Source organism: Acipenser ruthenus, chromosome 43 (genome assembly GCF_902713425.1).
Source record: "Acipenser ruthenus chromosome 43, fAciRut3.2 maternal haplotype, whole genome shotgun sequence".
Lineage (NCBI taxonomy): Eukaryota > Metazoa > Chordata > Actinopteri > Acipenseriformes > Acipenseridae > Acipenser > Acipenser ruthenus.
Window position 1 is genome coordinate 2,916,158 of NC_081231.1, and position 144,179 is coordinate 3,060,336.

Below are 144,179 nucleotides of genomic sequence, written 5' to 3' on the forward strand. Positions count from 1 at the left end.
AGGCACTTTTTTTACACAGAGAATTGTGAGGGTCTGGAACCAACTCCCAAGTAATGTTGTTGAAGCCGACACCCTGGGATCCTTCATGAAGCTGCTTGATGAGATTCTGGGATCAATAAGCTACTAACAACCAAACAAGCAAGATGGGCTGAATGGCCTCCTCTCGTTTGTAAACTTTCTTTTGTTCTTATGTTCTAAAACCTTTTGCATGTTTTTTTTTTTTAAACAGAGGATGATCTAGTCAGATCAGGTCAGGTGCTCCTTCCAGTCCAGGGCAGGCTTGAGGCATGGAGACTGAACTGCTCCCTCCCTCCCTCATCCCCCTAAGAGAAAGGGTGCTCCCTCCAGTCCAGGAGAGTGCTCCCTCCCTCACCCAGAGTAGTTGTAAGTAAATAAATAAATACATACATGTTTGTTTTCAATTATTATATATTATTTTCAAAAAAAAGTCTTCCTTTCTGCAAGGAGTGCCTCTGGACCCTGAAAACCCACCCCTTTCATTAGCTATCCCCCTCCCGCAGCGCTCAGCCTGCTCGCCTCTTCAAAGCGAGAGAGACAGGGGTGCTCAAACGGGAACGCGTGTAGTCTCCTAGCGGTCGCTTTGAGTCAATGACAACGCTTCCCCCAGCAGTATGTACTAACATCACAGGCTACCCACCCGGGCAGGCAGACAATCCGCTGCTTCTGTGCATGGGGGAGAGACAGCGAGAGAGGCACAGGGAGGCAGACTCGAGTATGGGGCTGCTGTAGAGCTTCAATCCATCGAATAACAATTAAGCAGGCAAACCGGGAGAGTGTTCTAAAGATGTCTGGAAACAACTGAAGCCGAAATGAATAATATTTTTAGGAAGAGGCAGCGGGGGTTGCTTAAGCGTCTGTGCTGTTGGTGCGCCGGGCTGCTCGCTTTAAGTTGGGTGTCACAGCTAATTAAAGTAACAGGTGAGTATTTTTACTGTACTATACCACGCAGCACTTGCACTGTTTCAGTAGGGGGGATTTTAGGATTTGAACCCCGTTGAAACTGGCTCCTCATGTGGAACAATAAAGGAAATGCCAAAATTCTGTATTGCGTATTTGAATTTTCGGGAACTGTAGTTTTTAACAGCGTTTCTTTGTATGTACAGTTTGGGGATGATTTCCAAATTATAATCCAAATTCTGTAATAATATTGTACTGGTAAATACGGCATAGCAGAAATACATAAGTGCGTGAAATGCAACACATATAGAAAATAAAACACATATTTATATATTGTTGTTTTATATAATGCATGATAAGATATGTTGTTTTTATATCGTAATATTTAAACCGTTTCATTGTTATCGGTTGTATCGTGGATAAAAATCAGAGAATGTATTTTTCTTTCCTTATTTTGTACCCCGGTTGTGGACAGTCGACATTTCACCTGCAGTGTTCGGTCCCGTTTGCAGCAGCATACCCCGCATCAGCACCACGGTACAGTGCTGGCGGCGACTGTCCGTCAAGAGAGACGTGGAAACGCTTCGCTTCTCCTACTTAAAACAAGCACCAGCAAATAATGCATACTTCATATTTAACGTGTGTACATCATACATTAAACTTACAATCAGCAGAATTGTTATTTGTATGTAATAATCACATTTTTATATGCTTAAATGCGTAAATATATTTTGAATACACCTAATACTACAAAATTGGTAGGTTTTCGCAATATAAGCTAAATAGTCTATCGTTAATCGTAATACAAATCTCTTGTAGAGGCGGGAAGTGAAAGGTCTGAGAGTTTGACATGAAGGTGTCTGTCCACGGCGTTTTTATTTGTTAATAACGGAGTTAGGTCGTGTTTGCTTCAGGGTGTATTGATCTGCCACAATGAATCGCTCCTCGCTGTCTCTGGTTTGGAGTTCAAGGCGCGTTGGCTGAATTCAAACATGTTTAAATAACTGTGGCAGAATTAAATACTGTACTGGTGTTATCTGACAGACTGGTCGAATGATAGAATGCCGAGGCACTGAACTCTTCGTCTGCCAGCTTCTTAAAAAAAAAAAAAAAAAGATTAATAACAAATACAATGGATATAACGTACACAACTTTTCCAATTCTCATTTGGTTTTTGTTTTGATAAATGTTTATTGTGCAGGCAGTATTCTGGGCAGCAGTGTGGAGTAGTGGTTAGGGCTCTGGACTCTTGACCGGAGGGTCGTGGGTTCAATCCCAGGTGGGGGGGACACTGCTGCTGTACCCTTGAGCAAGGTACTTTACCTAGATTGCTCCAGTAAAAATCAAACTGTATAAATGGGTAATTGTATGGAAAAATAATGTTATATCTTGTAACAATTGTAAGTCGCCCTGGATGTGGGCGTCTGTTAAGAGAGAAATAAATAATAATAATAATTTAGTGCTAAGGCACTGTGGTAGTACAATGGCAGCTACAATGGGATGAGACAGTCATCAGTAGAAGGATACCGCAGTATGCTAACTATACCCTTCCTTCATGATCTTCAGTCAGTGCAGACAGCCAGTGACGTCACAGTGGCAATAACGGGATCCCAAAGGCATTCTTTCCTCTAGGTGTGATAGCAAAGTCGAAAATAGTATCCACTACTTGCCAGAAGGGTTGTTATCGGATGCCTTTCAAACACAGAGGTGTCTGATAAGAAACATCCTCAGGTAAGTGAGGCTGGGAAAGTGGAGAAGCTGCAGCCCTTTGAGGAGAGTTTCTTTCCCAGCCCAGCACTTGCCTCTGCCTGTGTCTAACTCATATCCCTGGCTGGTAATGAAGTTTATTTAGCAGAAGATATTGGCAGTATCAGATTGCAGGGCTATGTGGAGGTGTCTGGATCTGTGTGTCACGCTCACATTTGTACACATGTCTTGAGAACACAGGAAGTTATTCTGCATCCAATTACTCAGTCATTTTAACACACCCTGATCCTGACGCCTCATTTGCTTACCCAATGACATCTAGCTATGTCGTTACAGTTGGGAATGGTTATATCCAATACCACAGATCGAGTGTTCATGAAACTATTCACTGCCACTTTCAATTGTATTCCATTCTGTACATGCTGCTGATATACATGAAGTCATCAACTCTGTCATCATACTGAGAGCTCTGATTTTGAATTGACAGCGTGGTAGGGGACGTTACTGAAATATTGAGATTCATAACCGCACTGGAGGATATGATGGAAGCCATAGTGGTTGTACTTTTCTAGAGAACTCCTTGTCCAACTGCAATGACACTTGCCAAGGACCTTCTGCAGTGCAGGCATTGTAACGTGTCTTGATCTCAGGTTATATGAAAGGTGTCTGTTCATTCTTTCTGTCTCATTTGAGAATGTTTCTGGGTTCTGTTGTTCTGTTGTTATCAGTTGTCTCTAAATCTCGCTTTGAGTTTGTCTGGAAAATCCTAACTGCCAGGACTGAACAGCCTTCCTCATTCCATTCAAATCATTTGACAATTTTTCAACTGGCCCCACCTAACCCACAAATATAGAGGGTGAGGAGGTGGGACCAGCCAGGTTGAAAGGTCATTTTGTCTCATGATTTGAATGGAATGAGGATGTCTCTTCAGTACTAAGCAGTTCTCCGGACTCACAGACAGATAAAGACAGATATAGAGACTAATAACTCAATATTGGATCAACAGGACCCAGCACTACTCAACAGAATTGCCAATGTAACCAGCAACCCTGCGCACTGCAAGCGAGCACCTTAACCACTATGCAAAAGAGCCGGGTCATCTGCATTCATGGTTTTAGAGCTTCTAACTTCATCTCATCTCCCTGACAGAGGACAGAACCCGTAACGGCAGTGCATCTCACAGCACTGTCCATTCCACAAACATCAGGGAAGGGGGTTAAAAAGAGGCACACATCATGTTAAACACGGATTTGATTTATAATGGCATTTTTTCATAGGTTTTGCAAACAATAAATCTCTTGCACTCTTTTCCGCGCTGCTCTTCCTGTTGAAGGAATGCAGCCGACACACGGGAGCTGCTTCTGGGAGTCCTTGTAGGAAAAACAGTTTGGAACGTTTCTTTTTTTAGACAATGTACAGTCTCCCAGAAATGAGTACATGCAAAAATGGAACCATTCCTTTAAAATAACTCAAACTCAGAAGCCAGACCCATTGACTCGCATTGGAGCACCAATCCCTGCGTGTTTTCAATGGTGACTTAATTCCTTCATGCAAGTTCATGGGAGTGTAGCATTGAAGTATTTGCAAGGAGTGATTTATAACTATTCTTCACTAACAGCTTCAAATAGATTCCCATTAAAAAATAGAATTCACCTTTACCATAATGTGTGCCTTTTTCTTATAGGAAAATCTGAGACCTAAGAAATGACAGCAAAATATATTAGGTAGGATTTACTGGAATTATTTCTTAGCACCATTAAAAAAAAAAACTAAGCAATCACCTCTCAGCTTTCAGATTCACGAGCACAACATTTAAATAAGAAAACAGAAATATTAGATTCAGTCTCCAGCAATGGGATTAATTGGGTATAGAAATGACAGCTTCTGCTCTAACAAACATGTTCACTGACAGGCTGGGGGAATGCTATTGGAATTGGTGTGAAATGTATTTGAAGTACAGACATACACCCACCAGCACAGGATACAGATTGGTGTTATTTTGGGGTTTGAACTTTTCATTCGGTGTCTTGATTTCAAAATCTGATACATTAATTGCCTCAAAAGGTCACTGTTGACACGTAGTTTGTAATGTATATGCTGTATATATCAGGTGTACATCAGAGTTGGACACTAGTGAGTTTTTCAATTATCAACCAAAAATGATCATGATTATATTAAATCATGTTTTAACTCTTGTGACTTTCTACCTCCCTAGTTCTTAGTTTTTGCACACTCTGATTTTTCGCTTGTTGGTTTTTTTAAAACAGAGCCCCTGTTCTCTCCCACAATAGAGGGGTCTGAATTGAAGTTATTTTGCGATGCCCAGTTTAATTGTGATGGTTCTCTACAGGAAGAGAGAGAGGAGCATCTCGGCAGCAGCACCGCTGATCCTTCTCAGCTTCACTGTCAGGAACACGATTTCTGCAGAGAACACCAGGAGCCACAATCACTTTCACTGCAATACATGCTCAACACAGAACAAATGCTAATGTCACGTTGTGCATTCTTAGTGAGTGTATTCCCAGCCATGGAGGGGGTGTAGGGCACTGACCAGCCTCTCTGCACTCACAGCATGTTACTGGAAATCGCTTTGCTTGATTCTGTTACTAGAATTAAATACAGCCCTTAAAGATTTTTGTCACATTTACTTCAGTGATCTGCAGCCTACAGCACAGGGCACGATGAAGGAACAGGAATATATAGCTCTGTGTTTTTACAATCAGTGTCTCCTGAAAAAAAAGGAGAGCTCAAGCCAAATAGATGTTGCTAATGCTGATAGAAGCCTTGCTTAGATCTTCAGCAAAACAGACCTGATGTAGCCAGCGATGATGTTGCTAGTGCTAATAAGAGATATAGGAATGGGTTTGAGATGGTTGTGGCTGGCACTCCTTTCATGCATTGCCTTGGCATTGCTGTGCGTTTCTGTTGAAGGTCACAGTCAATCGTTCTCACCGGTGATTATTTGGATGTTGAGGCCACGGGCTTGGTTATAATGAAGCTCATATTAACACACGGCAGGAAAACCAAGGAAGTGTGTTTCAGCTCTAGAAATGTAGATGGCAGATCACTTTTTCTAAATCATGTTCTATTTCAGACAGGTGCAATCTTCTTCAGATTCAAGCTATTTTAAACCCAAGAGAGACAGTAGTTTTTAGATTCTCACACATCGCAATAGATTTTCACCTTTTCAGGCGCTGTGAGGGAGTGCAAATTGGTTTGCTTTTCTAGGGACATGAATATCCTGTGACTCCCCCTAAACAACCCTGTCAGTAACATACCTCCGCATCGCCACGGCTGCAGATTCAGCATCAGAGTCTTCAGTACCACCGATCAGCAGTAAAGAATATTCTAGAATAAGAAATGGCAATGCATAGTTTAATGAAATCTGTGGTGGACCTAGATGCCATCAGTAAATGAGGTGTTGGTATCATGGTAAGTGTATTAAACTGACTGGTTTTCAGTATGTGGAATAGCTTCTTGTGTTTGTACACACAGAGAGATATCTCCATGCATCCCCACAACCTGATACTCTCAATAACTCTCAATAATGCTAAATAATGTGAAGACCAAATTTAGTCACAATTGGATTAGCTTTGTTCGAGATATATGGAAAAAAAGGGTGACATACCTACAATATATAAAAAAAACTGAGACTAAACATTTAATGAAGCTGCCAGTTAATTCAGCAGCCAGTTTGGCAAGGTTTTCATACTGATGAACATCAGGGCTGAAGAAAATAAATATTAGTTTATTGAAGAAACAGGTCTGAAATGTAAGAAATAGCACACCTGTCCCCTGTGGTATTTCTTAGTGATGTATTTCTTACATTCACCAGGGGGCAGAGTGTTGCAAGGGGCAGAGTATTGCAGGGGGTAGAGTGTTGCAGGGGCAGAGTGTTGCAGGGGCAGAGTGTTGCAGGGGCAGAGTGTTGCAGGGGGCAGAGTGTTGCAGGGGCAGAGTGTTGCAAGGGGCAGAGTGTTGCAAGGGGCAGAGTGTTGCAAGGGGCAGAGTATTGCAGGGGGTAGAGTGTTGCAGGGGCAGAGTGTTGCAGGGGCAGAGTGTTGCAGGGGCAGAGTGTTGCAGGGGGCAGAGTGTTGCAAGGGGCAGAGTGTTGCAGGGGGCAGAGTGTTGCAGGGGGCAGGTTCGTGGTTACACTCTGTAGAGAGAAGGCATGTCTGAGAACATGCTATACACAGTGATTCTAATGAACAAGAAGAGGAAGAATACATTAGCTAAGATATTAACACCAAGTTGCTCTTTAAGAGAAAAGGTGGGTCTGATTTCAAAGCTTGGTGACTTAAGTTTTAGTAAATCTCTGTTAATCAAACAAAAAAGCAAATCACAATCATGGTGTGCAGGTGAGTCATACAGTCAGGGGAGCACATTTTACACTGAGAGAACCGCTTGTCCAGTTGTTATGGAACTATGCTAGTCTCTATGTAAGTACTGTGTGTTTGTATTCATGGAGTCCTGTGCTAGTCTCTGTGTAAGTACTGTGTGTTTGTATTCATGGAGTCCTGTGCTAGTCTCTATGTAAGTACTGTGTGTTTGTATTCATGGAGTCCTGTGCTAGTCTCTGTGTAAGTACTGTGTGTTTGTATTCATGGAGTCCTGTGCTAGTCTCTATGTAAGTACTGTGTGTTTGTATTCATGGAGTCCTGTGCTAGTCTCTATGTAAGTACTGTGTGTTTGTATTCATGGAGTCCTGTGCTAGTCTCTATGTAAGTACTGTGTGTTTGTATTCATGGAGTCCTGTGCTAGTCTCTATGTAAGTACTGTGTGTTTGTATTCATGGAGTCCTGTGCTAGTCTCTATGTAAGTACTGTGTGTTTGTATTCATGGAGTCCTGTGCTAGTCTCTGTGTAAGTACTGTGTGTTTGTATTCATGGAGTCCTGTGCTAGTCTCTGTGTAAGTACTGTGTGTTTGTATTCATGGAGTCCTGTGCTAGTCTATGTAAGTACTGTGTGTTTGTATTAATGGAGTCCTGTGCTAGTGTATGTAAGTACTGTGTGTTTGTTACACTTACATGTTTATACTGATATCCAGAAGTGCTTATCCAATTGTAATGAAACTTGCTGAAGATTCTTTAGCACATGTTAATGTGGAAAGCACTCACAGATATTTATCATTTTTATATCATTATTTTTATAGAATTTTCGTATATTGTGAATATTATATTGAGAATATTGTGTTCAGTTCTGGTCACCTCGTTACAAAAAGCATATTGCTGCTATAGAAAGAGTGCAAAGAAGAGCAACCAGAATTATCCTGGGTTTAAAAGGCATGTCATATGCAGATAGGCTAAAAGAATTGAATCTAATTCAGTCTTGAACAAAGAAGACTACGCGGTGATCCGATTCAAGCATTCAAAATCCTAAAAGGTATAGACAATGTTTTTTGACCTGCAAAAAGAAACAAGGACCAGGGGTCACAAATGGAGATTACATAAAGGGGCATTCAGAACAGAAAATAGGAGGCACTTTTTTTACACAGAGAATTGTGAGGGTCTGGAACCAACTCCCCAGTAATGTTGTTGAAGCTGACACCCTGGGATCCTTCAAGAAGCTGCTTGATGAGATTCTGGGATCAATAAGCTACTAACAACCAAACGAGCAAGATGGGCTGAATGGCCTCCTCTCGTTTGTAGACTTTCTTATGCTCTTATGTTCTTATGTCTATGATATCCTCCTAAGTATAGGTGTGGGCAATGGACTGAAATGGTAGAAAGGTTTCCCATAGTAAAGTCATTGGTTAGCATGGTAAAGCACTGAGAAGTATGGTAAAGCATGGTAAACTATGGTAGATACATAGTATAACCATGGAAAAGCATGGGGGAAAATTACAGTGCAAATTTACTGTGGTATTGAACTACAGGGACTAGCAATCTATAGTGTGTATTACTGCACTACAGGGACTAGCTGTCTATAGTGTGTATTACTGCATTAGGCACTAGCTGCCTATAGTGTGTATCACTGCATTAGTGACTAGCTGTCTATAGTGTGTATTACTGCATTAGGGACTAGCTGTCTATAGTGTGTATCACTGCATTAGGGACAAGCTGCCTATAGTGTGTATCACTGCATAAGGGACTTGCTGTCTATAGTGTGTATCACTGCATAAGGGACTTGCTGTCTATAGTGTGTATCACTGCATTAGGGACTAGCTGTCTATAGTGTGTATTACTGTATTAGGGACTAGCTGTCTATAGTGTGTATTACTGCATTAGGGACTAGCTGTCTATAGTGTGTATTACTGCATTAGGGACTAGCTGTCTATAGTGTGTATCACTGCATTAGGGACTAGCTGTCTATAGTGTGTATTACTGTATTAGGGACTAGCTGTCTATAGTGTGTATCACTGCATAAGGGACTTGCTGTCTATAGTGTGTATTACTGCATTAGGGACTAGCTGTCTATAGTGTGTATCACTGCACTACAGGGACTAGCTGTCTATAGCGTGTAAATGGATGCGCTGTTTTTCAGATGCAATCAAAAATGTAAGTGTGACAGATGGATAAATGTACGGACAGATGTAAAAGTTTCATTGCAATCGGATAAGCGGTTCTCCAGACAGATGGAAGGGTGTGCAGTGTGCCGCGCGTGCGTGTGACAGCCTCCACTGTATCCCCTCCGCAGGGGGGCTCATCACCAGCAGGAGGCAGTAATGATCAATCCTAAGGCTCGCTCCGTGTTTCTCTTTACTTGTTCTTGTATTGCTTACTTAGTGCAGCACTGATGAAATCCCCTGATACTGTGAGGTTTTGAAAGCGTTTAATGCAGAAGAAGCAATAAAGCTGCCTCTATCCCAGGAGCCTCAGCTTTCTATTATTATCATCTCTCATTAGCTCAGTATGTAAATCAGCCTCAGCTCTCAGTACAGGCAAACATATTCTGAGAAGGAGAAGTGCCAGGCCAGAGTTGTCATGGAAACTGGGAGAGATGTAAAGCAGCTATGGTGTAAAACTGCATTATTCAGTACGAAGTGGCAGTAAAGAAAAATAAACAGCTGTCATCTTTCTTACCTTCAAGGCGTGCCGACATTAACAAGAACGTCAAATGAAATCAGCCTGATGAAAATGTTATTGATCGTATCAACAGTGTGTACAGAATAGTAGAGAATAAGAATTAGCAATGACGTGTTTCATCACAACCCGGTCTGCAGATATAGGCACAAATATGAGCGTGACATACAGATGCACGGATGAATGGACAGACAGACAGACCCCTCCGTACAGCTCTGGAATCTCATCGTCTCAATAACTTCTGCTAAATAATGGTGGTCCCAAGATTCATGGCAATTGGAGAAGTAGTCCAACCAACCAAATACGAATGACCAATTTTTTGAAATGGGGTTGTCTGTCTGTCCATTCAGCTGTCTGTAATGTCACACTCCCAGTTTTACATTGAGAACACAAGAAGTTATCTCACACACTGTAAATCAGTTACTTTACTATACCCTGAGACTGACACCTCATTGCTTACCTAATGACATCCAGGTCTTCAATACCACTGATCCGATTTCCATTAAATGGTTCATTGCCATTTCTTATTCTATTCTGTACATGCTGTGTATGTATGTCGTGGTCATCCATGTTTTGATCACACTAATAGCTCTGGTTTTGAATGCACAGCTGTGGTGATGAGGGGCATGTTACCGACATGCTTGTTTCTTTATTCATTATCATTTTCAGAGCCTTAACATGTTTATTCCAAGCTGAAGATGCAAATGCATATTTTTATTGAATGATTATATCACCCATCATTTCAAAATCAATCAAAATACAGGGTATAAGGTAAAATGTCAAAATAGATGTGACTGAACCAGATATGCAAAATTAATCTAAACTGGAAGAAGAATCCATTCGTGAAACTGTGATACTCCGCACCCATATCAAGCTGCTCTTTAATATCCCATTATGTGTGTTCTCTAGGATTGTCTTTGATTTAAAAAATGTAAGAAGTGAAATCTTTATTAAATATGGCTGGTATACAGTATCAGTTTCTGAGTTTTATTTTCTTAGGGGTAGTTGTTTTTGTTTGCCTGAATGGCAGTGCTTTGACAGTTCGGATTGACAGCTAGTAGATTAGGGTGCTGACCCAGCCGTGCACTTAATAGTCAACTAGTCAGATAGTAAAGTGACACTCGACCTCAGAGACCGATACTCGACTAACTGCACGTCACGTGATTGTGAAGTCACTGAAGAGCGGACGGTTTCAGACAGAATTGCAGTTCTGGTTCCAATCCATTAACACATAAATGACATTTCAGAACATTCAGAAATAAATAGTTAACTAAAAACTGAATTTAAATTGAATCCCTGGTGAAAAAGAATTCATGTCATTAAGGCTCAGTTTTACTTTTCACTGTGCAGAGGTTGCGTGAACACCAGGAAGATTGCTATTCATTTCATGTTACTGGGTTCAATAAATACGTATGGTTGGTTAACTGTATCTCTGTCTCTGCACAGGCGATGGTTCGTCCAGTCCTGGGATCGAGGGCTGGGCCGCTCGAAGGCTGATGTCTGAGAGAGAAGACAACCAGACAGAGAGACAGGCCAACTGCACCAGGGCTGGTGAGTTTACAAGAGCTGTGTTTCTACTAGCAATCTCAGCCTGGCCCGGGAAATAACACTACAGGAACATGGCTTACTGCTTTCAAATAAATATTACAAGCCGAAAGGTTCAAATACTCCACAACCTAATGTAACACTCATTTTCATAAATCTACTCATTATATAGGTCTGAAAAGTGCAGTTTTGAAAGAAGCACATGTTTGAGCAAAAAAAAAATGTCTGACATGCTTTCAGCCAGTGACATGACCCAGAAGACACTGCTCAGGTGAAATGACCCAGGAAGTAAAGCAGTAAAAGACATCCTGGAAGGCAAGGCAAGCATACTGAGAGCCTTATTTAACCTGGTGTAGTACCAGATGTCTGTTTTAAAATGAAAACACGTGTTTGCTGCAACCTGTGTTTCTTTCAAAACTGTACATTTGAAGCCTATGTAGTTAAGTGCAAAACCGGTAAGCTTTCTTTTTCTTCCATTAAAGCTTCTCTGGGATAATGAGAGCCCTGAAGCTCAGATCAAGCACTGCACAGGCCTGTCCATTCGTGTGTGTAGTGCTGGGGAGTAACACAGTAAATGTTATGTAAAAAATAATGTGATATCTGTATAATGTGAAATAATGTATAATGTGATGTCTTGTAACAATTGTAAGTCGCCCTGGATAAAGGATTCTGATAAGAAATAAATAATAATAATAATAATAATAATAATAATAATAATAATAATAATAATAATAATAATAATAATAATGATACACGTAGTGCCTCACTGGAATCTGATTACATTTGTCATTACCTTTTAACTGTAATGCTTTCTTTGTCAGACAGGTAACAAAATGTGATAACGCATTACATTTTAATACAAGTTACTTTTAAAAAAAGGCCTATGGCTAATGCATAAAATCAGAAAGCGCTTCAACAGTGCAAGCTTGCTACATGTGCCATGCTTCTGTTCTCCTACGACTCTCCACCAGACTCTTAGCAGCTCCTCATTTCTGTAAAACTAAAAAAAGGAAAGTTGGCAACGGCACACACAGTAGCCTGCAAACTAACAACCGTCTACAACCTGGAACCTTTTCTTAGAAAGACGGCTAGTGACAAAAAACACACTCGCAGAGTAACAAGAGCAGAGTGAGCAACAATTAGCTACTGCTGTAGCCGGTGCCTGTTTGCTTGTACTAGCTACCCATGTTTGGGAAATATGTGGGGCTAGGGAGGCCAGGAGAGCCTAATATGGGTAAGGGGGAGGCAGAGAGAGGGAAGGGGGGCAAAGAGGAGTCCTAATTTGTCGTCAGGCAGGTTCCAGTGCTCGTGGCATGTTTAGAAACAATGTGGCAATATGTTGCACACGGACTGGATTTATGAGGCAGGAAAACATTCTGGAGCTGTCTTCAGTGATAGGATGTATATTGTATACTCGCCTACACAAATATTGAGATCAACGAGGGGGGGGCAGTGGAGCTGGAAGGGTAAGCTTGTTTACTGTTCCCTGGGGGTTCTGGCTATCATTGAGAGCTTCTTAATGAACTTTCTCAAATGCTGTGCTTTTTATTTTCTGTTTGTGTTACTCTGAGTTCAGGAGCTGCTGTTTAGTTCTAGTCACCTGCCATAGACATATTTAACCTAGGCTAGATCAGCCAAAGAGCCAGCGCCATCTAGTGCACAGCTGTGTATTGCCATTTTAAAAATTAAAAACTCAAGGAAACTTCTTTCCAAAGTGCCATATCACAGATACAGTAAAAACAATGCATAATACATTAAATCCAGTGAAAAACAAAGCATAATGCATTAAATACAAGGCTAGGATGTGAATTGTGTCATACAGTGAAAGATCAGAAGTAGCAGAGTCATAGCAGCTAATAACTGATCAGGCTTAAAGAGCATGGAAAGCAAGAGAGAACAGGTGGGTCTTGAGAGTTGATTTAAAGCGAGCGACGGGGGGAGCATCACGCACCAAAGCTGGGAGAGAGTCCCAGAGAGTCGGAGCCATGAAGCTAAACGAGCGTTCTCCAAGTGTGGTGGACTTTTGCTTGGGGATAACAAGCAGGCCAGAGTCGGAGGACCTCAGCTTGCGGGCAGGGACATAGCAGGTCAGCAGGTTGAGGAGGTACTCAGGACCTGTGTGATGAAGGGCATTGTAGATGAGCAGGAGAGTTTTGAAAATAATCCTGAACTTTACAGGTAGCCAGTGCAGCTGGGTAGGACGGGGGGGTGATGTGTTCACGTTTTTTACATCTGGTAAGGATCCTGGCAGCGGCATTCTGAACTAGCTGCAGTCGGTTTATGGTGCGTGCCGGGAGACCACCATATAGAGAGTTGCAGTAGTCGAGACAAATGCATGACAAAGTATCTCCACATCTGTGAGGGAAAGGTACGGACGGACTTTGGAGATGTTTTGAAGATGTTAGAAGGATGATTTGACCACGGAGGAGATGTGGGCATCAAAGGAGAGCTTGCTGTCCAGAAGTACACCAAGGCTTCATACAGTGGGGGAAGGCAGCAGCAGAGAGTTTCTGAGGTTCAGGGCAGCTACATTGAGATTCTTAAGTTGAGTTTTAGATCCTACTAGAAGGAGTTCAGATTTGTTAGTGTTGAGCTGAAGAAAATGTTACAGGTATCTGTGTTACACGTATCTATGATAGGCTACTGAAAACCAGCTCCTCAATTCAGACTTATCAGAAAAGGTATTGAGTATTGAGTGATTACAATAGGAAGATCTCTGGATGATTGCAAACATCATGAAAAGGTAAGGGGACAGGAAAAGATAAGCAATTGGAATCTGTTGTAACAAACAAAAGAATTCCTGTCCTGCACCTCCATTCATTACATAGAGCGCAAATGTGCAGTTTTGAAAGAAACACATGTTGTAGCAAACAGTTGTTTTTTTCATATCCGGTACTACACTAGGTTCAAGAAATCTCTGTTTGCAGGTCATGCTGTCATGCACTTCCTGGGTCATTTCCTGTGGTGAGGAAACTATCCCAACCCTTCCCTGGCTTCAGTAACCAATCAGCTGCTTGAAGCGTCCCCTGTTGACTGACATGCTTTCAGCCAGTAACATGACCCAGGAAGACAAGGCAAGCAAACTGAGAACTTTGTGTAGTTCCAGATGTCTGTTTAAAAATGAAAATGCATGTTTGCTGTAACACTGTACATTTGAGACTTACGTTAGCCAATTGAGGGGTTGCAGTCACGTGACCCCAGCGCCATACAGGCAGGCAAAACAACAATGGCAGCAGATTCCACAAATTCCACAGATTCCACACAGCACACTAATAACGAACACACTTGTCACCTCCAAAATAAGGAGTTAATAATATGCAACGAGAAATGTCAAATTCTTGGTATTTGTGATTCTTACTGTGCACCTCCAATGCTGTTTACAGCAATCAATAGAAAAAAAAACTCCCAGACCTCGATTTCAGCAACATCTGGCTGTATCTGGTAGAGAATCCCTCACCCTACACAGCTTCAGAGATGAAAGCGCACAGACGTGCTGACAGCTACAGATGAGATACTTCACATGTGAATGGGTGAACAGCCCGATCAAGTGGCAATTAGAGAGGAAGAAATTATTTGTAATCAAGCCTAAGGTTACTGTTTGGGACACGATGTACAGTTTAAAGATAATAACTCAATAATTAGCTCAGAAATATACATTTTTATGTTGAAGTATTATTAAGCATTAAAAAACACATGTATCATTCTAAAGAAAATAGAGTAATTAATCTAACATGAATTATATACAGTACTATATAAGCATCTTTTGTTAACTAGACTTTCATACTATAATAGATGTATGATTTTTTTGGTATAAACTACAGTATTATAATTTAATATAAGGATAAAAAAACTAGGGAGCGTCAAAAACTGAAATCTGTAGAACGTGTTCCTGTAAAATCAACTTGTGACAGCTAAGTTACTGTAAAGTACTATGCTGTGCAAAAATGAGCACGTGGTTAAGGTGGGCCTACCTACATAATCACTTCTATTTACTTTGCAAGTAGCCTACAGTTACATGTAGATAAATGCCATTTTCATTGTACTTTTAAACACGGCTGGTTCGTGATTTTATATTGAAGTTCAGTAAGATAATTAATGTAGCATTATGGATTTTGTTAACGGTAAAATATTTTATGTAAGGCCTGGGAATCACTGACCAGCTTAAGAGTAATCCTATTTAACTGTATAGCTAAATATTTTTTAAAAAACAGCCATACAAGTAAGCTTATTAATACTACTACTACCACTAATAATAATAATAATAATAACGTAATATCAGAACTAACTACCAATATATATTAACATTTTATGAAGTGCTCACTACACAAACGTGTGGAATGGGTCCAGTCTTTTTCGTTTTTTTGTTTCTCTTTTAATTGCTGAAATCCATTTTGCCCTCCTATCTGGATCAGCAGGAATCCTGTAGAGGGATAATCCCTGTTTCTGTCCTCTTCTGTTGGTGCACCCAAAAGCACAGCATGAATCAGGCATTGTTTTGTACCTCGCTTAAATTATAGACAGTGCTTTTTGCCTGCCAACATGGCGTCTCAGCAGCCGGTGACATCGCGTGAGAAACTTCAACAGAAGTGCAAAATGGATCATGTCTTAAAATAAAAATACATGTTTGCTCTGACGTGTGTTTCTTTCAAAACTGCACATTTGAGACCTCCTGTATGGAGTGAGCTCCAATTCCTTTAGCAAAAGGACTTGTGGGATATCAGATTGTTCTCCACACCCTTTAATTTAATTCAGAAGTTGCTAAGCGTTGGTTCATGGCAACAAAATGGGGACCAACGCAGTATTGGCTAGGGGTCTCAATAAAAGGGCCAATGTTCACAGAAGAATATAACTAAAGAAAGAATTCTGATTTCGCTTTTCATTTGATGTTGAAGAAATCATGTTTGAAGGACACAGTGAAGAGAACAGCATTTCTGATGTTCTTTCAGGTGAAATATTTTCCAAATAAGAGCAGTTTGGGTTCTATGGGAAATCTATGCCAAGATTGAAAACCCTCTTCTCTCTCTCTCTAGTGCCCTTTACATTGGACATTCATTAGGTCAGTTCCACCATCAGAGTGGAGAGATCTTTTTCAAAGTAATACATTACTGTAACTAGTTACAGTAACTTGTAACTAGCATATTACTTTTTAAAAGGAACTTCCCCAATGCTTTAAAAAGTTAACCCTGGTGCATGCTTCTCATTGGAAAGGATTTCCAAGCCATGTTGCTGTTGAATTATTGGGATACTTCATGAGCTGTCCAGATTGTGGGTTTAATGAGCTTTTAGGAACTGAGTGACCATGGACAGCCTCCCTTTGTTCAGAACTTCTTGTGTTTTACTAGCTTGTTTCCTCTAATGAGATCTCACAGGGATGCCTTGATTGACGCTCCTGCTTGTTTTAACTCATTTCCATTCTTCAGGTCTCGCATGTTCCCTTAAAAGGGAAATGAAACAGCAGCCCTGTCTTTGAGGCTGCCGTTGCTAGGCAACGGAATGCTGGAGCCTCCACTGAGGGAGGGCTTTTCACAAACATGAAACAGCAGGCCCGACACGGCTTTATTGAGAAAAAGAAACCGTTGGAAATAACACCCTGCTTGTTATTTTTAGAGCCAGCGATACGCATGTTGTTTTTGTTGTTGTGTTTAAGTGTGGCACAGCAGGTATAGAGATGGAATGGAATTAGAATTTCCACAGGGATTATTTGTGAATCCCTAATGTCTCTGGTGACTGACTGCCTTTTTAAACTATGCAGAGCTAGCAAAACAATCCCAGTGGATCTGATCTGCATCCCCATCACTGTGTAGATCTCACATTCTCCAATATGAAAGAGGTGCACATCATGGTAAACCTGGATCTGATCTGCATCCCCATCACTGTGTAGACCTCACATTCTCCAATATGAAAGAGGAGCACATCATGGTAAACCTGGATCTGATATCATCCCCACCACTGTGTAGATCTCACATTCTCCAATATGAAAGAGGAGCACATCATGGTAAACCTGGATCTGATCTGCATCCCCATCACTGTGTAGACCTCACATTCTCCAATATGAAAGAGGAGCACATCATGGTAAACCTGGATCTGATCTGCATCCCCATCACTGTGTAGACCTCACATTCTCCAATATGAAAGAGGAGCACATCATGGTAAACCTGGATCTGATATCATCCCCACCACTGTGTAGACCTCACATTCTCCGATATGAAAGAGGAGCACATCATGGTAAACCTGGATCTGATATCATCCCCATCACTGTGTAGACCTCACATTCTCCAATATGAAAGAGGAGCACATCATGGTAAACCTGGATCTGATATCATCCCCATCACTGTGTAGATCTCACATTCTCCAATATGAAAGAGGAGCACATCATGGTAAACCTGGATCTGATATCATCCCCATCACTGTGTAGACCTCACATTCTCCAATATGAAAGAGGAGCACATCATGGTAAACCTGGATCTGATATCATCCCCATCACTGTGTAGACCTCACATTCTCCAATATGAAAGAGGAGCACATCATGGTAAACCTGGATCTGATATCATCCCCATCACTATGTAGACCTCACATTCTCCAATATGAAAGAGGAGCACATCATGGTAAACCTGGATCTGATATCATCCCCATCACTGTGTTGATCTCACATTCTCCGATATGAAAGAGGAGCACATCATGGTAAACGTGGGTTTGATTTATAATGGTATTTTTTCATAGCATTTGTAAACAGTAAACTGGTGAGCGTCTCTTTCACTCTTTTCCACGCTGCTCTTAGGAGTGTATTTTTTTAAATATATATTTTGCCAGACAAAAAAGTTTAAAATTATTATTATTATTTGTTTATTTAGCAGACGCCTTTATCCAAGGCGACTTACAGAGACGAGGGTGCCATTTATTTTCTTTAAAAGAACTCCCAGAGATTCTAGAGCTTTGGCTCTCCTCTGAGCTCCAATCCCTGCTCTTCCTGTGACTGGCGTGTTTTCAATGTCAGTTCCGTCATGCCAGCTCTCAAAGTGGAAGTGTAGCATTGAAGTGTCTGCAAGGAGCGAGCGATAAATATTCAAAGAAGCTTCAAAGAAATTACCATTACAAATCGAATTCACCTTTACCACAATGTGTGCGTTTTGCATAATGGAAAATGTTAGACCTAATAAATGATAGCAGCAGATATTAGGTAAGATTCACTGGAATTATTTTGTTAGCGCTGTGCAATGTAAGTGGGACTGACAGCACTGTAAATATATTTTTCCAGATATATGTCTCACTAGAGCCTGTATAAAAGGGAAGCTACATGGCTAGTTAGTATGAATGCACTAGCCTTTCACTCTCCTGGGTTCAAATCCAATTGTTTTCAACGACCCAGTAGGCATTAGTAATCCACATCACAAAACAAACATCTCAGTTTGAACTGAGATGGAACTGCTCCCTTCCTCACCCCTCTAAGAGAAAGGGTGCTCCCTCCAGTTCAGGGCAGGCTTGAGGCATGGAGTCTGAACTGCTCCCTCCCTCACCCCTCTAAGAGAAAGGGTGCTCCCTCCAGTTCAGGGCAGGCTTGAGGCATGGAGACTGAACTGCTCCCTCACCCCTCTAAGAGAAAGGGTGCTCCCTCCAGTCCAGGGCAGGCTTGAGGCATGGAGACTGAACTGCTCCCTCCCTCACCCCCTAAGAGAAAGGGCGCTCCCTCCAGTCCAGGGCAGGCTTGAGGCATGGAGACTGAACTGCTCCCTTCCTCACCCCCTAAGAGAAAGGGTGCTCCCTCCAGCCCAGGGCAGGCTTGAGGCATGGAGACTGAACTGCTCCCTCCCTCACCCCCTAAGAGAAAGGGCACTCCCTCCAGTCCAGGGCAGGCTTGAGGCATGGAGACTGAACTCCCCCCATCAATACTAGCAGAGAATATTAGTATTGTAATGTGGATTATGTTGAAAGTTGGAGACTATGTCAATAAATAAATATGGTTCAGGGAACCCTCTCATTAAGGCTGTCCAATATGCAGCTAATAAAGGGTAGTCTTAGTACTGAGGCTACACAGAATTTATTGACACATTTCTACTGTAATAGAAATTACTAAGAAGTTCTAAAACCCCAACATGTGAGTGAAAATGAGTGTGTTTTTGTAAGTGGGTGGCAGGTTTTTGAACAGTTAATTCTCTTATTTATTTGTGTGAATTTTTCTGATGCACTACACTATAGGTAACTTTACTCAGGGAGTAATTATCCAGGTTAGGTTTCATTGAAATAAAAACAAAATAAGTGGTGGCTCTGCAACGTCAGGAATATGGCAGCAAAGCCCTGCAGGTACAGTACTGTAACTTGATCTTTTAAAATGTACAGGTATGTTCACAAACACACACAGACACACACACACAGACACACACACACACACACACACACACACACACAGAAGAGACACACACAGACACAGACACACACACACACACACAAACAGAAGAGACACACACAGACACAGAGACACACACACACAGACATAGACAAACACAGACAAACACACATAGACACAGACACACACACACTGACACAGACGTAGACAAACCAAGACAAACAGACACAGACACACACACAGAGACACACAAAGACACACACACACACAGACACACACACTGACACAGACGTAGACAAACAAAGGCAAACATACACACAGACACATACACAGACACACACAGACAGACAGACACACACACACACACACACAGACACAGACACACAGACACAGACACAGACACAGACACAGACACAGACACACACACGCATACACAGACACAGACACACAGACACAGACACAGACACAGACACAGACACACACACACACACAGACACAGACACAGACACACACACACACAGACACACACACACAGACAAACACACAGACACACACAGACACACACACACAGACACACAGACAAACACACACACACACACACACAGACACACAGACAAACACACACACACACACACACACAGACACACACACACAGACACACACACACCCACACAGACACACACACAGACACACACACACACACAGACACACATACACACACACACACAGGCACACTCACACACACACAGACACCCATACACACACACACACAGACACACACACAGACACACACACACACACACACAGACACACACACACATACAGACACACACACACAGACACACACACACAGATGTTTTCTCGCTCTCCTCACAGTGCATTGTGAGGTCACTGTAGCTGAGAGAAGAGCCAGGAGGGAAGCACACTGAGATCAAGATGCAGCTCGTCGCCACGGTGATGGAAATGCATTCAGACAATACACAGTGAGGCTAGCCTACCTACCACCCTGCCAGCCAGGGAGAGGAGAAGGAGGAGGGGGAAGAAGGGAAAGGAGGAAAGCAGAGGGAGAGGGAAAAGGGGAATGGGAAGAGAGAGAAGGGAAAGAGGGAGAGAGAAGAAAGTGGGAAAAGAGGAGAGTGAGTTGATGAGGGAGAGAGAAAGGGGGTGTAAGAAGGTGTGTAAGGGTTAGGAAAGGGGAGAGGATGCCACACAGAAACATGACATTTAACATCATATCTATCAAAGACAAGTAACAGCAGATTCAGGCAGACAGAGAGCTGACCCACGGTCATTTCTGTTTCCAGGGCACTATTCAATTAAAATGAAAGACATGAAAGGACATGCACTGAACTCTGCTTTAGAAAAAATGCCAAAAACTCACATTAACATTCCTGAAGCCTTTTACTTTTAATTACACCTCCACCTCGAGCAAATCCATCTCAAACAGGGAAGTATCATAGCTGCTGTGTGACGGAACTGCAGCAGCATATAGTGCAGGCGGTCATTCACACGCATGTCACTTCACGTATCTGAAAAACCGCTTATCCAGTCGGGATGAAATTTGCTATTGGATTTTGGGGTGTCTGCTGTCCATACATTCGTCCGCATGTATGTCATATTTTTGTATATATCTGAAAAAACAGCTGCTTTCTTTTATGTACACAACAGTGTGTGCTACATATGGCACATGCGTCCAATTTTATGTCCACGTCCAGTATGAGAGCAAGACAAGCAGAGACTTCCGTTCAAAGGTTTGTTATTTATAGCTGTCTTTATATAGAATACAAAAAAAAAAATGTCAGGCAATGGTCACTTCTTGGTGATTGACATGTGACAATCTCAAGGGAACCCAGTATCTTTCGTTATCCCTCTTTCATCTCTGAGTTCCATTTTTTGTATTTATTTTCATTCCCCTGGGTGTTTATAGATTTCTTTCCATTCCTGTCTGTCTCTCACACCCCTGCCCCCCCTCCCTCCCTGCCTGTCATCAGCCAATCAACAGCCTCAGGGGTCTCCATGGCAACCACTGTCTCCCTACTTGAAGAGCAAGGCCTAGTGGACCTGTCAAAGCCTTCACCAGACCCATTTGTAAACAATGAATGTGCAGAAACAATGGCACATATTAAAATGGTTGGCAGATATTAAAATGTGCTGTTTCCATCTACGGCGCCATCCAAAACAGGGAAAAAAAATAGCTTGTCAAATTATTATTTTTAAATATATTTAATATAGTTTCAAAATAACCACCTTGACTGAATCAAAATAGTCTGTATGCCACTTCTGATTACTTCATTGATCTTTGGTCTAGTGGCCATATCATGATCTACAGCACAGGAAGTGATTGGGGACCAGGAAGTAGTAGTTTATTATTACATTTTATGTATATAAAAAAAAATAAGGTAGTTATATTTTTTTAAAAAAAGACTAATGCATAACAAAACCAGAAAGCGCTTCAACAGTTCAAGAAAAACCCTACACGTCACACGACCGCGCTTTTCAGATCATCCTGCTAGAAAACAGGAGGGAGGGAGTGGGTTCGATAGCTGGATCTTCAAAGAATATTTCCAGCTGCAGCCTGACCAAACCCAAAGCAATATCTCTGTAAAATGCAAACTGTGGAACTGTAACTAGTTACAATGTTAAAGTATCACGTTACTGCAACTAGTTACAATTGTGTCCAAGTAATTGTAGCATATTCTTGTTTTAAATGAACTTCCCTTTAATTATAAAAGCATTTCATATATCTATGGATTCTTGTGAAGATATAGGCCTATATATTCTTGTGAAGAGAGTTCCTGAAATAAACCAGGATTTGCTTTGAAGGTTTCCGACATTCATTGCATTTCTATAACATGCACTCATGAATTATGCACTGAAGCCTAAAATCAAAGCATTGTACCGGCTTATTCATTGCCTATTCGTTTGTACATGAAAGGGGGAGATAAGATGCTGAGATGGTAGTCTGTGTGCTAAACAGTATGCATGAGGGTTAGAACAACTACGAATATACCAGTCGAATAATTGAGGTAAAAGCGGTCAGAAATAGTCACTTAAAAAAATATCATGCATTTGAACATGTCTGGTGCTCTATTTGTGAATGTACTGTTTCGTAACACTGTGCTGTTTGAGCACTATATACTAAAACTGCTTTGAATGGTTTAAAGCTATTTATTGATGTTCTAAAACGTCATTTATACGTTAATGGATTGAAACCGCAACTGTGCTCCCGTTCATCTGAAACCGCTCTCTCCACCATGACTTCACAATCACGTGACGTGGATTAGTCAGGTATCGGTTTGTTTACCTCTGACAGTTACTGCCTCTTATGATGAAAATGTTTATCAAATATGAATTTATGCACGAGCAAGGGCAGTGATTCATGTATAATAGTGTGGGTTCAGGGTGTGGAAAATCAAAGTCTTGCTGTATTCAGTAAGACAGTAGGAGGGGCAGTAATGTTACTAGCTCTAATAAGGGGTAAGAAAATTGATTCTAAAGAAGCCTTGGTTAGCACTCCTTTTTGGGGGGCGAATGAGAATAGTTCTAATAAGGGGTAAGAAAATAGATTTTTAAAGCATTGGACAGCACTTCTTTAAAGGGGACCAGTGATACTGTTGCCAATAGGAGGTAAGAAATCTAAAGCCTTGGTTAGCGCTTCTTCAGTGTTAAAGTCTGAGCGCGCCTTTGATGGGAGCTGGTGTTCAATGTTAGTCTTGTTAAGCGCTCCGTTGATGGGAGCTGGTGTTCAATGTTAAAGTCTTGATGAGTGCTCTGTTGATGGGAGCTGATGTTCAATGTTAGTCTTGATGAGCGCTCCATTGATGGGAGCTGGTGTTCAATGTTAAAGCCCTGATCATCACTCCATTGATGGGAGCTGGTGTTCAATGTTAAAGCCCTGATCATCACTCTGTTGATTGGAGCTGGTGTTCAATGTTAGTCTTGATGAGTGCATCGTTGATGGGAGCTGGTGTTCAATGTTAAAGCCCTGATCATCACTCTGTTGATTGGAGCTGGTGTTCAATGTTAGTCTTGATGAGTGCACCGTTGATGGGAGCTGGTGTTCAATGTTAAAGCCCTGATCATCACTCTGTTGATGGGAGCTGGTGTTCAATGTTAGTCTTGATGAGTGCACCGTTGATGGGAGCTGGTGTTCAATGTTAAAGCCCTGATCATCACTCTGTTGATGGGAGCTGGTGTTCAATGTTAGTCTTGATGAGTGCACCGTTGATGGGAGCTGGTGTTCAATGTTAAAGCCCTGATCATCACTCTGTTGATGGGAGCTGGTGTTCAATGTTAGTCTTGATGAGCGCTCCGTTGATGGGAGCTGGTGTTCAATGTTAAAGCCCTGATCATCACTCTGTTGATGGGAGCTGGTGTTCAATGTTAGTCTTGATGAGTGCACCGTTGATGGGAGCTGGTGTTCAATGTTAAAGCCCTGATCATCACTCTGTTGATGGGAGCTGGTGTTCAATGTTAGTCTTGATGAGTGCACCGTTGATGGGAGCTGGTGTTCAATGTTAAAGTCTTGATGAGCGCTCTGTTGATGGGAGCTGATTTTCAATGTTAGTCTTGATGAGCGCTCCGTTGATGGGAGCTGGTGTTCAATGTTAAAGCCCTGATCATCACTCCATTGATGGGAGCTGGTGTTCAATGTTAGTCTTGATGAGTGCTCCGTTGATGGGAGCTGGTGTTCAATGTTAAAGCCCTGATCAGCGCTCCGTTGATGGGAGCTGGTGTTCAATGTTAAAGCCCTGATCATCACTCTCTTGATGGGAGCTGGTGTTCAATGTTAGTCTTGATGAGTGCACCGTTGATGGGAGCTGGTGTTCAATGTTAAAGTCTTGATGAGCGCTCCATTGATGGGAGCTGGTGTTTAGGGAGCTGAGTCGGCGTGTTTGTAGCGGATACCCGTTCCTGAGCATGCATGGGTCGTGTTTCGGTCCCTGACTCCGTGCCTCTCATCCTCTGCCAAAGGAGGTAATTACGTGAGGGAGGGCTGGGATCTAGGAACTCGGCAATTAATTCCCACAGATGCTGATGGAGAGAGTTATCGACAGCGGGGTGGAACATGCTGTCCAGGATCATTGCAATAACCATTTCCACAGTTTTAACAGCCTGTGCTGAAATACAAAGAGAGGATAGGAAATGAACACACTGTAGCAATTCCACCAAGGAGTTTCAGGGCTTGAAACTCACATGAGCCTTGCTGCACCTAGTCCTGAGTTTCAATTAAGTGTATTATAGCTGCATGAACAACTCCTGCTTGTAACCCTACAGACTCACAGTAGAGATATATTCACAATGGGATCAGTTCATTGAGATTTACCAGCAGCCTGATTGCTCAAACCTGGCATCTAGTCATTTCAATACTATACCTGAACAAGGGGAGTTCTAACCCCAGGACTGGTTGCAGCAGCAGCAGCAGCAGCAGGGCTAGTGTGAGTTTCTAACCCTGCTCAGACTCCTGGCTCCTGATCATTTCAATATTAATAATACTAGACTTCATTGAGGGGTGTTCTGAATCCCCGGACTGGGTGCAGCAGCAGCAGCTGCAGGGCTAGTGTGAGTTTCTAAAATGAGTAAACGTATCTGACAAGACTACTCATGAGTGAAATAAGCACTCTATGAGCATTCATGGTATAATCTGTTTATACAACAAGAACAATGTCTGGAAAAGAAAGCATGTTTAAACCTAAATTAAACAGCAGAGTTCAGAGAGGTCCCTTAGATCAAGCTCTGCATCTGCTCAGCAGTGTCATTTTGAACAGTGTGAGTTTGTCATTGGATTGGAATGAATAAATCTGAACCAGTAAAAAAATTAAAAAAAACAAGTTATCAACAATAGAAATCTAACGTTGAATCACAAGTCCCACTGCAACGCTGCCTCCTAGTGGATTGAAGAAGTACAACACAAATAAATACTACACAGAACATATTTTGTACATCCACTGGGGGCAGTACGTTGCAGGTGGGGGGGGTGGGGGGGGGGGGGGGCAGGTTAATGGTTACACACTGGTGTACCAGCTGTAGAAGTAAGACTTGTTTGACAGCCCTTTTAGGGGGTGCTTTAAACTTTTGAATCTAAATACAGTCAACTCTCATTCTTTCAATAAAGTAACAATAACACTGAAATCACTTTTCAATTACAGCACAATGAAAAGTATTAACAATTTAAAAAGTACTGTGCATGTTATTGTAAAGAGTTGTAAGTGAGCTTTTAAAAATAAATACATTGTAAATGAAGTGCACTTGAACTCTGCATGATCACTTTTTAAAACCACAAAGCAAGACATCCTCCACATCAGGGTATTGAGCAAATCGAACAGAGTTTTTAATCTCCTTTTAAAAACTGCCAAAGTAGGTGCGTTTCTCACCAAGCAAGAGAGAGAGAGCATTCTGGAGATCGGGGTCCTATAACTGAACGCTCTACCGCCTGTCTTTGGCTTTAAAATTCTTGGGACAGTCAGTAACCCTGCATCTTGGGATCGGAGAGGCCGTCCAGGAACATAGGAAATGTAGGGCTTTATAGGTAATGAGAATGGCCTTCAATTAATCAGGATAGAACATACTTTGGAACTGAGGAGAACAGGGCATTACAGTAATCAATCCTAGAAGATATGAAGGCATACACCAATCTCTCAGCATCTTGCTGTGAATGAAAACGCCTCACCTTGGCAATATTTCTAAGGTGAAAACAAGATACTTTGGTTATTTCCTGAATACGTGGCTCCAAAGAGAGGTCAGGGTCAAAAATTACACCCAGATTCCTTGTTCCATTTTTCTGAGAGTATGGGAAACTATCCTCTGTAAAAGCAGATAGATCTATATATTTTTTGGTTGATGTTTTGATCCCAGAATCATTACCTCTGTTTTATTTTAATTTAACTAGAATGTTGTCTGACATCCATAGCTTAATGTCAGCAAGACAGTTAGGACAGCTATGATATTTCAGTCTCCACTAAATCGATCTTTTAGGTAATTAAATGGGAGTACCTAGTTATCACAGTGTCACTAAGCTGAGCTCAAGAGCAGTCTGTCTCCCCAGTGGGGTCTCTGGTTCACTGTTTGATCTCAGCAGCGAGCCCTGTGAACTGGATATTACACTTCAATAACGTTGTACGGGAGACACCTGCCCTCAGGATGCTCCCCAGTGCCCCCTACTGGTAAAGGCATGTCACATCCTGGGATCTCCATTCCTGCTGTGTACCATCTCCGACCTTGTCTGACCAGCAGTCCAATTGAAGAAGATGCATTGAACAGAGCCCAATCAGAGACGATCATAATCCCAGAGGACCCCGTTGTTCAATCTGGGTTATGCATATTTATCAATAGAAATTACAGTCTGTGTTTTTCCAATAATTTCACAGCATGAATCCTAAACAGCTCTGTCTCTTTATCCCGAGAGTTGTTTAGGACACGCTGTGATGACACATTGCCCTGCGTTGAGCTAAGCCAGCTAGCAAATGACAGTCTTGGCAGGATTTGAGCCACTTTGAGCTATTCTGAGCTTCAAGCCACACCAGGGTGCTAATTGCATTGCACACAGCTGTGCGCCTCCGGAGAGACTCACTGGTGTAACACAGCATTCACACACACGCAGTCTAATCAGCTTCCAAATTACAGCACAAACGAATGTAATGGAGTGGATTTGTATGCAACCGTGCTGACTGTGATCTGTGCAGATGTGAGAAATAGGAATGAAGTAGCTGCAGGGTATTTGTTATATAGGTCTCAAAGGTGCAGTTTTGAATCAAACACATCTTACTGTAATCATGTTCTTTTTAATGTTAAAACATGATATCTGGGACTAGTGCTGCACTTCCTTGGAACATTGTCCCCACCCCCTCACCGGCTTCTATCCTGTCATCAACCAATCAGCTGCTTCCCCTGTTGACGATCATGCCAGCAACATGCTTTGACCCAGAAGACACATTTCCTCTGAATCTGTAGCAACAGATATGTTTTAAAATGAAAATCCAGTTCAGGTCTGCTATACCATTTCAAAACTGCATGTCACACCTATGTAGCAAATGGAAATGCAAAATATTTATGGAATTATTTTGTCAGCGACAATGACTTTAAAAATGGATCTCTGCCTTCTGCTCTTCACTCTGCCCTCCAGTCCCACAACCCTGTTGCTGTGTGAGTGAAGCAGTGCCGAGGGGCCGACTCGTTTCATTGCTGCCGCTGTGCTGGTTTACAGGGGCAGGTGGGAGCAGCAAGCTCTCAGACACAAGCACTGCCCTTTCATTCGCTTCAGACTGAATCACCATCAATTCAGAGACGTGGGCTGAACTCAGCAGGGATTTAGCTGTGAGGAGAAATGCACTCCTCCCACCACAATGAGGCTGGCACCAGCCTTGAAACAAAATCCTGTTTTAAAAACACTTGAATTCATAACTCAATATCAGAGCTAGAGAACCGCTCAGAATCATTCAATAAATACTCATCTACTCTTTAATGCAAAGGATTGTAATGCTTGTCTAGTGTGGTGGTACAGGACCAATGTTTCGGAATGTAGAACGACTAGCAGGAGGGCTTTCATCAGCCAGTGTTTCTCACTCAAATCTGTTGCTCACTGAATATCTTGGTCTCCCTGAATAGATAACTGTCTTTAAATAGATGCATAAGATTTTAATGAACAATCCTTTACACCCAGGAGCTCCACAGCGGATGTGAGCTACTGCCCCCTGGAGGACGAGCCCTGCAGGTGTTTGAGCTCACCGGGTGCCTGGCTAGTACGGGCCGCTGTAGAGCGGTGAGGAGACAGCTGCTGGTGTTGTCTCCCTAACTTAGCACCAGAGCCAATGCTCCCTGTGGAATCCCCAGAGAAGAACAGCTACGAACCTGCGCTCCCTTGATTGTATGACTCACCCTGCACACCATGCGGCCATGCCTTCACCAGGGGAGACCCTCGGGGACCCCTGCACTCCCCTGACTGTACGACTCCCCCTGCACACCACACGGCCGTGCCTTCACAGAGACAGAGAGAGTGAGTGAGGCTGGCAGAGTTGAAAGGTCACATTGTCACATGATTTGAATGGAATGGGGAAGGCTGGTACAGGCAGATTTAAAGAAGGATGATACCAATTCAATGCATAGTCTCTGAAACAGTGGTTCTTTTGTTGATTGCTGAATGCCTTGACTTCTAGTAGTCACTTTATTACTCAAGTAATTGTATACTTTAGAAAATCGTGCAGAATATAAAGTAGGTAAGGAAAGATGGACGGTCTTTTTTGATCGATAGCATGTTTTAAAATGACAAGAGCTTTTCTATAACTTGTTTCTTTCAAAGCAGCACGGAGGTGCATGCATTAAAGACTGTCAGCTACAAGTGCTTTCATGTGATTTCAATTTGCTTCAGTTATGACACCCACCGCTCAGGAGAACACATTGATTCTCCTCCTTCAGAAACCAGCAATGAGGAATCGCTCGACCGGGATAGGATTGCAAAGAGAATCCCAGGCTGACCTTAATTGAGGGAGCTGAGTGTTGGACCTGATGCCAACCTCGACAGTGTGTATGTGTGTGTGTGTGTCTGTGTCAGTGTGTATATCTGTCAATCTATGTGTGTGTGTGTGTGTGTCAGTGTGTATATCTGTCAATCTATGTGTGTGTGTGTGTGTCTGTGTCAGTGTGTATATCTGTCAATCTATGTGTGTGTGTGTGTGTCAGTGTGTATATCTGTCAATCTATGTGTGTGTGTGTGTGTCAGTGTGTATATCTGTCAATCTATGTGTGTGTGTGTGTCTGTGTCAGTGTGTATATCTGTCAATCTATGTGTGTGTGTGTGTCAGTGTGTATATCTGTCAATCTATGTGTGTGTGTGTGTGTCAGTGTGTATATCTGTCAATCTATGTGTGTGTGTGTGTCTGTGTCAGTGTGTATATCTGTCAATCTATGTGTGTGTGTGTGTCTGTGTCAGTGTGTATATCTGTCAATCTATGTGTGTGTGTGTGTCAGTGTGTATATCTGTCAATCTATGTGTGTGTGTGTGTGTCAGTGTGTATATCTGTCAATCTATGTGTGTGTGTCTGTGTCAGTGTGTATATCTGTCAATCTATGTGTGTGTGTGTGTCAGTGTGTATATCTGTCAATCTATGTGTGTGTGTGTGTGTCAGTGTGTATATCTGTCAATCTATGTGTGTGTGTGTGTGTCAGTGTGTATATCTGTCAATCTATGTGTGTGTGTGTGTGTGTCAGTGTGTATATCTGTCAATCTGCGTGTGTGTGTCAGTGTGTATATCTGTCAATCTGCGTGTGTGTATGTGTGTGTGTGTCAGTGTGTGTCTGTCAATCTGTGTGTGTCAGTGTTTGTGTCTGTCAATCTGTGTGTTTGTGTGTGTGTGTGTGTCAGTGTGTGTGTTTCTAGAAAGATTTTTTAAAGCTTCAAATGATGTATTTATCTTGCTCTTAATTGTATTATTACTTGTACTGTGATTCTTGAAATGTATTTTTGTTTACGACTGTAAGTCGCCCTGGATAAGGGCGTCTGCTAAGAAATAAATAATAATAATAATAATGTTAATAGTTTCAAGTTTAAACCCTTAGGGCCTCATTCACTAAACAACCAGAATTACCGCGTGGCAGGGGCAGACCAGCGGCAGCTCCATTCACTAAGATAATTATATGCAGTGGTCGAATTGGAAAAAAATCACTGGGGGAACCCGAGGTGGGTGTTTATTACCGAGTGAAGTGAAAGTGTGAGGGGTCAAGACAGCCAATTTAAGGTTTGTGAAGTGCTTATAAGAGAAGTGTGACAGGATGGCGCAAGGGAGGAGGCCCAGAGACAGACTGCAGTTCAAACAAAAAACTTTTATTAAATAAAAATCACAAAATAAACAGGCACAAGGGCCAAACAAAAGGTTTTTAAAACACAGACAATAAACACGAAGCAAAAACTTACAAAAATAAGGCTTAATAAGGCTGAGTTTTGCCTTCACTGGATTGCAAAATTACCAAAACCAGCACACAAAGAAAAACCCAGCCTTACTTCCTCTCCTACCTCTCTCTACTGAAGCACTGAGGCCTCCTTTTATGTCAGGTGGCTGGGTGTTAATTGATTGATAATTACTCCCACCTGACACAATAAACCTGGGCAGGGAGCAGAATTTAACCCCATCCCTGCCAATATTTACAAGGGCAGAGCCCTGCTCTGCCACAAGAAGATTCAGAGGTACTTCTTTATAACACCCCTTTAATACAAAACAATGAACAGTTTAAAGGCAACGCAGTAAATATGTCAATTAAGAAATTTAAAATAATAATTTTGTTTAAAATTTCTATTTTGATATAGAAAAATGATAGAAAAAACATGATTGTTTTCTTTATACAAATACAGCTGATCAAAATGCTTAACATTTTTCACTTGTTAAACAAGGCAGTCTGAAATACCATTTTCAGATTGCAGTCTCGTTTGAAGGCATGAATTGAATCCCGTTGTTCTTTTTAACATTTAAAACATACAAATTAATAATTCAAACAAATGTAACAAAGTGCCCGGCAGTGTGTGTGATAGAACCGTACACCTGCCAGTCAGTTCAAACTGTCCTGTCTGTAAAGGAGAGACCAGACACCCGTGGTGTGAAGCTCCTCTTTCTGCTCCCTCTCTGCAAGCTTTGTGTTCTGCACTCTTTTTCCCTGTAACAACCAAGCTCTGACAGAACTCAATGACTGAAACTGATAATGGTGGACCGTTACGATTCAGGAAGAGAAGATGACTCACTCTTGGGATACTAAGAGAGTTTCTAATTGGTGTGAGAATTCATTGAGCTGAAGCCTCTCTCACGCTCAGCTGTGGAAATTGCTAAATGTCTGATGGGACCGTCTTTCCTCCATTGTCCTTGTACTCTCTGAATCCTCCAACAATCTGTTTTTCAGACAGAAATCTCCTGCATAGTGAGATCGCCTCCCTTTCACTGTATAGAATGTCAAGATCATCTGGCCAGTATCGGGGGAATACAGTCTTGCAAGCTTCAAGCAGCTTCTCCTATTCAGAAACGTTTCCAAGTGACGTTGATGAAACATGAGATGATGATGATGTCATTAGTCTGCTCTTCAGTGAGATTGTTGGCTGTTGATTTCCACTTCTCCTTTTCTTCCTTTGTGAAGAGCAGCTCCCTGAAATTCCAGTTTCTTTACTGCTTCAGGAGCGGATCTTGTGAATTCTGCTTCTCTTCCACTGCCCAGTGCTTCAGAAACTTTGATCTTGCGACACACCGATGTATGAGCCTCATGGAGTGTGATGGACTCTCAGTGACAGCTCAGCCAACTCACTCAAGGCATCTCTCATCAATCCTTTTTACAGATGCCGTTGCAGTCAGTCGCTCCAGAAGATCTCTGTATTTGCTATTGTCTTTGCTGTCTCTGCTTTGGACTGCTTCGGCTGCATTGAAGTGAGCATGCAAGGCAGAATTAAAGAAGCCAGACAGCTCTGACAGTGCGATCACTGGATGCAACCCACCGGATGCCAAGAACTCTGCCAATTGTCAATTGCCACGTCTCCTGGCCAGAAATGCAATTCACATTGGTTTTTTGGTGAAGCGTGGTACAGAGCATTCAGCTTGTCCATTAAGCTTTGAAAATGATTTATTCCAAATATCTATTTTATAGTGTCGCCCACAGCAAGCTCCACTCTATGACTACAGCAGTGCCACACCACAAGATCTGGGTACAATTCTGCTGTTCTTAGTTGTGTTGCAACTCCAGAGACACGGCCTGGCATTGTGGATACTCCATCGCTAGTAAAAGATATCCAGTTCCTTTAAGAACTCATCAGGGAAATAGTGAATCAAATTTAAAATCAATCCACGTGTATACCTGCTTACAGATAAACTGACAACATGACAAACTACCTAAACTCTGTCTATTTCTGTGCATTTTGATTTATTTGGGCACGTATCAGTACCGGAGTGGGTACATTTACCATCCTCACCTACAACACTGCTGTTGAAAATCTGCTACAAAACTCTAGTACTACAAGTAATAGCAAGGCATATAAATGTATCAGATAATGAGCTTGAAAACCTAGAACTGCAAAGACATGAACTAAGAACAAGACAACAAACCCAACGGTCAGTATCTGTTTTTAAGACCTGGTAAGCTGAACAGTATTTTGATACTGAATTGGAAATTGACGCTGGTCTGGAGTCCAAGAGGAATGATGGTAACAGGGCACAGTAATGAAAGATCAGTTCACAGCTATTGGACAGCAAATGCGCAGCAAAAACACAATTGGTCTACAATACTATCCTCAGCTGGATCCTCCAAACAAGACTCAAGACCAACCAATCAAGCAGTGAATCCTGTACCTGTCACTCCCGCCCCAGCCCGTCCACTCCCTGTCAGCTCAAATGACGCTCTAATAACAAGCAGTTCAGACTCCATCGTGCACAGACTGGTCAGTAATCGCTGTGTTCATTTCTCAGCAATGTCCAGATTATAAACAGGGGTTTAAAAGCCTAACAAGGTAATACAAAATAAAAATCGAATTTACTAATTAAAAACAAAATGTTTTTCACATCCTTTTTTTATTTAAGGAAAGGTACCCGACAAATCAGTACAAGTTCAAGGTAAATCTAGATTTTAAGGTTTTTTTTTTTAAAGAAAACAATGGTAAACATAGTTTTCTAATAGCAATAGTGCCCTCTCGATGATGGCTCTACCATGTGATAGTTGACCTTGACTTTGAACTTCTGAAATTTCGCCGTTAGTCCCTAACATAATTAGAATAGAAAAACGACACACACACTGAGAAAACGTTTTATTTTTGTAATCTTTTTTCACTATTTTTTCTTTCTCTATATTAGTATTGACTGTTACTTTCAGTAGGGCAGCAGTGTGGAGTAGTGGTTAGGGCTCTGGACTCTTGACTGGAGGGTCGTGGGTTCAATCCCAGGTGGGGGACACTGTTGCTGTACCCTTGAGCAAGGTACTTTACCTAGATTGCTCCAACTATATAAAAATGGGTAATTGTATGTAAAAATAATGTGATATCTTGTAGCAATTGTAAGTTGCCCTGGATAAGGGTGTCTGCTAAGAAATAAATAATCATAATTTATATTTTATTTATGTTGTTGTTAATTATGCAGCCACTATCCTATTATTTTTTCAACAGTTTTTTTCCTTACATTAGAATTGCAGTGATTCAAAATGGGTTACTTTTGTTAAAGTTCTGATGCCACCTTTCAATGTAAACATCAGTCTCTCTTTCCTACTCTCACCTGAAGAAGGGACCCTTTGAGGTCTTGAAAGCTTGTGATTAATTATTGTTTAGTTAGTCCAATAAAAGGTATCCCTTCTCTTTGTCTATTCATTATATTTAAATAACTCGAACGAGGTACTTTCTCCACGCGCTAGGTTGCCTGTGTGGTTCGTGAATACAGCAGGTGTACAAACACGCAGTAAAGGTGCTCGTTTTCCAGGTGTTAAAGGTAAGCTGGGCATCACTGGGTCTGCACTGCAATTGAAGATCTCCCTCTCTCTCCCTTGCTTGCAGCAGTGAACGAGTTTCCGCAAGACATCTTCTCCACAGAGGAGCGCAGGAGAGGAGCTGTGCTGCTGCACGTCTTCTGTGTGAGTGCCGTGCTGGAGAAGCGTCATACGTTCCAATCACCTGCGGAAACATGTGCATTATAGAACTGCCCCATCTAGTGGCCAATTCCAAATACAGCATGTTCTTTTTTAACAGCGTGAATGTCTGTGATCTGTGGCTTACAAAGTCTTACATTCCAAAATGTTGTTTATTCTTCCAAATCTTAGTATATAAGTCACACCCCTATAACAGTTCCCCATAGTAAAAGCATAGGAACGTGTAAATCAAAGTATGGAAAAGCACAGAGATGTATGGTAAAGTATAGGGAAGCATTGTAAAGCACAGAGATGTATGGTAAAGCATAGGGAAGCATTGTAAAGCACAGAGAGTGTGGTAAAGCATAGGGAAGCATTGTAAAGCACAGAGAGGAATGGTAAAGCACAGGGAAGCATTGTAAAGCACAGAGAGTAATGGTAAAGCATAGGGAAGCATTGTAAAGCACAGAGATGTATGGTAAAGCACAGGTAAGCATTGTAAAGCACAGAGAGGTCTGGTAAAGCACAGGTAAGCATTGTAAAGCACAGAGAGGTCTGGTAAAGCATAGGGAAGCATTGTAAAGCACAGAGAGGTCTGGTGAAGCATAGGGAAGCATTGTAAAGCACAGAGAGGAATGGTAAAGCACAGGGAAGCATTGTAAAGCACAGAGATGTATGGTAAAGCATAGGGAAGCATTGTAAAGCACAGAGAGGTCTGGTAAAGCATAGGCAAGCATTGTAAAGCACAGAGAGGTCTGTTGAAGCATAGGGAACATTGTAAAGCACAGAGAGGAATGGTAAAGCACAGGGAAGCATTGTAAAGCACAGAGAGTAATGGTAAAGCATAGGGAAGCATTGTAAAGCACAGAGAGGTCTGGTAAAGCATAGGCAAGCATTGTAAAGCACAGAGAGGTCTGGTGAAGCATAGGGAACATTGTAAAGCACAGAGAGGTCTGGTAAAGCATAGGGAAGCATTGTAAAGCACAGAGAGGAATGGTAAAGCACAGGGAAGCATTGTAAAGCACAGAGAGGAATGGTAAAGCACAGGGAAGCATTGTAAAGCACAGAGAGGTCTGGTAAAGCATAGGGAAGCATTGTAAAGCACAGATAGGTGTGGTAAAGCATAGGGAAGCATTGTAAAGCACAGAGAGGAATGGTAAAGCACAGGGAAGCATTGTAAAGCACAGAGAGGTATGGTAAAGCACAGGGAAGCATTGTAAAGCACAGAGAGGTCTGGTAAAGCATAGGGAAGCATTGTTAAGCACAGAGAGTAATGGTAAAGTATGTTACAAATTCTAAGTGTGACGTGTGTATGCTGTGTCGTTGCTGCTGGTCTCAGCCTCACTCTGCTCCTGCTCTTTCACCCAGGCTATGTACATGTTCTACGCTCTCGCTATCGTCTGCGATGACTTCTTTGTGCCGTCGCTGGAGAAGATTTCAGAGGTAACTCAATGTCTTCATGACTGTAGCTGACAAAATAATTCCACAAGTCTTATCTATTTGCACTCCCATTGGCTACACCAGTCTCAGATGTGCAGTTTCGAAAGAAACACATGTTATAGCAAACATTTCCAAGGTTGAAGAAAGTTCTCAGTTTCTATGCCTTCTCAGGATTTCTATTACACTTCTTGGGTCATCGTTTCACCTCAGCAGTGTCTTCTGGGTTATGTTACTGGCTGAAAGCATGTCAGTCAGTAGGGGAAGAAGCTGATTGGTTATTGACAGGAAAGAAACCAGTGAAGGGGTGGGGACAATTTCATCATTCAGCTGACCTAGGAACTAACTGAGAACATGGCTGCAAACAGAGATCATGTTTTACAATGAGAATACTTGTTGGCTATAAAATGTGTTTCTTTCAAAACTGCACATTTGAGACTAATGGTATTGTTTTGTTAGCTATCACTTTAAAGGACTGCTGTTTCGTGATTTACTATAGTTCATACACCAGCACCTTTCGTTAATCCAGTTCAATTCTTTAGATATTTTCATTTAAATGGTTTCTTCATCCAGAACTTTAAAGAGATACCAAGCGAGATTGGGGAAGCATATTTGCACTGCACTGGTGCATCCTTCCCCCTGAACCCTGTGCAACGCTAATGTGCTTCCCCGCAGGAGTCCCCTAGGAGTCTTTTCAGAAGCATTTAGTGCTGGAATAGTTAGTAAGCAAAAAAACTCAAATATAGAATTGTATTCCAATAGTGAATCATACAGAACACACATAATAATGACATCACATTTGAGGAGCTTGTTGAACTCATTATCTGGTATTTAAATGTTTACTTGATTCCATATTTCGTTTCCTAACCGTTTTAACCATGCGGAAAAGCTGCATTTCTAAAGTGAGGTTGTTTTAGATGTGACCACTAGGGGTGTGCGACTGTAATTCTATTCACTCTGCAACTGTGGCAACTGAATCAATGCTATACAGCTGTGGCCAAGAGTTTTACATCACCCTGTAGAATTTACTAATGTTGCTTCATAAAGTCGAATGAAACCTGCTGAATAATGTTACGTTAACATGAATGACATACTGCTTTGCAATTCTAAAATTCTGGGTGATGCAAAACTTTTGGCCATAGCTGTACATGCTATAGGTGGGGACCAAAAATTACAGCTACACCCCTAGTGGTCATTTTTCAAACTACCTCACTTCAGAAATCAAGATCTTTTTAAAAGTGTCTGAAAAATATTTTGACTGGAATAGTCATTGCGCCTGGTTAATAATGAGCAGAAACAACAGAGGATGACAGAGGACCCACCCATCAGGACCCACACAACAGGACACTACACACTGAATATGAGGACCTGTGCTCCAGACTGCTATTTTGCCCTGCAGAGGAGCCAGCTGCAAAGGGAATCTCAGGCAAAGGGAGGTGGAGCTGAGTGGCTGTGACTCCTCCCTCCTGGGAATGATGTGTGGGGGGCAGTGTGGTGACTGCTCCGTTCGCTCAGCCCTTCTCTCCCTCGTTGCAGAATCTCCATCTCAGTGAGGATGTGGCGGGCGCCACCTTCATGGCAGCGGGCAGCTCTGCCCCGGAGCTGTTCACCTCGCTCATCGGTCAGTATCTGAAACAGGCTTCAGGTCCATTATTGTCTTTCTATAACAGATCTAGAGATCTCTGGAATGGAGACAAACCTTTGTGTTTTTGTTAATGTCTTTGTTGCAATGTTTGAATGCTAATACAATATAATAAAGCCTTGGTGAGCACTCCTTTAAGGGGGTGGGAGGGCAGTTACAATGTTACAATGAGGTAGTTCTATTGATTTTAAAATGATAGTTAACACTGCTTGAAAGGGAGGCAGTGATAATGTTGCCAGTGGTAATAAGGGCAGGCGTTCCTCCCTCACCTCTCCAGGTGTGTTCATCACTAAGGGAGACCTGGGGGTCGGGACGATCGTGGGCTCAGCTGTCTTCAATATCCTGGTGATCATCGGGGTGTGCGGAGTGTTTGCTGGACAGGTGACAAGTTTTACCTTCTCATGGGTTTGTCTGAAAAGAGATCTGCAACTATGAAACACTCAACAGCGCTGGATTTAGAAACACTACAAGAAACCTAATAAATGCAGTGACAAGCGTTTCAGCCTTTCTCAATGTCAGTGTTGAGTTTTGATTTACAAGCGAATTCAAAACCAGCCCATTCCTCTTTCTGGGACCATTGAGAGATTCTTCACAATCCTTCACATTGAGAGATGCTTTGTCAATCTAGGGGGTGGATATAAGAGTCAGAAACCAGCATCGAAGGCATTGAGAAAGACGTCTTGTGGAAAAATTTGTCATTCAGTTTAAGTTTATTTTAGTGTTTCTGCTAAAAACATTGAGAAAGACTTCTAGTCGAAATGTTTATCATTTCATTTCGTAAGTTTATTATAGTACTGAAGACACTGAGAAATAATTCTATCACACTGTGCTCTCTCTCTGTGTTCTATCACACTGTGCTCTTCTCTCTGTGTTCTATCACACTGTGCTCTCTCACTGTGTTCTATCACACTGTGCTCTTCTCTCTGTGTTCTATCACACTGTGCTCTTCTCTCTGTGTTCTATCACACTGTGCTCTTCTCTCTGTGTTCTATCACACTGTGCTCTCTCTGTGTTCTATCACACTGTGCTCTCTCACTATGTTCTATCACACTGTGCTCTTCTCTCTGTGTTCTATCACACTGTGCTCTTCTCTCTGTTTTCTATCACACTGTGCTCTCTCTGTTTTCTATCACACTGTGCTCTCTCTCTGTGTTCTATCACACTGTGCTCTTCTCTCTGTGTTCTATCACACTGTGCTCTTCTCTCTGTTTTCTATCACACTGTGCTCTCTCGCTGTGTTCTATCACACTGTGCTCTCTCGCTGTGTTCTATCACACTGTGCTCTCTCACTGTGTTCTATCACACTGTGCTCTCTCGCTGTGTTCTATCACACTGTGCTCTCTCACTGTGTTCTATCACACTGTGCTCTCTCTCTGTATCCTATCACACTGTGATCTCTCTCTCTCTGTTTTCTATCACACTGTGCTCTTCTCTCTGTGTTCTATCACACTGTGCTCTCTCACTGTGTTCTATCACACTGTGCTCTCTCTCTGTATCCTATCACACTGTGATCTCTCTCTCTCTGTTCTATCACACTGTGCTCTCTCTCTGTGTTCTATCACACTGTGCTCTCTCTCTCTGTGTTCTATCACACTGTGCTCTCTCTCTATGTGTTCTATCACACTGTGCTCTCTCTCTATGTGTTCTATCACACTGTGCTCTCTCTCTGTTTTCTATCACACTGTGCTCTCTCTCTGTGTTCTATCACACTGTGCTCTTCTCACTGTGTTCTATCACACTGTGCTCTCTCGCTGTGTTCTATCACACTGTGCTCTTCTCTCTGTGTTCTATCACACTGTGCTCTTCTCTCTGTGTTCTATCACACTGTGGTCTCTCGCTGTGTTCTGTCACAGTGTGCTGTGCTTTACAATGCAGAAGCTTCATAAGGATGTGTTTGTCTCGCTGCCTCTTGTTTTGCAGACGATCTCCCTGACCTGGTGGTCTTTATTCAGGGACTCTGTCTTCTACACTTTCTCCGTCGTGGCTCTGATTCTGGTATGGAGCTCGCTTCACTCCATTTTATTTTTAGGAGCCATGTATTGATATCTGTATGAACTGGTGATTAATCCTGAGTGATGCAGTATTGGGTGTATTGTGACAAGCTGATCCGATGTGAGACAAAAGGGTTTACCAGTCTTTAATAAATACTGTACACAACTGACAAAATCAGAACCAAACAACAAAGTAGTTTTTATTCAAGGTCTCTCTGATTTCTTTTGGGCCAGTTTTGGAAACATTAATGTGGAATGATAGTGTGTAGGAGGTAATTAAAGGTTGGGTCACATTTTATGTTAAGGGAAACTTTGTTTATTATCAGTTAAATTGTAGCTAACAAAATCATCATTTGCATCAGCTACACAGGTTTCAGATGTGCAGTGTTGAATGACACACATGTTATAGCACACCTGTATTTTAATTTAAAACATGATAACTCCAGGGGCTCCCGAGTGGCGCATCTGGAAAAGGCTCTCCGAGTGGAGTGCAGGATGTGCCCTATAGCCTGGAGATCGCCGGTTCGAGTCCAGGCTATTCTATTGCCGACCGTGGACGGGAGCTCCCAGGGGGCGGCTCACAATTGGCCGAGCGCCGCCCGGGGGGAGGTAGGGTTAGGTCGGCCAGGGTGTCCTCGGCTCACCGCGCAACAGCGACCCCTGTAGTCTGGCCGGGCACCTGCGGGCTTGCCTGTAAGCTGCCCAGAGCTGCGTTGTCCTCCGACGCTGTAGCTCTGAGGCGCCTGCACGGTGAGTCTGCAGTATGAAAAAAAGCAGTCGGCTGACGGCACACGCTTCGGAGGACAGCGTATCCAAGAAACAAGGACGAGGGGTCACAAATGGAGATTAGGTAAAGGGGCATTCAGAACAGAAAATAGGAGGCACTTTTTTACATTTGGGAGAAAATAATAAAATAATTGGCGATTACTAAATTAAAAACAAAAACAAAAACAAAAAAACATGAAAACTCCCACTACTTTAGGTTAAACCGGCGCTTTGATCTGATATTCATCTATGCCTGTTTGTAAAATATTTCTCAGCACTGCAGTACCAGTCTGATCTCTCTGTCTCTCTTGCAGGTCATCTATGATGAGAAGGTTGCCTGGTAAGTTCAGACTGAAGAGACCCCAGTGAAGATACCATTAACAAGCCATCAGGGTTGAGGAAGCTACTTTGAAAAAGTAATCCGTTACAGTTAGTTGAACACAATTGTAACTACTTATAGTAACTTATTACTTTGAACATAATGTAACTAGTTACAGTTCCAAATAGTTACTTCTCAGGCACAGTTTGCATTTTACAGAGATATAGTTTTGGGTTTGGTCAGGCTGCAGCTGGAAATATTCTTTGAAGATCCAGCTATCGAAGCCACTCCCTCCCTCCTCCGATGCTGTTTTCTAGCAGGATGATCTGAAAAGCGCCTTCGTGTGACGTGTAGGGTGTTGAAGCACTTCCTGATTTTATGCATTAGCTCTTTTCAAGTCTGAAAAGGGAACCATACTGTTCCATGTTACTGAGGCGTTACATGTAATGCATTGATCCCCAACACTGGGTCAGACTGAAGATGCTCTGTCCCACTATTTATAATACCCTGATAACAAGGGAAGCTGTCATTGAAGCCAATGGAAATCACATTGAGCAGCATGTGGACTAATGTGTTTGATGGGAAACAGCTCCCCCTATAGGAAGACAGCCTACGGTGCCACCAAGATTAACAGATCAGTTGATGTCTAAGATTTCAACAAAAATGTTTTATGTCTTTAAAGGTGGGAATCTCTTATCCTGATTTCAATGTATGGAGTCTACATCATCGTCATGAAGTAAGAACTCAGTGGATTTTATCTTATTGTATTTACTAAATAGTGTGCTATAGTGGGTGAGGGAGGGAGCAGTTCAGTCTCCATGCCTAGAGCCTGCCCTGCCCTGGACTGGAGGGAGCACCCTTTCTCTTAGGGGGTGAGGGAGGGAGTAGTTCAGTCTCCATGCCTCAAGCCTGCCCTGGACTGGAGGGAGCACCCTTTCTCTTAGGGGGTGAGGGAGGGAGCAATTCAGTCTCCATGCCTCAAGCCTGCCTTTAACTGTGTTGATTTTGCACCAAGCTTTTATCACACACTCAAAGCCCTCCTATAGACGTTTGCGATTGCATTTCGATTTCTTCCTGTATTGTCAGCGTGCCTGGGACGGTGTGATTCTGATTATTCTCGTATTCCTGTTGCAGGTTTAATTCTCAGCTCCATAGCTTCGTTGAGCAGAGGCGCCCTGGTCGGGGTCAGTCCCGGGTGCTCAATGGCCGGAGCCAGGACCAGGGGGCTGAGCACAGCCCGCACCCCGAGACCTCCATGGTGCTGCTGAGGAAGGGTCAGTAGACACGCCCTCACACTGTGTCATTGTGGGATGCTCTCACACAGTCTCATTGCTGGATACTCTCACACTGTCTCATTGCTGGACACACTCTCACACTGTCTCATTGCTGGACACACTCTCACACTCTCACACTCTCACACTGTCTCATTGTTGGACACACTCTCACACTCTTACACTGTCTCATTGCTGGACACACTCTCACACTCTCACACTGTCTCATTGCTGGACACACTCTCACACTGTCTCATTGCTGGACACACTCTCACACTGTCTCATTGCTGGACACACTCTCACACTGTCTCGTTGCTGGACACACTCTCACACTGTCTCATTGCTGGACACACTCTCACGCTCTCACACTCTCACACTGTCTCATTGTTGGACACACTCTCACACTCTTACACTGTCTCATTGCTGGACACACTCTCACACTCTCACACTGTCTCATTGCTGGACACACTCTCACACTGTCTCATTGCTGGACACACTCTCACACTGTCTCATTGCTGGACACACTCTCACACTGTCTCGTTGCTGGACACACTCTCACACTGTCTCATTGCTGGACACACTCTCACGCTCTCACACTGTCTCATTGCTGGACACTCTCTCACACTGTCTTGTTGCTGGACACACTCTCACACTGTCTCATTGCTGGACACACTCTCACGCTCTCACACTGTCTCATTGCTGGACACACTCTCACACTCTCACACTGTCTCATTGCTGGACACACTCTCACGCTCTCACACTGTCTCATTGCTGGACACACTCTCACACTGTCTCATTGCTGGACACACTCCCAAGCTTTCACACTGTCTCATTGCTGGACACACTCTCAAGCTCTCACACTGTCTCATTGCTGGGTTGTTACAACAAGCAGTTAAAGCAACGCTCTCACCCACGTGTCACGCCTTGTATTTGGTCTCCAATTTTTTTTCCATCACGTCCTTGAAACTTATTTTAAAAAGCTCAGCAAGTTTTATAACAATATCTACTGAAGACCGTGACAAGATGCTTCTAGTTAGTTCCACACAAGGGCTTGCAATGGGCTTTAGTAGATACTGCTATATAAACCATGCTGAACCTTTTAAAAATCAGTTTCAAAGATGTAATGAAATAACAAAACAAGAACTGGAAACCAAATATCATGAATGATGCTGTGCATGGGTGAGAGGATGATTTCATTGTGTTCACTATTTATTATGCCTATCCCTGTAAATAAGTTCTGTATGAATTCCATTCCAATGATGCTTCAGCTTGGATTCAAATGTACCAGTAAGACTGCCATCATTAAACATGTAAACTCCTCTGTCTAAACATTTAGAAAACCCATCAACTATAAACTAAGTCTGGATCATTTCAATGTGCTTATTTTTCTCACATACTCAAAGTCATTCCGGACCATTATTCTCTGTTTCCCCCCTGCAGGGCGGTGCTCTGTGTCGGACTCCTCCCCGGTACTCATGGTGGACGAGCTGTTCTGTCAGCAGCCTCATCAGCTGAGCTTCCCCGAGGCGAGCCTGCGCATCATGATCACACAGCACTTCTCCCCTCGAACCCGACTCAGCATGGCGGGCAGGATGCTCATCAATGAGGTCTCTCGCACTACTCTTATTACACATGGGCAGCAGATCTCTCTCTAGTTCAGGGACTGTGCTCGGCTCTAACTCTGGTCTGGCTCTCCACACAGAGACAGCAGATCTCTCTCTAGTTCAGGGGCTGTGCTCGGCTCTAACTCTGGTGTGGCTCTCCACACAGAGACAGCAGATCTCTCTCTAGTTCAGGGGCTGTGCTCGGCTCTAACTCTGGTGTGGCTCTCCACACAGAGACAGCAGATCTCTCTCTAGTTCAGGGACTGTGCTCGACTCTAACTCTGGTCTGGCTCTCCACACAGAGTCAGCAGATCTCTCTCTAGTTCAGGGGCTGTGCTCGACTCTAACTCTGGTCTGGCTCTCCACACAGAGACAGCAGATCTCTCTCTAGTTCAGGGGCTGTGCTCGGCTCTAACTCTGGTGTGGCTCTCCACACAGAGACAGCAGATCTCTCTCTAGTTCAGGGGCTGTGCTCGGCTCTAACTCTGGTGTGGCTCTCCACACAGAGACAGCAGATCTCTCTCTAGTTCAGGGACTGTGCTCGACTCTAACTCTGGTCTGGCTCTCCACACAGAGTCAGCAGATCTCTCTCTAGTTCAGGGGCTGTGCTCGGCTCTAACTCTGGTCTGACTCTCCACACAGAGACAGAGGCTGATCCGCACCAGCAGCCCAGGGGGCAGCAGCTGGAGTGGAGCAGGCCCTGAGACCCCAGTGAAGGATGGAGGAGGAGGGGTGGCCTGGCCTCTGGAGAACGGGGGAGCCCTGGACAACGAGAGGCAACTCCTGGAGGAACCGAACGAGAGGAGAGAGGAGAGAGAGGGGCCGGAGCAGCGGGAGGAGGAGAGACCCCTGGAAGGAGAAGAGGAGGAGGAGGAGGAGGAAGAGGGGGGTGTCTTCCAGCCCTTTCACATTCCAGGTACGTTGTTACACAGAGCAATCATCGGGGCATCTGCTATTCCTGTCATATAACAATTAGAACATACTGTAGCTCCCCGAAGTCATTTGAAGGCACTGCACGGTTTGTTTCTGAGTCTACACAGAGCTCCTGGGCTGGGAGGAGAGAAGTGCATTCTTCAGACCCTCTGTTTGGGGAAAGTCTTTTTTGAAATTCCTCTAGTGAAATATCTGTTACAATTTCCCCACAAGGGCTTGCTGCCTCATCAATGTGAGACTGAAGGTAAGAGAGTGGGACCGGGTATCAGTCTCAGCTTCTCCACCTGTGTGAGCTTCCCTGCTGACATCCGCGTTGTGACGGGCTGGTTGAGTTCATTGCGGCTGCTAACGAGATGCAGTGAGTCTGATGGTTTTCATTACAGGGAAGCTCACACAGGGGATGAAGGTGAGACTCATAATCAAATCAGATCACTCTCTTGTCTTTAGTCTCAGATTCATGAAGCAACAAGCCCTTGTGTGGAACTAACTACTTATTTATTGCGTTTATATAGCACTTTTTATTCAAAAGTAACTCAAAGCACTGTACAGTACATAGCAGAAAAAAAGAACAAACCACAATACATGTGTATAGCATGTCACACATACAACTGCAGATTTAAATAACAGTATACACATAATGTTCTGAACAACCTGCAAGCGGGATACCACACTTTTTGGGACACCAGAAAAAAGTGCATTACAATAATCAGTTCTAGATGAAACAAAGGCATGCATTAGTCTCTCAGCATGAGCTACGGAAATACCTGGTCTAAGTTTGGCTATATTTTAACCAGGTGCTCCTTCCATGTGATGTAATGAACGTGCAGTTTAGATTGCCCCCATCTCCGTTCTAGTTTACGACCCTCATATTTCATCTTACGAGTTTATCATTAAACCATGGTGAGCGTTTTTTAAAAGACACTCTCTGAGTTTTGGTTGCACTCAAATCCCTGCAGCACCATGCATATACAGATGTGAAGAGGAAGGGGTTACATTCACTAAACATGCAGGTGATTCGTGGTGCATCCTGGAACATCTGGAACGTATGTGCAGATTCCCCAGGCCCCTGTCATAACTCTTACAGTTCGACACAATCCGCTGTGTTGAATCATTTCAGAGACTCAATACACCAGGTGGCATGTTAATAGGTCAGTACTGTGAGACTACCTCGATAACTCAATATTCGTAATTATGAAAATATTTGAGACTTTTCTATACTTGTGGTTATGAACGAGATTGATTCACTTTTTAAAACATTTTGCAACCTTATGGAACGTTTGTTGCTAAAATGATATTCCATTATTTGCACCCAGTGTAATGTTATTACCAAGAGAGTATCAATGAAACTGTAGCCTATCTGAACTCTGGATACATTATATGACAACTGACCTGTACTGTAGATTTTATTTGAATTATACAAATAAAAACTAAGAGTAAATAATTCAATCTTGGTATAGAAAACGACATAGATATTACAATAGAGTTTCCTTACAGGTGATTGCAGACACACTTACTGTACGTACATACCCTTATCCTGGGCGACTTACAATTGTTACAAAATATCACAGTACAAAGTATCACATTGTAAAATATCAGATACAAATGTTCTTATAATATTGTAAATGTTCGATGGCTCCTTCTAATCATGTTGAGTTTATTTATCACGGAGGCGAGCAAAGAGTGCCAGAGAAAATGCATTCAACACAATGAGAGGAATTCACAGAACAATTATTAACACATTGTGTATTGGGTAGGGAGTCCTATTGTAATTTTAAAAGCTTAATAAATATATAATGAAGAGTTATATAAATGGTATACATGTATAATAACTAACAACTACAAACACCAATGGCACTTGTAAAATGTACATACTAAAATACAAAAGTAGATGTTAACATTAGAAAATCAATTCCAACCAAACCTACATAGATGTCCAGCTGATCAGTTCTAGGTATGAAGGTGTATTAGCTGTGATGTGTAGCTGATCAGTTTTAGTTATGGTGTATTAGCTATGATGTCCAGCTGATCAGTTCTAGGTATGAAGGTGTATTAGCTATGATGTGTAGCTGATCAGTTCTAGGTATGAAGGTGTATTAGCTATGATGTATAGCTGATCAGTTGTAGGTATTAAGGTGTATTAGCTATGATGTGTAGCTGATCAGTTGTAGGTATGAAGGTGTATTCGCTATGATGTGTAGCTCATCAGTTTTAGTTATGGTGTATTAGCTATGATGTGTAGCTCATCAGTTTTAGGTATGCAGGTGTATTAGCTATGATGTCCAGCTGATCAGTTCTAGGTATGAAGGTGTATTAGCTATGATGTCCAGCTGATCAGTTGTAGGTATGAAGGTGTATTAGCTATGATGTCCAGCTGATCAGTTCTAGGTATGAAGGTGTATTAGCTATGATGTGTAGCTGATCAGTTGTAGGTATGAAGGTGTATTAGCTATGATGTGTAGCTGATCAGTTGTAGGTATGAAGGTGTATTAGCTATGATGTGTAGCTGATCAGTTGTAGGTATGGTGTATTAGCTATGATGTCCAGCTGATCAGTTGTAGGTATGAAGGTGTCCCTCACTGTGCTGGTTGCAGGTGGTCTGTGTGCCCGGGTGAAGTGGCTGGTGTCCTGGCCTCTCAGTCTCCTCCTCTTCTTCACCGTGCCGAACTGCATGCAGCCGCGCTGGGAGAGCTGGTTCATGGCCACCTTCGCCATGTCCACGCTTTGGATCGGCATCTTCTCATACATCATGGTCTGGATGGTGAGTGATTTCTGACCTCCTTCATAAAAGTTTACCACAGTCATTTTGCAGTTTTCTCATGATCATCCTAAAGTTGCAATCTGTGGGAATACAAGGAAGTACATGCAAGAAGATACATGACTGGTTAAAACATCAGAGAGTACGAGTGTGAGGAGAAACCTCCAGCTGGGGCTCTGTGGGCTCCTTGCTTGTGCCCCTGCTGCTTCTACATCAAAGACTGAGATCAGGGGACCCTCAGCAAGCTTGTCAAATCTGCAGACAACACAACGCCTGGGGGAGCCGCTGACACACTTTGAGCCAGCCAGAAAATCCAAAAAGATTTAAACTGGGCAGAAATGTGGAAATGTAAAGTGTTACACTCCGGTCACAAGAATATCGGATCCAAATATAAAGGGGGTAAAGAACTAGAAGAGGCTCTCTAAGAGAAAGACCTTGCCGTTGTAATAGACCCATCCCTGTCAGCAACCACACAGTGCAGTGATTAAAAAGGCAAACAGAAGGCTTGAGTGTGTACTCAAGAGGGTAGTGTATACATCAAAGAAAGTTGCGTGACACACTGGTGCTTTGGAGAGAGTCCAACAATGAGCTACCAGACTGCTGCTTACAGGAATGAGCTGTGAGGATTGACAGAACTGAATTCATTTAACCCGTGTGTGACAGGATTAGCAGAGGGTGAGGCTCAGAGACAGTTGAAAGTTCAAAATAAAGCTTTTTAATAAACAAAAATAATCAAATAAATAGGCACAAGGGCCAAACAAAAAGGTTTTAAACATAAAATAAACACAAAACAAAAAGCAAAACTTACAAAAATAAAGATTTCCAGGCTGGGCGTTGCCTTCACTGGATTCAAACACAAACCAACAGGAAAAACAGCACACACAAGACACTGGCTCCTTCTCCTTCCAGAACTCTCCTCTAATGGGAGGCTGAAGCCTCCTTTTATGCCAGGTGGCTCAGTCCTTAATTGAATAATTAATTAGTTGATTGCTCCCACCTGAAGCAATCAATCTGGGCAGGGAGGAGAATTTAACTCCTTCCCTGCCAGTATTTCTAAGGGCAGAGCCCTGCTCTGCCACACAGTGACAAAGAAGAATTAGAGGGGGGGTTTGATTGACATCTTTAAAATCCTAAAAAGAGTTGACAGAGTTAAACCTCACCAGTACTTTAAGTGCAGCATGGAAACCTGTCCACTACAGATACCACTCAAATGAAAATATGTTTGCTAAAAAAGATTTCAGAACTGCATACCTGAGATCTATGTATAATGAATGAATGTGCACGTCATGGAAAATAAATGGGGTTGCTTTGTTTGCTACAATCACTTGGTTTGGTGCCGCTGTGTTGCTTGTTTCCAGATGACCCTCATTAGCTACACGCTGGGCATCCCTGATGTCATCATGGGCATCACCTTCCTGGCAGCGGGGACCAGTGTGCCCGACTGCATGGCCAGCCTCATTGTAGCACGACAAGGTAAGCAGCTCCCAGCCTCATTGTACCTGACAAGGTAAGCAGCTCCCAGCCTCATTGTAACTGACAAGGTACATATATTGCATTGTGTTTGAACGGGGACAAGACACAAAACAGCCGACACTAAACTGTATCGAACAGGCAATAGAACGCTGCATCAGTGCTGATACTGATCTGCCATGTTCTATATATATATGGGGCTCTGCTCCCTGTCACAGCCTCCAGCTCCCCTCCCCACCCCATCACAGCTCTCCCCAGTCCCTCCCCCAGCTCCGCCCCCTGTCACAACTCTGCCCTGTTTCCTCAGGGATGGGGGACATGGCCGTGTCCAACTCCATCGGCAGCAACATCTTTGACATCCTGCTGGGGCTCGGCTTCCCCTGGGCAATGCAGACCTTGGTGGTGGATTACGGGTCTTCGGTGAGTCAGCAGACCTTACTGCACTGCAGGGTCCTGCATTTCAGATGATATAATAAAGTGTTCCAGAACCCCCTGCAAAGTTTATACGAAGCACATTGCCTTGGCGGTGTGCTGTGGAGTCCAAATCAAAGTTTACACGAAGCACATTGCCTTGGCGGTGTGCCGTGGAGTCCAAATCAAAGTTTATACGAAGCACATTGCCTTGGCGGTGTGCTGTGGAGTCCAAATCAAAGTTTATACGAAGCACATTGCCTTGGCGGTGTGCCGTGGAGTCCAAATCAAAGTTTATACGAAGCACATTGCCTTGGCGGTGTGCTGTGGAGTCCAAATCAAAGTTTACACGAAGCACATTGCCTTGGCGGTGTGCTGTGGAGTCCAAATCAAAGTTTACACGAAGCACATTGCCTTGGCTGTGTGCCGTGGAGTCCAAATCAAAGCGTTATATTTTTAAACATCATGGGTCATAAATGAGAAATAAGTATGTCTTCTAAAGATCACAGTGCATCCAGATCATGTGGCAGCAAAGCTTTCTGTTGATACAATACACCACTCATTGTAAACACCAGCATTGTTGTAAGAGGGAGCGTGATCTGGATACGATGAACGTTCCTCAGAAAAAGTTTTTAAAAAGTAATTCCCTTCTTGATTTGCTATGATGTGTGAATACAAATATAAAAACTATCAGGATTACGTTGAAAAAATAAACACTGCAAGCGGTTTGGAACACTGTGGCAAAGTGGTGAACAGTGTGCAGATGCAGGTGATCAATAATCAGACAGACAACGATAATCGGGGTGCGATGGTGGTTTATTTTTAAATTCAATTGTGTGGTGATTGTTTAGACACGACAGAACAAAACAAACAAACTCTCACGATTTACAACATGGTTCTCCTTCCAGTTACCTTTAACCATTACAAACTACGTCCCCTTAAATATCGTCAATCATGACCCCTTGGTTAACGTTTGCAACCGCTCCTCCAATCTGCGGCTGCTACATCGTTTCCCTTCCGGGTCAATGATTTAATGTACCGTAGCTCCACCCCCTTTCTAGATGGCCGACTTCCGCCTAACCCTGGGAATGAATTGTCGGGCCATCCAGTCCGGGGCACACTGTTCCCTTTACACAGTGCCCTCACAGGTCGGGAGGGAGATCTAACACCAAGAATCATTCGCTCTCTGTCACAAACACTCTTAAAGTTTATTTTGGTATTTCTTTAGCTAATTTCAATATCATTTGCATGCATTTAAATCGCTTACATAACACAATTGGAAGAATGGTGGAAGAAAATAATAAAGACCTTTCATTTTAAACAAACTCTATTTACAAAATGTTTACATTCACAAAATAGACAAACACTTTAAGACAGAAGTAAACTTTGTTCTGAATTCTGAATTGGTTGAAGGTATTTTAATAGAGGAATTTCAGCACAGCGGTTGTGAAGAAGGCACTTCTCTACACCCAGCTCACCTGTCTGAAGGGAAGCGCTCCGTACTGCCTTGTAAACAGTAATAGATTATCATACAGTACCTTCTATCGAGTTAGGGGGGCTACAGTATATTCTTCTTGAGATCTGTAATTCCAATATCATAACTCTTGGGTCCATTTATAAATTATTCCTAAGTGTTGCAGGGGGACAGGTTAATGGTTACACTGTGGTGTACCAGGCGTGCTCAGGGGAGTTAGACATGATTCTGAGAGCCCTATTGAGGCCACAGGGCTGCTTCACCAAGACAATTTTTTTAAAAGTGAATCTAAACAACACGACAAAACTTTTGGTAATTCCAATATTTCACACCCGTTCCAAGCTGCCCTTTCATTTTTTGTCCTTTCATTTTTTACCTGCCGTGACACTTTTCCGTACAGCGATCTGTTTTGTTTTTTCTCTTCTGTAGGTCTTCATAAACAGCAAAGGACTGGTATACTCTGTTATTCTCTTGCTGGCTTCCGTCTTTCTTACCGTAAGTACAAATCCGTTCAGAGAATGCATTTCTTTGTCTCTTCATTGACAGTAACCCTCCAGTGCCCTAACTTGTTCAGATCTGCCGATCATTACAGCTAAGCTGTTAGTATTCAGGTTCCACTTCATTAATACGCCAGCATGGATTTCATTCGCTGTCTGTCCACTACATTTTCATAAACCGTTTTTGAGAGCCTTCAATTCATCATGATCATTGCATCTAAAAAGTGGCCCATGGCTTCCTTTGTTTTCTACAGAATCAGTTTCGTTGGTGATTCAGTGATTACAGCTAACAAAAATAATGTCATGCAGCTCTCCTGTCATACAGTCTCTTCAGAGTCATGTTACTGGCTGAAAGCATGTCAATCAACAGGGGAAGCAGCTGATTGGTTACTGACAGGAAAGTAGCCAGTGAAGGGGTGGGGACAAACATTTTGACTTCTCAATGAGACATCACGGAAGATCTAGCAGAAAATGTCATTGAATGGCAAAAGTTCCTAAGTACATGTTGTTGTTGTTGTTTTGTCTGACTCAGGTGTTGAGTGTGCATCTAAACAATTGGAAGTTGGACAGAAAATTGGGTCTGGGGACGCTGTCTCTCTACACCGTGTTCCTCCTCTGTTCCATTCTGATTGAACTGAACGTCATTGTCAGCCTGCCTCCATGCCACTAGGGGGCACCGAAGAGTAAGCTGCCAGCTCTCGCTGGCTAAACTCCCACTCAACACAAAGCGGGGGAACAGAAGACAGAATGATCCAGCAAGCTCAGGCTTCAGACTTCAATCTAAAGGGGTTCTAGCTGAGGAATCTATTAATACCCATGTGCACTTCCAGTCACTATGTGCAGTTTTGAAAGAAGCACATGTTATGACAAATGTGTGTGAAATATATATCCCCTTACATCATGGAGTCTTAATATTCAATCATAAGATCATAGTAATTTATAGTAGATAAACATTTTTAAAACAGTTTTTGGTGAAGCGATCTGTGTACTTTAATGATCTAAATCAAATTCTGTATTGTCTCTTTGTCTGGGTGATTGTATTCACATTGGGGATGAGTAGATAGTCACGTTGATATAAACATGCCTTTAAGAGGTGTCAGTGTTTAGGTCTTTAAAATACACTGCACTTTGAATAATTCTATTGTGATATATATATTTGTGTGGAGCTTGTTAAAACGTTTTAAAAGCTTGTAGTACTATTTTTTAATACTTTTTGTAGCTTACAGATTCATGTATAAATGTTTGGGTATTTTATAAAATGCGGGTAGCAGAAATATATTTATAGAAAATGGAAACTTTGTACGGTATGAAATATCAGTTAATTTTGTATGTTGTTTAGATTCACCTTTGCATATATATTTAGGTCATCAAGACCTGATGACTAAGTTTAAAGCACTCCTGTGGCTTCACTATAGTCTTTTCTCTACAGATGGTACACCAGAGTGTAACCATTAACCTGTCCCCCCTGCAACTCTTTTTTTTCTATGTAGTAATTGTTACTGTTATATTTATTACATCCACTAGGGGGAAGAATATGACTGGATGTACCAGCTGCAGAGAGAAGGCCACAGGGTTGCTTCTGAGTTTTAAATACTAACCAGGATGTGACGACCTTAACAGAAAGTGAATACAAAGTGAATCTAAACAACAACAATTTATTAGTTCATGGGATTCAGACCCTTTTAAGATAATATCTAAAGCTGTATCCACACTGAACGCCAGCGACACGAGCGAATAATTCAGAAGTCACTGCAGTCAAATGGAAGTATCCACACCCGCAGCGAGCGACGCGAGCACCGTCGCTTTGAGAAAGTTTCGCGTCGCTAAAATAGAACATGCGACTGGAATGAAACTGACCAATCAGATGCAAGGTTATCACCCTTGAAACACGTCAAGCACACGCCTCAAAACACGCCACGCCTCAAAACAAGTCACGCCGAAAAGTTAAGTTATGAGGTGCAGCAGTATCTATTATTACATGATTGGAAATTGAATGACTACAAAGACATCCAGACGAAAGACAAGGCCTGGGTGGCTTGCAGGCGATGCATTTAACAGCACCGAGACATTTTCTTTCCAAATATGCAAGTTGCATAAAAATAGGTTTATTAATAAGCAAAAATAAACCAGAGCATAGAGCAGACTACATATCCAGCATTTAAATGAAAAGTGTGCACTTTTGCTGGCTTTTAAAAATAACACTTTTAAGATATGGCCCTTTTTTTTTTGGTTTGTTTGTTTGTTTTTATGATAAACAGCATTTTGTTCTCTAAATTGTTCTGTGGCACAAATCCATGACAAGAAGAAGGTCTTACATAAAGCGAAGTTTTGTGGAGATTCACCAAACAAATAAAAATATTATCAAGGTCCTACTATTCTATACGTTGTAAAACAAAGCCAGTAATGCGTTTGTCTTCTGTGTGACATCCCAGCATTAACAAGCTCATACACAGTTTTTAAAGTTATTATGAGCCATATTTATAAAGCATGTTCTGTCAAATTCACCGGACTGTTCTAAAATGAAAAATGAAATAAAAGTAAATAATAATACAAGGTAAGTGGTGACCTGTGAATAATAACACAGATTTTAATAATAATAATAATAATAATAATAATAATAATAATAATAATAATAATAATAATAATAATGAAGACAGTGATTATGTAGTGCTTAACAACAACAATGTAATAATAATAATAATAATAATAATAATAATAATAATAATAATGTTGCACTTTAAAATACTTTTAAAAAGTTAAACAAAAAGGATCAATGAAGAAATTTGTAAAGAAACACAATTGAGATTGCTGTAAGTTGTGTATATAAATGTATAACAATAAAATCATTTTGATGACAATATCAGTTCAACTATACTACTATTGTCCAGCGGTCTGCTGACAGCTGCAGATGTACCTGGCTTCAAATCAGACTACTACTACTACTACTGGTACCACAAAAAAAATACTAATAATTATGATAGCAATAAAACTGTTGGATATATAGGGATGTTCAATAACTCCGATCTATAGATTTTACAAGTCCAACCTTTATTTTACAACGGAGTTGCCGGAGGTCAGGGTGGGACCGCCCATCTCTAGCATGTCCAATAGGAATGCGTGGGCGGGGTCATGTATGTATTTCCAGTCTTTTGGATCGTTTCCAGGTCGCGTCTGGTGTGATCGTCACGTCGCTCTGTCCAGTGTGGATGCAGCTTTAGGGTTAAAATTAGTCTTCTAAAATATTTACATAAAAAAAAAAAAACACTTGAGCCCCTTTCACACTGGCACTCCTACCCTGGTCCCGACCCAGGTTCTGGCTACCCGGGTCACAATCCCGCGTAGTGTGAAACCACATACCTCGGTCGTACCCAGATTGACCCAGGTCTGCAGCGACCCACCTCCGGATGTGGGTCTACACGCTTTGACCCATGTTGAGCGACAGAAATTGCATAACGGATGTTCGTAAGATGACAAAATAACCGCCATGCCTGCGTGAAGGTTTCAATTCTGCAAGGAACATTTCTGTTTCCTCTGTTTAGCCATATTTTTGCTGATTGAGACGCACCATGAGCCAGATCACAGCAGGGATGAAGAAACATCTGAGCCGACAATTCAATCCAGAGAAGCTTGGATGGAAGCGTCTGGAACAAGCTGCTTCGGGAGCATTGATACACGTATTGTGTATTTGCTTCTGTCACCCACGTCGACCCTGCTTCCTCACAAGCAGTGTGAAATCGCATAGCCTACCCGCATGACAGCAGGTCACGACCTGGGCAGAGCATGCCAGTGTGAAAGGGGCTTTAGAGTCATACTTCAATGGATCTAAATGATGCGGGTTTAATACAGCCATTATAAAAACCTTCCCTTATTTTTACTGATAGAAATGCACCGTGCGTTGGTAGAAATTTGATTTCCATAGCCGTGATAATGCAAAGCAAGCAATCTTAACAGTGGACTTTGAAAATGGTATTGAAAGTACATAGTTAAGAGAACTCTAGTATGGTGTGTATATAAACTTATAGTGATGGCCTGTTAACATTGTTCTAGAATTAACATAGTTTATATTCCTACCTGTTGTGTATATTCTATATTATTCTCTATTGTTAGATAATTATTGGCCAGGCTTCTGAAAAGACTTCTGCAGTCCAGATGTGGGACAGTGAGGTGGGGAAGAATATAAGGGTCGCACAGGGCATAATGCTTCCCCCATGGGCATCAGTGCAATGGTAATATGCTTCCCCGCCTCCCCACAATCAGCTTTCAGAAGTAGTTTCTATTTCAGTCTAGTTTAATTGTACACTATTCATATGCGTTTGCATTTCAGTGGCTCAAGCTAACAAAGAAACTCCCTCTTACCTGTGTTCTGTGTAATGCATGGCAGGTCTGACATGTGAACAGTGCATTCTGAGAGATCTGGTACTACACTAGGTGAAAGAAAGCTCTGTTTGAAGTGTTGCACTTCCTTGGTCACCTGGAGGGAGAAATGAACCCACCCCTTCAACGCCTTCTTTCATTAACCAACTAGCTGCTTCGCCTATTGACTGACATGCTTTACAGCCACTAACGTGGCCCCCAAAGAAACCACTGAGGTGACCTAGGAAGTGAAACCGTAACAAACTTCCTGAAATTAGGGAAGTTAAAAAAAAGAAAAGCATGTTTGCATGGGTTTCATTCAAAACTTGAAATATAGCTCATGGAAAAAGACAAGAGCTGCTTGTGTTAACTACTTTTAGAGCAGAACAAAAGCACTATGAGCAGATCTGTATACAGTTATAGAGTGGTACCAATACAATGTGTGGAAGAGCTGTAGGCACCAGGTCTGACTATCGTAAGTATTTCTGTATTTAATAAATGTCTTTTTATCTTAGATAGACTGTAGAAGAAGGTTTGCAGTTTTACAATGTCGTTTTTACAGGGCACAGTCGCTGCACAATCCTCTAAAATTATTATATTACTAGTACAGTTTTGTGTGTAGCCAAAAAATATATTATCACCCAAGAATTGTTTAGCTATCACAACAAAGTGATTTCAAACCACCCTCTGTGTCTTTTTTCAGCGTTGGTGGGTAGGATCGGAATGGATTGTCAGCGGCGTTGCTGCCGAGATGCTCCTCTCTCTCTTCCTGTAGAGAACCATCACAATTAAACTGGGCATGGCAAAATAACTTCAATTCAGACCCCTCTATTGTGGGAGAGAACAGGGGCTCTGTTTTAAAAAGCCAACCAGTGAAAAGCATTTAAAAAGAGTGAGAGAAAGAGGGAACTAAAAACTAAGGAGGAAGAAAGACACAATTAAGCAGGACTTTGGTCTGACTCCTCCTCCTTCTCTGATTGGCTCATGCTCATTCCCAGCATTCATTTGGTTCAGTAGGTGTCTAGAATAACCCTTTTCAATATTAGCTTTGAATGTTTTCCCATTCTTATGAAATCTTTCACATATATAACTGTTTCTATATTTAATAAGTGTTGCACATATTTGATACATGTTTCTATATTTGATAAATGTTACAAGTTGGTTTTTAATAGATGTTGAAAGATGAATCTGTCGCACAAATGGATAATAATGGTTTTAGGAAATCGAATCTGTTTTTGCCAGCAAAACTAAAGAAGCCTGAAGTGGCAGATGACTCAATGGCTTTTACTTCTATTCAGACCCTTCCTCAGATCCAGACTGTGTTACATATAAAGCAGCACAGACACAGGATACAGGCAGTTTGAGAAGGAGAATCTTCAATATTGGAGCACCAGAGCCCAGAAGCACTCAGAATAATTGCAAACACCATGAAAGAAAAACTAAAGGAAATGTGAAAAGTAATTTTAAATGACACTTGAAGCTACCTTATCTATTAAAACTCGGTTCCCGAGGCAGCAATAACTTCATATAAACTGAGCTAACCTATTTCCACGGAGCTGCACACATTCTTTAGCAGGCATTTTAAACAGTCTCTATTTCTTCCTGTTCTTCCGAGCCAGTTTGTAATCTCACGTAGGGCCTGGCGGCCACACGATTAGCCGACACACTTTCTTTACACGATGTATCGTAATAGAGGTCTGTATGGTTTGTACTGTCATACAAGACCACAGTTTAGGTGCGTGACCACAACTAGTATTGTAAGTGGTCTACTAGACTATTATATCATCTTACTTTGGAAATCCCAGTAAGTCACTGGTTTATACTGGTCAGAGCTGGTGGTTTGCTGCTTGTCAGATGGTTGTACTGGTTCAGGAGACTTGGTGCTGGGTGCCCAGTAAAAGACCAGTAAGATATGTTCCAATTTCACCAGTATTTGATAGAATGTTTAACATTATAACTGCCCTAGGCTTGTATTAGTAGGTATGGTAATGAAATTAGAATAATTTGAAAGTCAGAGATGAGCACATAGCTTTATGTTTGTTGAATTGTGTTATATGAACAATGATATCTCTCTATAGCTATATATATGTGTGTGTGTTGTGCATAATTTTTACTATACTGTAACTCTGTTATAATAGCAGTAGGCAGCTTTAAATTGCATTTTCAATTTTTTTTAAAGCCTATTGCCTTTTTATCATGTTTGTTCTAATTGCAGTTAATCAAGTATTGTGTTGCTTTTTTTTGCTGTAGTTAAGGTGAGTTCGGAAACTGCTTTTCAGTTCTAGTTGCTGCCCACAGACACACAGTATGTATATTTTGCCAGCAATAAAGATGTGGCTGTTCACTAGATGACGCTGGCAATTCTGTAACCACACTTTGGTTAATCTAGCCTTGTGTTACATATGCCTAAGGCTGGAGACTAGAATTTAAGAGCAGCTTCTGAACTCAGAGCACTTTAACACAAACTATTTCAAAAAGTAGAATACACAAGCACACAAATATACGAGGAATTGCCTTAAGAACAAATCAGAATGATTGCAAACAGCGTAGAAAGGCAAGGGGACCCCATGGGAATGCAATGCAAGGCTAGTCTGAAAATGTGCTTTGCTACATTGTTAAAACCGTTGCAATTAAAATACTTACAGCTACAAATATTATGTACCCCTCCATGAAGTTCTTATGCTGTCATGCTAAAACACTGAGACTTCTTTTCGCTATTGATCAATCTAATTGACTGCATCTTGCTTGTAGGCCGTTTTTGGCCTTTTTTTGTTTTGCTTCCTGGTCTTGAGAAATCATGTGATTGTGTGACCTTTCAACTCCAGCTGCTTCTATTTGCTTACGGGGGAAAAATGTCAAGTGTGCAAGCAAGGTGACAGATAGTTACATTGAGCAGCTTCTCAATATTAGAACAACAGAACACGTCAGAATGACGGCAAACCTGACCAATCTTAAGCCATTAGTTGCTATCTGTACTGTGAAGTGCAGCGTGGTACAGGAGTGAAATAGAGTAATTCTCTTAACTAATGCATTCTTCTTCTTCGTTAGATTCACTTGTACCTTTTCAAAGCACTTCTGTGGCCTCTATAAAGATCTCAGAAACATGTCTACTCTCTAAGTTCATCTGGTGCCACCAGTAACCTGTCCCCCTGCAACACTCACTACTGGATGTAGGAAATATATCAGTAAGAAATACCATGTTGAACAGATGTGGTACTTCATACATCCACTAGGGGGGAGTGTTGCAGGAGGCAGGTAACACTTGGAGGTGAGACATGTTCTGCGAGCTCTATAGAGGCTATGATGTGATTGAAACAGAAAATTATACAAAGTGAAAACAGCAGGGAGTCGTTAGGATAACTCTGATCTTTCACATCCATATCTAGACGCTCTTCAAGAATCTCAAAATAAAATTTTAATTAGCTGCCGTTTTATTTTGCCAATTATAAGAGAGTGGGAGTGATCATTGCTGAGCCTGCCCTCTTTCCTGGTTTGCTTTAGTCCCTGTTCTTTAAGACACGTTTCCATCTGCCACTGAAACTGACTTGAAACTAGTTGGAAATTGAACTCTTTAGTTTCTATAAGCAGCAGAGATTCAATCCATTTCAATTGGACTCTGTCTGTCTGTCTGTGTGTCAGTTAGGACTGCAGGCTGGCAGAACTTGATCGCTCCACATTGATGGTGGAAGTGACCTGATGAGCACCCAATGTGAAGGACGCTAGAGAGAGAGGCGGGCTTTAAATCTCTGACTGCAGAAAATAATCTGTAGACTGTGATTATATTATACTGTCCGGGGAATATTGGAAGTTGTTGAATTCATTCATAAATAGAAACTATACAACAACGTGCTACATACAGGTTTGACTTGTGTGTCATGTGTCCGGCTGCAGAGTGGATTGTAGACTGCAGGTGGAAGCTGCCCCAGTTTGATACTGGGAACGGGATGAGATTGAGTTTCACACACTGGATTCAAGGTGCAGATGGAAACGTGGTGTTAGTTCTGCTGTTTTAAACACACACTGTACAGCCAGCATGCATGGAATTTGAAATGTCTTACAGGTTTAACACTGTTACAATAATCCACACAGTTCAAGCATCAATTTACACACAAGCGAATGTACAAGTCTGCTGATGTACTGTATTGTGAGCACTAGAAACTCCGAGGCACCTGTGTGACCACGATAGCTTTGAGACCTTTGTATCCGTTTCTTAGAAAAACGTCAGTATCGTAAGAAGGCTTGAGACTGTATGTTGCTGAGCGCAATAAACAAGTCTGTGCAATAACAGGAAACAGTCTGTGCCCGTCTGTGTGTTGATTTCTTCTTAACATTACAAAGAATACATCCGGCATTCCCTTACCTCTTATTACCACAAGACTGGTCCCCCTTTAAAGAAGCGCAAACCAAAATCAATATTCATATCTGTTATTAGTCCTAACAACATCATCACTAGTCTCCTCACTCAAAGGAGTCAAACCAAACATGTAACATTCATTTTCTAATTTCTATAAGCATTAGCAACAGTATTCTTGGACTCTCTTTAATAGCATTAAAATAAATATTTTTTAAATGTTAATGCTAACAACATTAAATCTGATATATATATATATATATATATATATATATATATATATATATATATATATTGCATGTATATAACACATTTTATACAAAAGTATTGCAAAGCACTGTGCAATACATAGATGAAAAAAGAACAAACCACAATATATCTGTATAGCATGTCACACATACAACTGCCACAGTCAGACCATTTAAATAACAGCATACACATAATAATAATACAAAAGCAGCAATTTTAAAATTACATTAAAACCCACTATTTTATAAAAGTTTGTTTTTAGTCTTGACTTGAACACTGTAACAAACAAAGACAGAGCATTCCAGAATTTAGGAGCTCTACAAGAAAAAGGCCTACCTCCCACAGCCCCACATCCTGTGATCTCAGAGTGCGGTTTGGAAGATACAGGGTCAGTAACTCCTGCAAATAACTAGGTGCTAATCCATTCAGGGCCTTGTAAGTTAACAGCAAATTCTTAAAATCAATTCTATACTGCACAGGGAGCCAGTGTAAAAAAGCCAAAACAGGGGTAATATGTTCACCTTTCCTGGTTTTAGTCAAAATTCTAGCGGCGGTATTCTGAACAAGCTGCAAGCGGGATACCCCATGTTTTGGGACACTAGAAAAAAAGTGCATTACAATAATCAATTCTAGATGAAACAAAGGCATGCATTAGTCTCTCTGCATCAGATACGGAAATAATTGGTCTAAGTTTGGCTATATCTCTCAAATGGTAAAAAATACTTTAGTAACTTCCTAATATGAGTCTCAAATGAGAGATCAGGATCAGAGATGACCCCCAAACTCTTAATTTCTAGTTTAAGTTTTGATGAGAGACTGCAAGGGTCAAGCTCATGTAGTCCCACATTTCCTTTTAGTTGTTTCTGTGAGCCCACTAGCATAACCTCTGTTTTATCTGAATTCAACATTAGAAAATTCTGTGACATTCAATGTTTGATGTCTGTAAGGCAAGTAGCTAATAACACCCAGGCAGAAGAAATTCCTGGCTTTAGGGACAAATATAGCTGGGTATCATCAGCATAGCAATGGAAGTTCACTCCGTGTCTGCAGATAATGTCACCTAACAGTAGCATATATAATGAAAACAACAAAGGACCTAGAATGGAGCCCTGTGGAACACCACAGACAACTTCCGATAATGCAGATTTTTCCTCCCCAACAGATGAACTGAAACCTATCAGAAAGATAAGATTTGAACAAGGCCAGAGGGTCCCACAGTGCTTTCAAGATCAGCAGCCGAAAACCAGACTGAAACTCCTTGAATTTACCATTAAGAGTTAGAAATTTTTGTAATTGAATTGGAACAACTTTCTCTGGAACCTTATCTAAGAATGGTAGGTTGGAGATTGACCTATAGTTATTGAGGACTTTAGGGTCCAAATTGTGCTTCTTAAGAATAAGCTTTATCACAGCTACCTTAAGAGCTGAGGGAACTATACCTTATATATATATACAGTACTGTGCGAAAGTTTTAGGCAGGTGTGAAAAAATGCTGTAAAGTAAGAATGCTTTCAAAAATAGACATGTTAATAGATTATATTTATCAATTAACTAAATGCAAAGTGAGTGAACAGAAGAAAAATCTACATCAAATCCATATTTGGTGTGATCACCCTTTGCCTTCAAAACAGCATACATTCTTCTAGGTACACTTGCACAAAGTCAGGGATTTTGTAGGCATATAGTCATGTATGATTAAACAATTATACCAAACAGGTGCTAATGATCATCAATTCAACATGTAGGTTGAAACACAATCATTAACTGAAACAGGAACAGCTGTGTAGGAGGAATAAAACTGGATGAGGAACAGCCAAACTCAGCTAACAAGGTGAGATTGCTGAAGACAGTTTACTGTCAAAAGTCATACACCATGGCAAGACTGAGCACAGCAACAAGACACAAAGTAGTTATACTGCATCAGCAAGGTCTCTCCCAGGCAGAAATTTCAAGGCAGACAGGGGTTTCCAGATGTGCTGTCCAAGCTCTTTTGAAGAAGCACAAAGAAACGGGCAACGTTGAGGACCGTAGACGCAGTGGTCGGCCAAGGAAACTTACTGCAGCAGATGAAAGACACATCATGCTTACTTCCCTTCGCAATCGGAAGATGTCCAGCAGTGCCATCAGCTCAGAATTGGCAGAAAACAGTGGGACCCTGGTACACCCATCTACTGTCCGGAGAAGTCTGGTCAGAAGTGGCCTTCATGGAAGACTTGCGGCCAAAAAGCCATACCTCCGATGTGGAAACAAGGCCAAGCGACTCAACTATGCATGAAAACACAGGAACTGGGGTGCAGAAAAATGGCAGCAGGTGCTCTGGACTGATGAGTCAAAATTTGAAATATTTGGCTGTAGCAGAAGGCAGTTTGTTCGCCGAAGGGCTGGACAGCGGTACACGAATGAGTGTCTGCAGGCAACAGTGAAGCATGGTGGAGGTTCCTTGCAAGTTTGGGGCTGCATTTCTGCAAATGGAGTTGGGGATTTGGTCAGAATTAATGGTCTCCTTAGTGCTGAGAAGTACAGGCAGATACTTATCCATCATGCAATACCATCAGGGAGGCATCTGATTGGCCCCAAATTTATTCTGCAGCATGACAACGACCCCAAACATACAGCGAAAGTCATTAAGAACTATCTTCAGAGTAAAGAAGAACAAGGAGTCCTGGAAGTGATGGTATGGCCCCCACAGAGCCCTGATCTCAACATCATCGAGTCTGTCTGGGATTACATGAAGAGAGAAAAGCAACTGAGGCTGCCTAAATCCACAGAATAACTGTGGTTAGTTCTCCAAGATGTTTGGGCCAACCTACCTGCCAAGTTCCTTCAAAAACTGCGTGCAAGTGTACCTAGAAGAATTGATGCTGTTTTGAAGGCAAAGGGTGGTCACACCAAATACTGATTTGATGTAGATTTTTCTTCTGTTCACTCACTTTGCATTTTGTTAACTGATAAATATAAACTATTAACATGTCTATTTTTGAAAGCATTCTTACTTTACTTTTTCACACCTGCCTAAAACTTTTGCACAGTACTTTATATATATATATATATATATATATATATATATATATATATATATATATATATATATTGTGAAAAGGTTTCACCTAACACGGGTTCGTGCCCCTTTAAAATTACGACCCAGGACAGAGAAATGGCGTTTTCCAAAGCGCGGTTGCGCTAATTTTTAATAAACACAAAATAAACAAAATACAAAACAAACACCTAGCTCTGTACGAGCTCTAACTAAACAGGTAATTTCCCTGACTAACTTGCAGGACGGCTAAGCCGTTTACCTGGCACCGACACAAACTCACAGGTTTACACAGCACTTACTCTTTTATGACTGCTGGGAAGCAGAGCACCTCTTTCTGCCTCCCTCTACTCAGCAGCCTTGAGCAGACTGACTGCTCCTCTTAAATACCCTGCACCTGGCTCTAATTTACAATAGCTACCAGGTGCAGGGGATAATTAATAATAAAACAATTAACAAAACTAATTAACTAAATACAAAAAGGTGCCATTTTTCCTTCAGGGAGGTTTTAACCCCCTCCCTGCTGTCTCACACAACCTTACATATCCCCCCTCTTGTCTTTTCAAGACACAGGCCACTCGACGGCCACCTCCTCCCCTAAAACACAACCACCCACCCTCGAGTCCATGAATATCCTTTTTCACCCTTTTCCACGGGCGGACTTGAGGGTGGATCTGTCCACGTCCCGGCCCGGCCAGGTAAGGACCACACACCGGCGACAAGGGAACCCAACGGTTTGACAGGGGCGACCGGAGCGTAGGCCGGGGCACTGGAGAATGCAGCAATGGACAGAGGTCTTCCCCTGGGAACCGGCGCAGTGATGTCCGATCACCCAGGGGAAGCGAAGCAGCAAACAGGGGGAGCGACAGCGACGTCTGGCAGCAGCCCAGCGACGTCTGGGTGCTCGGGGAGAGCGAAGCAGGGAACCAGGGGCAGAGCTGTGGCCAGTGTTGCAAACTCCTGGGCTCTAGGCCCAGCACAGGGAGGTCCAGGAAAACCGGCCGGGTGTCCAGGAGCAAGGGGTGATAGACTGGACGCAGCGGCCCTGAACTGGACTGTAGGGGTGGTGGTCGGGGCTGTGGTGGAGGTATGCTTTTCACCTCCTCCCCTCTGGGCTCCGGCAGCGGCGGCTCCTCCCCTCTGGGCTCTGGCAGCGGCGGCTCCTCCCCTCTGGGCTCTGGCAGCGGCGGCTCCTCCCCTCTGGGCTCTGGCAGCGGCGGCTCCTCCCCTCTGGGCTCCGGAAGGGGCGGCTCCTCCCCTCTGGGCTCCGGAAGGGGCGGTAGCAGCTCCTCCTTCTCTAGCTTGTGAGTCTGTGGAGCTGCGTTAGCCTGCTCCCACTCCTGAATCTTTGGCAGTGCCCACTCCATCTCTCTCGTCCATCTCTCCAACCTCGCATTCCGCTCTATTTGAGCAGCAGTATCGCGGTTGATCCTTGCAATTAACTCTCTGATGCTGTCCATTTCTATGGTCGTAGGGGCGCCCCACTTCTGGTACCAAATGTGAAAAGGTTTCACCTAACACGGGTTCGTGCCCCTTTAAAATTACGACCCAGGACAGAGAAATGGCGTTTTCTAAAGCGCGGTTGCGCTAATTTTTAATAAACACAAAATAAACAAAATACAAAACAAACACCTAGCTCTGTACGAGCTCTAACTAAACAGGTAATTTCCCTGACTAACTTGCAGGACGGCTAAGCCGTTTACCTGGCACCGACACAAACTCACAGGTTTACACAGCACTTACTCTTTTATGACTGCTGGGAAGCAGAGCACCTCTTTCTGCCTCCCTCTACTCAGCAGCCTTGAGCAGACTGACTGCTCCTCTTAAATACCCTGCACCTGGCTCTAATTTACAATAGCTACCAGGTGCAGGGGATAATTAATAATAAAACAATTAACAAAACTAATTAACTAAATACAAAAAGGTGCCATTTTTCCTTCAGGGAGGTTTTAACCCCCTCCCTGCTGTCTCACACAACACACTGCCTTACAATATATATATATATATATATATATATATATATATATATATATATATATATATATATATTAACATGTGGGTATTAATAACACCAAGAACATCTTTAATAGGTTTGTAGGAATAGGATCAAGACAGCATGTAGTAGCTCTCATATGTCAAACTAGCTCTGTCAGTTTCTGTAAGGTAATCAAAGAAAAAGCCTCCATAGTAGCCTTAATAGGTGTAGTTGGTAAAATTCTGCCGGAGTCCTCCTTAATAGAAGGGGTCTGTGAAATCTCATTTCTGATGTCTAGTATTTTATTTTTAAAGAAATGTAAGAAGTCATTGCAGCTGTGAGAGGAGCCAATGTCACGGGTAGGACTACAGTATTAGGGAAAGGATTGATTAATTTAGGGTAGCAAAAAGAAATCTAGGATTATTTGTATTTGTTTCAATTAAATTAGAATAATATGATGATCTATCCAACGCCAGAGTCTTCCTATATTTAACCAGGTGCTCCTTCCATGTGATGTAATGAACGTGCAGTTTAGATTGCCCCCATCTCCGTTCTAGTTTACGACCCTCATATTTCATCTTACGAGTTTATCATTAAACCATGGTGAGCGTTTTTTAAAAGACACTCTCTGAGTTTTGATTGGCGCTACAGTATCTAAGATACCAGTCCAGGTAGTGTTGTAGATATTAACCAGCTCATCTACTGATCTAGTGCACAGCTATTGTATTGCCAGCAAAACAAAAAGATCCCAAGTGGAAGGTCACAAGATGGCACTGGCTCTTACTTCTAGTAAGACACTTTGGCTGATCCAGCCTGTGTTACACAGAACTGAAGAGCAGCCCAGCACGCAATCACACTAGAACTGAAGAGCGGCCTAGCACACAATCACACTAGAACTGAAGAGCAGCCTAGCACCCAATCACACTAGAACTGAAGAGCAGCCTAGCACCCAATCACACTAGAACTGAAGAGCAGCCCAGCACACAATCACACTAGAACTGAAGAGCAGCCCAGCACACAATCACACTAGAACTGAAGAGCAGCCCAGCACACAATCACACTAGAACTGAAGGGCAGCCTAGCACCCAATCACACTAGAACTGAAGAGCAGCCTAGCACCCAATCACACTAGAACTGAAGAGCAGCCCAGCACACAATCGCAATAGAGACATTCAGAATGATGAAACATCATGAAAAAGTACAAGAAAAAATAAGAACATGACATCTGAAGCTACTTTTTAATAGAAGAAATGTTTTTTTTCAATTAAGAATGGCTGACAGGTCCTCCTATGAGCCCGAGCAGCCCTTTCTCAACCATGTCAAATGTTGTTTTGCTGCCTGTTTATTTGCTGGCAGTCATACCTGCTGAATATTGAGGCAGCAGCGAGCAGACGAGTCAACACACAAAGCCATCCCGGATTAAATGAAGAGACATTAATTATAGAAACTTCACAGGAAGCATAAATAGAACAGGACAGTGAAGTTTCGCAGGTCCCAGTGACAGGACGCGGCATTAGCAGAAACTCCATGGGGTGTGGAGGGGTGAGCAGAACCCCTTTCACTTTCAAACACCTCTCCATCGCATCTGGGTGCAAAACAAGCAGAAAAGGGAAGCAAAGCAGCAAGAGGATTGTTTAGACTGACGACTGGTTTTGGATATTTTCAGTCCATGCTGGATAGAAATCAGAATTGAGAAACGGGTAAGTGCTGTCTTTACATTTCCATGGCTCTTGTGCAGTCTCTCAAAGTTGAAGAGGCAGCTCGGCTTTAGTTTTTTACCTTTAAAGGAGTCCTAACCAAGGATTTAAAATCCATTTCCTTACTTCTTATTAACACAAGAAACTTTGGCACTGGCTCCCCTCTAAAGCTTTGCTAGCAACGGGTTTAATACATTTTCTTGCCTATACTTCTATTTATTTATTTCTTAGCAGACACCCTTATCCAGAGTAACTTACAATTGTTATCACATTATTTTTACATACAATTACCCATTTATACAGTTGGGTTTTTACTGGAGCAATCTAGGTAAAGTACCTTGCTCAAGGGTACAGCAGCAGTGTCCCCCACCAGTGATTGAACCCACAATCCACCGGTCAAGAGTCCAGAGCCCTAACCACTACTCCACACTGCTGATATTTAGTGCTAACATTATCACTGATACCCTTTAATAACTAAGGGTTTAAAATACATTGCCTCTTGTAACATTAAAAGTATGATCCTTATATTTTTCATATATAGAAATTGGCCCCCTTTTTATATATTTAAAATTTATGGGATATATTTAAAATATATATTAGTCTGGAATCCATATATTTATTTTATATGTTGAATATATTTTCATTAGTCTGTAATCCATATAAAATAAATATATGGATTACGGACTAAAATATATTTTAAATATACCCCATAAATTTTAAATATATTTAAAAAAAGGGGGCCAATTTCTATATATGAAAAGTATAAGGATCATACTTTTCTACCATATATTAAATATATATGTTTGTTCCACAAGGAGAATAAACTGCTCCTGGACTGCTCCTGGGTGCACCCACACCCAGAGTGCTTGCATCATAATCAGGTACAGGGCAGTGGAACTATGAAGATGCCATTAGAAGACACTTTCAGTGGGTCCCGTGAAGGCTAGTTTGAAATCCTTGTGATCCTCCATTGGGATGTGTCAAAGCAGCAATCTGTGACTGAAGCCACCAAACCCCATGAGGCTCTGCTGCTCTGCACAGCCATGCAGACCCATCTATAGGGGGCAGCAAACACAGTCTCAGAGAGCAAGGAAACAACAGAGAAGCATGCGGCAATATACAAGAGATGCATAAACCAGACTCCTGACAGAAATGATGTAGCATGCTGGAACTGAGCTCTACCGCCCTGCCACTATCTCTACAAGGCGTCTGTGTGTCTGTGACACAGCCTGACTGGAGTGTCCCTCACAGTGAAAGCACAACAAAGTGTAATGAAACATAGGCAAGCACTGTCAAGCACAGAGAGGTCTGGTAAAGCATATGGAAGCATTGTAAAGCACAGAGAGGGATGGTAAAGCATAGGAAAGCATTGTAAAGCACAGAGAGGTCTGGTAAAGCATAGGGAAGCATTGTAAAGCGCAGAGAGGTATGGTAAAGCATAGGAAAGCATTGTAAAGCACAGAGAGGTCTGGTAAAGCATAGGGAAGCACTGTGAAGCACAGAGAGGTCTGGTAAAGCATAGGGAAGCATTGTAAAGCACAGAGAGGTATTGTAAAGCATAGGGAAGCATTGTAAAACACAGAGGTCTGGTAAAGCATAGGGAAGCACTGTGAAGCACCGAGAGGTATGGTAAAGCATAGGGAAGCATTGTAAAGCACAGAGAGGTCTGGTAAAGCATAGGGATGCATTGTAAAGCACAGAGAGGTCTGGTAAAGCATAGGGAAGCATTGTAAAGCACAGAGAGGACTGGTAAAGCATAGGCAAGCATTGTAAAGGACAGAGAGGTCTGGTAAAGCATAGGCAAGCACAGAGAGGTATGGTAAAGCATAGGCAAGCATTGTAAAGGACAGAGAGGTCTGGTAAACACAGGTAAGCATTGTAAAGCACAGAGAAGTATGGTAAAGCATAGGCAAGCATTGTAAAGCACGGAGAGGTATGGTAAAGCATAGGCAAGCATTGTAAAGGACAGAGACGTCTGGTAAAGCACAGGCAAGCACAGAGAGGTGTGGTAAAGCATAGGCAAGCATTGTAAAGCACGGAGAGGTATGGTAAAACATAGGGAAACATTGTAAAGCACAGAGAGGTCTGGTAAAGCATAGGCAAGCATTGTAAAGCACAGAGAGGTATGGTAAAGCATAGGGAAGCATTGTAAAGCATATTTAAAAACATGGCAAACCACGGTATACTATAGTAAATGCACAGTATAGCCTTGGGAAAAGCATGAAAACTGCTGAATTACTTTGCAAATGTACTGTTAAACTTTTCTAAGGGATTCAACATTTCAAATTTCAGAGCATTTTACCCCCTGGGGAATCCCCCTGCATTGTATCAACCTTACGCTGTCATGCTGAAACACTGAGACTTCCGTATCTTTTCACTATTGATCAATCTAATTGACTGCATCTTGCTTGTAGGCCTATTTTGGTCTTTTTTCGTTTTGCTTCCTGGTCTTGAGAAATCATGTGATTGTGTGACCTTTCAACTCCAGCTGCTTCTATTTGCTTACAGGGGAAAAAAAGTGAAGTGTGCAAGCAAGGTGACAGACAGTTACATTGAGCAGCTTCTCAATATTAGAACAACAGAACACGTCAGAATGACGGCAAACCTGACCAATCTTAATCATTACTATTAGATCAAAAGCATGCACAGAACAGTATAAGAAATGGCAATTAATAGTTTAATGGAAAGTGGATGAGTGGTATTAAATTAGAGGTAAGCAAATGGTATCACAGTTTATTCAAATGACTGATTTATAGAATGGGTGATCCCTCCAGTCCAGGGCAAGCTTGAGACATGGAGACTGAACTGCTCCCTCCCTAGAAAAGGCGATCAGTCTAAACTCCCTCTAGGAAGCCAGTCTACATCTTTAGACTTGAATTAATTGAGGTCAGGAGACAGAAAACAGTAGCTGTCAGCAGTTCAGTTTGAGGAGAGACAGAGTCAAGATTTTTCTTAATAACCAACACCTCAGCCTCATCATCTCTGTGGAATTCCTAGCACTCAGCGACAGGCATGTCTGCCAACAGACCCTATCACAGCAGAGTCTGAACAAGAAGAACACAAATGAAAAACCAACCAGTCACAGAGAATTCCTCATGTGGAATCAAGCATTTGCAATTTATAGTTATGAACTGCTCATAAATGTGCCATGTGTTATGCTTAAGAAATAATGGCATCTGAAATGTCTTTATACAGCAGACCCTGATGTTAATGCGATACAGCGCTCAGAATTGTCTTTATAATATATAGCAGACCCTATTTATAAGATATACAGTAAAACCTGGCCAATCCGGCGTCACTTGGGACTGGAAGATTGTGCCACATTAGACAGTGCTGTGAATTACAGAGTTACTGTAAATAATCTAATACTGTACCTAATACAGATAAAATAACAAAACTATTTGAATGCTTTTTAAAAAACCTTATTACTGTACATACAGTATAATAAACACAGTAATGCCTCAGCAAACTTTAAACACAACCAGCGGATTGAGAGGCGTGGTGTGGCATTTCTTGTGACCAAACGAAAAGAAAACTTTATGAGGTTTAAGTGGGTCTGTGCTGTAGCTCGTCCTGGGATGCCTGCAGAAGATTTTTTGAGCTGATTTTCTCCAAGTTCTTGAAGCAGCCCTCTGCTTTGGGGGAGATGTTCAGGTACATCTCCACACTAGTCAGGCACTCCTTTCACTCAGAAGAGACTGGGGTTTCAACCCAATTCTTTACAGTTCCTCTTTGTCATCTCTTCTCATGCTGATGGGTTTTGCCAGAGCTAACTGCACACTTTGCTGTGGAGACTGTCTACAGAGAAGTAACGCTGCTCTGTTCCGGTACTGTTTCCTTCAGGCAGCAGTGGTGATCCTGGCCTTGTGGTTAGCAGTGGTGTAGTGGACCCGCAATGTGCTGGAATGATCATATATGATTATATACGAAACACAGCAGTGTGAGAGAGAGATTGCAATAAGAACCACTCAGCAGGTAAGGAGATAGTACAAGATACCAAATCCAGGGGCTCCCGAGTGACACATCCAGTAAAGGCGCTGTACCGAAGTGAAGGATGCGTCCTATAGCTTGGAGATCGCCGGTTCGAATCCAGGTTATTCCACTGCTGACCCAGGGGGCGGCGCACAACTGGCCAAGTGCTAGGGGTAAGGATTAGGTTGCCTGCAGTCCGGCCTGTATGCAATTCATAACTGCGTGGTCCTCCAACGCTGTAAGTTCTGAATATGGCTGCATTGCAGGCTGACAGCACATGTTTAGGAGGAGGCGAGTGCTCGTCTTCATCTCTCTTAGTTCAGGGGTTGCAGTGGTGAGCCAGGTTGAATAATAACTGGACATTTCAAATTGGGAGGAAAAATTGGAAAATAAATACAAATTTTCAGGAGGCGCATTTTTAGAGAGAAAATAGAGGTTGCAATGCATTTTCACTGCAAGTTTTTTTATTTTTTGCCACCAATTATACGTGTCGATTTTCAACAGGGGCAGGTTAATTTCTCCTACTCGCTACGCGCTTTGCACGACTCCTGCTGATGACCGATTCATTGAAAGGACCGATCAATTATGAATTTCAATTGCTTAACCAGCTGTAAAAAACGCAAAGCCTAAATTTCCATTGCGCCACTGACTTATACGACTTTCGAAAATACATTTTGCCACCTATCAGGTGTCACGAAGGTGTTCTGCGATCTGTTTTTCACCCTGCCGTTTTTGAAAAGCAGGCTGAAAGTGTCTCTAATTAATAATTTACATAGTAATTACTTAGTAAATGCACGTGTACTTACACATAATTACAATGTTATTATGCATGGTTACAATGTACTGAATGTGTACTGTTTTTTTTTCATGTCCACAATAAATGTAGTGTTAGAAAGCAATTGCCTTCTAGTTTCACAAACATATATGGATGGAACAAAATAACTTAATTATCTTTAACGAGGAGGCTGTGTGGTCCAGTGGTTAAAGAAAAGGGCTTGTAACCAGGAGGTCCCCGGTTCAAATCCCAACTCACTCACTGTGTGACCCTGAGCAAGTCACTTCACCTCCTTGTCAGTCTTTCTGGTGAGAGGTTGTTGTAAGTGACTCTGCAGCTGATAGTTCACCCACCCTAGTCTCTGTAAGCCGACTTGGATAAAGTCGTCTGCTAAATAAACAAATAATAATAATAATAATAATTTACAGAAACAATTAACCCGTGGAACCAGTTTCAGTAAGTGGGGTGTTCATTTCTCATTTTGTAACTTTAAAAAAAGTAGTCGTTAAGTAAATACAAGCTTTGAAATACGGGGTTCATAACCACCACAAGATTAGTTTATGATAACTCATCATAATGCTCATTTCAGACACGGGAAACCATTTTTAAAGTTTATGTACTCTGCTGTTTGAGCAAGCTGCCGGCTCCAGGGGTAGTTTGCACTCTCAGTTCGCATGGAGACGCGGGAGAGAGAGGCGCGGAGCCGGCCGGTTCCAGAAGGCTAGCTGGTCACTTGGATACCGGTCTACGGCGAGGGCTGCACTCTCCGACCCCGGAGATTAGTGATACAGCAAAGATAGCGAACAACAGAGACTGAGGTGTAAACTAATCATAACCTTCTTTACTTATTAATATTAACAACAAGCTCTGTCGTTGTTCTCGTCGTAAAAATACTGATATACAAAACGCAAGATAGGCTGCACATGCTGATAAAAAAAAAAGCCTTGTCTGCTTACTAAAGAACAGCAAACAAACAGACAACAGATGGTCAGTCAAGCTAACACGAAGGTGGCACTCCGCTTGTTATCAGTCTTCAACATACAAAGCAATAAGGGTTATTACATTAAAACAATACGTCGTTGGAACAAACACTTCATTCCATATTTATTTGGCCAGTTGGTGAAGTCATGGCTACAAGAAACAGACCCTAATTAAAACAATGAAAGCGTAATTGCCGCGTATTATATTATAGTTAACGTAAGACAATAAATTAAATTAAACCTTGAATCTCTGATTATCCTTATTTGTTTTAACTATCACTAAGTGGTCAATTAATAACCCCAAATTGGGTACTTGATTTTTAAAAGAAATTGCGCATATGCAGGTGGAAAACGAATCACTTTGTTTACTGCGTGTATACTCGCACGATGCAGTTTTTAAAGGCACGGTATTTTAAACATTTTACATTACATCAAGTTATATTTTTAAAGTCAGTTATAAACATGTTCTGTAATAAGCGGATCATTTAAAAAAAACTAAAAGTAACGTTAGCGCTTGCCTGTGTCTACCTTGTCTACTTGTTTCAGCATTTAAACTCCTCAACCTCTTTGGAGGAGAGCGCTTGGTAGGACCAACAAATATATCGATGTAGTGTTGCTTGCATAACTGAAAGCAAATGTAATATGTAATAAATTCAAACAATAATAAGCATTTAGAATGTAGAATTTAAAAAAGGCGTCCTTCTACAAACCTGTGAAAGCACAAGCTTATGCATAGACATTTTATAACAGATTGCAATTTAAAAGAACGGATAAGCATATGGAATTGCACTGTATCTGTTTACCTGGTTTCAAATAAAGTGATCACAGTCTCCCAGGTTTTTCTTTTAATTACAACCCATCCGTGATTGCAGGAAGGTTATATTTGTAATGCAAATGCCTACATTATTCGTTTGCTCTGTAGCAACTTACACACAGAAAATCTGCAAGACCAGCGTGTATCTGCAAGACCAGCGTGTATCTGCAAGACCAGCGTGTATCTGCAAGACCAGCGTGTATCTGCAAGACCAACACGTATGTGCAAGACCAGCGTGTATCTGCAAGACCAGCGTGTATCTGCAAGACCAGCGTGTATCTGCAAGACCAACACGTATCTGCAAGACCAGCGTGTATCTGCAAGACCAGCGTGTATCTGCAAGACCAGCGTGTATCTGCAAGACCAGCGTGTATCTGCAAGACCAACACGTATCTGCAAGACCAGCGTGTATCTGCAAGACCAGCGTGTATCTGCAAGACCAGCGTGTATCTGCAAGACCAGCGTGTATCTGCAAGACCAGCGTGTATCTGCAAGACCAACACATATCTGCAAGACCAGCGTGTATCTGCAAGACCAGCGTGTATCTGCAAGACCAGCGTGTATCTGCAAGACCAGCGTGTATCTGCAAGACCAACATGTATCTGCAAGACCAGCGTGTATCTGCAAGACCAGCGTGTATCTGCAAGACCAGCATATATCTGCAAGACCAACACGTATCTGCAAGACCAGCGTGTATCTGCAAGACCAGCGTGTATCTGCAAGACCAGCGTGTATCTGCAAGACCAGCGTGTATCTGCAAGAATAGCGTGTATCTGCAAGACCAGCGTGTATCTGCAAGACCAGCGTGTATCTGCAAGACCAACACGTATCTGCAAGACCAGCGTGTATCTGCAAGACCAGCGTGTATCTGCAAGCTGCACTCGTTCACTGTGCTTTACTCCAAGCAGAGCTGGAACGTCAATTCATTTTCTGTGATGTACAAGAGAACGACTAAAGAAGGGAGACACCTTTTCTAATGTATTGATAAGACCTGTAGTTTCTTTGATTGCTTTGCAAGTGTAGCACAAAATTATTGACAGGAGAGAAGCCAGTGAAGAGGTGGGGACAATTTCACCCTCCAGATGACCCAGGAAGTGTAAGGAAAAGCGTGGCTTGTGAACAGAGATTTCTTTAGCCAAGTGTAGTACCATACTGTATATATTAAAAATAGATGTTTTCTATAACATGTGTTTCTTTCAAAACTGCACATTTTAGAGCTATGTAACAAATTATTATTATTAGTTTATTTAGCAGACGCCTTTATCCAAGGCGACTTACAGAGGCTAGGGTGTGTGAACTATGCATCAGCTGCAGAGTCACTTACAATTACGTCTCACCCAAAAGACGGAGCACAAGGAGGTGAAGTGACTTGCTCAGGGTCACACAATGAGTCAGTGGCTGAGGTGGGATTTGAACCGGGAACCTCCTGGTTACAAGCCCTTTTCTTTAACCACTGGACCACACAGCCTCCTCAAATGGAAGGGAGTGTGAGGCTGAGACCACTGTCTGGTCACTTCACTTTGAACCCAGGTCTCTAGAGTTCACTGAAAGATTTCTTTCTAATGTTTTTGTATCTGTTGTAATGAATCTCCTCCTAGCGGCTGATGAGTTAATACCACTGACATCAGCCAGACCCGTACTGACCCCTCCACTGCAGAGCTGGCTCCCTAGTTCAATGGTAAGGAGTTTGTGTTTGAACCTTACGGTTTGCAGTTCACATTCAGCGTTTGCTTCTCCATTCAATTCAATGGGCTGAGCTGCCAATTCAGATCAGCTATTCCTTCAAAGCTATAATGTGTTTGCTGAGAATGATTCCTGATCAACCTGATGTATGGCTTAACACTCAGCCTGGAGTTAAAATAAAAGTGTTCACAAATATTTGACAAGTGAATATAACTGTAAACTGCAGCGGACCCAACCCTGGAATGTGGCACGACAGGTTTTTGGTCCGAAGACAGGCTTAAGTTTCATAGCGATTGGGGGGTAAAATAAACATTGAATGTCCAACTATGTTCCCTCACCAGAGCAACTCCCCACAACAGCTCAGGAGAACTGAAGGTCAGCGGCGTCCTCCGATCCTCAAGCCAACCGCCTCTTTACACCCCAGAGCTCCACAGTGGAACATAAGAACATAAAGAACATAAGAAAGTTTCCAAACGAGAGGAGGCCATTCAGCCCATCTTGCTCGTTTCGTTGTTAGTAGCTTATTGATCCCAGAATCTCATCAAGCAGCTTCTTGAAGGATCCCAGGGTGTCAGCTTCAACAACATTACTGGGGAGTTGGTTCCAGACCCTCACAATTCTCTGTGTAAAAAAGTACCTCCTATTTTCTGTTCTGAATGCCCCTTTATCTAATCTCCATTTGTGACCCCTGGTCCATGTTTCTTTTTTCAGGTCAAAAAAGTCCCCTGGGATCTGTTTGAATCTGCTTGAATCAGATCACTGTGTAGTCTTCTTTGTTCAAGACTGAATAAATTCAATTCTGGTCGCCCTTCATTGCACTCTTTCTAAAGCAGCAATATCCTTTTTGTAACGAGGTGACCAGAACTGAACACAATATTCTAGATGAGGTTTTACGAATGCATTGTAAAGTTTTAACATTACTTCCCTTGATTTAAATTCAACACTTTTCACAATATATCCAAGCATCTTGTTGGCCTTTTTTTATAGCTTCCCCACATTGTCTAGATGAAGACATTTCTGAGTCAATATAAACTCCTAGTTCTTTTTCATAGATTCCTTCCTCAATTTCACTATCTCCCATGGATATGAGCTACCGGCCCCTGGAGGGCAAAGGCCAGCCCTGCAGGTGTTTGAGCTCACCAGGCGCCTGGCCAGTAGGGAGCTGCTGTAGCAGGTGAGGTGACTGTCCCTTTGTCTCCCAACCAAGCTCCAGAGTCAATTCTCCCTGTGGAATCCCCAGTAAAGAACTTTACACAGCCAGTACCTGCACTCCCCTGGCTTTCACTGCGGTTTATGAACGGAATGCAAACAAAAGATTGCATTCGTCTCTCAAACCCTTGTATGGCCCCATGCATGTTACCCTGCCGCTGTCCTCTTTCAGCTACTGCCTCCGGCCAGTAGGGTGCGCCAGAGCCAATGCGACGACAACTTTAAACAGCCAGGACGCGAACCTGCGCTCCCCTCTCTATATGACTCACCCTGCACACCACGTGGTCGTGTCTTTACCAGGGAGACCCTCGGGGACCCCTGCGCTCCCCTGACTGCATGACTCACCCTGCACACCATGTGGTTGTGTCTTTACTAGGGAGACCCTCGGGGACCCCTGCGCTCCCTTGACTGTGTGACTCACCCTGCACACCACGCACGTTGACATTTTTTTTGTTCATGTAAAGCTGCTACGGTTCTAGTAAAAGTTAGTCATAAAACATTTGAATTCATGTTCATTTTGGTAAAAGTTGAAACAACAAAATTGCACTTTTTAGGTCGTTTTCTTTTTTTTATAATAATGAATAATTATTGTATTATGCTTGGTGTTAGTTATCAACTATTTAACGGTCAATAGTGCTGAGTTTAGAATTACTAAAATAAATTAATTCAATGGCAAACGTTTCAAGTCTTTTTCGATGTCCTTGAAATCATATAACCAATAGAATAGAGCGATCAATTAGCCGTAATGACCCAGAACTCACACAAGAAACATCTTTCTCATCACCCTCATTATTTGCTAATTTTGAAAGCATTACTGTCCAAAGGTGAGCCTCCCCTATTTCCAGCACGCTCCCCTCCTTGTGTCACAGCAATTGGATCCTCTTCCCAGGCTGGTTCTTAATTAGTTATTCCAGTGCTTCACAAAAACAAACAAACTCTTTTGTGAAGCTCGAGAATTTCCCAAGACTGCCTCCTTTCACAGGCACCGAGTGAAGAGAGGGCCGTGGTCACAGCTTCTAAAGACTTCCTCCGTAGCATTCATTCCACCAGGCACTGAAATAGTCAACCCCCTTCCTAAATAATACATTCAAATATTCAACCCCCTTCCTGAATAATACATTCAACTATTCAATCCCCTTCCTAAATAATACTGTACATTCAAATATTCAACCCCCTTCCTGAATAATACATTCAACTATTCAATCCCCTTCCTAAATAATACTGTACATTCAAATATTCAACCCCCTTCCTAAATAATATTCAATGGCAATTCACAGACAGTGGTGCTACAGTGGCAATGGTTCCGCACTAAGGGGCAATGGTAGGGCATTTTTAATGGGATGATGCTGCCACAGCATGCTAACTATACCCTTCCCAAATTATCCTAATTGCAGAGACAGTGGCACTACAGTGGCAATGGCCTGTACTAAGGGGCAATGGTAGCACAACGGCAGCTACAGTGGGGCGAGGCTGCCATTGGTAAAAATGTACCACAAGGGGGAACATTTCCATATCGTGACATCACAGTAGTCCGAGTGAAGCATTTCATCGATGAGCAGTGTTCTTAGAACAGGCATCAGAATCAGTGCTTTATTTACTGTTCCATTATTGAGCAATAACGGAAGACCTGGCCTCCAATAGAAAAGAGCTGTGTCACGGTTATTGTGTTGTTAGCATCAATTACCAGCTTACCTCTGTAAAGCGCCTTGTGATGGTGGTCCACTCTGAAAGGTGCTATATAAAAATAACTATATTATTATATTACCATTGTAGTAGCCACTTTATACAGAAGCAGTGGCACTGCTACAGGGATGCCTTGGAGATCAGCTGGGCAAATGAGATTCACTCCCAGGTTAAAAGACTGAAACTGTCACTACAATCGTTTATGGTTTGATAGAACCGTCTGTGCTGAGTGACTGGATTGCACATCTGTACCAGATCTCCTCCCAGTGGCTGATGAGTTAATAATACTGACATCAGCATCAGACCCGTACTGAGTACTGACCTCTAGATCACAGAGCTTGCTGGTGTTGGTTCACGGCCAGCCGTTGCCATTCCATTCAATTATAATGGGCTGCGATGCCAATTCACTCCACGTCGCACGATGGGATTAATAAAGCAGATAAGGCAGGTTGTTGTTTTCAGACAGGCTGTTTCTTATCGGTGCCAACCCTTGAACCCATAACAGATGAGCTGATATCAGAGGACTCTCTCCCCCTACACAATGAAGTGATGTTGGCGGTTTCTCTCTCTCTCTCTCTCTCTCTCTCTCTCTCTCTCTCTCCCTCTCCCCTACGCAATTAAGTCATGTTGGTGGTTTATCTCTCTCTCTCTCTCTCTCTCTCTAAGCAATGAAGTGGTTGGTGGTTTCTCTCTCTCTCTCTCTCTCTCAGCATAGGTCTGAAATGGTACTACGGCACTAGTCCAATAGAAAGCTGTGACACACAGGATACAAGGTGCGCTATATACCTGTTTCCATGTGTATTGTAAGACACAGCCTACGTGAATACTTACTCCTTTTCTTTCAGCTGTCAGCAAAATGTTACAAAATGTTTGAGAAAAAATAAAACCACAGATTGTACATTGTATTTGTATGAATTTATGCCAGGTGTACAGTTTGTGCATATTGTATCAATTAAGCATAAAGCATGATTGATCCAACTTGGTATTATTCTTTGCTTTGACACATTTAGTTCATTTCTAGGGCTCCAGGATTTTGTTTTCATCTTATTTATATTCTGTGGTTGGGACAGTGCATTTTGAATTTACATGGTCTGGTAAATGCGTAGAACAACTGTGGTGAAAGCATAGGGAAACTGCACAATTACAGTGCAAATGTACTGGGGTGTGGGGAAAAATTCTAAACATTTTTTTTACACTTCCTGAGCACATGTTAAAAATATATATATATATTTCTCCAAAGTACATTGCAAATGTTTGTCGTGTATTATCATGAAAAGAACATTGTAAATGTTTGTCGTGTATTATCTTGAAAAGAACTCAAAGGCCAGTCACTGCTTTCCCATGACCGATGTGTTTTCAGTGTCGACTTTGTCTGAATTTTGTGAAGTTGACTGGAAGTATGTGCAAGGAACGATCGATAAACATTCTTCACTGACAGCTTCAAATAAATGACGTTGTTAGTGCTGTATCCTTTAAAGCTTTGTCCAAACACAGAGGACAGCAGCTCTCCCTTCCCAGATTAAAAAGCCTCTCTCTCCTCCTCGTAAATTATACAAATTAGCTTGCTTAATTAAATGCACACACGCACGCCACATTTATAGACCCTCATAAAACAAGATCCTGCCTGAGTGTGTGCCAGTCATGTCAACAGTTCACACAGCGACAGCGGGAGCAGTTTTGAAGCAGTAAGGAGAAATTCAATCTTTAACTGCTTAATCAGTAAATACAGAAAATTGGGAAATTACTGCAGCTTAAATTGTAACAGTCCTTTTGTGATAACAAACTGAAACTCAGAGCAGCTGATTCAAATTCGCCGCTGATCTGAGACAAGGGGGCGGGACGGATCTAACAACACAAACAAAAGCAAGACAGTTCATACAGAGACAGCGGGAGAGCGACATCGTGGGGAAGTACTCATGGAAAAGTACAGAGCAGTTTTGAAGCAGTTTGAAAGCAGGTTGACAGCTGCAAAACTAAACTTACACTAAAAAAAAAGGCCTTCAAGCCAGTAATCTGTGACACCTGCATGATGTGGGAAATCCGACAAAACCCAGCAGAGCTTAACCAAGTGTGTGTAAAGGATCCAGGACTTGCTTAAATGAGTAAGTAAGCTAGAAATGGAGCTGCAGGAAATGACAGAGCAACAGGAGCTTGAGGAGTTGGCACACCCGGAGTTCTTGGAAGTTTTCACCCCTAACAGACAGAAAGCCACCAAGGAGATATCACAGGGTCTGAACAGCTGGATTCAGGTAGACAGAGCTGGGAAAAAAAGAAACTTAGTCAAACACAACCACCTATAAACCACTTATAAACAGTGCTGGCCAGACAGCAAAAAGAAGGGAGGTCATGATTGTTGGGGACTCCATATTGAGAAATACAGCAAGTTCAGTGCGCAGCCTGCACCCCCTTACAACAACACTGTGCTGCCTTCCGGGAGCCTTTGTCACGCACATCACTGAGAACGTGGACAGGCTCCTAGAACAAACAGGAGATGACCCTGTAGTAGTCGTCCACATTGGAGAGACAGGCCAAGATCCCTGCAAAACAAATTCAGAGAGCTAGGAAGGAAATTAAAAGACAAGACCAAAACTGTGGTATTTTCTGGGATACTGCCTGCACCTTGCAAAGGACCATATAGACAGCTGGAAATAAATAATCTAAATGCATGACTGAAATCGTGGTGCACACAGGAAGGCTTCATATATTCCTTAAACATTGGACAACATTCTACAACAAGGACTATCTGTATAGGCGGGACGGACTGCACTTAAATTAAAAGGGAACCAATCTACTCGGAGAAAGGATCCTCGAGGAGGTTCAGATGCATTTAAACTAGAAAGGAAGGGGGGAGAAAACAACAAAAAAACAGGAGAGACTACATCAAAACAAGGGCAACAACTCAGTAAGATAGCCATTAAATGCATTTATCTAAATGCTAGGAGTCTCAAAAGTAAGTACAATATGATAGCTGTTACAGAGACTTGGTTATCCGAGAGTGATGGAGACGAATATAATATTAGTGGGTATACACTGTATAGGAAAGACAGGCAGGACAGAAGAGGCAGAGGGGTAGCGCTATACATCAGAAATAGTCTTGAAGCCCAGGTGTTAAATCTGGAAGAAAAAAAACAATTCAGAATCAATATGGGTCAGAATAATGAACACCAATTCAATGGGCATAATAATAGTGGCATGCAATAGCCTGCCAAATACCATAATCTGTTATACAATGACATTAGAAATGCGTGTAGCAAAGAAGCAGCCATACTAATGGGGGATTTCAACTTCTCTCATATAATATGGGAAAACCCGGTGGGGATCACGACAGCCAAAATTGAAATGGTAGAAATGATAAATGACTGCTTCCTAACACAATTTGTCAATGAACAGACTAGAGGGGAGGCATACCTTGATTTAGTCTTTTCAAATAACAAAGACAGAATAACTAAAACAGAGGTCAGAGAACCATTGGCAAACTCAGATCACAACATGGTCTCATTTGAAGTGTTTTTTAAATGACAAAAGTACAACTAAAACCAAGGTTTACAATTTCAAAAAGGCCAACTATGAAGGAATGAAGCAGAGACTAACAGAAGTAGACTGGAGCAAAATAGAGAACACATCCACAGAGAACAAGCATGGCTATCTTTCAAAAATGTAGCACTAGAGGCGCAAAACAATTACATCCCAAAAGTAGACAAATCAAAATCTAAAACAAAATGGCCAAAATGGTTTGATAGATCATTTAAAAAAAATATCCAGATAAAAAAGGCACTTTACAGAGTGTTTAAAAGGGACCAAGAACAAAGTACACAGAAAGAGAACTTGGAACTGCAAACACAAGTCAAAAAGGAAGTTAGAAAGGCCAAGAGAGAGATAGAAATGAACATTGCCAAAGGGGTTAATACCAGTTCCAAAAAGATTTTCCAATACTACAACAGCAAAAGAACATTCAAGGAGGAAGTAAAATGTCTCAGAAATACAAATGGCAAAATCGTAGATGAAGAGAAAAAAATAGCAAATATATTGAGGCATGTGGACTCCAGTACCACCAGTATGCTGATGACACACAGCTGTATGTGCGTGTCTTGGGCAATGTTGAGGAGTTGAGGGCTGGTCTGGAGTGCTGCCTGTCAAAGGTGGATACCTGGCTTAATTTAAATTGGTTGAAACTAAACCCTTCAAAAACAGGTTTTACTATTGGAATCGACAGCGACTCTCAAGAAGCTCGAGAATAATTGTATCCCTCCGAATGGAACCACACCTATTGTAGTTACTAAAGCTAGGAACTTAGGAGTGATTATTGATAACACTATGTAACACAATTTTTGTTCCTGGGTAGTAAGTGTTATTTCCTAATTGCTTATGCCTCAAAAGTATAGAAAATGGCTATTATTCCCCACAAACTTTGCTTTTGTGACCAGGACAGTGATATTTTGAAATTTACCTATTTCCAATGAGAAAACGGGCGAATTTGTGTCTTTTCGTTCACATAAAGTCAGAAAAAAACAACATATGAATCCAAATTAACATGTATTTATACTAAAGTAATACAAAATGACTACAAAGATTTAGAAGTGAGTAGTTTTTCGAGATTTACGATTATACTGTAAATCACTTTCACGAATCAGCCCCCAAATGTAATCTCCCATGATGTTCTTGTTATACTATCCTTGGTAGCGGCGTTCAAAGTCCAGTATATCCTGGTGGAAGCGCTCGCCTTGCTCCTCCGAGTACGCTCCCATGTTCTCCTTGAATTTATCAAGATGAGCATCAAGGATATGGACTTTGAGGGACATCCTACAGCCCATTGTGCCATAGTTCTTCACCAGAGTCTCAACCAGCTCCACATAGTTTTCGGCCTTGTGATTGCCCAGGAAGCCCCGAACCACTGCGACAAAGCTGTTGCAAGCCGCTTTCTCCTTACTAGTGAGCTTCTTGGGGAATTCATTGCACTCCAGGATCTTGTTTATCTGTGGTCCGACGAAGACACCGGCTTTGACCTTTGCCTCAGACAGCTTAGGGAAGAAGTCTTGAAGGTACTTGAAGGCTGCCGACTCCTTATCTAGAGCTCTGACAAATTGTTTCATAAGGCCCAATTTGATGTGCAGTGGTGGCATCAGCACCTTCCGGGGGTCCACCAGTGGCTCCCACTTGACGTTGTTCCTCCCCACAGAGAACTCGGTCCGCTGTGGCCAGTCCCGCCTGTGGTAGTGTGCCTTGGTGTCCCTGCTGTCCCAAAGGCAAAGATAGCAGGGAAACTTGGTAAAACCGCCTTGGAGACCCATCAGGAATGCCACCATTTTGAAGTCTCCTATGACCTTGATGCCATCTCAGAAAAATGCAGATATGTATCCACTTAGGCAGCTGGAACTAAACTGAACTGGTGGGCTTAAGGCCCCTGTATTTATACTACTATTTATATTACTGGAAAGTTCTAGAAAGTTCTAGAAGTTACTCCAAGTTTACTCAGCACTGAATCTATCTGGAATGTTCTGGAAAATAGGTAAATTTCAAAATATCACTGTCCTGGTGTGGCAATGCGCCCGCCCCTGTGTGCATTTATATGTTGTATGTTGCGTGCGTGTGTTAATGTTGGTGTATAGATTGGTACACGGGATATAAACGGGTCTGTGTTTCACGTGTGTTTAAAGTGTATAATTATATTTAGGCACGAGGATGGCACATCACTTCACGTGCAGATAAAATGTGTATAATGTGTGGCACGGGGTTGCACGTAATGAATTCACGTGCTGGGATTCAAGTGAGTAATTAATTAGTAATTGAATCCCAGCACAACAGTATATATAGATGCACGTTTTAGTCACTCGTGGGGTTGGGTGTTCGGAAGAGGAGAACGGGTGAGAGAGAGAGGAGAAACTAGAAAGTAAAAACGTGGAAGATAAGTGTTTGTTCTCACCGTGTTTGTTTGTCTGTCCGTGCACCGTTTGTTTAGTGTCAGTCGTTTTGTCTGTCTTTTTATTTTGGCTACAAGTGCCGTGTCCTGTGTTTTGTGTACCGTTTAAAACCTTTTATTTGTTAATAAACGCTGAGTGCAGCCATTGCACTCAGCTCATCACCACCGTCTGTCTGTGTGTTTGAATTCCTGTCTGGTCTGACGCAACCCACTCTGGCCGTCTTTGTGACACCTGGTCACAAAAGCAAAGTTTGTGGGGAATAATAGCCATTTTCTATACTTTTGAGGCATAAGCAATTAGGAAATAACACTTACTACCCAGGAACCAAAAAAAAAAAAAAAATTGTTACACAGTGTAACCACCTTTCATTTATCCCTCAAATTAACCAGGTGGTTAGTTCCTCTACTTTTCTCTTGCGTAATTTAAAAGTTATTAAACCATTTTTTTCAGGTTCCCTTTTTAGGACAGTTGTACAAACTCTTTTAAGCCCAAAGCTGGACTACTGCATCTCCCTTTATTCAGACCTTCCTGTGGTCCATCTTAATAGACTTCAGAGGATTCAAAACATGGCAGCTCGCCTTGTGTCTAAATGAATAAATAAATAAATAAATAAATAAATAAATAAATAAATGATTACTTTTTACAAGTTTTTACAAAGGAGGATATGGGCAACATGCCCCACATGTCGACCTGTTCCTATCCAGTTTTAAATAACTTTAGCATAACCAAGGCAGAAGTGTTAAAGGAGCTCTTAAAATAAACAAATCCCCTGGGTCAGATGATACTCAAAGAAATTAAAGGAGTTATTTACAAACCGCTAACCAAGATCATTTATCAAGACTTCTATTATATGTAAACTTATGGAAACTATAATAAGATCCAAAATGGAGAATTACCTTGTGACAGGATGGTGAACAAAACAGCGTCTGCTCAAGAGTTCAATTTATCCAACAATGTGGAAGATTTATTTATTTACAGACTCGACAATAGAGACAGAAATTGCAGCAGTTAGTAACCTCATGTAGTGAGTAGTACACAGTTCAAAACAAAAATAATACAGAAACAGAAAATAAACAAACACTGACGTCCTGCTCTGTAAGCCTTCTCCTTCGGGTTGGTCTTACCCAGTCCTTTTAGTCCTTGGTGTTGTTAAAAGTCCACGGATATAAAAGCAGTTATTTATTATTATTTGTTTATTTAGCAGACGCCTTTATCCAAGGCGACTTACAGAGACTCGGGTGTGTGAACTATGCATCAGCTGCAGAGTCACTTACAATTACGTCTCACCTAAAAGACGGAGCACAAGGAGGTGAAGTGACTTGCTCAGGGTCACACAATGAGTCAGTGGCTGAGGTGAGATTTGAACCGGGGACCTCCTGGTTACAAGCCCTTTTCTTTAACCACTGGACCACACTGCCTCCTATATAAGCTAATCCTCTGCTGGAACAAAAAGCAAACAGTGAATATCCAAAAAACACCGCTGTTGCCGCTGCTGTCTCTCTTTCAGTCCCCACACACTAACCTCGAGCTCTCTGGTTGGTTCCTCTTTTAAGTGCCCAGCCCCACCCTCTGATTAACGGCACACCAATCTTAGTGATTGTGTTTAAACTCACCTGGCAGTCACCGGTGAAGCTGTGCACATACCAACCACTGCCCCACACAAAGATGGCGCCCGTTCAAAACAGAGCTTCCGCCCTCGTCACGTCATGTTTGTGTGAGGCACCCGGGATTAGGACACAGCCATCTAGCGTCTGGGAGGGCGAATTACAGGACGGGATCGCTTTACTCTGTCACATACCTATAATGGTAACAGTATCCTGGGAGACAGTCAGCATGGTTTTAGGGAAGGGAGATCGTGTCTAACTAACCTGCTTGACTTATTTGAGGATGCAGCATTGACAATGGATAACTCCAAAGCATATGACATGGTTTATTTAGATTTCCAGAAAGCTTTTGACAAAGTCCCTCTGTGTCTGGGTAGCCGATGTGGTGACGTCAGGCCAGATGCAGGAAGAAACAGGCACGGCAGGGATTTGGTGCAATGGCGCTTGCGCCGTTTATTTAAACAAATAACACAAATAAAATAAAAGGTTTTAACAAAAAAGAGAGAAACAAAAACAAATCTCGTACACTAAAACGAGAGGTCAGGCTGGGCAGATTGCTCTCACTGATCCTGTGTTTTTACTTTTTAATTCTTACACTCCTCTCTCGCTCTCGTTCACTCCTCCGAACACCCACACAGAGTGCAGAGAGCTGCAGGCTTATATACAGGTGACCATCTCCCGATTAGCAACAATTAAACAGTTAATTAACTTGGGAGATGATCACCTTTTGCACGAGGTTTTTAATGTGGATGGGGCTTCCCATCCATGTAGCAAAACAATATAAAAACACACGGCTTTTGCCGTCATGTATATATTTTTAAACTAACTACCAAAACAAACAATAACAAAGCTACGCTATCATATTTAAAAATACATCAATTATAATTAAAATAAAACAGATACAAAATAACACACAAACACAGGGGTGGAGGGATACCCTGTTCTAAAATAAATAAACAATGCATTTTTAAATCATAATACAAAACAAATACATTTTACAACAGGGCTTTGCCCTGCCCCCTTTCCATGTGTCACACCCTCATAAAAGATTAATTCTCAAACTGAATGCGCCACCCTGTCACACCCTCATAAAAGATTAATTCTCAAACTGAACGCAGTAGGGATTCAAGAAAATTCATGCACATGGATTAGGGAGTGGTTAACATGTAGAAAACAGAAAGTAGTGATTAGAAGAGAAACCTCAAAATGGAGCGAGGTAACCAGTGGAGTACCACAGGGATCAGTATTAGGTCCTCTGCTATTCCTAATCTACATTAATGATTTAGATTCTGGTATAGTAAGCAAAGGTCATTCAAAATGATCTAGACAGCATTCAGAATTGGGCAGACACATGGCAAATGAAATTTAATAGAGAAAAGTGTAAAGTATTGCACACAGGCAATAAAAATGTGCATTATAAATATCATATGGGAGATAGTGAAATTGAAGAAGGGAACTATGAAAAAGACCTAGGAGTTTATGTTGACTCAGAAATGTCTTCATCTAGACAATGTGGGGAAGCTATAATAAAGGCTAACAAGATGCTCGGATATATTGTGAGAAGTGTTGAATTTAAATCAAGGGAAGTAATGTTAAAACTTTACAATGCATTAGTAAGACCTCACCTAGAATATTGTGTTCAGTTCTGGTCACCTCGTTACAAAAAGGATATTGCTGCTCTAGAAAGAGTGCAAAGAAGAGCAACCAGAATTATCCCGGGGTTTAAAAGGCATGTCGTATGCAGACAGGCTAAAAGAATTGAATCTATTCAGTCTTGAACAAAGAAGACTACACGGCGATCTGATTCAAACATTCAAAATCCTAAAAGGTATAGACAATGTCAACCCAGGGGACTTCTTCGACCTGAAAAAAGAAGCAAGGACCAGGGGTCACAAATGGAGATTAGACAAAGGGGCATTCAGAACAGAAAATAGGAGGCACTTTTTTACACAGAGAATCGTGGGGGGTCTGGAACCAACTCCCCAGTAATGTTGTTGAAGTTGACACCCTGGGATCCTTCAAGAAGCTGCTTGATGAGATTCTGGGATCAATAAGCGACTAACAACCAAACAAGCAAGATGGGCCGAATGGCCTCCTCTCGTTTGTCTTATATTCTTATGCTCTAACAGTGAATGATTTGGATCAAACTGATATCTAATAACCTGTCATATTTATACCAGTCATATTTTATCTTTGTAATTACCAGGTCTGGGAACAATATTTAAACAAACATTGAAATGTAAACATGTACCGTGTACATAAACATGAGGTAAAGACATTTAATTAAACCAAAAATATTGGTCTACTAAAACACCATGACAAACGTTCCAACTGAAAGGCTTTTTCAGTGTCGATTGAGGACTTTTAGTCGACACATCTGTAAATTTCTCTACACATTTTCTAAATTTGGCACCGTATTTTTAAGTTGTGGCTGAAACCCATTCTCCGAACAGGCCTAAGTTTTTACAACCTGTAATATACACAGCCCAGCCAAAAGCCTGAAGACACCAGCCTTGAAACTAAATGGGCTGTGGGGCTGGTACCCCATTCAGACGTCTTACCTACTGAATATCTGGGTATCCCTGAATTACACAATCATCATCTCTTTAACCCTATGCAATGTTTTGATGAGAAGGCCATCTCACAAGTGCATTCTCCATTTACGTTTCATTCCTGCTATTTGGTTTCCAATTCTGGTTTTGTTTCTGTTTTTCCTCACATCTTTGAAACTTCTTTTTAAAAAGTTGGAGCTCTGCAAGGTTCAAAGCCACAAGCCTGGCTGCTGATGACCACAAGGGCTTTTTGCATTTTGTATGTGAGACTGAAAGTGATTTGATTATTATTCTTCTACACCTGTGCAAGCTTCCCTGCTGACACTGTGTTGGGTGCACACCTAAACTCAACACTGAGAATCGTAACCCTTTAAATATTATTTTACTGTCTTACACTTCCTGGGTCATCTGGAGAGTGAAATTGTCCCCACCCCTTCAATGGCTTCTTTCCCGTCAATAACCAATCAGCTGCTTCCCCTGTTGACTGACATGCTTTCAGCCAGTAACATGACCCAGGAAGACACTGCTGGGGTGTTCCAGGAAGTGAAGCAGTAACAGACTTCCTGGAAGGAAAGGCAAGCAAACTGAGAACTTCCTTTCAAGTGTAGTAGCACATGTTTTCAAATAGAAATGCACAGTTCAGTTTTGTATTAGTTCATGTTGAAGTGACAGAATAATCTTACCTGTTCTGCACTTGCGTTTGTTATACAGATCCCAAATGTGCAGTGCTGAAAGAAACACGTTATAGCAAACATGGCTTCCCCTTTTAAAACAGGATATCTGGCACTATTTAGGTTTAATAAAGTTCCCAAGCCTTACTCACCTCAGCAGTGTCTTCTGAGTCATGTTACTGGTTGAAAGCGTGTCAGTCAACAGTGGAGGCAGCTGATTGGTTATTGACAGGAAAGAAGGCGTTGAAACAGGTGGGGACAATTTCCCTCTCAAGGTGTTGCAGAGGGGGCAGGTTAATAGTTGCACACTGGTGTACAAGCTGTAGTCCACAGGGATCCCCCATTTTTAAGCCACCGCTCCAGATATCTTAAAAACAACACCTTACCTGCAGTTCACGGGGCAGGAGCCAGGGCTGCAAGAAGAAGGAAGCGTTTTTTGCAACAGGATTGGAGGCTCTGCCTCTAGACAAGGGAGAGAGAAAAGGACGGGCCGGACTCCAACTGAGAGAGCCTTCCTATGGAGTCGAGGTTAGCCCTAATGGCCTCCGGGTCCCTGAAAACACAGAGTCCTCTGATTTCTCGGTTACCGACCGGGTTCGACCCTCAGAGGATGGAAGGGCTCATACAAAGCCTTGACATAAGGAAGAAAAGAGAATGTGAAAGAACACAAATAATTGTTAGTTATGGGACTCGAGCACTAAGAGTATGAGGGCCACGTCCCAGGAGGATAAAGGAAGACAGAGCTTTCTTTCTTGAGGCAAGATATATAGCACATGAGCTGTGAAAGAATAGTGTGGCTGGTGGTCCCCTCTGACCACACAAAGAACCTGCAGAGTTACTGGAACTCCAGGTCGGGGAAGCGAAACTCACTATCCCCCCAAAAGATGGACCACCGGATCCCTGCTGAACCCACACCTGTGAAGACAAACAAAGACCGCGTGCCAATGTATAACATAAAAGCAAGAAGAGACAAACAATGACAAACAAAAGAACTAAAAATAGTGGAACAAGCTATGTGTCGGCAATCCGCTCGGTGGAGAGGAAAAAACCCTTCTATTAAGGAAAAACCTCTGGTGGTCCTGGCGGAGAGGGTGCCCGATATCCAAACAATAAAAGATGAGCTGCTGGAACTTCATTCGTTGATTGTTCCAATGTTGCAGCAAGGTGTACCACATTCTGATGTCTGCAGAGATGAGATGCCGACCATTAGTTAGTGTTAGTTAATACAGGATCGATCAGCGGTCAGCTACTATCATGTCTGCTTGGAATGGAAAAGGTGAACTCACATTCAGAGATTGGGTTTCACAACTCCAGTGATTCTCCTAATAGTGGAACTCCTTAACTCATAATCAAGACAGATTTCCAGTCTCTCACCATGTATTAATGCTTGTAGTATTTGACAGGATGAGCAGACATATTAGATGGGGATTAGCATTAGCCTTGACTGCAGAAATGGCTGCCATGATCCGAGTATTGGAGGAAAGCTGGAGCATTTGAAACTTTCTTGCTTCTGGAAGATATTTTTATGAGAGAATCCAGGTTTTTGCAGTTGAGGTGAGAGCGAGAAGGTGCGATATAAATGTTCTGCCTCGGGAACAATGTGAATTGCAAAATTCACATTGCGTTTAGAGATTGATTTTGATACTTGGAAGTTGTTAATGAGTTGACGAATGCATTCCAGGATTGTTGAGTGGGAGGCTGGTTTCGGATTTGACAGTGTCCCGGGTGAACGGGTCGCAGCGTATGCAAAAAAGCAAAACGCAAGAGAAAGAGCTGAGCTGTGACTGGGTTTAAATAGAGAGTCAATGATGATAGACAGGTGAAATTAGTCAATAACGATAGGCAGGTAAAATTAGGAAGGGGCAAAGCCCTGGCTCACGCCCCCCTGAACTCCACTAAAGTTAACACGACTATGTGTTGAGCTTTATTTGATTTCATCAAATCCCTCACAATGTTTACCCTTCTCAGCCTGTAGAAGCACAGATATTAGACATGGGTGTGGCTCTTCAATGCAAAGCTCAGATCACGACTCTGCTGCAGAGCGTGGCGTGTCAAACTGCTTTATAGGATGCAGAGGGATTGCTTTTGAAAGCAGCAGACTTTGGTACCCGTTAGGAGTTGTTTAGTCACGCCTGTTTATCACAGCATTAGAGATCACTCAAGCTGACATTATGACAGGTTATCAGATCATAAGTAATGTTCTGGCAGTCTTGTTGCTATACAGTCTTTTCTGTGCATGTTTTTTTATTATTTAGACACACTAAAAGAAATGCAATAACAAACTAGGACATTGTCGTTGACTTTATAAGGTGTAGTGCAGTGGCACTCTCACTGAAGGCCAGTCAAAGAGCCAACAGGATGTGGCCTTGCTACTGAAGGTATATAGAGTTCCTAGTTATAACAATATATATATATACACCCACCCCTCGTTATATCGCCCCTCGCTATACTGCGGATTCGGATATATCGCGGTCCTGGAGTTGGCTCCCCATTTTTACAGTCTAACTGTGCATGCCTTAGCTGCAATATACACAGATAATTTCACTTAGAATTACTGTTCGTTTTATTTTGTACTGCACATCACAAACTAAAATATACAGAACAATTAAAAACAAAGCATTAATATCGTACTGTTCTCATATACACACGCATTGCACAATAACACAAAGCAAATTAAATATCTACTTGCTGAAGCGGTTTTTTAAGCAACGCACTAAAAAGTCACAAAGCAGTGACGTCAGCTCCCTAGCAGCAAGCCTCCTGTGTTGGGAATGGATTCTTTCAATGGAGTGGGTTTGGGCATTTGAGAAAGGAGAGGAAGACTCATGAAATGAATTGGAGACTGAAGTTGATGAGAAGCAATTACCCTCCGCTCTATGAATTAAAACGGTGTGCTGCTTTTATATGAAAAATGAGAAAAAAACAGGTTGCATAGAGGATTTATACTGGACCCTGACGCCCCTGATAAAACGAGGGAGTGTTTGTACAGTATTTATTAGACTATTTGTTTTTCTATGGGTCTCTCGCTATATCACGGCCCTCGATACATAGTGGATTTGTACTGGACCCCGATACCCACAATATATCGAGTGGGTGGTGTATATTTATTTCAAAAGTGAACATTTTTTCAGGCTGTTCTCTGTCATGAATCGAGAGTTTTCAGTTGAAGTGGAAAATGAATCTATTAAAAGTTCAAAAGCTGATGTCACTCATGATTATTGGATGGTTGTTGCAGCGCTTTTCTGAACTTTAATCTGCTTTAAATGTGGTTTGCCATGTTTACAAGAAATGAATTACAATACCTGCTGTGTCCCGTGTTGTCCGTATCACAGTGTTATATCTTTTAAAAACTCTGACATTTTTAATCACTCATGATGGGTCCTAAATCAACATTTCTCAACATTTATTGGACAGGAGAAAGATCATTTCTCTTCTAAACATTCCTTGACTGGAGGGTCATGGATTCAATCCCAGGTGCTGTACCCTTGAGCAAGGTATTTTACCTAGATTGTTCCAGTAAAAACCCAACTGTATAAATGGGTAATTGTATGTAAATGTATGTAAAAATAATGAGATATCTTGTAACAACTGTAAGTTGCCCTGGATAAGAGCGTCGGCTAAGAAATAAATAAATAATAAAGTGTATCATATCACAGAACAGAACAGAAATCCAGCACTGTTGCAGTAGGGATCGTGAACTGGATACACTGCGAGGTTTAGAAGAAAAAATATTTTTCTCCTGTTTAAAAGTTTTAAAAAAGTAATTCCCTAGTTGATTTAAACAAACGCGATTATGTAAAAATATACAGCTTCTTGTAAATGCAGCAGGAAGTTCTGGGACACTTCCTTGGATAACGCAGATATTTCTCAGGAGACAAACTGTGTCTGCAAAGTGAGCTCCTTTTTCATAGTGATCCGCACCAAACTGTGACTCTGCAAAGTGAGCTCCTCTTTCATAGTGATCAGCACCAAACTGTGACTCTGCAAAGCGAGCTCCTCTTTCACAGTGATCAGCACCAAACTGTGACTCTGCAAAGTGAGCTCCTCTTTCATAGTGATCCGCACCAAACTGTGACTCTGCAAAGTGAGCTCCTCTTTCATAGTGATCCGCACCAAACTGTGACTCTGCAAAGTGAGCTCCTCTTTCATAGTGATCAGCACCAAACTATGACTGCAAAGTGAGCTCCTCTTTCATAGTGATCAGCACCAAACATGTTCTGGACCTGAGGGTTCTTTCTTGCTGTTTACAGTAGAAGCTGATCATGTGATTAGCGATCAATTCTTCCCCGTGTAAACAGGCTAACCAAGGGTTTCAGATCCATTTCTAGTCTCCTAAAAGCACTTGCAACATTATCACTGGTCCTCCTGTTCAAGGAGTGCTGACCACAGCTTTAAATCTGTTTGCTTACCTTATATTAATGTCAGCAACATTAACCAAAACTTTCAAATCAACCGTCTTATGTATCATCAGGACTAGAAACATTATCCCTGGTCCTACATTATTTTGAAAAAAAAAATTAATGGAATATGCAGGTATTTCAAAGACTACAATTTAGATGAAATGTTGCTTTTTGGCACCTAATCACTTCCTGTGTTGTAGGTCAAACCCACTCCAATGTGGGTTTGACCTACAACACAGGACCAGGATGCAGCCGTTTATCTGTAGTGCATTTGAAACGTTTTCATATTCTGAACTGGTTCTCACTCCTTTAAGAAATCCAGCACTCTTTGAACACTATTTTCAAAGCATTATTTTAACTCCATAATTAAGTCCTATTTTTTGAATGGAGAAAAATCCACCTTAAAAAAAAATATCTAAGAGACCTTTAATGATATGAATTTATTGTTTTTGCAGTTTTGTAAAACAAACAAGAAATTATCCACTTTAAAAAAAACAGGATTTAATGAAAGACTAAGAGCCGCTTCTGGCTGGAAGGGCTGTGTGTTATACAAGCTGTGTCTTTAAAAGCCAGCAGGGTCTTTAAACTGTTTGTCACCTGTAATATGTTTACCTTGTTGGTGACACAATATTGACTCTCGTTGGCAGGTACAGTCCTGGAGTTTCTGTTTCAGTGCATTCACACGGCACGCAGTGCAGAGGAGAGACCCAGACTGGGGGCTGAGCATCAGGGAAACCAGAAGGGAAGGAGCCTGCTTTGAGACACACAGCCACTGCTGTCACTGCGCATTCATACGAGAAGGGAAACCGAGCTGGACGTGTTGCACCTGTTTATACTGCCGGGGTTTGGATTATAAACAGAAAGTCATGTTGCTGCACACTGGTATCTAAGAAGGTAGGGAACACGATTTCAAAGACTAATTTCGATGCTTTTAGGTTTATCCTGTGCTAATAATGATTTAGAGTAAAATGCTATCAGATGATAAAGGGCCAGAGTTAACTAACTGGTGTGCTTATCTGTTTTATACCTTAAAACACAAGCCAACTTGCATTGATGAGAAGACTGAGACAGCCACACAGACGTAAATATATCAGCAAAAATATATCAGCAAGAACCAGGCTTACACCATCAGGGGGTTGGTTCATTGTGGTTTTTTTAAGCGTTTTTTTGTCGACTCAATTTCTTTAATGAAACCTGTTCATTGTCGGGTTTCAATTAAGAGTGTTACCAAACCAAAAATCAAATGAAACTGAATAACTGGCAGCTATACCCAGGTGAACACTAGGAATGATGGGAAACATCTCTGGCAACTTTCAACTGCACCCTTGAGTATTCTTATTGTATCTACCATGTAGAAGGTTCATCACTATTCACTGTGTTCTGTTCAGTCTTCAAAACACACAGTTCCTTACACAATTCACTCCTTAGATAGCCTTTTCCAAGAGCACAGTCTTGTAATTGTTGGTTTGGGGGATTTGTCCAAGCTTGTCTGTTTACACTAAAAGGTAAAACTGTAAGTGTTGGAACAGAAAGTCAACAAGAGGGCTGGATTGCAGAACAAGTAGAATCTCTCTGTCATTTCTTTATATCGGGATGTCAGATCCTGTTATCCTGCGATAACACAACACAGTAGAGTTTGAATATTAAAAACACATATCTGGTAAGTTCAGTTCCGCTGCTATACAGCAGCTGTATAGATGGCCACATGTGCCCTGGGGATCAGACAACACCTGTCATCTCATGAAATATTTAAATGCAGACAGTAGGTGCTTCACTAAATTATATATGTCATGTTCTGTGAATATATGTACAGGATATTTTTGTATAATACAATATACAGTAGTCAGATTTCAGTTAACAAAAGAAGTGACGTGCTGGTTTTCTGTTCAATCTTTCTTAATGGCAAACCACTTTTAACTACAGTTTATTATTAATTCATTGGACCATTGAGTGCCAAACCCTCAAGCATAAATTACTCTAAAAGTCATTCATACTGTATAACATATTTGGCAACCTCAATATACAGGCACCATTATAATAATAATTATGAAGGCAGTTATTGTCAGAGTGTTTGTCTATATATTACTGAAGTTAAGGAGGAAATATATCTAAAGTTCCGCTCATCTTGAAGAGAAACCTGCACTCACAAAAAAATTCAAATTCAACCCATAATCTGTGCTGCTTGTGTATCGGATCGAATGGATTGTTCACATGAGTTGGTTCTAAAAGCTAATTCTGTCAAGTTGGAAAAAAGCTTTTGAGAGAGTCCTGGAAACATGATGCTAGTAATACCAGGGAGAGGTAAAGGCACACCACACGCCTGTGCCTTTACCAGGGGAGACCCTCGGGGACCCCTGCGCTCCCCTGACTTTATGACTCCCCCCTGCACACCACACGCCTGTGCCTTTACCAGGGGAGACCCTTGGGGACCCCTGCGCTCCCCTGACTTTATGACTCCCCCTGCACACCACACAGCCATGCCTTTACCAGGGGAGATCCTCTGGGACCCCTGCGCTCCCCTGGCTGTATCACACCCTGCACACCACACAGCCATGCCTTTACCAGGGGAGACCCTCGGGGACCCCAGCGCTCCCCTGACTTTATGACTCCCCCTGCACACCACACAGCCATGCCTTTACCAGGGGAGACCCTCGGGGACCCCTGCGCTCCCCTGACTGTATCACACCCTGCACACCACACGCCTGTGCCTTTACAGGAGCGCATGGGATGTGCAGGGTGATTCATGCAGTCAGGGGAGCGCAGGGACATGGCTGTGCAAGTCTGCAGTCTTTGCTGGGGATCCCAGAGGGGTTGTTGCATTGGTTGTTGCATTGGCTCTGGGGCTCCCGTGGGTTAGGGAGACAAAACAGTCAGGACTGTTTCTACTGATCGCACTACAGCGACCCCTACAGGCCAGACACCCAGTGAGTTCAAGTGGACACCTGCAGGGCTGGTTTTTGACATCTTGTTAGAATACACACAACGGCACGTTGCTCCAGAATCCTCAAACAGGTCATTTAATGTCCATGTTCTAATCTAAACCATGTGAAGTACTACACTTTTAAACCGTGTGAGGTACTGCACCTTTAAATTCTGGCAGCTGTGCTTTCATCCAGCTATCTATGATCAGTTGTAAGTAGGTACTCAGATAAATACATTAACTGCAATGAAGTGTCTTAACTGCCCTCTGTTCACCTGTAAACAAGGCACACTCACTGTGTAAATAGCCACTTACACACGCTAGCATGTAGATATATATAGTGCACAGAACACTAGCAAATAAACAAACGATTGCAGCTGCTGGGTTACTCACAGCACTGTAGGCTGTTGCTTTTTTGCAGGTAGCTATGAAAGAGGTTTCCACTGAACAGACCGTACAAAGCTTTGGTTGAGAATGTCATTCATTTATGGAGAAACTGTGGAACTGTTAGTAATTTCCCATCTTATTACTATTTGTGTTGAGTTTAAATTCACTGAAACATTGTGAAAAATGTCCTTATAAAGTTTATCAATTTAAATTTGCAGTAATTTTGCAGTTTCCCAGGGCAATACTATACATTTACTGCACCATAGTTTACCATTTTTAATATGCTTTACCAGACCTCTCTAAGCTTTACAATGCTTATCTATGCTTTACAATACCTCTCTGTGCTTTACAATGCTTCCCTATGCTTTACCAGACCTCTCTGTGCTTTACAATGCTTCCCTATGCTTTACCAGACCTCTCTGTGCTTTAGAATGCTTGCCTATGCTTTACCATACCTCTCTGTGCTTTACAATGCTTCCCTATGCTTTACCATACCTCTCTGTGCTTTACAATGCTTGCCTATGCTTTACCAGACCTCTCTGTGCTTTAGAATGCTTGCCTATACTTTACCATACCTCTCTGTGCTTTACAATGCTTCCCTATGCTTTACCATACCTCTCTGTGCTTTACAATGCTTGTCTATGCTTTTCCATGATTTCACGGTGCTTTATTGCACGTTGCTGTGCTTTTACTGTGGGGAACTTTCAATGTAATCATGAGTTTGATGGAAAAGATATCTGTCAGCTTTCAAACGTAACCAATCTGTATTCTTAATACAATTTTAAACAGGAGCTCCTGACTTCAGTGTTACACATACTGGACTGCTTTCATTTCCTTTTCATGGTCATGGTTACACTCTGCTGTACTGGGAGCACAGACATGTCTGAGATCTCTATTTAAGCCACAGGGGCAGACTTTAAAAGACTTTAGATTTTTTAATTGTTTTATATTCACAATCTTTCTCTGTCATTTTTATCACAATTCCGCGAATATTGTGTTGTTTGTGTGACTGTGTTGAGCTGCTTTGACTGAGTCCAGGGGCTGCTCTTCAGTTCTAGTTGCCTGCTATAGATATATGGGTCCCAAATGTGTAGTTTTGAAAGAAGCACATGTTATAGCAAATGTCAGTTTTTAAAAAGAGATCAAGCGTAGTATTAGACCATTCATCTGCATTAGTTCAGTATGTACGAGATGTAATAGAGCGAGGCAGGTACGAGGTGCGTGTCTCTGCTGTGGAGATGGCTCTCAGTGTTAATTCAGTATGTATGAGACACAGTGTATTAGAGCGAGGCAGGTACGAGGTGCGTGTCTCTGCTGTGGAGATGGCTCTCAGTGTTAGTTCAGTATGTATGAGACACAGTGTATTAGAGCGAGGCAGGTACGAGGTGCATGTCTCTGCTGTGGAGATGGCTCTCAGTGTTAATTCAGTATGTATGAGACACAGTGTATTAGAGCGAGGCGGGTCCGAGGTGCGTATCTCTGCTGTGGAGATGGCTCTCAGTGTTAGTTCAGTATGTATGAGATACAGTGTATTAGAGCAAGGCAGGTACGAGGTACGTGTCTCTGCTGTGGAGATGGCTCTCAGTGTTAGTTCAGTATGTATGAGACACAGTGTATTAGAGTGAGGCAGGTACGAGGTGCATGTCTCTGCTATGGAGATGGCTCTCAGTGTTAATTCAGTATGTATGAGACACAGTGTATTAGAGCGAGGCAGGTACGAGGTGCATGTCTCTGCTGTGGAGATGGCTCTCAGTGTTAATTCAGTATGTATGAGACACAGTGTATTAGAGCGAGGCAGGTACGAGGTGCGTGTCTCTGCTGTGGAGATGGCTCTCAGTGTTAATTCAGTATGTATGAGACACAGTGTATTAGAGCGAGGCAGGTACGAGGTGCGTGTCTCTGCTGTGGAGATGGCTCTCAGTGTTAGTTCAGTATGTATGAGACACAGTGTATTAGAGCGAGGCAGGTACGAGGTGCATGTCTCTGCTGTGGAGATGGCTCTCAGTGTTAATTCAGTATGTATGAGACACAGTGTATTAGAGCGAGGCGGTACGAGGTGCGTGTCTCTGCTGTGGAGATGGCTCTCAGTGTTAGTTCAGTATGTATGAGACACAGTGTATTAGAGCGAGGCAGGTACGAGGTGCGTGTCTCTGCTGTGGAGATGGCTCTCAGTGTTAATTCAGTATGTATGAGACACAGTGTATTAGAGCGAGGCGGTACGAGGTGCGTGTCTCTGCTGTGGAGATGGCTCTCAGTGTTAGTTCAGTATGTATGAGACACAGTGTATTAGAGCGAGGCAGGTACGAGGTGCATGTCTCTGCTGTGGAGATGGCTCTCAGTGTTAGTTCAGTATGTATGAGATACAGTGTATTAGAGCGAGGCAGGTACGAGGTGCGTGTCTCTGCTGTGGAGATGGCTCTCAGTGTTAGTTCAGTATGTATGAGACACAGTGTATTAGAGTGAGGCAGGTACGAGGTGCATGTCTCTGCTGTGGAGATGGCTCTCAGTGTTAATTCAGTATGTATGAGACACAGTGTATTAGAGCGAGGCGGTACGAGGTGCGTGTCTCTGCTGTGGAGATGGCTCTCAGTGTTAGTTCAGTATGTATGAGACACAGTGTATTAGAGCGAGGCAGGTACGAGGTGCATGTCTCTGCTGTGGAGATGGCTCTCAGTGTTAGTTCAGTATGTATGAGATACAGTGTATTAGAGCGAGGCAGGTACGAGGTGCGTGTCTCTGCTGTGGAGATGGCTCTCAGTGTTAATTCAGTATGTATGAGACACAGTGTATTAGAACGAGGCAGGTACGAGGTGCATGTCTCTGCTGTGGAGATGGCTCTCAGTGTTAGTTCAGTATGTATGAGACACAGTGTATTAGAGCGAGGCAGGTACGAGGTGCGTGTCTCTGCTGTGGAGATGGCTCTCAGTGTTAATTCAGTATGTATGAGACACAGTGTATTAGAACGAGGCAGGTACGAGGTGCATGTCTCTGCTGTGGAGATGGCTCTCAGTGTTAGTTCAGTATGTATGAGATACAGTGTATTAGAGCGAGGCAGGTACGAGGTGCATGTCTCTGCTGTGGAGATGGCTCTCAGTGTTAGTTCAGTATGTATGAGATACAGTGTATTAGAGCGAGGCGGGTCTGAGGTGCGTGTCTCTGCTGTGGAGATGGCTCTCAGTGTTAGTTCAGTATGTATGAGATACAGTGTATTAGAGCAAGGCAGGTACGAGGTACGTGTCTCTGCTGTGGAGATGGCTCTCAGTGTTAATTCAGTATGTATGAGACACAGTGTATTAGAGCGAGGCGGGTCCAAGGTGCGTGTCTCTGCTGTGGAGATGGCTCTCAGTGTTGACCCTGCTCACTCAGTGAAGCTGCTTGCCTGGGCTTGCCCACAGGGCTCTGATTAGTGACAGGTTCACTGCCGCAGTGTGGATTCTGCTGTCAGGCTATGTGTGCTCAGCAGCTGTGTTGCATCAGCAGTTGTAACGAAATAATTCCATACATTTTCATTATATACCCCTTCACTAGATTCTTTCCTGTCAATAACCAATCAGCTGCTTCCCCTATTGATTGACATGCTTTCGACCAGTAGCATGCTTTTACCCAGAAGACGGTGCTGGGGTGAAATGACCAAAGATGTAAAGCGGTAATGGGCTTTCTGGAAGGTAAAGCAAGCAAACTGAGAAATATGTTTCTTTCAAAACTGCACATTTGAGAGCCATGTGTGATGGGTGAGATTTATGGGTTTACTGCGAGGCTAGTGCACTGTGATCAAACAGGCTTGGTGAAAGGTAGGCTTGCCTCTGAGTGTTTGTGTCTCTCATTACATGTAATTCAAGCTACCGCCTCCAGGGGGAGTTCATGTGCGGTGCTGTCTCCAGGGGCCGGAAAGGCATTTGATCACCTTGAATGGATTTGTCTTTGGACACCATTGGAACATGTTGGTTTTGGAGTATGATTTGTTAACACGTTGCACACGCTGTATAATGTAATGCTGCAGCAGCTCAGTACAGACTGGGACAAGCTGTTCCCATAGGGAGAGGTACACCCCAGAGCTGCCCTTTGTCTCCACTGTTCTTAATGGAACCGCTAATACAAGCACAGACATATCCCCGTGTTTAAATGGTGCTACACACCATCCACCCTTATATGCAGAGGACATCTTGCTATATCTGTCGGACGTTTCAGAATCGGTCCCACTGGTGCGAAAACTTGTGGAACAATTTGGGTCAGTTTCAGGGTATAAAGTGAATTGGGGTGAGTCAGAATGCGAAGACAGCGAGTTGAGATCAGTGATTCTTTTACATATTCAGGGGTTCAAATTCAGCCACCTTACATAAAACAGGCAAGGTTAAAATATGAGCAAAATGAAACAGGCGCTTCAAAGATAGACATCATTTAGATTAACTTTAAAGGGGAGGACATCAGTTTTTAAGATGCATTTCACCACTTGAACTTTATTCTTTATGTTGCCTATCCCCCTCCACTAGGATATATAAAGGAAATTCACGCAAGGCTTTATACATTTATAAGGGATGATAACGTCCTGGGATCAGGCTGCCGGGGCTACAGCACCCTAAACACTTGCTCTGGCTACAAATGTTGCATCACCCAGAATTTTAGGATTGAGACGTCATTTAAAAAAAAAAACCTATATGAACATAATTTAGATCTTTTATTTAACATCATGTAATCAAAGAAATGACAAAATAATATCGCAAAAAGTCCTCACAGTCATTCTCAATTGGGAGCAAATTGGGGTATATTTGGGTACCACTGCACTGCAAAATCTTTTGCATCTATTTAAAGACAGTTATCCATTCAGGGATACCAAGATATTTATTAAGTAAGGGGTCTGAGTGGGTAAAAGGGACAGTGTCCTTCCCCAGTCACTCTGTTCCAAGGCTGGTGACATCATCATTTGCTTCTTGCATGGCTCTATAAGGACACTCCGGTCGCTGGTATTATCCTCTAAGTTTAGACAGCTCTAGAGGAGAATTCCAGCGCTGCATTGCTGAGGGTTTTTTACCTTCTCGTGTGTTCAATATTGATTCATGCAGCACTACATCAAAGCACAGTTCTTGAAAATACCATTATAGAAAGCAGCTTTATCACAGTCTTATTACGGCAACTGGACTGCCTGCATTGTTTGACTTTCATATTATGAATAGTAGGTGGCAAAGGTGAGGTATTGGGAAGTGTGTTGCTGTTAAAACCTGCATATGGTACTCGTGGATTGCACCGTGGCACTGCCCGTGATTATAGAGACTTGCTAGGTCTGTATTGCAGGTCTGATGGCTGCCAAGTCAGAATGGCTGGACTCTGAGTAGTATTACTAGGGATATAGTGGAGAGGTTGTTTATCTGAATAACTGTTTATCCAATAGAGATAAGAACATAAGAAAGTTTACAAACGAGAGGAGGCCATTCGGCCCATCTTGCTCGTTTGGTTGTTAGTAGCTTATTGATCCCAGAATCCCATCAAGCAGCTTCTTGAAGGATCCCAGGGTGTCAGCTTCAACAACATTACTGGGGAGTTGGTTCCAGACCACTGGGGAGTTGGTTCCAGACCAACTCCCCAGTGGAACTATGAATCAACAGTATAGCAGAAGCTATTGTCTGCCAGGATATCCACATTCTGGTGATATATGGGGGCATTGGTCCATACAGTTGTCCAACTGCATGTCACATTTTTCATATATCTGTAAACCGCTTATATCAATAGTTGTGAAACTTTCACATAACTGAAGTATCAGATTGTGATTTCGGGGTGTCTCTCGGTCTGTACAGTGCTGTATGCCACATTCATGTCTCAGTCTCAGTCTGTACAGTGCTGTATGCCACATTCATGTCTCAGTCTGTACAGTGCTGTATGCCACATTCATGTCTCAGTCTCAGTCTGTACAGTGCTGTATGGCACATTCATGTCTCAGTCTCAGTCTGTACAGTGCTGTATGCCACATTCATGTCTCAGTCTGTACAGTGCTGTATGCCACATTCATGTCTCAGTCTCAGTCTGTACAGTGCTGTATGCCACATTCATGTCTCAGTCTCAGTCTGTACAGTGCTGTATGGCACATTCATGTCTCAGTCTCAGTCTGTACAGTGCTGTATGCCACATTCATTTGATTGTTTTTATTATTATTATTATTATTATTATTATTATTATTAAGTTTTCAAAGCAGATTCGTTCTTTTGCTTGTTCATTTTCTAATGTTTTGCCTATCCTTGTTTACTTTCGCTTGATACCTTGGGGGTGTACAATACAGTGGCATTTTGTTATAAAATAAAACTGTTATGTAATAGCCACTGACACAGCCTTTTAACGATGCTGCTGGAATTTTGCAATTTAGTTATGTTAATGCTATAAGGTTGTATGTTAGTGGCTTCTCTGTGACTGCATCTGAAGTATTTCGTGATGTTACATAATAAACGCTGGGTCTCAATAGTCGGCGGGTCTTCTGGCAAATATTGTAAAGAAACGCCCCGGTCGCTACAACAAATGCCAAACCTCAATGAGACGTCTACACTAAGCAAATGTATGCTTACAGCGCAGAGGAAAATCTCTCACCGCCATATTTGCAGTATTCCTTATTTTAAATTGAGGTCTTCTTGTCTAAATGATACACCAAAAGGTTATTGGCTACTGTGCCAATTACGTTGTGAATAAGAAGCGATTACAAGCGAATGCGTTGTCATGACAAGCCACTGACTAAACACCAACGTAGGAAATACGTAGATCGTGTCATTTTTTTTAGAATATGTACCGATTAAAATTGGTACACGTAGTCATTTCTGTGCTCTGATTCGTCCAGATGAGTACGTGTAGCGAATATTTGAAACAATGCGTTTTTGACCCAGATGGCCTTCCATAGTGTATCACGGTACTACACGTATTAATTTATTTGAAACGTGTACTAAACAGCACACGTGTTTGACCCAGATGCCCTACCGCATCCATACACACATGCAGTGTGCTTAGAAACGTGTTTGTTTTGTATGAATCAACAGCACAGGATCACATGTTAAAAACACAAATAGAGAAAATAAGACAGACTGCAAACTTCCCATGAAGAATCCAGGCTCTGATTAATTGAGGATTAGCAGAACCCTTCGTGCACTGACAATGCGGGATCCGTGTGTGCGTGCTGAACTGCTCCGCGAACACGTCATCAAACCACAAGATCCTGGCAGACCCCGTGCCACGCCCACCATCTCTATGGAAACAGGTAAACAATCCGGAACTCGGGACAAGAATAAACAAACCCTGGGTTGCCAGCTCCAATGTGAGCAAACATTACTGTGGGATCGCAAAAGATGCCGGCGTGTATACTGAGAATGCTAGATGAGACGTCATGTAGTCACCTAGACAGAGATGAAGTGACAGCACTAACCCCGTCATGTGTTATTTATGTTCTTTAATACACAGTGAAACTTCACTATTGAGGGCAGTCAAGGGACCAACACACTGTCGTTAGCAGGGGAGCCCAGGTACATGGTGGACATATTTGTGAAAGATTTGCATTTTTATTTGTTTACTTTATATATTTATATAATTGTATATGTTATTCATTTCAGAGACAGTACAATTCAATTCAGTTCAATTCAAACCTTTATTTAACCAGGTAAAGACATTGAGAACAAGTTCTCATTTAAAATGCCGACCTGGCCAAGAGGCAATATAAATACAACAAACAACAATACATAGGCAGGTAGAGACATTACAGCAATACGAAATCAATTAAAAAACAAATAAATAAATAAAAACCTAATAAAATCAGTGTCTGCTCTGACAAGCACATGAAACAGGGAACAAAGCTTCAAGTCTAGAAAAGAAAGCACCCTCCGAGATAAAACCAGGGAGTTTAAGCCTTGATTGTAACTCATTCCAATCGTGAGCATATTGGAATGAATTACGCCCAACAGCAGTAAAAACACGAGGGACAATTAAACTCATCAAATTGCTCAATCGAAGGTTGTAATAGGAGACCGATATAGTCAACAATTCTCTTAAATAGAGGGGTGATTTCCCGATGAGGGTTTTTATAAAGGAGTCTGTAACAATGACATAGCCAACCAAAGTGTAGAGATCACAGTGATGAGAGCGGTAGGGAGCACCAGTGACAAATCTTATTGCAGAGTGATATAAAGCATCAAGCTTCCTAAGGGCAACATTAGAAGCAGCTCTATAAATGACATCTCCATAATCTAAAATGGGTAGTACAGACATCTGTACCAATAAATACATAGCTGGCCGTGTGAAGCGTGATTTATTTCGGTAAAGAAAGCCGAGTCTAGCTCAAACTTTCGATCGCAGTTTAACGATATGTGGTTTAAAAGTAAGTGCACTGTCTAGCCAAATACCCAGATATTTATAAACTTCCACTTGCTCAAGGTCAACCTTACAAAAGTTACACATTTTGCAACAATAAATATTCATAAATTCAATAAATATATATATATGCACATATGTATATTAAATCAAATGCATTAAAATAATAAATAATGGTAAATATATGGTAAAGCACAGGTGAGCATTGTAAAGCACAGAGAGGTCTGGTAAAGCATAGGGAAGCATTGTAAAGCACAGAGAGGTCTGGTAAAGCATAGGGAAGCATTGTAAAGCATAGAGAGGTCTGGTAAAGCATAGGGAAGCATTGTAAAGCACAGAGAGGTCTGGTAAAGCATAGGCAAGCATTGTAAAGCACAGAGAGGTATGGTAAAGCATAGGGAAGCATTGTAAAGCACAGAGAGGTATGGTAAAGCATAGGGAAGCATTGTAAAGCACAGAGAGGTCTGGTAAAGCATAGGGAAGCATTGTAAAGCATAGAGAGGTCTGGTAAAGCATAGGGAAGCATTGTAAAGCACAGAGAGGTCTGGTAAAGCATAGGCAAGCATTGTAAAGCACAGAGAGGTATGGTAAAGCATAGGGAAGCATTGTAAAGCACAGAGAGGTATGGTAAAGCATAGGGAAGCATTGTAAAGCACAGAGAGGTCTGGTAAAGCATAGGGAAGCATTGTAAAGCACAGAGAGGTCTGGTAAAGCATAGGGAAGCATTGTAAAGCACAGAGAGGTCTGGTAAAGCATAGGGAAGCATTGTAAAGCACAGAGAGGTCTGGTAAAGCATAGGGAAGCATTGTAAAGCACAGAGAGAAATGGTAAAGCATAGGGAAGCATTGTAAAGCACAGAGAGGTCTGGTAAAGCATAGGGAAGCATTGTAAAGCACAGAGAGGTCTGGTAAAGCATAGGGAAGCATTGTAAAGCATAGAGAGGTCTGGTAAAGCATAGGGAAGCATTGTAAAGCACAGAGAGGTCTGGTAAAGCATAGGCAAGCATTGTAAAGCACAGAGAGGTATGGTAAAGCATAGGGAAGCATTGTAAAGCACAGAGAGGTATGGTAAAGCATAGGGAAGCATTGTAAAGCACAGAGAGGTCTGGTAAAGCATAGGGAAGCATTGTAAAGCACAGAGAGGTCTGGTAAAGCATAGGGAAGCATTGTAAAGCACAGAGAGGTCTGGTAAAGCATAGGGAAGCATTGTAAAGCACAGAGAGGTCTGGTAAAGCATAGGGAAGCATTGTAAAGCACAGAGAGGTCTGGTAAAGCATAGGCAAGCATTGTAAAGCACAGAGAGGTCTGGTAAAGCATAGGCAAGCATTGTAAAGCACAGAGAGGTATGGTAAAGCACAGGGAAGCATTGTAATAAAGCATATACATCCTAAACAACTGTAAACTATGACAAAACAAGTCTAGTATTAGCATAGTGAAAGCATGGGAAAACTGGTCTTTATACAGAGGTGACTCTAAAGGCAGATTTGACAGTATACTGTTTAGCTGGACTCTTTCTTTTTTAACTGATCCTTTACCTTCTTTTGATTTCTGCAGGCATTGTGAGTGCTTCTTACTACAACTACTCAACTACTTGAATGCTGTGTTTTATTATGTGTTGATAAGCCTGCGTTAATGTGCTTTGATGATGGTGATGATAATAATAATAATAATAATAATAATAATAATAATAATAATAATAATAATAATAATAATATCTTACAGTTGAATACAGTGTGTGCTTTTATAGTCCTAGGTCATATTCTAGTTTTCAAGTCATGCTGACAAACGTTTCCTTGCTATGTGTTTCTTGATAAGAGCATTGAGGTGAGTCACTGACTTCATGTGCACAAGCTGATTAGTAGTTGTATAAATATTTGGAGGGCTTGGGGTTTCCCAGCTTAAAAATAAACAGACTTTACAGGTTATGGAGGAAATGTGAACAAAACATTATGAGTGTGTTAAGTAAGTGAGCCGTTCAGAGCAGCTCAGGGAAAGAACCAACTTACAGCTCCCTCAGTGAAAGAACCCGATTCACAGCGGCTCAGTTCTGCTCCCTCAGTGAAAGAACCCATTTCACAGCAGCTCAGTTCCGCTCCCTCAGTGAAAGAACCCGTTTCACAGCATTTCAGTTCTGCTCCCTCTGAGCAGCTCAGTGAAAGAACCCGTTTCACAGCGGCTCAGTTCTGCTCCCTCTGAGCAGCTCAGTGATAGAACCCGTTTCACAGCGGCTCAGTTCTGCTCCCTCAGTGAAAGAACCCGTTTCACAGCGGCTCAGTTCTGCTCCCTCAGTGAAAGAACCCGTTTCACAGCAGCTCAGTTCCGCTCCCTCAGTGAAAGAACCCGTTTCACAGCATTTCAGTTCTGCTCCCTCTGAGCAGCTCAGTGAAAGAACCCGTTTCACAGCGGCTCAGTTCTGCTCCCTCTGAGCAGCTCAGTGAAAGAACCCGTTTCACAGCGGCTCAGTTCTGCTCCCTCAGTGAAAGAACCCGTTTCACAGAGGCTCAGTTCTGCTCCCTCAGTGAAAGAACCCGTTTCACAGCGGCTCAGTTCTGCTCCCTCAGTGAAAGAACCCGTTTCACAGAGGCTCAGTTCTGCTCCCTCAGTGAAAGAACCCGTTTCACAGCAGCTCAGTTCTGCTCCCTCAGTGAAAGAACCCGTTTCACAGTGGCTCAGTTCTGCTCCCTCAGTGAAAGAACCCGTTTCACAGCGGCTCAGTTCTGCTCCCTCAGTGAAAGAACCCGTTTCACAGCGGCTCAGTTCTGCTCCCTCAGTGATAGAACCCGTTTCACAGAGGCTCAGTCCCGCTCCCTCTGAGCAGCTCAGAGCTGCAGAGCGGATTTCATTAGTTACGTAACACACCCTGTGTAGTGTTCTCAGCAGAATTAGTGGTGTGCCGAATCACCAGTGCTTCTGCATTTAGGACACTTGTCTGACAGCCCTGGTTAGTGTGGTGAATGCTTTGCACAGTCGTATACTGAGTTAGTTTCAATGGAGAGATTAGTAATTGTTTTTCCAAACTTCCTTCCACTCATGCTCAGCTATATCTTCAATACAGAGGTTTCATCCTGGATTGAACATTTTGTTATTAGCTATTAGAATGCTGTAGATTTTAAAGAGGATTCTATCTGGTTTAACATGCAGAAACATGATCTCTTCTATTGGCTGTGTGCTTTCCATAATAGTGTATGTTTTAATCTTTTTGACAATGTCTTATTTTCAAAGTGTTTCCTTCATTCTTTATTTAACTTCTGTTTTTAGAAAGGAGAACAAATCCTGTTACAAGATGAGAACAAACCCCCCTGCGGGTGAGGAAGTGAACTCAGGCTCATTGCTCTATTGTTTGTATCTAGTACTGTATTATTTTTGATAAAGACTGGGGAAGGCTGGAGCTTTGAGGACCTATCCTGGGAGTCCCTCTTCATTCTGGGCTGAGAATCCTTCCAATGAAGATCTCTGGTATTGTTATTCAAACAGACGCCGATTTCTGAGGATTCAAGTGCATTAGGCAAACAATCAGGGTAGGGCTAATGATTTAATCAATTCAGGAAACATTTTACAATCTCCGAGATCTCGGTTGGGTGGTTAAAGTCCAGCACTCATTCACAATCTTTTCAAACTTTCACAGAAAGACTCTTCAGGTTTGACTGAAAAAAATGCATGAGGCTCAATAATTACAACTGAAGGTGAGCAGGGCCAGCATCCCAATGCATTCCTATGGAAGATTTTGACTTTCAAACATCAATAACCTCTTTTCTGAAACGATGTAGACTAATGAGAATAATACAATAAAAAAAGGCAAACACAAAACAATGCATTTCAATGGGGTCTTTCATGGCAGAATTCAAAGGGGCTAACTTTTTCTCATTATAAAAAGAATAATGTGTATTATATTGACTATAAAGCATTCATACTTTTTTTAATTAACCTAAAATATAGAAAACAGTTAGCCTTATACAAAAATCCTATTCTATAAGCAAACGTATGATAGACAAACCTAAAGAAAACAAAAGAAAGCAATTTTTACATTTGAAATTTACAAGCTAATATCGTAATCAGAAAAAGTCTTTCATTTTTAACTGCATGGCTCGGCTGTCAATACAAACTGTATTACCTCGTTGGCAACAAACCCGCTGGCACGGGCGCAATGATCCGGGAGCGTGAGCCCTGCCTGCCCTGTTCCGTCTTCTTCGGGAATGTGCCGCGTGTGTCAGTCATGCAGGTAGAGGCAACCTGTTTGACAAACTCTACTGATTAGGTGATGTCGGCTCTTTGTGTTCTCATTACAAGGTAAGCTAGTCTGTTTTCTGTTTTGTTGATATTGTAGGGTAGTCAAATGTGACGAACCTTTTCATTATTTTTTTTATTTTTTATTTTTTTTTAAAAAACGCATTCCTGTGTGAAAAGCATTTTTAGGTACGACACTGATAACTGTGTTTGTGAGATTGTAGTGTTCACAGGTGTGTTTAGGCAATCGTTTGAGGTGTGCAATTTTGTAAATACGCTACTGGTTGTAGAAATATATAAATCAAGTTTAACACGGTGCAGGTAATTTAAGGGAGGCTTAATTACATGGCCAGTGTTACATTGAATCTTAATGTTAAGCGCTTTTTATGCAGCTTGCTTTTAATACAATAACAAACCCCCTCCCGTTCCAACGAACTTGAACTCTCGATGACGTCAGAGCAGAACCCTAAAACATGCGCACTAGCACCGTCGCGCACTAACAAAGCGCGACTGTGTGAGAGATTTATCTTTGCAAATTCTTTTTTTTTTTTTTTTTTTTTTTTTTTTTTGATATTCCTGTAATAGTTCGATCTGATTAGAACGGCAGTAGTTCCAGTGAAAGGATAGGAGGGAGGAGCAAAAGGCGAATACAGTAGAAACTGCTGTTCTAATATACATGAGACCAATCTACTGATGAAACCCAAACCTATGCAGTGAATGCGTTAGCTGTTTCCATTTCATTCTGTGTTCTGCTTTGCACTGTGCGCAGTGTAAATGTTGCGAAATGTCTCAAATTGTGTATGTTTTGTAATGAACCCTGGTGTTTGATTAGGGTCAGTGGTGTCAGGGACTGCTTTCTCGATTCTTGCTGCAGGAATGTTTTGCTTCTGTATTAAGAAGTGCAATAGGGTGATAACTTGAGCATTTGTTTGGGTCTTTAGCATGTTTAAGAATAATTATAGATCTCAGCCTCAGACAGTACCTATACTAACTCAAAACAGGCATCAGGATGTTCTTAAAGTGACAGTAGCTAAAAAAAAATCATACCTGTTCTGCACTTCCATTGGCTACATAGGTCTCAGATGTGCAGTTTTGAAAGAAACACATGTTACAGTATTTCCATTTAAAACATGAATCTGGTACAACTTTAGGTTAAGGGAGGCTCTCAGTTTCTATGCCTTATTCTCGGGTTACCTATTTGCACTTCCTGGGTGCAACAGGGGAAGCAGCTGATTGGTTATTGACAGGAAAGAAGCTATTGGAAGGGGTGGGGGCAATTTCACCTTCCAGGTGATCAAGGAAGTGCAACACTCACTGAAATTACGGCTTTGAAATAAAACTACAAGTTTGCTAGAGCGCGTGTTTCTTTCAAATCTTCAGATTTGAGACCTATATAACAATTGGAAGTACACAGCCTGTAAGAATTCTGGGATTAGTTTGTAAGAAAAAAAAATGTGATAGCAGCCGTATGTTTTGTTTTAATTTTGAAACATGATATCTAGTTCCTCCTTGGTCTCCCCGATGCTTGACCCTGAAGACACTGAAATGCAGAGGCACGGAAGGGACTTGTAGAAATGTTTGTGTCAATGTGCCTTAACGTTCGCTGTGGTGCACTTCCATTGGTCACTTCAAAACTCCATTAGCTCTGTTTGCAGTTCGAGAACTTCAGGTCATTCTTGCGCCTCATTGGCCCGCTGTAAAATAGTCCCCCCTCCTTTCTTGTCACTAACCAATCAGCTGCTCTGCTATTGACTGACATGCTTTCAAGCCCCAAAGACACTGCTGAGGTGAAACCAAAACACATGTTGCCTTTAGCATTTGAAAACTGCACCTTTGAGAAGTATGTGGAAGTGCAGGACAGGTACGATTTCTGGAACGACTTTGTAGAGGGACGATAAATTTCCTCCAGCTTTAATGATGTATAACCAGTGATCCCTGGAGTACACAGCGTACTGGAGGCAATGACTAGAATCGAAATGAATGAGCAAGCTGTCCTGCAGCCATGGTTACAGCAGAACGTGAGCGCTGAGCTCACTGTCGCGGAGATAAACCTTATCAGACAATAAACACAGGCTTGATTAAGTTAAAGCCCTTATACAATACAGTACACATTATATGAGGGTAATTCAGTTATTAACCCTGTCTGGTCATTGATGTAACATAGAGCAAATAAACAAGAGAAATGAAGTTGTTTTTTATGTGGTGGGGTTCCACTCCTGACCAGTTTTAATATTAACAACATCACACAACCTGATGTATTGCACTTTACTGTGTGCGTTTTGATTATCATGGTATACTCAAGGCCTGTTTTTATTTTATACAAAAAAAAAAAAATCCTGGAACGTATCTGTTTATTACAAAATAAAATGTAAAAGGTCTGTGAAAATGATTCATTTCGGAGCTTCCCAGGTAAATGTCAGAGTTAATTAATATGGAGACGGTCTGAAAAGCAGCTCACCTGCTTCTGTTCTTTGTTATTATTATTAGTTTATTTAGCAGACGGCTTTATCCAAGGCGACTTACAGAGACTAGGGTGTGTGAACTATGCATCAGCTGCAGAGTCACTTACAATTACGTCTCACCCGAAAGACGGAGCACAAGGAGGTTAAGTGACTTGCTCAGGGTCACACAATGAGTCAGTGGCTGAGGTGGGATTTGAACCGGGGACCTCCTGGTTACAAGCCCCTTTCTTTAACCACTGGACCACACAGCCTCCTTTGTGAATGCAATCCGTGTGCAGCTGGGGCATTGTCAGCATTGGAAGGCCCAGAGGTATGGTAAAGCATGGTAAATGCATAGTATAACTGGGAAGACCACAACACGACTGTGCAGTAAGCTTTTATAAGGTTTGGGTGCTTAGAAAGATAAACTAAGTGAACAATGTAGTAAATATTCACAAACCATAGAATAAATGTGAAAGTGAGTCTGAACTGAGCTACTGCTGGCATCTGTCTGATTTGCTTTGTACATTGTGCTTACAATGAAAATGCATCACTTGGGAATCAGCCCTGCAATCACCCATTAGGGAGGCAATAGAATGAGTCAGAGGCACAGAAAAGTTGAATTAAACCTCAATTCAGATAAATGACTTCAAGATATTCAAGACCACAATGACCCTTACTTACTTACAGCCTTAAAGTAAAACCTTGATAACTGAACTTTGATTATCCAAACCCCTCTGTTATCTGAACCCCCCATGGTATCCTGTCTTGTTGTGTGCTGTGCTCTTCTGCCCTGCTGTCCTAGAGATTTCACCAGCCAGCCCTCGATCTCTGCTATTTACACAATGCTTCAGTGCTGTATGTTATATATTTAAAGGAAGGGGTTGTATATTATATTTTTAGAAGGTTTCATGATTGAGAAAGTAAACAATTTAACATTAGAATTTCCAAACGATTAAATCCTGAAATTCCTAAAACGTATCCTTTGTCTTTCCTTCTTCCCAGATTGTAACCATGAGCAGAGTTGACTGATAGCTGAAGATGAGTCCTGGAGCCTGAACCTCTCCCTCTCTTCCAACATGTATCCCATCACCTTCACAGCAGCCAGGAACACCTCCATGAGAGTCTCCCTGGTGGCCAACAGCAGTGCGGCTGCTAACCAGAGCCAGGACCCACTGGGAGGCCACACGGTGTGGCAGGTCACCCTGATCGTGCTCTTCACCGGAGCGCTTTCCCTCGTCACCATCATCGGGAACCTGCTGGTCATGGTGGCCTTCAAAGTCAACAGCCACTTGAAGACGGTCAATAACTACTTCCTGCTGAGCCTGGCCTGTGCTGACCTTATCCTGGGAGCCGTCTCCATGAACCTGTACACCACCTACATCATCATGGGCCGCTGGGCTCTCGGTACCTTCTCCTGCGATATCTGGCTGGCCATCGACTATGTGGCCAGCAACGCGTCGGTCATGAACCTCCTGATCATCAGCTTCGACCGCTTCTTCTCTGTCACGCGACCGCTTACCTACCGGGCCAAGAGGACGCCGAAACGGGCTGCCATCATGATCACAATGGCCTGGGCCATTTCCTTTGTCCTCTGGGCTCCGGCCATACTCTTCTGGCAGTACATCGTGGGTGAAAGGACAGTGCCCTCGGAGCAGTGCTTCATCCAGTTTCTCTCGCAGCCCATCATCACCTTCGGGACGGCCATCGCGGCTTTCTATCTGCCTGTGACCATTATGATCATCCTGTACTGGAGGATATACCGGGAGACGGAGAACAGGGCCAAGGAACTGGCCGGGCTGATGGGTTCTGAAAGCAGAGAGGCTTCATCGCAGACTCAGCCAGCTTCTGGAAACAGCACCAAGAGCGATAGCAGCTGTGGACCCACCAACGGGCTTCAGATACCCAGCTCGGGATCCAAGAGTCTTTGCTGCCTCTATCCAAAGAGATGCTCCAGCAGGAAGGCCTATCTGGAACCCAGCAGCGATGAGAGCTGGGTGAACATTGATGAAGAAGGATCCCCCGGGAACTCAACTTCAGAGGAGGACGAGACACCCCTGGAGATGAAGACTCACTGCTCCGTGGTCATTTGCCTGCCTCAGATCCGAGCGGGGAGGGCTAGAGAGGGGGAGGAACTCCCCAGACCTAGGAAGGAGGTCCCTGGTTGCCTGGAAGATCGTAGTCTCTCCAGGGTGATGAGCAAAGCCAGGAACGCTCCCCAGGAGTCGAAGAGATCTTCCAGGCTGACCATGGGCAGTCTCAGCTCCTTCGCCACCAGGGACAGCCTGCTCAAGATGCAACCCAAAGCAAAGAAGCGAAAGAGACTGTCGCTGATCAAGGAGAAGAAAGCAGCCAAGACCCTGAGCGCCATCCTCCTGGCGTTCATCATCACATGGACTCCCTACAACATTATGGTGCTCGTCTCCACCTTCTGCACGGACTGCATCCCCGAGACTCTCTGGCAGCTGGGATACTGGCTCTGCTACGTCAACAGCACGGTCAACCCTGTGTGCTACGCGCTCTGCAATAAGTCCTTCCGGGTCACTTTCATGATGCTGCTTCAGTGTCGTTGGGACAAGAGGAAGTGGGGTCGGCCTCACCGTCACGTACCCAAGTCCTTTCACCAGAACAAGTCTAGTAGTGCTGTTTAGACTGTTTATACACTCCACTTTACACAGGGACGCTGGAGCTCTGAAATGGAACGATGGGCCCATACTGAAGGGCCAAGTGCTGTACGGATTTTGGAATCTTTCCTTCAGGAAAAGTGCACAGCAACAACACTGATAAAAAGTGTAACACAGCCTCTGCTCTGGTGTTTTGGGTCGTGCTTGATCTTGGACTGCATTCATATGTGATGCTTCTCTTTCACTGGATACAGGACCTGTATATGGTGAATTCACAAAAGTGAAGTATCCTTATTGCATTGAAGGTTGGTCCATGTATCCAAATTATATTTCTTGGTTACTTTTGATACGGGGTGATTATAAAGTTAGTAGACTGATTTGTTATAGCGTTGCTAAATGTTTTGATCATATGAATATAGAGCACTGTCTTAGGCCATTCTGGATTTCTCCCATTCCCAGTTTGCCAGAAAGGAGAAGAGACTAACAGTAGCATTTTATTGTTACAGTCTTTTATTATCAGTTCAAAAAGAGCAAGACTGGTAAGTGTGTTGATTGTATCACCAATAACCTGGAAAAATAAGCAATACAACACATTTCAATACTGTATTGCAACTTGCATATAATATTTCTAATTGTATTTGTTTGTGACAAGTCTCTTTTCACTTTGCTAAACTTTTCCATCAGTTGTCCTGCAACTACACTATACCCTTCCGATCACTGCATACCATGTTTAGTTTCCTATATATGCAATACGTTTAATGCGTAGACACTGGTGTTAATTATGGGGTTGCTTGTCGTGAAACAGAATGACTATGGTGGGACATTTATTGCCCCCATTATCCATTCAGACCCCTTCTTACTAATATCATGGTACCCCAGAATAGCAAATCGTCTCCTCTTTAATGCAAAGACTGTTTGTGATCATCTCACAAGTGCAGCTGCACCCCCAACATGTTATCCAGCATACTAAGCTTTCATACCACATACAGTTCACATACGTTTTAAAAATCTCTAAAGACCCACCCCCAACCTTAGATACGATTCCTTTCAAAGCTATTTCTGCAATTTAAAAGATTCAGCTCCACAGCTATAAATGAGATTCCTTATTTTACATAAAATACATTGCCAAAATGTAAATACCTCTGGAAGCAAAATGTGCCTTGCAAGAGATTCACACATGTGAAATATTCAAAGCCATGGTGTAACATCAGAACATTCAAGCAGTCTTCTAAGAAAAGTCCAGCTGAGCTTCTTATAACAGTCGCTCAGGGCCTATTCCCAGATAAACCACCTTTTTGGAGCCTTTTACAGCACCGGTGCAATCCAGGGTGATTCCCCAGTGCTGTAAAAAGCGTTAAAAATGTGAGCTTATTGTGGTATAGGCTGATCAAAACAACGCCTCAGTCTATTTCTCAAACTTGTCACTGATGGTGCTTTTAAATGAACACCTGGGTTATTCATTTGATGTCTGGTGTCGGCACAGGGTTGATGCTGATAGGTCTCTTCCCATTCTCAAACACCCATCTCTACAACGGGACTGAAGCACTGCTGCTGTGCCAGTGTAGAACAGCATTGCACTTTGAAAGGGTTTGGATTCAGCACCTCAGGTAGTTTGAAGTGCCTTGTGATTAGGCATTGTGCCTGGGAAGTACAGACTGCCCTTGTGTTCTAGTGTCAAAATAAAGTGCATTCTTCCATGTAACATGAGTTTGTATTGTTTCTACTGTCCTTTTAATATCTGTGTAATCAACATAAATCCTATATGAGAAATCAGTTGTTACGGTGATTTCCAGTCCATCTTTTTGTCCTGTGTGTCGATGTCAGCCATGCATGAAACACGCCACTCTTTAAACAAAGCAGCTCTCTTTAGTAGGAGGTCCTGAGGACAGGCTTTGTTTTTGTGATTCAAATACAGACTCAGGACAGGAGGAAGGAGACACTTAAGAACATAAGAAAGTTTACAAACGAGAGGCGGCCATTCGGCCCATCTTGCTCGTTTGGTTGTTAGTAGCTTATTGATCCCAGAATCTCATCAAGCAGCTCTTCAAGAATCCCAGGGTGTCAGCTTCAACAACATTACTGGGGAATTGGTTCCAGACTCCAACAATTCTGTGTAAAAAAAGTGCCTCGTATTTTCTGTTCTGAATGCCCCTTTATCTAATCTCCATTTGTGACCCCTGGTCCTTGTTTCTTTTTTCAGGTCAAAAAAGTCCCCTGGGTCAACATTGTCTATACCTTTTAGAATTTTGAATGCTTGAATCAGATCGCTGCATAGTCTTTTTTGTTCAAGACTGAATAGATTCAATTTTTTTAGCCTGTCTGCATACGACGTGCCTTTTAAACCTGGAATTCTGGTCATTAAAGTAGATTAGGAATAGCAGAGGGCCTAATACTGATCCCTGTGGTACTCCACTGGTTACCTCGCTCCATTTTGAGGTTTCTCCTCTAATCAATACGTTATGTTTTCTACATGTTAACCACTCCCTAATCCATGTGCATGCATTTCTTTGAATCCCTACTGCGTTCCTTTTCAGAATTAATATATTATGCGGGACTTTGTCAGAAGCTTTCTGGAGATCTAACTAAACCATGTCGCATGCTTTGCAGTTATCCATTGTTGGTTGCATCCTCAAAAAAAATCAAGCAGGTGATCTCCCTTTCCTAAAACCATGCAGACTGTCTGCCAGGATACTAGGTAATTTTCCATTTTGGATCTTATTATAGTTTCCATAAGTTTACATATAATAGAAGTCAGGCTTATTGGTCTGTAGTTACCTGGTTCGGTTTTGTCTCCCTTTTTGTGGATCGGTATTACGTCTGCAATTCTCCAGTCTTTCGGTACAACCCGTGTCAAGAGACTGTTGCATGATCTTGTTTAGCGGTGTCTTACTGAGTTGTTGCCCTTGTTTTTTTGTTGTTTTCTCCCCCCTTCCTTTCTAGTTTAAATGCTTCTGAACCTCCTCGAGGATCCTTTCTCCCAGTAGATTGGTTCCCTTTTAATTTAAGTGCAGTCCGTCCCGCCTATATAGATAGTCCTTGTTGTAGAATGTTGTCCAATGTTCAAGGAATGTGAAGCCTTCCTGTGTGCTCCACGATTTTAGTTATGCATTTAGATTATTTATTTCCAGTTGTCTATGGTCCTTTGCAAGGTGCCAGCAGTATCCCAGAAAATACCAGTTTAGGTCTTGTCTTTTAATTTCCTTCCTAGATCTCTGAATTTGTTTTGCAGGGATCTTGGCCTGTCTCTTCCAATGTTGTTTGTACCGATGTGGACGACTACTACCGGGTCGTCTCCTGTTCATTCAAGGAGCCTGTCCACGTTCTGAGTGATGTGTGTGGCAAAAGCTCCTGGAAGGCAGCACACAGTTGTTGTAAGGGGCTCCAGACTAGAGGTCTTCACAGGTCTACCCGGACCCGAGGACCCGACTCGTACCGAACGGGTTTTCGGGTGCAAAATTGTCACGCAACACTCGGGTCGGGTCTGATTTTGTTTACTCAGTAATACACAAACTGTCCAATATTTTTAAAGAGGCTCTCCTTGGTACTAAAAATCATTGTTTATAATTCCTGTTGTGTGGATTGGTTTCCCCCAGTAGCACGTGACACGGCTTGCAGAGCGCAGTAGCAGACATGTGACCCGTATCAAAAGGGTAACTTTTAGATCATTCTTAAAAGTCTTAAGTAATGGATTTGTTTATGAAGGACGTGAAAGAAAAACAAATTCCAGGAACAAAAGCTCACAGAAAAATGCAAGTCTGCAGTGTGGGAATCATTTATTGTTATTGTGGATAAAATAGGAAAACAAGTTTTACAAAACACAAATTTTAGCATCTCAATTCCATTTGCTCTTATGTAAAGTTTGTAATAGAATCACGCATTTACGAGATTGTACTTCAGTTTATTTGATTTTCAGATAATGTATTTATCTTTGTGTCTTTTACACAAACATGTATTTAATTTTACAGTGCTCTGTGTAGGTTCATGATGGAATAAACACTGTCTGTAGTTCAGCGAGATTTCCAGGTTGACTGGATAAAAAACACACTGTTTTAATACTGTATCTAGTCAGTGCATATACTAAGCTGGGGAAAAGAAAAGCGTTCCACTGTTTTTTCGGGTCGGGTCGGGTTGATTAATTTGGACCTGTGAAGACCTCTAGTCCAGACTGCACACTGAACTTGCTGTGTTTCTCAATATGGAGTCCCTGACAATCATAACCTCCCTTTTTTTTGCTTCCTGGACAGCACCGTTTACAGAGTCCTGGATGCTGTTCCTTTCGTTCTCTTGATGTTGCTTTTGATCATCTAAATTTTGAAGTGGATCAATTTTGTTTGACGTTTTGATTTCTGGTGGTGTGTTTGACTGTGTTTCTTTTTTTTTCCCCTCTCTCTGCCTATCTGAACTTGACTTCTATCTCCCTGGTGTATTTCTGTCTGTTAGGGGTGCAAACTTCCAAGAATTTCAGGTGTGCCAGCTCCTCAAACTCCTATTGCTCTCTCATTTCGTGCAGCTCCATTTCGAGCATACTTACTTGTTGAAGCAAGTCCTGGATCTTGCAGCACTTTACACACACTTGGTTTAGCTCTGCCTGGTTTTCTCGGATTTCCCACATCACGCTGGTGTCACAGATTACTGGCTTGAAGGCCATGTTATTTATTTTTGTTTTTGGAAGTTTAAGTTTAGTTTCTGCAGCTGCTTTCAAACTGCTCTGCACTTTTCCACGAAGCACTTCTCCCCAAGCAGCCACTGTTTGTACTCTTCACAGAGAGTGGGGAGGGGATGGAATAGGTGACCTAGTCATGTTGTTGAGAAATAAGAATCTTACGAAAAAAAATAAGGTTCTGTTGGAGCCGCAGCGTTTTACTAGTCCTTGCTTTCCTGTTCTTAGCCAATGCTTACCGCATCATATCTGAAACGGGACAGAGAGACGCCAGGAACATTATTCTTAGCCGAGATACTGGAACAAATTTAGGTGGAAAGTATGTTTTCTCACCCTGTGATTCGAATGCCCAGTTCAATGTTGCCGCACCGGCGCGACCAGCTTACCAAATCAGGAGGACCTGTCAACAGGCTACTATGGACGCCGACGTCAATGACTGGGAGGGATATTCTTTTGTTCTTCATTTTACCCTCCAAATGGGTTTCTGCAATGGAGAGTGCAGAGACAGGGAGTGTGTGCTTTCAGACCTCGATTACCACCGATCTCGAGCTGCCTAATGTTACCTCAGGTAAGCTGGTCCAAGAGAATTGCTCACTGGGGTCTGAGACACAAGCCATGCATGGAGCACCGCCACCATAGAAGAAACAAGCCCGGATACTGGTTGACAGGAGGTGTGAAGTAAACCTGACCTGCTCGCTCACTTTGCACTGGCTGGCTGTTTGCTTTTCTCATTTACCAGGATCTAGGGCTGTTCCTTTTGGGCAGGACTGTCCTTTATACACAGACCAGCTAAGAAGAGTTTTTAGGGGTTTAAAGAGTTTAAGGTGCTTAACAAGACTTTAAAATCAATTCCCTTTTATTAGCCTTAGTGATATTATCCCTGCCCATATTTAAATGAGTGCTAACCAATGCTTAAATCCATTCACTTCTCATTCCCCACCTAACCCAGTGGAAGTGTTGCAGGACACCCTGCAGTGCTTACACGAAACGATACGTTACCCCTGCTGTGTCCCGTGTTTTCTGTATCACAGTTAAACATGTTGCAAGCTCTTTTGAAACTCTTATTCACAAATCAACTAGGCAATACATTCCTCAACATTTGCTCAAGAGCTTTTGCCAGGAGAAAACAAAATGCTCCTATTAGGATCTCAGTGTATCAAGATCACGCTCCCTCCTGCAACAATGCTGGTTTTCCCTCAACAAGCCACCAGAGCACCAGCATTGTTGCAGGAATTGCAATATAGACAACACAGGATACAGCAAAGGTGATATACTATGGGTAGTTCAGAATGATCGAGAAGCGACGCAATAATTATCATTCTCTCCAAGTCTGTGTCAAAAATTTTATTTTCCTTAAGAAACATTGTAGTACCATAAAACTCCTGTGATGAACAGAAATACAATACCTAGAAAAAAAAAGAGTTGCCATCTCCTAGCAGACATTATATATAAAAAAAAAAAAAATACAATGAACAGAAAATTAAAACTATTACAATGGCCACTGGGTCTAAACAACAAGACAAATAATAACATGGCGGTATATGCAGGTTTTAGTACAAGTTAGTTGCTTATAGTTAAAACAGAAAAACTAAATGATACAAAAATATCCCATTCCCAAACCTCAACTTCCCAGTACTGAATAGATTTTTTTTTTTTTTTTAAACCAATCCTTCCAGCTAATATAATCAGTTCCCTAAACAAACCACCCCATTAAAATAAAAACATTTCCACCGATGGAGTTGTCTGGAGTTAATAAATTACTTCAGAAGCTGGTTCTCAAAATAGGATCTAAAGACACAAAAACCCCACCCTCCAAAATCTTTCATACCCAATCAGAATGTTCACATTCCTTCCATGGGCGGAGACTCAAGCTGTCAGCCAATGGAGGGGGGTTGGAGTTTGTCATTGCCAGTACCACTGTAACCCATTCACTTATAGTCACTGTCTGTTGCACACAACTGGTTAATCAAAACAGAAAAATAGCGATCCGGAGCCATTTGGTTTATCAGGAGTTTGTGTGCAATGCTGTGTGCAGAGAAGCAGAGGCATGAGGGCTGGAGATCTTGTGGTGCGTGAATGCTGGCCGTTATTGTGTCTAACTGGTTTTACAGACAGTGCCTGTATAATGTAGGACCAAAAAAAAAATAAAATGTTGCCCTCCCAGTATATCTCAGATTAGAAGAGGGCACAATTCTGCTGAAATCAAGTACAAATCTGGTTCTTAAGAAAAGGTTTCACAGGGGGGATTTCATTCTTCCAACTTCACTTTGTGAAAAGGATAAAGCAACTTCCAAAATCTGAGCGACGGACATGTACCCCGTAACACACAGTGGCATCTAGTGCCCAAAAATTGCAACAGCACCTTCTTAGATTAGGAATTTTAAAATAAAGAAAAGAATTCCCCAGTCCGGTTTGTGGCTGTGCCCAGGACATCAGGGAATAGAAACAATGTAAAGCATGTCAAAGCAGCTAGGATGACATCAACATAATGCAGTATAATGATAACCTCCCACAGAGTCAGTGCAATCTACAATAGCACTCACTGATCATGCTAGCAATCTGCTGCTCTCATACTGAGATCCTTTTTCTGTAGAACTCTCTCTGGTTTGAGATTGGGAAGCTTTGTGTCTGCATCTCCTGACTCCACAGTCCTCCGAGTTGTAAACAATGGATGGGAACAGCATCTCCTGACTCCACAGTCCTCCGAGTTGTAGACAATGGATTGGAAAAGCACCGGATGTGAAAAAAAGATTTTTCAGCAACTTGAAAAATGATTCCAGCAAGTATAACTTTTACAGAAATGTAGAAAGCACATTTTATATTCTTGCAGGCTCTTATACATTTGTATGGACTGGGATGTCACGGCACTGTTTTTGTAACCAAACCATGAACACAGACCAACAAAGCATACCAAGTGCAAGCCGACTGCTTGAAAATGTAGTTTTGGCTGCAGAAAAACACACTGCCCTTGAAGCCTGCGTGTCATGCAGCTTTATTCAGGGAGTATATTCAAGCTGCTACTGTCAGTAGTGGTACAAGTGGTTAGATAATGAAACCTCTGCATTATACAGATATGGGATTAGGCTGATTGGGTGGATGACCACAACTGAATTGTCTTATCTAGCTGACAGAGTGCTGAATTTCAGTGCTGGCACAAGCCGTGGGAAACACAAACGTGCCGTACAGAATGACCACTGGAGGGCACTGTTGAAACCCAATGTGCACACAGCAAACTTGTTCTTTTTAACAACTGCCTCCAGAAAAGGGAGGCGATCATACAACCGCAAGGACAGTCAAAGCTCAGATATTTTTCTTTTTTGTGTTGTCTTTCTTATATAGTTAACTTTAACAGCACCCCCCTAAAGGAAGCAGTATTTCATGGAGTCACTGTGTTCCACGATTGTTCTGTGCCAGCACTCTGTATCAGCTAGATAAGCCACATGTGAGGATCAAACACCCCCAGCAGGTTTAATACGCTTGCCCTGCAGCTCAGGAACGAAAGCAAATCAAAACAATCCTCTCACATTCCTTCTGTGAAAAAAAATAAAATAAAATACTTTCAAAAACAAACAGGGGCACCTTTAAACACTACATTCAATTCAGGTGGCATGGAGGTGGACTTTAAAAACAGCACCTTTAAAAAAAAAATTAAAAAAATGTACACAAGGATGAAACAATTGCAACCACTTCACCTGGCGTGTACTGGCATTCTGTACGGGGTTTGCAATGAGATGCACTGTATTTTGATCGGAAAACATTAATACTGGGGAGCAACACGCATATACATAAAGTAGACTTTTTATTCCTAGGCACCTTTTCCAGCTTGTGTGCTGTGAAGTCAATCGAATCATCAGCTTGCAGGGCAAGAAAACCTCACTGGTCACGGCTGCGTTATTAACATCCCTTCATTATATACACTGAATGCTCTTGACTTGAAACAAACCTATAGTGCTGGGATGAACATTGGTCTTTTATATACAATTCTAAATGTTAATCTTCAATTTGGAATTAGCTGGTAAACCAAAAAGGATGATTTTTTTACAATATTACAGTAAATAAAAATCTCCTGGGAGTAAAAACCAAGCACCCCATCAAATGAGCTATTAATAGAGAGAAACACTGTTCTGTAAAGTGCAATGGGGCTTATTTGTTTTGGACATGTATGCATTGCTTTTCTTTGCCTCTACAGTCTATTTAAATTCTATTATATGAGCAAAAACCGAACATGTTCCAATATTCCAATACTTGTCCCAACACTAAAGTCAAACTCTTCAGCAGAACCTGATTGAATTACCAGAATGCACTGGACACAACCACGTCACACATGAAGGGTGGATCTGCACAATCATGATTCACGACAGTTCACTCCCCCTCACAACCCCACTGTTTTATTGCTTTGCCAATTACTAGGCATGTTGAGTAGTTGTTTGTACTGCAGCCTGTTCAAATCAAAAACTCAAGTTTAGCCTTGGACTGTGCCCAAGTACTTCGATGCGCTTCTGAAATTCCTTCCTCTAGTATTAAGTTACCAGCTCAGTACTGGCCCTTCATGGGCAGAAACCCCATAACTACATGATTAAGATCCAGTCAATAAGGCCCTTGCTAATTCATTGACAGCGCCTAGCTTTCAACCCTAACACTGCACAACAATGAGGGAACTGACCTCCAATCAGAGAGAGGTAAGCAACCACTAATCCTGCACTTCAGTGTTTACTGATTCACAAAACAATCCATTCATCCTTCAGTCATCACTAAACAGTGCTGCACGGGCTCTCGTCATTGAAAAGGCTTTCCTAATGTACGAGACCTCCCTAAAAATACATTGTTAAATAAGACAGAGCAAATTCTACAAAAATAAAGCAGTGCGATCTCTTTAAAAACAGACACAGCCTCTTCTGTTGTGATCTCTTGTGAGATGATGCAGCAAGTTTAAACAGGTATAAAACACTGCCCTGCTTGATACGAGAAGATTGTTTCAGAATGATGACTGGAAGTATAGACTTAGCATGTATAGAACGTGTTTTATGAATGCTCATTCTTACAGTATAGATGGTTATATTGTTGCTGGTGAATGGGCACTGTCCATTGCATTCACAAACATCCCAGCCAAACAGCTGTGATCAGTGCATTGAGACACAGCAGACCTAGCCAAGTGGGAAGCATGGGCTCTCCACAGAGGACTCATTTCTAGCAACACTAACACGGCACAAAAAAAAAAGTTTAGCAGCGCAATCTACAAAGAGGTTACACGTGAATATCATATTTCATTGATAGCATTATGAATCTCTCTCCAGTTTGTTTTTGTTTGTTTCAAACTGCAGAATGCAAGACCGACCAGACAAGACTGCTGAAATCAAGTGATACCAAGGATTCCCTTTCCTCATTAGCACATCAGTCCCTTAGAGTTCAGTTGTTTTAATCTTTTACGAATACCAGTTGTCTGTAAAACTGGATAAAACGCCCATATACGTAGAATTTTTTTTTTTAAGATACCTTTTATAGTATCGGCTGAACATGTGATCATATTGAAGGTATGAAACCAACAGCCTTCGTACTCGAATACCAGCTGAAAGTAAATTAAAAACTCATTGCCCGTGTGCCAAAGTGAAAATAACCTGGCAAGGCTGTTGCTAATAAGAGGCAAGAACAAGTTTAAAGTTTCAGTTATTACAGAGTATCTAAAATAATGTTTTAAAAAGTTAGATAATTGATGATCTTGGCAATATCAGCATACCCTAATTGCAATTTTGATTAATTATACAAGTGTTGAAATCTAGCATCGAATATATTTTTCATATCCGGTGCTGCTGAGTGAAAGATATATATACACAGTTGTAGTCAAAAGTTTACATACCCCAATGGAAATTTATAATTTCTAGAAATTTCTCAAACAAGGAATTTTTAGAAAAAATCTTTTGTAGCAAAAGTTTTGCTTTTGTGGATGAGGAAAAGTTACAGGTAATAGATGTCTACAATTATTTATTTCAGCAATTTTTTTTTTGCAAAACTCCAAAAATGCTAATTCAAAAGTTTTCATACCCTTTGATGCTATGATAGTATTGTCTACAAGGTGCTAGAAATTTCAATATGATAATGCAGAACCTAATTCTAGAAAAGCCTAGAAAATGCTGTTAGGCATAGGATGATTGCTGTCATTACCAAGAAGTCATGGTAATGAGGCTGTGTGGTCCAGTGGTTAAAGAAAAGGTCTTGTAACCAAGAGGTCCCTGGTTCAAATCCCACCTCAGCCACTGACTCATTGTGTGACCCTGAGCAAGTCACTTCACCTCCTTGTGCTCCGTCTTTCAGGTGAGACGTAGCTGATGCATAGTTCACACACCCTAGTCTCTGTAAGTCGCCTTGGATAAAGGCGCCTGCTAAATAAATAAATATGGGAAAAAGTAAAGAGCTATCTGAAGACCTTAGGCAGAAAATTATTTATGGTCATAAAGCTGGAGAAGGATACAAGAAGATTTCCAAGCATCTGAGTATCCCAATTTCAACTATTTGTTTCTATTATCAAGAAGTACAAGACTCATGGTACTGTCACAATGCTCCCTTGGTCTGGAAGAAAGAAGGTTCTTTCACCAAGAACAAGTGGAAGAATTGTGAGGAAGGTTAATAACAATTCAAGATTGACTGCCAAAGATATTCATAGTGATTTGGCTGGAAGTGGGACTGGGTTTCCATTTCAACCATAGGTCGAGTATTGCATGGTGAATGTCTCAATGGTCGCAGGCCAAGGAAAAAGCCACTCTTAGGAAAATGTCACAAGGACAATCGCTTAAAGTTTGCAAAACAGAATTTGAACGATGGATATGAGTTCTGGTCAGGTTTTGTGAAGTGATGAAACAAAAACAAAAATTTGGTCACACTGATAGTCGTTACGTTTGGAGAAAGTCTGGTGAGGCGTACAAAGAAAAGAACAACATACTGTCAAGCATGGAAGTGGTAATACCCTTCTGTGGGGCTGTTTTTCCTCTAATGGCACAGTAAATTTTGTTCCATTACACTGTAAAATGGATTCCATAGCATACCAAAAGATATTGGACAATCATCTGAAACCCTCCGCTATAAAACTTGGTTTAAAGCGCAACTGGACGTTCCAACACAACAACAAAGCTCACATCAAAATCTACTTCAGAATGGTTAAAGAAGAATCAAATCAAGGTTCTGGAATGGCCTAGTCAAAGTCCAGATTTAAATCCGATAGAGAATCTTTGGTATGAGTTGAAGAAGGCTGTGCACAAGAGAGGTCCTTGGAATTTGAATGAAATGGAACAATTTTGTGTTGAAGAATGGTCACAAAAAAAGTGTCACTAAAGAATCATGCCAAAAGCTCACTGACAAATATCCTAATCGTTTAAAAGAGGTTCTTATTGCTAAAGGTGCCTCAGCTAGCTATTCATTTCATTTTCCTTGTCAGGGTATGAATACTTTTGAATTAGCATTTTGAGTTTGCAAAAAAATTGTAGACATTATTTCTTGTAACTTTTTTTCCTCATACACAAAAGCAAAACTTTTGCTACAAAAGATTTTTCCTACAACTATTTGTTTGAGAAATTTGTAGAAATTATAACATTTCCATTCAGGTATGTAAACTTTTGACTACAACTGTAATTATAGTTTTACCGTATCTCATTTTGGAATCGTTCATAACCATTAAACATTCAATAGTGCTGAATTTAGAAATACTAAAAGAAATGCAATAAATTCACTGACAGACATTTGGACTAGAAGTCTCTCTCAGTGTCTTCTGAAGACATTTAAAAAAAGACTTGCGGTCGAAAGGTTCGTCCTTGAATTTATTATGTTTCTTTTACTATTTCTAAATTCATTTCGAAATGTACACTACAGTAATTTCTAAATTCATTTCAATGCTACAGTATATGGACCTGTCTCCCTCTGTGTATTGGGTATACTCTTCAAGCGGCTACACCATGATTCACTCTGCATCTCGGACAGTTTTTATGGGGAGCTGTGGTGCGTCCCAAGTGGATTAAGGCGACGCAGTCCGATAGGAAGCCAGATTCCAGATGTGGATGTATCTCCTGTAGGGGGCGCGGTCTGTCTCGTGGGAGGGAGGGAGGGAGGGGGTTGTGAGGGGTCCATGTATCTCCTGTAGGGCGGGGTCTGTCTCAAGGGAGGGAGGGAGGGAGAGAGTTGCGAGGGGTCCATGTATCTCCTGTAGGGTGGGGTCAGTCTCGTGGGAGGGAGGGAGGGAGAGACGGGGTTGTGAGGGGTCCATGTATCTTCTGTAGGGCGGGGGTTGTGAGGGGTCCATGTATCTCCTGTAGGGCGGGGTCTGTCTCGTGGGAGGGAGGGAGGGACGGGGTTGTGAGGGGTCCATGTATATCCTGCAGGGCGGGGTCTGTCTCGTGGGAGGGAGGGAGGGAGGGGGTTGTGAGGGGTCCATGTATCTCCTGTAGGGCGGGGTCTGTCTCGAGGGAGGGAGGGAGGGACGGGGTTGTGAGGGGTCCATGTATATCCTGTAGGGCGGGGTCTGTCTCGTGGGAGCAGAGGGAGGGAGGGGGTTGTGAGGGGTCAATGTATCTCCTGTAGGGCGGGGTCTGTCTCGTGGGAGGGAGGGGGTTGTGAGGGGTCTGTGTCTCATGGAGTGCCATCAGGGTTCTGGTATATGGAGGCTTTGTCTTTCAATAAATCCAGACATAGATGACAACTCCAACTTCCTAATAAAAAAACAAAAATAAAACAATAAATTAATATAAAGCATACAAGACCACCAGCCTTTTTTTTTCAGGGACTCATTTCCCATGTAATTCCCTTGAACAGATTTCAAGACTTGGATTAACTGAAGCAGACAGAAACCTGTTAACTGCAGAACACCAAGCGATGTATTTTGGTCTACACAGTTAGTACCAATCAATGATGATAACACCATATATGAATTAGTGTGAATCAATATCACATAATAGAACCTAAATCGATTAGAACCACTCATATATATATGCAATTAGTCTTGTTTCATTTGTTTGATATCAAATCAACTTTCTTTAAGTGAATCTGTATTTGCTAAAGTAATTGGGATTCACATCCTTTTAAAGCACGTTTTGAGTGAACAGTAGAGAATAGGGCTGGAAACGGAGACCATTTGGGACCATGGACTGCAAACATTTGCAAGAACAGACCAAATCAAAAGAGCTATCCTGATGAGCCCTCAATTATAGAGAGCTGTGACTTTCTGATGATGAGACCACAGGTGTACTTGGAAAAGACTTACGACAGTACACAGTCTCCACGATCAGTCAAATAAAGAAACTCACCTTCAGGGGGTTCCGACATGGCCGGCTGTAGACAGTACATGTGGTATCCACGATCACAGTCATCACAAAACAGCAGCTTGTCCTGAAACAGGAAGACCAGGTCAGGCACTCACATCCCTGGGGGGTAACGATTCATCAGGGATTGATGTCTCCTTCTTTACAAAATATATCGTAATAGAGGTATGTATCGTTTGAATTGTGATTCAAGACCAAAAGCAATACATAACTCACTGGAGTTACCAAGTGGTCCTTGAATGAAGAATAGGTGCTATTTTATAGGTGGCCCATCAGGACCATCACATGTATTGTGACCTGCATATCGCGACACGTATTATATCGTGACATTGGTGCATCGTTGCACCCCTAATCCCAAGCACTGCAGGAAACGTAATGTGAGGGTAAGAAATGATCCACAGGGTGACGCACACTGACATTCTCCACAGCTTGTGTTAAGAAGGTCATTGGCAAGTTCTAACAGAATTAGATGACGGGCTCTCTAGGGCCTTGTGTTAAAGGATTGAGGGAGAGACTCTAGTGAACTCACATCGTTCTCCGAGGTGCCGCAGATGTTACAGCACTTGCACTCGATGCACTGCCAGCGATAGGTTTTCACTGCAGCCATCATGACCGGAGTGAACTGGAGACAGGAGGGGTGTCCTGCAGAGAGACGGGGGAGAGATGTTGGGCAAACACACGCACAAACTGAGCTGGAAACCTAACCAAACTGGGTACAGGATTACATTTTATTTCCTGTTTAAGCTGTTCAGTTTCATTAACAATTTCAAACTAAAGATACTTCAAACTAAAGGAGCTGCAAATTGCATTCCTATTTTCTTACGCCCCTTATCTTGTTTTTTTTTACTGCAGTAACTCAAGCTTTTGAGCAGTCTGTTGAGGTGTTTTCTTCTTCTCGTTGCCTGCCACACACACGTTTAACGTGTCTTTATATTAGTAAGAGCCAGCGCCATCTAGTGGTCAGCTACTTTGGATCAAGTTTCTTTTTATTTTACTGCAAATACACTGCTGTGCACTAGATGGCGCTAACATAATATAAAGACACTTTGATCCAGCCTATATTACATATATGAATGGAACTGAAAGTACAGCTCCTGAATTCATAATCAAAAAACACAAAAATATGATATCCCCTTCGGTCACAACTTTTTTAAACTCTGTAGGGGACGAGAAGTTACCCTGCCCAGACTGTCCAAAGGTTTTTCAGAATTACAGAATTTACAAATTGTGTTTTAATGTTGAATGAAACTTGCTGAATATTGAACTATATACCACATTATAGTTTTCCTTATACTGAATGAAAAACTGACAAATCTTAAAAAAAAAAAAAATTACATTTAGAAATTAACATGAAATACTGTACTACTATTAAGGCATCCGGTAGGCTTTTGCGATATCATTTTATAGCTTCTTTGATTACATGATAAATAAAAGATCTCAATTATGTTCATATAGTTGTTTTTTTGTGTCTCAATCCTAAAATTCTAGGTGATGCAAAATGTTTGCCCACAGCTGTGTGTGCATGACAAATTATAGCATAGTTAGGAAACGTGGTAGAATTACTCAGGTGAACAAACAAACAAACAAAAATAAATAAATAAATAAATAAATAAATACAAACACAATATTTGGGCAACTGCAATAAAAGTGATTATATCATAAAAGTTGAGGGCAGTTAAAAAAAAAAGAAAAGATAAACTGCCAAGCAAGAGCAGTGAGTGTGCTGCGGACAGCAGGGGGGGGGAGGGGATGGTCTGCACCTGAGCGGCCGCAGTCTGAGCAGGACACCAGCCCCTCAGCCTGGCCCGTCTTGTGGTTCACTTTGGAGTCTCCCAGACAGAAGTCGCAGTAGTTGTTGGGCAGCGCCAAGCCGTCTGGCCCTTTTTTAGCTGCGAGCAGAAATCAGAGGGGACAGGTACACCGTTTACAAACCACATCACTTTACACAAGGAATTAATTTGTTAGGTTTTTGTTCTTTAGACTCCCGTTAATAATCCAGGCTAAACAGGTTTTTCCTGTACAAAGCTGAACATTAAAACAAACCGTTTCAGGGTCTGACAGTGAAATTGCCCTACAGCACAGGAAGCAGCATATTCTCTTTCAATAGTGTTGTCTGAAAATCTGCACAGTCCAAACTGAAGTATAAAATACAAGCAAAGAACCAAAACCATTTTCCCAGCTGAAGAAAAGGCAGCCAGGAATAATATTGCTTATGCTAATTATGATGGATCACTATGGACATGAAGGGTGGGAAGTTACACAAGATACATTCTCAGCATCTCAGATCAGAAGATATAATGGTTTGAAATCTCATGGTGTGTAAATTTGACATTTATTTATTTATAAATGCACACGTCATAAATTGCTAGGGGTGTAATGATTCATCATGTATAGATGAGTTGTGATCCTTTCTTTCCATGATATATCATCTTAATAGAGGTCTGTATCATTTATATTGTAATACAAGACCAAAAGCACAACATAGCTCACAGTATTTCATCAAGTGGTTCTTGAATACATCCTCTCCCTATCTCATTAAATTGTTCTTTTAACAAAATGATCTATCATTAAATGACCATTTGATCTTATGCCAATCGAGGTCATCCCATGTATCGTGATAAATATCATATCACAACTTGCATATCACGACATGTATTGTATCATGAGATCAGTGTATTGTTACAACCCTATTAATTGCTACTTGGTTTTGGTTATTATTACAACATTAAATATCCGAAGAGATGGCAGTGAATGCCACATGAAATGGTTTGTATTCTAGTCAGTTTGCATTAGCGAGACTCTACTGTGCGTATTTCTAATGGTGCTCTTGCACAGTGAGCACATGCTGGACTCACATTTCTGCTCCTCGGATCTGGGGCGGATGGGGGTGCGTGGCTCCAAATCCTCTCGATCCTCCCCCTCCTCGTCTGCCAGGTGGGAGTGTGCGTAGTGATAGCTCAGCCCAGGACGGTTCTTGTAGCGTTTCCCACAGACTGGCGAGCAAAACAAGACGTCACACACAACATGGACAGTCAACTCCAAATATCCCAGCCAATCAAATACCATCAACCTCACATGCTGTTCTCTCGCAGTACAGATCTCTACAGAATGTATGAACAAGAGGAGGCAATTCGGCCCATCAATGCGCGGTTCATAGCACCTGATTGATCTCAAGCTTTGTCTAGTCGGGTCTTCAAGGATCCCAGTGATTCTGTCTCAACAAGATAAGTGGGTGACCCATGTCACAGGGCTACATGCCAGTCATTACAGGAGCAGCTGGTTGGAAACAGGTGCTTATTTTAAAAACTCAGTATGTGGTACTAGACCAAGTTAAAGAAATCTGTTTGCTTTCAGTTAGTGTTGCACTTCAACATCTCATTTCCTGTCACTAACCAAACCAGCTGCTTCCCTTAACATGGAGCCAGTGCCATGCTTTAACACAGCAGACGTAAGCGAGGAAATGCACACACAACACCGGGAAGTAGGGCATGCAAACTGCAGTACCAGATTTCTCCATTTTAAAAAATAAATAAATAAATAAATAAAAAAACAGGTTGGCTTCTTTAAAAAATGCACACGTGAGACCTAAATAGCTAATGCAGGTGGACAGCAGGTCAGATTTATGGGATCATTTTATTATCTGAATCCCTTTAAACAAATTTAAATGATTTATTTTTACGAGGTAGGACAAACAGGGAGAAACAGAGGGGACTGAAGAACTGTTTTTTGAGAATTCGATTGAGCAGGGGCCTGATTGTTCAAACTCCTGTCATGTCAATAATATACCTAAGGGGAGTTTTGAAACCCTTTCTCTAGGACAGTGCCAGTTACAAACCCTGACTTAGTCATTCTTCCCTTGAAATTCAAGGGTGTTTGTTACGCTAGTGGAAGAAAATGCTGATTGAAGATACTTGAGAAAGGAGCCGTGCAGGGCAGTGTTCCTGAGCTGGGAAACACATGGCAGGATTCGGAAATGGACATTTCCAGGGTTAAACGTGTAATAACCAAGGGTTTAAAAAAACGTTTCTTTGTTACAATAGTAGCCGACTGAGTGCTGTTGAATTGTGGAGATCTGTTAACCTGTAACACAGGAAGGAAGTGAACAGGAAGAGGAAGTACAGTCAAAACCGTTTGATATCACTACACCTTTTATGAAGGATCTAAATGGTCTAAATAAGCATTAAAAAGGATGAAATATGCTGTAGTGCTTAAATACAGTACTAGGTATCGAATGGATTACAATAGTGTTCATTAACAGAATTTATTTTCAATACATAGTGTACTATACTGTGTTTATCAATGTTCAGTGGCTACCTCTAATCAAGTGGAGTGTATTTCATACAAAGAGGGCATGAGAAAGTACACACTCTCAACTTCATTAGAGGGAGCCACTAAACATACAAGTCATTCTAAATAACCGCTGACAATAAAATGTACAATCTGTTCATATAGAACCTGCTGTAGTTTAAGTGTCTCAAATGCTGTCATTGACATTCTGACTGTGAGATCTACACTCTCAGCGATACAGTAAGTGTAGTTGCTGCCAATAGTTTTCAATGGGGACCTGATTTATAATGTATGTTAACAGCACTGTGTAATAAAAACTCAAAGCTGTTACCACTGCAGTGTTCTGTATGCTAGAATTTCTATTTAGAATGTTTCCTGAACAGCTACTCACTCACATGGAAACCTTCTAATCTTATGCTTTTAATTCCCTAAGTGTGGAAATCAAGTGTATGACTTTTACATGCGAGTGACATTGGCCGGAGTGCGATAACCAAAGTGATATGATCAGGAGCTTGTCCTTATTATATTGTGGCATTCAGTGATAATAAGGAGGAGGAGGAGGAGGATGATATTAACTGGAGTGACATTGAGCAGGTTTGACTGTATAACGGGGCTTCATTTAGACGATGGTAACGTACATCAGTTATAAATACAAAACTACAGCTACCAGAATGAAAAGCAGATGTACCTGTTACATTTATATGCAAACATGCAAAAACATACATTCCAGCTAACTGAGTTTTACCACATTTGGATTAAACAGTGTTAAATGTAAGTGCAATTTACATATATAAAGACAGACGGGGATCTCTTTATAGCACCAGATCCTGATACTCTGAATATCGTGTTTTATAAGTATTGGATAAGCGGGTGTGTAAAACTCTACCGTGCTACATGCATTCGGTCACCTCTTATTTCCCTGTCACTGTGGATATCAGCCAAGAAAATGTGTTTAGAAAACCCTGAGTTACACCTTTAAATTCACACAATGGGAGAGAAGCAAGTGTGAAAAGCAATACATGACAGGAAAGCTGGTACACCTTTAATCTGCACGATGAAAATGAAATGATCTGTACAAAATCAGCGGTCCTGCCACCATCTCACGAACACAGAACGAGACAAAGCTGAGATCAATCAGGGGAGCCCTGTTACACAGTCTCCCACTGCACTGTGTGATTGAGCACTGAGATCAATCAGGGGAGTCCTGCTACACACAGCCTCTCACTGCACTGTGTGATTGAGCACTGAGAATCAGGGGAGCCCTGCTACACACAGCCTCTCACTGCACTGTGTGATTGCACACTGAGATCAATCAGGGGAGTCCTGCTACACACAGCCTCTCACTGCACTGTGTGATTGAGCACTGAGAATCAGGGGAGCTCTGCTACACACAGCCTCTCACTGCACTGTGTGATTGAGCACTGAGAATCAGGGGAGCCCTGCTACACACAGCCTCTCACTGCACTGTGTGATTGAGCACTGAGAATCAGGGGAGCCCTGCTACACACAGCCTCTCACTGCACTGTGTGATTGCACACTGAGATCAATCAGGGGAGCCCTGCTACACACAGCATCTCACTGCACTGTGTGATTGCACACTGAGATCAATCAGGGGAGTCCTGCTACACACAGCCTCTCACTGCACTGTGTGATTGAGCACTGAGAATCGGGGGAGTCCTGCTACACACAGCCTCTCAATGCACTGTGTGATTGAGCACTGAGATCAAATCAGGGGGGAGTCCTGCTACACAGTCTCTCACCTATGGAGGAAACAGTAAAAGCAACACAGGGTTCAGTGTTAAAGCTAAGCAAAGCTTTCCCATTCGTTAGAATGAGCAATTCCATTAAAAGGACTTCAAGCAAATCAATATAGTAAGTCTTATTTTGAAATGCAGCACAACCCACACTGTTCATCTTACCAGAAGATGATGTTAAAACAGAAATATATTTTATTCCTGTTTTCCAGGTGTTCAACACGTTTCAACAGAATAGTCCCTGAAATAAAAATATCCTTCTGTTTGCCTGTTCACTGCTCAGAAGTAAAAAAATAAAACTTGAAATTTCAACATTCTTATTCGTACATCTGTGACTGCAAAACTACTACATGGCCTCTTTACTAGGAACACCATGACAGTGCTGTATGCATCAGGTAGACACACAGGTCCTAATGAAGTGGCCAGGCAGTGTAACACTGCTAACTGGTGTGAGAACTAAACTGACTGGTGCATCCATACTGCCCCACACTCCAATATTCCCAATGACTCATCACGATGGGATCAGCTGTTCTCTAGATGTTGCTAAAATCTGATGCAAGCATTGTTGTGAAATGAGTCAAACTTCGCCATCAGCTAGACATTTCACGGTAAGATTCGCCTAATACAATTTTTTGTTTGAAGTCCTTTAATTGTAATTGAAGTAAAAAAAAAAAATCAAATATTGCATTTAAAAGTAGTCACAGGCTATCGACAGACAAAGGCAGAATGATCAAACAGATGAGATACCTCGTTCGGAAGGTTTGGGAATATGCTTTTGTTTGTAACTGTCTGAAACAGAGAAAAGAGAGAGGGAGGGAGAGAGAAGAGAGAAAGAGAGGGACTCAAAGAATATTTAGCTGCTGTTAAGAATGTCTCTAGGAGAAGGTTTAAGAAAGAAAAAAGAGAGCTAAGAACTCGCTATTCTGTATTCCTTATTCAAAACTAAGACAGCTGCTACGCCATTCAATACAAAAGCAATGCCAGCCATGTAGTTAAGATGTACATGTTATAGAATTCAAATTTTTTGGTGGTCATTGCTTAGTGCTGATAACACAGTAATAAACCACTCACCTTTCAGAGTATTTGTTTTAATTGTGCAACAGCTTGTGAAGTCTGTTTAATGTGATAACTTTCAACACTTCGCTTTATCTAATCTATGGTGGTTCTCAATGCTGGCAACATTTAAATTGATAATATAAACTTTAATTTAATTTGGTACTAATGCCACGTTTCCATCTGCACCATGAATCCAACTTCCACTATTCCCCGGACAGTATAATATAATCACAGCCTATTTCTTTTTCTATAGTCAGAGATTTAAAACCTGCCTCTCTCTAGCGTCGCACGTCAGGTCAGTGTGGAGAGACGGAGTTCTGCCAGCCTGCAATCCTAACTGGGGCTGACAGACAGACAGACAGACAGGCAGGCAGGCAGGCAGGCAGAGTCCCAATTGAAATGGATCTGCTGCTGATGGAAATGAACAAGTCTGACTTCTTTCAGTCAGTCCCAGAGGCATGTAGAAACACAGCATTACTAAGACTATTTTATTGTAGGTTTGATTTTCAGAACCTTGGGGGTTTTGTTTTTTATATATATAGATTCAATAAAATCAACTGAAAACACCCCAGTTCTTTTTCAGCTGGTCAGAAATAAAGAATTGAAAGTTATCACATAAGCATAAGTTTGTGGAAATCTTCCCTTTCTCCCTTATGAATTCATGTTTTAACAGAAATACAGCTTTTTAGTCCTGTTGATATTTCACATCATTTCCAAATCCAAAATAGATTCTATTAGAATGATACTGAAGGCTCGTGTAATTAGACTGGGGAGAGAACAGTGGTGTGGCGTCATTTTAAAAAGTGTGAAAGGAAGAACTACTAACGAGGGAGTAAGTTGCAATTATAAACTGCATTACTGGGATAATTTCTACTCAACAATTGAAAATGTCATTATTGAGCAGCTCATTACAATGAAAGCATTGAAAACAGTGAGAAATGTCAATAAAAAGGTAAAAGTATTTTAAGGAAGTTTCAAATGACGCACCATCTCCTAATGGGTCAGCAGGTCACCACAATTAAAACCTATACTCATTACAGCACATCAATTAACAAGAGAGACAGGACTATAGAAAACTATGTACCCGGAACAGTACACAGTAATGCTGCAGAATATCTTGTTATAATTAATGCATTCATTACTATTACCACGATTGAGAGTTTAGAGTTGGAAATGCTAAAAGAAACTTAGTGAATCCATGGTGAACATTTCGACCGGATGTCTCTTTCACGTTCAATATTGTTGAAAGATCATTGATATTTCTAAATTTTTATTCGTAAATTGTTAGGTTGGTATTCCAAAAACAACTTTCAGTTCATAACAGCCCTAAAAAGCTGTGCTAATCAAGGTTTGAAATCCATTTTCTCTTTGCATGTATTTTACATATCAAAGCTATAGTTGTTTACCGCGTCCTGTGCTGTACGTCACTCCAATGGTCGAGCTGCAGTCAGACCATGTGACCTGCAGTAAAGGTAGCAGGATTCACAGGATCATCTGTAGCACTGAATTTGAACTGGTGAAATCAAAAGATTCTCTGTACATTCAAAACAGTGAACAGTAAAAATGTTAGAGCGAATAGAAAATGGATTTTGAAGCATCGATTAACACACCAATATACTAATCTAGCTCGACAATTGCTAATTCTCTTGAGAAGAAACTGTGTTAAAATGAAGTTCAAGAAGTTAAACAAGAAAATGGAGACACCATGAGCTAGTGACTGAACCTTTTAAATCAAAATACAGAAACACATCTACAGAAACACACACACATGTACTTAAGTGCAGTACTGGATAGAGGTGTAACCCTGGTACAGAGCTTTTCTCATTGGAGTGAGCGGATCACTAGACACAGCCTTCGTCAGCCCAGCCAATCAGAAGCCAGAACTGATACAATACATCAGTGTGACCTACTTCTGATACTCTCAAGAATTTGTGCCAGCTCAGTCCAATTCAAGATATAACTGGGACATAAGAAAATCATTAACAGATGGTCACAAAGCTGTGCTTAGATTACCTTCGATCTATAAGTACTGCACTTGTAAAGGTCGCCCCTGCTGTATGCAGTTCACACACTAACCCATGCTAGAGCGGCAGCTAGCGTCCGTGACTGACAAAACATGTTAACTACTCTGTTGCTACGTGTTCTCTTTGTACTCTTGTGAATATCAAAATATTCACATGCCTTCGTTGGGTCAGTCATAAACTAATGGGTAGCTACTGAAGTCCATGCTAAATTGTGTGTTCTCTTTCTTACTACTAGAGCGCCCTGCAGTGTGGAGTGGAGTTCTCTTTCCTAACCTGGTATACAGGTCAGCAATGTTGAAAGAGCTATTTTATCCTCGGTTAAATTTCAATGACCCTGAACTTATCTAACTGCATCTCTGTGAAATGCTCCAACAGTCAAAGGGGAGTTCTCTAGCAACACTATGACTCTCAAGTTCCCATATTATCCCATGCGGCCCTGTGTGTGCGTGGATGAATGTAATACAGCGTCAGTACAGACAGTGTAAGCTCGCTCTGGTCTCTAGCCCTGGTGCTGCAGCGGGGGCTCTCCGGTTACTCACTGTCACAGGCGTAGGGTTTGTCTCGATCCTCGATCGCGTCCAGCTTCTTCCGGGCACTGCCCACGCCTCTGCCCTGCACGAGAACCACCGTTAGCCACTGAATCGCAGGCTCTATACAACACAACAAGCAGCAACAGGCACTGCTCTCCATTTGCTTTTATGGAGGTTATCCGTTCTGTTATTACTCAGATACGGAACTGCTCCGTCTTTCGGGTGAGACGTAGTTGTAAGTGACTCTGCAGCTGATGCATAGTTCACACACCCTAGTCTCTGTAAATCGCCTTGGATAAAGGCGTCTGCTAAATATACAAATAATAAATACATAATTAAGTTATTGACTCAGGAGTTTCATTATTATAGAGGAACATGCAACATCAATGCCATTGTCCCTTAACTATGACACCATTCAATCAGGATTCCAAATCCTGTTGTAATACAATATGGACAGACACACGTCACAAGGCTCCCACTAACAGATAGCAACAGTAGCCTTACACTGGTACACCAGAGTGTAACCATTAACCTGCCCCCCCCCCCCGCAACACTATGCCAGTATGTCCCCTGCCTGCAAAGCTTACATAAAAATGCTGACATCAGAAGCAGGCCCGTGTTTTCAAAATGTAATTATACACCATAGTGAAAGTGAAAATAGACTCTTGACTGGTTTACTGTATCCTATATTGTACACAAACACTTAGGCAACTATTCTTTTTCTGTGTGTCAAAAAAACAAAAAAAAATATATCATAATTTTTCATTCCTATGTTATTATTTGCTTATTTAGCAGACGCCTTTATCCAAGGCGATTTACAGAGACTAGGGTGTGTGAACTATGCATCAGCTGCAGAGTCGCTTACAACTACGTCTCACCCGAAAGTCGGAGCACTAGGAGGTTAATTGACTTGCTCAGGGTCACACAATGAGTCAGTGGCTGAGGCGGGATTTGAACCGGGGACCTCCTGGTTACAAGCCCTTTTCTTTAACCACTGGAACACACAGCCTTGTTGATCACTGTCCGTGCGCAGAAAGCAGGTAGTACTTCGCTTTACATATGTTTCATAGCACTGCATCTACCGATAGAGGCAGCTAGTTATTTTAAGGTAAATTATAATTTACTTCAAGTCCCCCAACACGTACGTGTGTTCACTATTTATATTAAAAAATATACGCAAGAATTTGGGACGGCCCCTTAGTGGATGCAAGAAGTTCCACATGTGGTCTATGCAGTGCTGCAGTGGGACGGACTGATGGTTACACTCTGGTGCACTTGGAGAATCAGACGTATTGAGAGAGTTTTTGACTTGTTTGGTTGTGGAATATTCTCACCTTGCCCTTGCCTTTCCCTCGTCGTTTGGGGGTGTCCTCTTCATAATCCTCATCATCCAGGTCATCAAGGAAGTCCTCGGGCTCCAGGATTCTCTGAAACAGTCAGGAGATCAGTGAGTTCACACTAGTGATGAGCACCCAGTCCAACACACCTACAAACACAATGCATTGGAAACACACCTACAACCACAATGCATTGGAAACACACCTACAACCACAATGCATTGGAAACACACCAACAAACACAATGCATTGGAAACACACCTACAACCACAATGCATTGGAAACACACCAACAAACACAATGCATTGAAAACTGTAGGTCATATAGACTTTGTCATCACAAATATATTGCAAATGTCATGGATATTTTACATTAACAGAAAACAGAACTAAATTGAATTAAATCTTTAACCTAATCTGTCTAGCTTTGCCTAGCGATAATGATCGATCTAACACCTCAAAATGCATCAGGCACTCAGGAGAGAAAAGGCTAATCAAACCCGTCTCTGCGATTGAATTACTCAGTCTAGTGAGAGGAAGGTGGTTTAACACACAGCCTGAAAGAAAGAGAAATGACCACTTTAAAATTAGAAAACAAGATATTTAAGACAAATTTCACATCATATTGATTTAAAACCACTACGAGTACAAGATGCAAGCGTTTTTATTCTTAAACCGCCTAACAAGTATAGAATAACCCAGGTAATAAATCCCTAACAGAATTAAACGGTTTGTCTAACCAAAGTCACAACCCGACATTTTTGTTGTCTAAAGAAGTGTATTTTCTTATGGTAAAAATAACAGGAATTCAGAATAAAATCAGAATTATTTAGCAGAAGTTAAGCACGTTTTAAAAGTTCCCCCTTTCCAGATTATGATAATGAACTAATCAGATAGAGGAAGGGGGTGGGGGGCGATCAATCAAGGTTTCGAGCCCATCAAGGCACAAACTAGCCAATCGGAGCATGCAGCGGGAAATTCAAACCATCTCTTTGTTTGAAAAGTATAAAAGCCGGCTATAAACATTAGTTTTCGGACCCCCTGATCGCTGGATACCCGCCCCTCGGATCTCCTGATCTCCTCCTCTGATCCCTGCTCGCTCAGATTCAAAAGAAAACTACAAGATTGCACCTGGAGCCCTCAGCTTTCAGTATCTATCCATCTAGGTCAGGGGCCCTGACACCCAGCAAAACACAAGGTAATAGTACTCTCAAAGTGACTGCTTTCCAGGCTAGGTAACAATACTCTTAAATATCTATTCAGGTATTGTGTGACCCCTTGTTGTTGTGTCTGTACTTACTAATATTTCTTTGGTAAAATGTTGTTTAAAACCTTGGTTCTCATTGTAATGCTTTTAATGTGACATTAATTGTGTAACTGTTTTGTGTGATTTTCAAACTTATTTTGTTGCATGCTTAATAAATACCATCTTTCTAATAAGAGACTCCCAGGATTGAACCATTCACTCATGTTGAACAAACACGATTCATGAACTTTGAACAGTCTGGAATGTGCTCTATTTTTGGCTTGTTGTAACGTGTAAATCAACCATCGTTTTCAGAGGGCGATATTGAAAACAGGTTTGTACATTATAATAGCACGTGGTTACTGTTTTAAGAATATTAACTGTCCACAATAGTACCCACAAAACACACCAACAAACTACCAGCACATCTACAAACACAATGCATTTGAAACACACCTACAAACTACAGCAGACTGTAATCCACACCTATAGTCCGAACCAAGCTATAAGAAAGTGTGTGCTGATAGCATCACTTATTAGAAGTATGTAAAACATTTCAACCAGTCTGTATTTTTAATCAAATATAATAAATCAAAAACATAACAGACATGGCTTTCTTTTTTTTTTATGGTATGGTTCCGATCAGTACTTCGAATAAATCAATGAACTGATGAAAAGGGTCCCACTGCTTTAGATTAGAGAGTGCAGTGTGACCGTGTGAGTTAACAGGCTCCTGCTTTGACGAGGTACCAGAAATCTGCCATTCCTCCCAATGAAGCCTCTTGCTTACAAGCATGAGCAAGAGGAGGCCATTCACTGTCCATCGATGCTCATGAGTTTAAATGCATCAATATTTTAAAAAGGCATTATTGACCAGACGAATCTGCACGGATGGCCTCCATTTAAGAATTAATGATTCCGAGCTCTGCCAGTATTAATAATTCTGGGTGTTAATTATAAATAGGAGCTTGAAGTTTTCGGTTTTAACCGATAACCGAGAAAACACCCCCAAAGACATATTCAGAAAATCTGTTTTTTTATTTTTTTAAAGCGATAAACCTGGGTTTTGGTAAATTATATTAAATCATGTAAATCAAGCACCACTTTTTCTACAGAAGGAGAACAGCTTTTAGAAGACGGGCAGTGTGCAAAGACATGCTACTGACCAATCAGCAATTTTGTGGACCTACGCAATTCGATAGGAAAGTTAATGAGTCATTTGTTAGCAACGCGCTTAACGACCATGAACCTGGTTGTAAACAAGCCAGCAACATGGCGTCGCCAGTTCATTTTTATGGAGTTACGGTTTTAATTCAGTGATGAACCGAAAAAGTCACTGCAAATATAAAACTGCTGTACAGTTATGCTTCTACTAATGCATATTAAAGTTTTTCTGGCGTACAACGACTGCCTAATATTATTATTATACTAATGTTAAGTATTATTACTGTAGCTACATAAATATCAAACCTTAAATCAGAGTACCATGATAAAAGTTTAATCGTAGGAAAACAATGTAAATAACTTCTTGTATGCTGAGATGAATTACTAAAGTACGCTAGTGTCATACGCTGGGGGTGGGCTGGGAAAAACAAAAAAAACAAACAGTAACTAGTCTGTCGTGTGATAGAAACGCAGGCGGTAATGGTTTTACTTCTCACAATTCTCAGATCAAAACGCATGCCGAGTTCCACATTGCCGGAATCCTCAATGTGGACATCCTCACTTCAACACAGTAAGGTAACCTTTGTATATGTATTAGTGAAACATACATGCAATCTGTTACAGAAACTGAAACGTGATGCATTTGAGTGGTGTTTACTTTAAGAAAACAAAAATAACCAATTTCGCCAAATAAGAAAAACCGTGAACTAAACAAAAAATTAAAATGAAAAATTCAAACCCTAATCATAAAAGCACTCCTGAACACAGTAAACTAATACTAGACACAGCCTGTGATGCTGCTGTCCCAAACCACTCTCAAGGAGCACTGTCCTACACAGCTTGGCATTGTATTATAACTACTGTATTATCCTTGTTGTCTAGATTCTCTTTGTAGAGACACAGTTGTGTTCAACACCACATGACTTACAGCAAGACCAGGGCTGGGGATTGTATTGCCCATGCTTCCTCACTCAGACACCTTACTTACTAAATACCCTGGTATTCTTCCTTCTTCTAGGAAAGCAGCACAGCTGGGGATGAGGAGTTTTTTGCTGGATAACTTCACTCAGACGAAGTTCACTAAATATCTTGGTATCTCTGAATAGAAAACGCACTCCTCTTTAAAAATATGCTGAGGATTTTAATGAGCAATCCACCTCTCAAGTTCAGTGGTTCCCTCATGACTCATTAATGCTGAATGACTGGGTGAAGCATTTGTTCTCTATTTTACCCAAGACTGGTACAATATTCAGTGTAGTGTTGTCTTTGGCAATCTTTAGCTAGAAACCTAGTCTTGAGGGTAAAATGAAGAGAAAATGTTAACCCTTTGCGGTCCTATGTCGGACCTGGTTCGACATCGCAATTTTCCCTTTCCGGTCCAATGTCTGACCCTGTCCGACATCAACAAAAAGACGCAAAAAACAGGTCTCTAGTCGTTTTTTCTCCGGAAAAAGCCAAGAAAACCATTCAATGGCCGAGTGAGACCGATAGGAGCCGAGAGAAGCCGAAAAAAACCCCAAAAAAACAAAAGGGGCGTATCTCATGAATACTGATACACCCGACACCACATAGACATACACAAACAAGATAGATGCTTCCGCATCCAGCGTTCAGAGAATATCACAGACATTTGCAGAGCTTTTTGAGATGTTATAGTAATAAAATAACGACTTCGATCGCATTATTGAGGAGTTTGGTAATAAAACAAGTTATCAAGAGATGATTTATCGGTATGTACTATTATTACGAGTTATTTGAAAACTATAGCGAACGAGGGGTGGGGCGGGGCTGGAGATGCAGTACTGAGTGTCCTGTTGATATGTAGTGCCTTTTAAACCTGTTTTACTGTAAAAAAAAAAAACTTTTAAAACAGCACATCTAAAATAAACTGCTCGTGTGAAAATAAATTGGACCCGATGCGCCTGAGACGCGCTGAATAAATGGACCGCAAAGGGTTAAACCCAGTCATTCTGCAGAAGTAGTTAGTGGATCATATTTGGGGACCACAGCACTTGTGGGAGAGACTGTTCATTAAAATATATTGCATATATTTAAAAACAGACTATTTTCTATTCAGGAATACCAGGGTACTTGGTAATGGGTCTGAGTGAGGAAGCATGGACAATACAATCCACTGCCCTAGTCTTGCTTTAAATCATCAACTCTTAAACACTACTGTATACTTTTCTTCATCACATCCTGGTGATTTTTCTAAAACACCCTGTGGCCTCACGTTAGTTACAGCTAACCAAAGTTTTCTTATTATTATGGCCAGTATTATAAGCTCAATACGGAGCATAAGAAGGAAGCGCAGTGTAAATGCAGCTACACACACAAGAGATCTAACTGTACAGAGACACACACAAGAGATCTAGCTGTACACAGACACACACACAAGATCTAGCTGTACACACACAGACACACACACACACACAAGAGATCTAGCTGTACACAGAGACACACACAAGAGATCTAGCTGTACACAGAGACACACACAATATCTAGCTGTACACACACAGACACACACACACAAGAGATCTAGCTGTACACAGAGACACACACAAGAAATCTAACTGTACACAGAGACACACAAGAGATTTAGCTGTACACAGAGACACACACAAGAGATCTAACTATTCTATCTACACCTGCATTTCCCACTTCTCAGCACAGTCCATGAGGTATATAAGATTCATAACCCAGAATGATACTCTCAACGCCTGAATTTATTTATTCATGTATTTACTTCGGCATGACTTCTTATAGCTTTAGAAATACTACAGAAACCCAGTACGTAATGACAAACGTTAGACTGTCTATTGAAGACCTCTAGTCGAATCGTCTGTCTTAATTTCAGTTTCTTTTAGTATTTTAAATGCATCACTCTTGAGTGTTTAACAGCCACAGATTCTTGTAGTTTCACCTGGGAGTTGTGACCGATCGTTTGAAGTTATGGATGATTGATTCACATGTAATAAACGTTTATCCTGGACTCTGAGGCCTGGGGAAGGCTGGTTGTTCTGCTCGTTGTTTGTTACCATGAGGTTCCCTCGCCCCACATGGGGCGGCAGGGCGTCTCTGTGCCGTACCTTCCTGGTGCGTGAGTTTGATCCGGGGAACTCGGACAGGCTATCCTCATCGCTCAGGAGCCTGGGGTCCGGTAGGCTGCGCTTGTCCAGGGGCTCTGTCTTCAGAAGGGCCTCGAGACTGCTGCCATCGGGGGGCACCATGGCGTCCTTCTTCAAACCCACATCCATCTCTGCAAGGAATCACAGCAACCCCCCCGTGTCAATACAGCACCCCACTG

At 41.9% G+C, this 144,179-nt stretch overlaps 3 protein-coding genes across 6 annotated transcripts in view; 2 read left to right on the top strand and 1 right to left on the bottom strand.

Annotated features, from left to right (window-relative positions):
• The first annotated feature begins 651 nt into the window (after positions 1-651).
• On the top strand, positions 652-59,305 carry LOC131709454 (sodium/potassium/calcium exchanger 3-like). Its single transcript, XM_059011999.1, has 17 exons — positions 652-939; positions 11,094-11,198; positions 34,031-34,107; positions 35,470-35,544; positions 37,075-37,159; positions 37,458-37,561; positions 39,101-39,175; positions 40,251-40,276; positions 40,938-40,991; positions 41,390-41,529; positions 42,967-43,133; positions 43,773-44,046; positions 46,655-46,821; positions 48,177-48,291; positions 48,596-48,708; positions 50,603-50,668; positions 51,203-59,305. Exons 1-17 carry the CDS (start codon positions 831-833, stop codon positions 51,338-51,340), a joined length of 1,890 nt encoding a protein of 629 aa, XP_058867982.1. The 5' UTR covers positions 652-830; the 3' UTR covers positions 51,341-59,305.
• Positions 59,306-93,280: 33,975 nt separating this feature from the next.
• LOC117398531 (muscarinic acetylcholine receptor M1-like) lies at positions 93,281-115,218 on the top strand. 4 transcript variants are annotated; one of them, XM_059012000.1, is made up of 2 exons: positions 93,281-93,484; positions 111,898-115,218. In XM_059012000.1, the coding sequence occupies exon 2, from the start codon at positions 111,972-111,974 to the stop codon at positions 113,541-113,543; it is 1,572 nt and encodes a 523-aa protein (XP_058867983.1). In that variant the 5' UTR covers positions 93,281-93,484; positions 111,898-111,971; the 3' UTR covers positions 113,544-115,218. The 4 variants fall into 4 exon arrangements, with proteins under 4 accessions (XP_058867983.1, XP_058867984.1, XP_033853381.3 ...); XM_059012001.1 differs by lacking the exon at positions 93,281-93,484 and adding an exon at positions 107,632-107,745; XM_033997490.3 differs by lacking the exon at positions 93,281-93,484 and adding an exon at positions 107,758-108,514.
• A 4,287-nt stretch (positions 115,219-119,505) lies between these two features.
• The window catches only part of LOC117398527 (zinc finger protein ubi-d4), a 33,638-nt gene continuing 8,964 nt past the window's right edge, over positions 119,506-144,179 (bottom strand). Inside the window, exons 4-11 of the mRNA XM_059012002.1 lie at positions 143,962-144,131; positions 138,461-138,553; positions 137,136-137,208; positions 130,331-130,468; positions 129,236-129,364; positions 128,005-128,117; positions 127,461-127,542; positions 119,506-126,866 (exon numbers count right to left, since the gene is read on the bottom strand). Coding sequence (XP_058867985.1) covers positions 126,787-126,866; positions 127,461-127,542; positions 128,005-128,117; positions 129,236-129,364; positions 130,331-130,468; positions 137,136-137,208; positions 138,461-138,553; positions 143,962-144,131 — 878 coding nt within the window. The 3' untranslated portion in view covers positions 119,506-126,786. The remainder of the gene's footprint in view (positions 126,867-127,460; positions 127,543-128,004; positions 128,118-129,235; positions 129,365-130,330; positions 130,469-137,135; positions 137,209-138,460; positions 138,554-143,961; positions 144,132-144,179) is intronic.

Excerpts from the sequence above, each read along its gene's own strand:
- LOC131709454 (XM_059011999.1), top strand. The coding sequence starts at position 831 with ATGAATAATATTTTTAGGAAGAGGCAGCGGGGGTTGCTTAAGCGTCTG. Across the intron at positions 940-11,093 it reads ACAGCTAATTAAAGTAACAG|GCGATGGTTCGTCCAGTCCT; the intron begins GTGAGTATTTTT and ends GTCTCTGCACAG. Across the intron at positions 46,822-48,176 it reads CATACATCATGGTCTGGATG|ATGACCCTCATTAGCTACAC; the intron begins GTGAGTGATTTC and ends GCTTGTTTCCAG.
- LOC117398531 (XM_059012000.1), top strand. The coding sequence starts at position 111,972 with ATGTATCCCATCACCTTCACAGCAGCCAGGAACACCTCCATGAGAGTC.